The sequence below is a fragment of the Meriones unguiculatus genome, chromosome 12 (assembly GCF_030254825.1).
Source record: "Meriones unguiculatus strain TT.TT164.6M chromosome 12, Bangor_MerUng_6.1, whole genome shotgun sequence".
NCBI lineage: Eukaryota > Metazoa > Chordata > Mammalia > Rodentia > Muridae > Meriones > Meriones unguiculatus.
The window spans coordinates 21,475,233-21,619,411 of record NC_083360.1 but is presented as its reverse complement, the minus strand read 5'-3'; the positions used below and the strand labels follow the sequence as shown (position 1 = coordinate 21,619,411).

Sequence of the window (144,179 nt, the reverse complement as noted above, 5' to 3'; positions counted from 1 at the left end):
TATGAATGTATATATATGTATGTGTGTATGCATTGTAAATATATGGTTTTTTTACAAATATAGGTTTACTGAAATACCTAAATGGCTATTTGCCTAAATAATTGATCTCTACAGTCTCACCAAGGTTGTACATAAAATTAGCCAACATAGGTTCCCCTATACTATCTTGTAGAAAGTTCTTATAATAGACGGAGTACAAAAGAGGCTCAGCTTTAAAAAGCCAGTTTTCTCTGACCTCCTCTCTAGATTCTGGCAAAAGAACAAAGATCCTCTCTGGGTAAAATAATTGAGAGTGTGTAAAATGCTAATGGAGTTCAAGCAAGCCACGAATGGCCTCCTGCCTTATCCTTGCAGGTAGGAATAAGGTACCTGATTAATGCCGTCTTGCACCCAGTCAGGAGCTTGCAGCTCATGCACCCTGTACCTCCTTAAGGGCCCAAGAAAACTGGCTGTTTCATCCCTGGATGGGGCTCTTGTCTTAGCATGCCACTTCTGGCTGGACTGGGCCATTCCATTGCCAGGTTTCTATAAATCTCTTCCCAGCCCCAAGCCACATGCTTAGCTGTACTTGCCTGTCATGGGAAAGTATTTACACACCCCTTCCCTGTGTGGGCCAAGGGGAAGCTCCCAGCATAGGCTGTGGGAAAGCCCATATGAGATGGGCCCACCTTATAGCTTAGTACTGATGGATACTGTGGAGACATTGCCCTTTGACTCACCAACTCACTAGACCTAAAAACAACTATTTCTTTTTAATGGTTTATTATTATTATTATTATTATTATTATTATTATTTTAAATGGGGAATCTATTGTCTTCTCCAGATGTCAAGCATTCTTCATCTTTGGGGCTTAGCTAGGAGACGGACAGAGCAGGCTGCTATATTCTTTGTTCCTTAATCTGTAAAACAGAAATGCTAGTATCTGTAGAAGGATTCCACAATATACAGGGCGCTACGAGAGAGCTGGGCATGAAAGTGTGCACTGAGCATACTTCCTTACCAACCCTGCTCTAGCACCTTCTCTGGCTCTAACACAAATTCTTGCATCTGGTTTTGCTGAACTATATGACAATCCCTTAACACAATCATTAGTTCAGACCAGTTAGCAGACAAGGACACCGGGAGTCATTTTTATCACCCTCTTGACTTTGGAGTGGTTATGAGGGAGACTTATTTTATTCCAAAATTCATACATTTGCTAGTACACCCAGACCGTTGGTCTCATGCCCTATAACGTATTAGGAAAAAGAGGTGTCTAGGAATATAACAACACTAGGCTGGACAGGCAGGCACAAGAGAACTGTAAGATTTCTAAGGGCCCAATTTGAATACAACAGAGGCCATAGAAGGGGCAGGAGGTAGGAAATTCTTAGAGAAGTGTGGGGTGGATATGTAAAGTATCTGGAGAGAGAAATATGTTATGAGCCAGCCTGGGAGAGGTTGAAAGCAAAGGTCATTGCAAATGAGGAACCACGTATCAGAGGTTCTATAGCACTCAAAGTAGGGGTCAGAGACAGATAGATCTAGATGAGATGTCATGAAACAGGTAGTTCCCCTGATACCATTCCAAAGTCTAGGTAGCCAGCCTCTCTCTCCTTCCTGCAGTGCTGCTGCTGATTTTCAACTGCTTTTGACCTTTACCCTGCTTTCAGCCTACTCTCCTCTAAGCAGAACCATTTACAGCATGAGTCAGCACATACCATCCCTCTGCTCAAAATCCTGCCACCTTTCTGGCAGTACTCAAGAGAAAGCCAAAGTCCTCACAAGGTTCTCCCAGTGTCCTCTCTGGGCCTCCTGCTAAATGTGTTGACCATTGCAGTCATACCAATGGCTTGGGCAGTCCACTTATATTCATCACGTGCTTGATATAGGACCCTTTCCCTGGATGCCCCTGTTCCTGGAATATTCTTTTTTTAAAGAATACTTCTTCTTTGAACCCTGCAAAGGTATTATTTTCCACGAATTCTGCCTCACACATTCCATTTACTACTTTATTATTTATTATTGTTGTTGGTGGTGTTAGGCCTTTTTTTTTTTTAAAAAAAATCACCTATATTTATTTCATTACTGGCAAGAACATCTCTGTCCCAAGCTCTAAGAACAGGCCCTGACAAATAGTACTTGATAAATGAAAATTTAATAAATTTAAATTGTCTAAGTCCTAGCTTAAATTCCAGCTATCCATGGCCTTCATGTCTTGAGTATACAGATCAAGGCTTCTATCACTCATGTTTCTCATACCAAAAGTGGGAAATTTTGGTTTGTCCCTCATAAAATTTCTATGAGGCTTAACTAAGAGAATTGTATATGAAAATGTAGGGCATAAAATAGAATTTTAAGAATGTGAATTTTGTTGTAAGATATTCACAGATGGTCCTAGAAAATCTGAGAAAAGAAATCTGCCTGTTTTGATATTTTCAGCAGAAAGAATCAACAAACATTTGTAAACACCAGCAAAGCACTGGGCCCAAGAAGCAAGCAAGGACAAAGGGTAACTGCCCTCAACAAGCGCCAGATCCTTAAGAGAAACAGATCCAATGGTTATGGGTTACACTTCCCAGGGACATATGTAGAAGGTACTATAGGAGGAACAAACAAGCCTATATACTTGTCTAATGTGTATTTTGAACTAACTTCAGAAAGAGGAGATACTGCCAACAAGGCAGAGTACCTAGGCAGTCTTCATCCAGCTTCCCCTGGTGATAACATCCTATACACCCACAGCACATCACTAGAACCAGGGCCATGGTTTGTATGGTAGTGAGTGTGGCTGCCAACTTACCTGGATTACACAGAGAAGACAGGAACCCCACAAGGAGACCAACAAAGCTAAAAAATCCGAGCCAAGGAGGTCCTTCAGAAACCAAAGACCATGTACGGACCAACCAGAGACCATGCATGGAGAGGACCTAAACCTCCTGCTCACGTGTAGCCTCTCCATGTAAGGGGAACAGAGGCTGCCTCTATCATGAACTCAGTTGCCTGATCTTTGATCACTTGCCCCCGGCATTGCGGCCTTACCAGGCCACAGAGGAAAGGATCCAGGCAGTCCTGATGAGACTTGATAAGCTATGGGCAGATAGCAATGGTGGAGAACTCCCCCTTTCAGTCGACTAAGAGAAGAGGATAGGGGGAAGAGGGAGGGTGGGAATGGGAGGAATTGAGGAAGGGGCTTCAATTGGGATATATAATGAATAAATTATAAAATAAATAAATAAATATAAAAAAGAGCTAGCTAGAATGCTAGTGAAGTGTATTTGTGGGAGTGTTTGTAGACATGATTGGCACTGAGAGTCAGTAGAAATAGGAGGGCAGGAATCCTCCTTTGGTGTCAGTGAGTGGGTACCTGGGCACTATCCAGGTGGCTGGAACATAAGATTCTCCCCTCTGTATTATATGGTTAATATCTGATTACCATATAATACAGGAAAACCATACCACAATCCACAGACCTAAGGAAGCTAAATAACAAGGAAGACCCTAGGGAGGATGCTTAATTCTCATTCAGAAGGGCAAATACAATAGACATCTGAAGCTGTTGAAGAGAGGGAACAGAGTAGGAGCCTAGCATAGATGTCCTCTGAAAGACTCCACCAAGCAGGGGATTAAAGTAGATGCTAACACTCATAGCCAAACTCTGGGCAGTACACAGGGGTTCTTATGGAAGAGTGGGGGAATAGAAGGACCTGAAGGGGACACAAATCTGGGCCCAAGGGGTTCCTGCAGAGATTGATACACCAACCAAGAACCATGCATGGAGAGGACCTAGACTCCCTGCTTAGATGTAGCCCTTAGGCAGCTCAGTCTCAATTTGGTTTCCCTAAGGGAGTAAGGGGAGCAGTGGCTGTCTCTGACATGGACTCTGTTGCCCACTCTTTGATCACTTCCCACTGGCAGGATGGTCTAGCCAGGCCAAAGAGGAAGAAGATGAAGGCAGTCCTAATGAGACTTGATAGGCTGGGGTCAGATGGTGGGAAGGAGGGTTCCCACTCCCTGAGGACTAAGGGAGAGGGATAGGGGGACGAGAGGGAGAGGGTGGGACCAGGAGGAGATGAGGGAAGGGGTTACAATTTACATGTAAAGTGAATAAATTATAAAAACTAAATAAATAAAATAAGATGCTCCCCTCTTCTTCTCACAGTCTCTCTGTCTCTATCTCTCTCTATGCCTCTCTGCCTGCCTTTCTCTGTCTCCCCTGCCTTCTAGAGCTAGACGCTCTTCTCATCTTTGGACATCAGCTCTCCAGGATCTCTGGCCTCTGGACTCTAGAGCTTGAGGTCTCTGGATTATAAGGCCTTTGTCCACTGACAGAACTGCATCACCAGCTTTCCCGGTTCAGAGGTATTTGGACTGGTCTGAAGCCAAGCTAGCAGCACTAGCTGGTCTCTAGCTTTCAAATAGATTATTATGGTACTTCTCTGCATAATCATGTGAGACTATTTCCTCATAGATTTATGTTTTATTTCTGTGTCTATCTTTTTGCTGCTTTTTCCAATACAGTCAGTTTTTACTACAGCCTTTACTCAGATCTTACCTGTTTCTGCATGCATTGTGCATGTGTGTGTGTGTGTGTGTGTGTGTGTGTGTGTGTGCACGCGCATGCATGGGTGAGTGCCCCAGCACCCCCATACCCATGCACATGCATACACAAGCACTTACATAGTACTGAGATTTTTTTAACATAAAATTTTATGTGATTTTTTAACATAAAATTTAACAATCAAAAAAGACTTCACAAAGCTGACAAAGTATGTTTTTTATTTCTCATACCAGTATGAAGGAAAGGATTTAATGTAATGTTACAGATAATATCAAGAAATCCAAACAAAAAGCCAGGAGACTTGCTTAAGGGGACACAGCTCTTCTGGGTCAAGATCGAACTGCAGGTCTCTGATGCAGAGCTTGTTATTTCTGAAGGGTCCCAGCATAGGGATGGATGGAGGCCAGGTGGGGTGCAGTGGGGGAGGCAGCAGGCTTTGTACTCACACATAATTTACCGCAGACAGGTTTGCTGTTATTTTCCACGCAACAGAAAGCTGCTCTCCTCAACTTTGCCCTAACATCTGAGCTCTGGCATATCTTTTTTTTTTTTTTTTTTTTTTTTTTTAAGGCAGGAAAAAGAGGACTGTTTCCCCCAGGAAGCGCTGCTGTTCTCAGACTGTCAGGCCACAGTGACCTCTTTGGGCTGCCAGCTAGACTCCTGCAAAGCAAATAAAGTAAAAAGGTTTTAAAAATGGGAGCATGGAGAAGGCTAAGTAGCCTGGGAAGACTCGTGAGGAAGAAAGTGACTGTTGTCCTGCTCACTGAAGCTCCTTTTTGTTGCCTGGTCTCGCTGAAAGCAGTGGGATTTGAACCTCAGCCAAGAGACAAAGGGCTTTTTTGGCTAAGAGAAGCAATTGTGGTCACTATGGGCCAAAAATCAGAGGGAAGTGTTTTATGTGGTAGCAGGGGCCTAGCGTTGGTGACTGAAGGATGTAATTTAATTCTAGGATGCACCTGTTCTATTTTAGGCAGACCCACGTGATACAGAGACAACCCAGCCCCCCTCGAACTTCAAAACTATTAGAAGCATCATTCATTCCACTCACCCATTTACCTAATCTCTCACTTCTTTGGCTGCGTAATTTAGTAATTAAGAATATAGCCTTGAGCTAGATTTGGTGTGTGCACACCTGCAATCCTACCCAGCAGGAGGTCAGAAGAGGACCCTGAACTGGAGGCACCTGGGTACTATAGCAAGGCCCTGTCTGAAAACAAAACCCAAACAAAGATAGCCTTGAAATAGGAGACCGTTTTGTTAATGTATTAACTATCCGGCACTTCTCAAAGATTTAAGGCAATAGGGAGTCAAAGCCCTCTCCTCAGGGTCACCAGTGGATTGAGAGTCGAGTTTTTGATGGGGATTGGACAAAAATCATGACAAGCAAATTACATGTTGTGCTAGTGTGTTGAGTGCTAAGGGGAGAAAGAAGGTATGTAGCAGAGAAATGGGTCTGGAGGATCCTGGACAGTAGAATTTTGGATACAGAATAGCATTAATGCACAGTTATCAGGCACAGAACTCACTGAGGAAGCTGCCTATAAGCGGCTAAGATACTAAGGCAGATGTGAGGGTGGTTGGCCATGCAGATGTGGAGACAGAGGAGAAGTCGCACAGTGGGTGAATAGCTATAGACAAGATTACAGGAAGGAGCCATGCCTGCTTCATCCACGATCAGTAGTGAAGCCCAGGAGCTAGGCACAGAAAAGGAGAAGAGTGATAGGGAAGGGGGTAAGCCTAAAGGCAGAACCTTCAGAAGGACTGTGCAGCCACGGATGGTTACTGCCCTTACCAAACTATATGAGTAGCTATAGCAGGGCTTAGCAGAAGAGTGTCATGATATCTCTCATGTGTGGACAGTCACTCAAGCTACAATGCAACCATAAGTGAACATCAAGCCAGGGAAGACAGAAAGATGACCATCACAGCTATCCTGAGGAGACCTGACCTAAGCGAGCAGTTCCTCAAGCCAAGGCAGTATTAGTGGACAATGATGAGTAGCTGAACTCAGGACATATTTTAAAGGCAGAAGCAAATTTCCAGTGGACTGACTGGAGCATCTAGGAAAAAGGGGGAAGTCCATAGTGGTGATTCTTAATAGTATGGACCAATAGGGACTATGATGGAGCTTATTAAAATACGATAATGAGATTGAAGTGTTAGCTTAGTCTTTGCAAGCATGCAAAGCTGAGTTAGATCTTCCAGGACATACATAAGAAAAATCTGGTTGTAGAAAATATGTGCCTATAAACTCAGTGCTCGGGAATGGTCAAGCAGATCCCTAGGACTCACTAGCCAAAAAAGAACTATATTCCCAATCTCCTCCATTCTCACGCTGCCTCTATCAGTTCTATTAACCTCCTCCTCCTGCTCCTCTTCCTCTTCCCCCCCAGGAACCTGCTAACAAACCAAAGATATTTTGTATTCAGGTCTCTATATCTTTAAATTTTATCAATCAACATAATAGAATCCATATTTGGTACCAGCTATTTTCAATTTCTAGCTAAAGATGCTATTTTCTGGCTCTAATTCTAACAACATCACATCTAAATGCTTGCATCAGTCAACTTCCCACCCCAGCCTCCAGTTACTCCGCGCCTGAGTCCATCTTTCATAACAGTTACCGACACATCTTAGGCAGGTGCAAATTTATCTCCCTCACTGTTTCGCAAAGGACATCAGTTCCCCATTGTTGGTGGGATGCAGTCAGACAGTTGTTTCTCATTTCAGTTCCTCCACAAATTGGTTTCTATCTACCCTCTATCTCTGGCTTTCACTGTTCCCCTTTATAGATTCAACACATATGTTTAAGAAAATAAGTCACTTTCTATGGGACACTGTCTCCTTTGCCTCTGGCTTCTTCTACCTATGACATTACCTCTATGTCTTAACTTTTTTCAAGGCTTTTGTCAAACTCTTCTCTTATAGGCAACCCCATTTCTCTCTCCCCTTCAAATACACTCAGTGCTGGGAACTGGACTTTTATGATGGTTTGACTTTGACTTGTTCTAACTTTTCTCTGCCCATTATTCATCCCTGGTATTTATCCTGCTTGTTTGGATAATGCTAGTTTCTCTAATAAATTGTCCCCATATTTTGGTAGCTTAACACAATAAAAGTTTCTTTATCAGATGAGAATGTAGTATGGGTCTTCTCAATTAGTAGAAAATTTTCTCCATGAAGGGGCTCAGGGATTCCAATCTCTCCAACTTACAGCAGACTCTTCTGCTTCTAGCCATAGAAGGAAAAGCACGAAGTAATGACTGAAATATGTATATTTTATACTCACTTTTTATTATGAAAATCAATCAGTTGGTCTCTCTCTGTGTCCCAAAATAAGAAGGTGCAGTTCCCAGTTGGATAGTCCCTTCCTGGAGACAGCTCTATTATGCTACAGAAAGAAGAGCAGAATGGTACATGGATAGAGATAGTGATAATAATGTTTAAATTATTGACCATTCATTATCATAGACCTTCTGTGATAGGGGTTAGAAATAGATATAATGATATGAATATGGATATGACTTTCAACACAAAGTAAATCATTATACTTATACACATATGTAGTAAATGCAATACTGGTTTGTTTGTTTGTTTGTTTGTTTGTTTGGATAAGCTTTCTCTACTTACCTCTGGTTGGACACTGAGTAGACTAGTATAGCCTTGAGCTTGTGCTTCTTTTCCTTCTACCACCTGAATACTGATATTACCAGCACCTGCTATACCCAGCAATAATCCTTGTTATCTTTAAATTTTTATTACCTTTATTTTATGAGCCTATTTTGCCTATATATATGTCTGGGCGCCATAACTAGTGCCCATGAAAGTCAGAAGAGCGTACTGTATCACCTGGAATTCAAGTTATGATTTGAAGCCTCTGTATGGGTGCTAAGAGCTAACCCAGGACCTCTATAAGAGCAGTATATATTCTTAACCAGTAATCAATCTCTCTAAACTCTAATTCTTGTTTTTGAGAGGGTAAAACTTAATTTTATTGTATTTAATGAATATGATAACAAGCAAAACTTCATGGGCATTGATAAAAGGAACCAAAGACTTCACATAAAACGTTATGCAAGTTTAAAAAGGTATTGGTGAAGATTTGAATCTATGTAGGCCTTGTCTAACTCTAAAGCTCGCATTCCATCTGTTATTACTTTAATATTTCCATCATCTTACGTGGGTAATTTACAAGTTAATAGGGTTAATATTTAAGAAGTGCTTCTTCACAGTGAACCACTTGGAAGAGGAGGAGAAAGAATTATGGGAGTCAGAGGGCTCAAGAATAGCATAAGAACATGGCCCATCAAATCAACTAAGCAGGGCTCATATAGGCTCACAGAGACTGAAGCAGCAATCATGGAGCCTGCATAGGTCTATGCTAGGTCCTCTGCAAATATTCTATGGTTGTTATCTTGGTGTTTTGTGGGACTCCTAACAGTGGGAGTGGGGGTGTCTCTGACTCTTTTTCTTGCTCTTAGAATCCTTTTCATCCTACTGAGTTGCCTCTAGCAGCCCTGATAGGAGGACTTGTGTAACCTTGTTGCATCATGTTATGCCATGTTCGTTTGATATCCCTGGGACACCTGCTCTTTTCTGAAGGGAAATGGAAGAGAAATGGCTTCTGGGAAAGAGGGCAAGTAGGGGAGCAGCTGGGAGAAGTAGAGGAAGGGGAAACTACCATTAGGATGTACTGCATGAGAGAAGAATTTTTTTTAAATGCTTCTTATTTTTATTCTAATATAACTTATATGTAGTAAAATGTTTAACTCATACCGTGCAATGTGTATATGCATATACATGAATGTTATGTATTTATACATATATTATATATTATGTGTATTATGTGATTATACATTACATATACATAGACAGAGAGACACATTTTATACAACATATAAAATATACAGATAAATATACGTGTGTGTGTAAATTTTTATCCTTTTATTTGTATATGTGGCTTATATGTGTATTTAAAAATCCAGCGGTGTATGGTGGTGAACAGAGGTAATCCCAGCACTCAGCAACGCAGAGGAAGGTGCATCTCTGTGAGTTTGCGGTGACCTTGTTTACAAAGTGATAGCCAAGGCTACACAGAGAAACCCTATCTCAAAAAGCCAAAAGAAAATCTATACTCATATATATATAGATATATAAATACATAGATATATACACCTATCTACCTATCTCTATATATAGGATATATGTAAATATATTTAATATATTATATTTATTTAAATTATATATTAGTATATTTAAATTTTATTTAAACATAGTTTATAATTAAACACAGACACATTTATGCATATATATGCTATATAGTACCATTATTATGTTCATTTTATAGTTAAGTGAGTTGAGGGAGAAAGAGATGAAACAACTCATTTAAGGCCTTATAGGGAGTAATACCCTTCTCAGGTGAGCTAAGCAGCCAGAACTTGAAGCATGGCTTGGCACCTGTGTTAAATCTCCAGGTTGGTTGGACTATTTATCTCTGCGAGTATGAAATAAGAAGATCACTAAGGCCTGAACTCTGCTGTATTCACCACCGTGTTTCCTGTACCTTGCACTGCCTGATAAACTCTGATAAATATTTATCAAATTGAAGTGATGAGTTCAGAAAGAAAATCACCAGCAAGAAAAGGCATGCAATTTAGAGGCTGAGAGGTTAGAGAAAGAGTGACAATTTCTGGCAGGGAAAGACAGAATTTCAAGAAGCAAATTAAAGTCCAAGTGTTTGGTGAACTTTCGCTGTTTGTCTTTCTGGGAAAATTCTGTAGTTTTGGCTGTGCTCCAGTGCTGGAGAGCCACATGCAGCAAAGAGACCTTTCTACTTCACCTTGCCCATTGAGCATGACCTTTTTAACTCTCTTCTGGTGTGCCTCTCAGCCAAACATTGCTAAAAACCCCAGAGACAGGGAAATGTTTTCCTGTTTGCATTGGAAGCTTGGGGAAGACATCTGAGGCAGAAGAAAAAAAAAAAACCCAAGTCCATCCATTCAAGCTCATTTGTGATTAGGACATCACCAAAAATGGAGCCTGCTTAAGGAAAGTCTTAGGATTTCCTGATGAGGTGATACTGATTCAGGGTAAGTAATTAATATTTATGAGAGGTGGTAGATAACAAAAACACAAGCATGCTGGCTACACCGGTTAATCCATCCAATTGGAGGCAGTAAAATCTTGCTCATTTTCTTCCAGGTAAAGGGAAATGGGTTTCATGCAGTGTTGGCTTTTGTTTGTATTGCTATGTTGTCTTTTAATTTTTTTATTTTTATTAATTACACTTTATCCACCCTGCATGCCCCCATAAGCCCCTCTCTCCTCCCATCCCAGTTCCACCCTCCCTCCTTCCCCTCACGCATGCCCCCCCCCAAGTCCACCAATAGGAAAGGCCCTCCTCCCCTTCCCTCTGATCCCAGTCCACCAGATCACATCAGGAGGGGCTGCATTGTCATCCTCCATGGCCATAAGGCTGCCCTCCCCTCAGGGGGGGTTGATCAAAGAGCAGACCAACCAGACTATGCTAGAAGCAGTCCCTCCTCCCATCACCATGTAACCCACTTAGACACTAAACTGCCATGGACCACATCTGCACAGGGGCCCTAGGCCATCTCCATGCCTGGTACTTGGTTGGGGTATGAGTCTCTGGGAAGACCCCTGTGTTCAAATTTTCTGGTTCTGTTGCTCTCCTTGTGGCTATTTTGTCTTTTTAATGAACTGATATTTACATTTTCTGTAAAGATAGTGTATTGTATTTATGCTTTGTTCTTCTGTTACATAGATGTATGTTGTGTTTATGTACAGAACAGAAATAAAGAGAGGGAAATGACCTTTATTGGAGGAGGAATAAAACAGACAGGAATAAGTGAGGGGGCTGTGACAAGAGTCTTGGGCTCTAGGGCTGGATAAATTTGGCATTTTAGGCATCTCATAGTGTGACTATCATAAGGTTACATTTTTGATGACAGAGAGCCAGAACCAAACACTCCTTAGAGCCAATAGACAGCTCTAGTGCATTCTGTCAGTCGTCAAGAAGGGAAGCCCTGTTGCATACCTTATCTGCATCCATGTTCTTTACCAGCTTCAAACAAGAGAGGCCTTAGAAGGCATAGCTAGTGAGTTCACAAGCAGGAATGGAACCAAACAACAGTGAACTTGAGGACTGCATCTATAACATTATTGCTGTATGAGAAAATGGATTCCAGGATGCTGTGGAGAGAGTAGCAGTTCAATACTTAATCCTGAAGTAAGGGGATGGCAAGCATCAAATCATTAGTGATAACAAAATTAATATACATGAAGCCATTATTAACTCATTAACTCAAAGCCTAGTCCTATTTTCATTTCATAGCCTACCCATAATGAGATAAAAATTATGAACCAGACCTTCTAGATATGTCTGCATTGTAGGTATAGTGAAATAAATATAAAAGAAGAGGTTAACTTCAAATGAAGCAGTTGTACTCCAAGGCACCTTGTATTTCCCACAATGTAGAAGTGTTCTCTGGTTCCCATTCATGCCCATGACTCTTGGATCAGAAGACTCTGGGTTCAAAAAGACCCTGAAGATCTTAGAGGAAGATACAAAGTACAAATGCCCAAAAGGAGGGCCCAGATTCCTTTGTTCACTCAGCCCTTATGAGGCCATCAGGAAGCTTAGGAAGGAGACTAGAGGGTTTAGTAATTCCTTCAGAGAGTGACAAGCTTTAAGCAAGGACACACAGCTATTAAACAATTAGAGATTCAATTCTGTAAGGAAATAGTTACTTGTTGCCTAGAACTCATTGGCACAGGAGACAACTTTCTGAACAGAACACCAACAGCACAGGCCCTAAGAGCAACAATCAATAAATGGGACCTCATGAAACTGAAAAGCTTCTGTAAAGCAAAGGACACTGTCATCAAAACAAAACGAATGCCTACAGATTGGGAAAGAATCTTCACCAACCCTTTTTCTGACAGAGGGCTAATATCCAGTATATATAAAGAACTAAAGACATAGCATTCCGCAGCTCTCTACAGTTCCCCCTTTTTGTTTTAGACGCATCAGGCAAGAGTAGAGGTCTGATCTCTGATATTAGAAATAAATTGGGACTTTGTACAGATGTTCATTTAGGTGTCATCCACCCAAAGAGCATCAGACCGTCCAATACCTTTTTCTCAGAGGCGGGACCTGGGGCATCAACCCGCTGCGGAATGCTATGCCTTAAAGATGGAGCTGGTTTCTGCCTTCCACCTTCCCGATGGTGAGTGCTCTCTGTCACGAACAACTCCACATTTGGCTAAGGCCGAGGATCTGGCTTGCTTCCATGTATGTGGACCTATCTGCATTGCCCCCGTGGCACGCCTGGGTTGGCTACCCAGAGGCTATTTAAGCTGTGGGCTGGCTTTCCCCGGGGTCCGAGGATTGTTCAATGTTCCTGAATAAACTGCATTGAAAAAAAAAAACAACAACAACAAAAAAAAAAAAAAATAAAGAACTAAAGAAGCTGAAAAGCAGCAAACCAAGTAATCCAATTAAAAAATGGGGAACAGAGCTAAACAGAGAACTCTCTGTAGAGGAATATCGAATGGCAGAGAAACACTTAAAGAAATGCTCAACCTCATTAGCCATTAGGGAAATGCAAATCAAAACGACCCTGAGATTTCACCTTACACCCATCAGAATGGCCAAGATGAAAAACTCAAGTGACAACACATGCTGGAGAGGTTGTGGAGAAAGGGGAACCCTCCTCCATTGCTGGTGGGAATGCAAATTGGTACAACCACTTTGGAAGTCAATTTGGCGCGTACTCAGACAATTAGAAATAATGCTTCCTCAAGACCCAGCTATACCACTGCTAGGTATATACCCAAAATTTGCTCAAGTACACAACAAGGACATTTGCTCAACCATGTTTGTAGCAGCTTTATTTGTAATAGCTAGAACCTGGAAACAACCCAGATGTCCATCAACAGAGGAATGGATACAGAAAGTGTGGTATTTTTACACAATGGAATACTACTCAGCAATCAAAAATGAGGAAATCATGAAATTTGCAGGCAAATGGTGGGATCTAGAAAAGATCATTCTGAGTGAAGTATTCCAGAAGGAGAAAGACAAACATGGTATATACTGGCTTATATAAACGTACAAGATATGATAAACATAATGAAGTCTATACACCTAAAGAAGACAAACAAGAAAGCAGACACGGGGTAAGATGATCAATTCTCACTTAGAAAGACAAATGGGATATTCATTGGACATATGACAGGAGTCTACGGCAGAAGGCATCTGAAAGACTCTACCTAGCAGCATTTCAAAACAGATACTAAGACTCATAACCAAACCTTCAGCAGAAGGGGAGTTAGTATGACGTGGAAAGGATAGGAGCCCCACAAGGACCAAATAAATCTGGGCACAGGGGTTTTCTCTGAAACTGTTTCTCCCACCAAGGACCATGTATGGATATAATCTAGAACCTTTGCTTGGACAAAGCTCGTGGTAGCTCAATAACCAATTGGTTTCCCATAGTAAGGGGAACAGGGACTATCTCTGACAGGAACTCAATGGCAGGCTCTTTAACCTCCCCACCCCGCAAGGGAGAAGCAGTCCTGCTAGGCCACAGAGGAGGACTTTGCAGCCAGTTCTGAAGATACCTGATAAAACAGGGCCAGACGAAAGGGGAGGAGGTCCTCCCCAATCCGTGAACTTGGAAAGGGGCAGGGAGAAGCTGAGGGAGGGAGGGTGAGATTGGGAGGGAATAAGGGAGTGGGATACAGCTGGGATACAGAGTTAATAAAATGTAACTAATAATAATAAACAATAATAATAATAAAATAGTTACTTGTTTAATCAATTAAGTCTGATACTCACTCCTCAAAGAGTTCTGATTGAAGGTTGACATGACAGTAAGTTAACTGCCTTGTTTCTTCTCAGCATAAATATCTACAAAGAGTCAGCTGTTTTATAAAGAATATCTCTAATGCAATAAGCAAACCAACACAATTATCTTTAAAGGAACAAATTAATAGAGAACATACAGGGAGCAGAAAGAACTTAAAATATTCTCAGAGAGGGGCTGGCAAATGGCTTCTGGCTAGGTAGTTCAGCAGGTAATGGTGTTTCCTGAGTCATTAGGTCTGGCAACCTGAATTCCATCTCAAGATCCCACATAAAGGTGGATGGAGAGAAGTAACTCTTCAAAGTGGCTGTGACTTCCATATGCATGCTGTGAAATGTAAGCATCCCCACATGAACATCATGCACATACAAAATAACAAAAGCAATAATGATAAATTCTCAGTTATTGCATTCAGGAAGCAAAGACACATTCTATTTCAACTGAACATACAGAAAATAACAACCTAAAAATTTGCAAAATTAAAATGGCAAAAGCAGAAAAATGAAATTTTAAAATTCAGTATAATATTTGGCCAATAAGATTAAGGAAACCATTTAAAACCAAAGTTCAAAGAGCTAAAAGTAGGAATTTAAAAAAGAAAATAGAGGATTTATGCAGGAGAAGAGATAGCTAAATAGTAAGAATTCTATCCTTCCTGATCTTTAACTAGCATTCCAGCTTTCTGGCCCTGACAATGAAGCCCTAGTTTCAGCAGGAAGCAATTACAGAAAAGACTATATCACCCCTTGTCCCCAGCTGGTTGACATGTTAGATCAAAAGGAAATTCCCTGGCATAGGGGACAAAATGGCAACCTATAGTGCCATTGGCATATGAAGAAAGTAGGCCTGGATCTCTCAACAGGTAGATTAATTTACTAAAATAGTTCTACTCAACTTGCTTTATGTAGAACAAGGAGGTATTGTATGACTTTAAAAGAAAATTGTTGTTTCTATACAAACCACTCAGGAATCATTAGAGATAACCTAATGTACTAAAAAAAAAAAAAAAAAAAAAAAAAAAAAAGAATTGCAAAAGAAAGGGGGAGGGTGACCTGACATGAAATAAATTACTAGTTCCTATTATCACTTCCAAGTTCCTCCTAGACAGTAACTCTAATGTCAGTCATCACAGACCCTTTGGCTCTTCTGCTTTTGCTAATTACTGTTAAATCTTGCATCATTAATGCCTTAACTAACTAGTAATTCCTGCTTGGGAACTATTAAGCTGGGTACCATTAAGGGCTATTAGATCCCAATATAAACAGGTACCCATCACAGAGTCAATGCTTTGACTCAGAATACCACTCAAGGGTGGTCAGGGTTGTGAGACCAAAATGGGAACAAGAACAACACACCTTGAAAATTAATGGGAGACCAAAACAAGAAAAATACACCTTATAGGTTAAGAGCTCTGTTTGCAGTGAAGAATAAGTTCCTTTTTGTCCTATGTCTGTGTGACCCATTTGCACTAGATGTGCTTGATCACACGTAGGCAGGAGGTAAGTGGGCAGAAAATATGTCAGGATGTACACATTGTACACTTGTCCCTGATTGCATGTAGGTGGAAGGTAAGTAGGAAGAAAATACATCGGGATATATGCTTGTTCCTGATTGGACCTGATGGGAACTATAGTGGCCTTGTGGGGTTGATTGCCTTTCTAAGCCTCTGCAAGGTGTGACTTGTGGGAACCTGGTATGGACCTGGCGAGACTCCTTCCATCTGGCCAGTATTTAAGTAAAGCCTCCTTCAAATAAAAAATAATAATAATAATAATAATTCTAGGAAGAAAAGCTAGAGAAAACACAGCAAAAGAAAAATAAGTAAACTGTAAACTTTTTTTTTTAAGTACCCAGAATTTATAGAGTCTAGACTTTGAAAGGCCCTGTTGGGGATGAAGCACATTCAACTCTAAGAAATTAACACAGCCTCTCATCATAGCATATCAGCATAAAATTTTAGCACAGTCAAAGGGAAAGGGGGGGAAAGATAAGCACACATTCATCAGAGCTATATGAACTTCATGTGACACTTGATTCTAGGAAATCCTGCAGAGAACTGGTTAGAAGTCCATATTTAGGCAAATCAAATGAGAAAGAGGAACAAAGTGTTTCCAAACTGACACCTTTAAGAGTTACAGTCCAGTGAATTCTCATTCTGAGAGATGTATTGTATATTTTTCCTCAAGCAAGGCAATAAATCTCAAAGAGAAAACAGAAGAGCTTCCAAAGCTGTGATTCTTGGTAGACGCAAAGGTAGCTCGTGATGATGGTAAGTGTGCACACATTCAACAGCTGCTCTGCAAACATCCACAGAGAAAATGACCCAGAGACCTCCCATCATGCTTCACCTCATCAAATTTCATCATCTCCCAAAAGCACCAAGGCAGTACTAAATCTTAAGTCACTGGCCTTTGGCCTTTAGACAGATATTTCAGATTCAAACTACAACACACAAAATGTAATCCTTATTCAAACAAAAAGCCAGGTATAACTATTTTGGGAGTGTAAAAGAAAATTAGTCTTATCTCAAAGCAATAAGTGAAGAGATAATATGTTAAAATATTAAAAATTAAATAAAAAATATAGTAGCGTATTCATGTTGGCTGAAACTACAGAAGTACATAACAAAAATAAAACTGAGCTAAGGGTTATCAACTTTTTACTTTTTACTGTTGTAAAAAGGAAAATCAGTTTTCTCCAGGGATAAGAACCATTATAGGTTGTCTAATCCCAAATGGCCAAACCTAAACACATGTACATACGAGAACACTAAATGTCCTAAGAAAGAAATGACTTGTTTAAATTTTAATAACACTTTCTTTGTTGGAATTCTGTACATTAGGTTTAGGCTCAATTGATAAACAGTGAGGAAATAATAAAATGACACTATTTTTCCCTAACATAGAAGACTGCAGATAGATTGACCATCTAAGGTTGATCTATTGGATAGTCAACGTACTAGGATCCATGTAAACTTCTTTTTGTCCTTTGCAGAGAACATGGTGAACCCTAGATCCCAAGATGCCTTCTATGACACCAAACATCATATCCAAGATCTATTAGCAAACAGAAAAGGGGCAAAGATGATTTTTTCTTATTTTTTCTCTTTAAAACTATTTATTATTCATCGGTGTACATTTTTGTGCCTGCATTAGTTTCTGTGTACCACATGTGCACAGGTGCCTACTGAGTCAAGAGTGCACAGATCCTCTGAAACTGAAATTACAGGTGGCTGACATACACCTGATACAGTCATCTCTTCTCCAAGAGCAGTATGCAGTCTGAACACTGAGCTGTCTCTCTAGTCTTTTGTCCTTTGTTTTAGAATTATTTTTCTTAGTAATTAGACATAGTACTTCTCTTACTCATTCTTAATGGCCAAATCTTCATGCCGAGAGTACACTTGTTACCTAGACAAGATATTCTTGCCCATAAAATCAAACTCCAAATCTTCAGATATAAATGTAGTTCTCTTCCCTCATCAAAGAAGCTTCACTTTGCAGTAGAGACCAATTATAGAAAACCACAACTGGTCATAACGCAGAGACAACTGGTCATGGACACCTAACCCCAGCTGATACATGTGCAACACAATTCATGAACCTAAGGCGCAGGGCACATTTTAGAAGAGTAGGAAAACAGATTGTAAGAGCCAGAATATCAGACAGCCACTCTGCTGTGAAACTATAACTCCTGAAAATTATAGGGGACAACAACACCAAGAGACACGCTAATGTGGAAAGGGAAAATCTTGAAAGGCCCCACACCAAGACAAAGAATGACACTGACTGCTAAGAGAGGCAGATTTAGTCTTCTCCAGGGAGAAGCCCCCTAACTGGTTATCCAAAATCTCCATGCTCAGCCCACAAATTATATACATACAAGCAACATTATATTTTAACTAAAATTAAAAACATCACATTTATCAGCTCCAAGGGAGACCTAGATTACAGAAAGCAGTTGTGTGATATGGACACCCAGTTTACAATGACATCCTGATGATACTCAGCACTTATCACTGAGGACTGGGGAAAGGAAACAAGATAACTAAAAAGCATAGAAAAAAGGGTTCAAGGGTAATGGCTTATCTGTTCTTTAAGAAACATGATTTAAAATAAAGAACCACACATCTGTTTAAATTTATTTTATCTGATGAATATGAAGATAATTATGTAAATGTATGTAATTCATTATTTCCTTTGTAAAAGAAAGAATCTTGAACTTTTAGCAGTATGATTCTGAGGAGTACAGTCCAAAAAAGGGCTAACAAACCGTGTGTCCTAAGATCCTTCAGATTCTGTCTTTGTAAACAATGATAGTCATATGTTACTTAAGAACAGGGATACAGTCTGAAAAGGAGTTATGAGGCCATTTCATAATTTCACAGACATCACAGAATGTATGTAAACAGATCTAAATGCTGTGGTCAAGACTATATTGTCATTATATATGGTCCATTATTGACTGAAATGTTGCAGAACTTGTGTTGTATGTTAAAAATAAGATTTGTCAATGCCAGATGGGCCATCTACACATATTTATTGTAGCATTCATTTTTATTTTCTCTACATTTAAAATACTTCACATAATTAACAGCTGGTTTAGTTTCCTTTTTCTTTTCTTCTCTTTTCTTTTTTCTTTGATATTATCATTCTAAGTAGCCAAGGGTGACTTAGCCATATCATATGGACCAAACTGGCCTTGAGTGCACAGCAATCCTCTTGCTTCAGCTTCCTGAGTTTGGAATAGCAAGCACATGCTACTCAGTACCAGCATGTTTTCAAAGTGTCAGTTCTTACACAATTTTCCTTTCATTAATACAGAGGTATAATCTAAATCCATATATTTACACGCGGCTTAAAAGAAATAGCTTCATCCCCATTATCTTCTATCCAAAAATGCAGTTTTGAATCTTTAGAATAAACTCAGAGTCATCAAATCTAAGCTTTTTTAAAAATTTGAAGTGAAAATGTCAATTGCAGAAAAATCAATAATATAAATATTACCTCAAAAGGACCGCTTTTTTAAACCCTTCAAAACATTTTCTTACCTAGTAATACTTCTTGAAATAATAGGTTTGTTTTTGTTTTGTCCTCCAAGAGGTTTATGTGCAAGATAGAGGCAAGTTCACGTTATTTAGTGACTTCTTCTATTTCCCATATCGTTTTCTTAGAACACATCTCCTGATACCAAAGGGGCTGAAAGGCATGCTCAAGTTCAGACACTCTTCCAAATGAATGCAATGATTGTGCATTGCAGTCTTCTCTTCAGCATGCATCTATCCCTTTCTATGTCTTCACAGTTTTAGGGAGCCTGAGAGTATGTGGGATTTATCATGAGTAGCCCTCAGTTCAATTAACTCTCTTCATGGCATCTTGCTCTCTACAAATAAGGTTGACTGGTAGTTTTTTTGTTTTGTTTTGTTTTGTTTTGTTTTGTTTTGTTTTGTTTTTTCTGCAAGTCTGTTAGCAAGAAATAAGCAGTAGACAGTATGCTAAGTAAGGAGTAGTCAGAATGCTATCTGTGGAATTCAAATATGCCCTTGTAGTTTGAAGTTTTCTTTTTAATGATAAAGTTAGCTCCCTGCTTCCCTGGCTGGAGTGGCCTGTGGTCTCCCGGGGACTGTCTGCTGGAGCTGGGATCCCCAGGGATGAAACAAGGAGTTGAGGGAGTGAAGTTGGGAGGGAAAGATCGGTGTGATCCTCTGGATGGAGTGCGGGCTGGAGGTGGGGGGTTGCGGCAGGTGGTGGGCAACAGAACTGGGGATACAACTGAAAGAGGTGGATTTTGAGCAGCTGAGGGAGAGTTGGACATCTGCAGTTAGCCTGCTTCTCTGGCCAGTTTGTCAAAAGCTAAACTTTTTATTCTTAAAAAAGTATGTTGGTAGTAACTAACATTAGGTGAATCCCTACTGTGTGAAGATGACTGACCACAAAGCTTTATTCTAAACAATTCACTATGGAATAAGTTTTGCATGTCAATTTACTGATCATTGTTTGAGACTGTGCATCCTGGAAGATTTCATAAGTTTCTAATTACCTGCACAAAGGCTAATGTGTTCTCCTATTGAGTCACACTGCATTGAAGAAAACTCAAAATGTTCTTCTCTTATGCACTGGAGGTGGTAGGAACGTTCATTGACTTCCTGTTGGCAAGGATCTGGTTATTGAGTAACTGTCATTGAATCCACAGTTCTCTACTATGTCCGTATTTCTATCACCACCACAATATTTATTGTTATTAACTGTGTATGTGTGTTGTGGAGGTATGGAAATTTGAGTATAGGTGCCTATGGAGGCCAAAGGTATTTTATTTCCCTTGAATTCAAGTCATAGGAGATTGTGAACCAGCTGGTGTGGATGCTGGGAACTGAACTCTGGTCTTCTGCAGGAGCATTATTCACTCTTAACAGCTGAGTCATGTCTCAGGCTCCCACTTGATTGTATTTTTAAAATACCTCCCCAACCCCTGTACACCCCAACTCCATTCTCACCCTCTAAGGTTGTTTACTTGTTCTTGTTTTTCTTCCTCAAAAGCATGATTTCTCAGAGGGAGGGTGCATGGTTTTGATTGTGTAGTTTTACAAATAACATAGCTCAGTAAATGATATGCAATAAGAGCTTAAAACTGTTTATTAAGATAAATGATAAATGAAAGTTAGGATTTGTCCCATGGCATTGTGCTAAACACTGACATTGCTACCTGGACAGGGTAGAGTAGGATCATTTTGGTCCAAAGTCTTCCCTTGCTACATCTGGTCTAGTTAGCTTCTCTGTTGTGGTAATGAACACTAATCAAAACCAACTTTGGAGAGAAAAGAGTTTATTTGCTTACAGGTTACAGTCCGTCATCTCTAGAATGTAGAGCAGGAACCTGGAGGCAGCAACTGCAGCCTTCTGTCATTTTCCTAGGTTCATGTTCAGCCACCTTTGCCATATAGCTCAGGCCAACCTGCCCAGGGACAACACCACCCTCAATGTTCCTGAGCTCCTAGATTCTTCTCTCATACAATCAATCCCAGCCATAGTTTCCTCTCCCTCTACCTCTCCCAGAATCCTCCCAACTCCCTTCTCTCTCAGATCCACACCCGCTCCATCTCCTTTCAGAAAAGAGCAGGCCTCCAAGAGACAACAACAAAATATGACAAAACAACATACAATAAGACAAGGAAAAATCCCTTACATCAAAGCTAGGCAAGGCAATCCTATAGAAGGAAAAGAGTCCCAAGAGCAGGCAGACAAGTCAAGCTCCCACAATTCGGAGTCCCACAAAAACACCAAACTAAAAGCCATGACATATATACAAAGGGCCTGGTGAAGACCCCTCCATGGCCTTTGCTTGTCGATTCAGTCTCTGTGAGCGTATATACACCCTGATTGATTTAATGGGCCATGTTCTACATTACCTCTGACTCCTACACTCTTTCCACCTCTCTTCCATGGAGCTCCCTGAGCTCCAAGAGGAGGGGCTTAATAGAGTCCTCTAATTTAGACTCTCCCTCCACATAATGTATTGCTGTGGGTGTCTGCATGAGCTAGACCCACTTGCATCAATAAAAACCAAGAAAAGGTCTCCACAGATATGCCCACAGGCAAGACTGATGAAGTGAATTCTTCTATTCAATTTCCCTCTTCCCATGTGTGTTAATTTGACAACAAAACTAACCAGACCAACACCTAATTTACAAAATTATAAAGCTGCCAAAAAGGCCATCAGACAGAATGAAACCCCAATGTGTTTATTTGACAGTAAGTATATTTGGAATTCCCCTCCTTAGAATTCAGAGGTTTCAATTCCGGTGGGGGAAAAAAAGTTATTCCTACAAACAACAGAAAATGCAGGACATCACAGTCAACATTGGATGAAAGAAGAGCATGTATAATTAATGTATTGCCAGAAATCTTACATAACCAAGAGAAATGACATCTAGAAAAAATTTCTTTCCGGTGTTTAGACACTTCTTCCATCTCTTGCTTTTCCCATAAATTCACATTGGACATGACCTTTAGCCTTTAAATATCTCAGTTCTTGAAAAGATAAGAGTTTTCCTAAAGGTTACAGATCAGAGCCTGAAGCAGTTTAGGATGCATGACTCTATAACCTTTTCCAAACCATGCTTCTCAGAATGAAACTATTAATAACTGTGGCTCTGCCTACATTTTATACAGAACCTGATGTAATATACACATATTCAAAACTATGTAGTTAGTTATCAGTCACTTTGAGTACTTAAAAAGTCATAAGACAAGTGTTGTTGATAACAGTATCATTACTAGTGGATTGAATGATTACCCCCCCCCAATTTCTTGACAATTCAAGACATCAGAAAGAGATCTTATTTGTAAATAGGTTCTTTGGCATCCTTGAAAGACAGAGGCAAGGTCATGTAGAAACATGGATCAGGAACAGAATCAGAATGGTACAAGCTCAAATCCTTGCAAACCACCAAGAACTAGGAAAAAGAAGGAGGTGTGCTCACCTGTACCCTGTTACAGAAAATATGCTCCAGATGATACCTTGAATTCAGGCTTCTAGCCTCCACCACTGTGAAATGCTGAACTTCTGTCTTCTGTTTTAAAACACTCATCTGTTGTATTTTGTCATGAGAGTCCCAAAGGACTTACATACCATTGACCTTTAAAACACCCAAGATGATCATTGTATCATTTGTTGAAAATGTTAAAATGTTCATTGAAAACCATAATGATAAATAACTTTAACACTAGCAAGTATGTAGGAAAAAGGGAATTAAAAAATACTATTAGTGAGGAGAGATATCTCAGTGAGTACAGTGTTTGCCTTAAAAGCACAAGAACCAAGTTTGCTTTCTAGAAACCATGGGGTTTTTGTTTGTTTGTTTGTTTGTTTGTTTGGGGTGCTTGTTTGTTTGTTTATATAAATAAAGATGACTGCCGGTTGTAATATCTCTTTGGGCCCACCATGCTCTGTTGCCTGTCCCAGGACCTCACCAAGTAGGCACATACATAGCCATCTGTGTACTAAACGCCCTAAGCCTTGCCCTACAAAACGGCCCTGGAGGCCTTCCTCAAACAGCTACATATGAGGCCACTCATGATAAGACATCTTACCCTACGTTACTGATGCTATAATCTAGCAATTCCACTCCCAAATTTGAGTATACTACCACCAACTCATACCTAGATATGTAACCAAGAGAAATAAATCAAGCCCATAATAGTTGTTCTATTTGTAATATTCAGACCATGATTAGCCCCAGAAATCTCTCCTCAGTAGAATGGATACATAATTTGCAGTGTATATAAAATGAATACTGCAATAAAAAGAATGATCAATTATTACATGCTATGACATGCATGTCTCTCCCAGACATTTCAGTACTTGAAAAACAGTAAAACATACCATTTAATTCCATTGTTCTTGAACACTGAATTCCAGGATAGGTAATTAAATTCAATGAAAATTTGGAGACAACTACAGAAAACTACAACTTGGCAAAATGGAGAGAAAAGGTGTTTATGGGTTGCCCAACCTCAACTGATACATTTTAACACAATTCTGGTACCTAAGGATTAGGAAATATCAAAAGAGAGAGCATAAAGATTGTAAGAGCCAAACCTTCGGTATAGTGCAGGGAATCATATGAAAAACGGGGAGTTAATACGACATGGAGAGGATAGGAGCTCCACAAGGACCAAATATATCTGGGCACAGGGGTCTTTTCTGAGACTGATACTCCACCAAGGACCATGTATAGATATAACCTAGAATCTCTGCTCAGATGTAGCCCGTGGTAGCTCAGTAACCATGGGCTTCCCATAATAAGGGAAACAGGAACTATTTCTGAGAGGAACTCAATGGCAGGCTCTTTGACCTCCCCACCCTCCAAGGGAGGAGCAGTCCTGCTAGGTCACAGAGGAAGACTTTGCAGCCAGTCCTGAATATACCTGATAAAACAGGATCAGATGAAAGGGGAGGAGGTCCTCCCCAATCAGTGGATATGGAAAGGGGCAGGGAAGAGATGAGAGAGGGAGGGTGGGATTGGGAGGGAATGAGGGAGCAGGATACAGCTGGGATACAGAGTTAATAAAGTGTGACTAATAATAAAAATTAAAAAAAGAAGTTTAAAATAAAAAAAAAAAGATTGTAAGAGCCAGAGGACAGGATGCCTGATGTGAGATTGTGTATCCTAGAAATGACAAAACAAAACAAAAAAGAAAAACAAACAAACAAAACACGGGTTCCTTAACACCATGGCTTCCTAAATAACACCTGGAGAAGTACATCAATAGACATGCTAACATGAAGGATGGAAACCATACCTAGACAAACAACCATAGCAACTAAAGAATGCTGCAAGGGGAGAAACAGTCTTCCTCAGGAAAGAGCCTGCAGTTTTTACCCAATTCCAAGTGCTCAGCCCTAAAGTTGTATACACACAAGTTACACTAAACAGACTGAGCAGGTTGCATTCATATATTTAGGTGTCTACACTCCTGTGTGTGTGTGTGTGTGTAACAATAACAAACAAGAGGCTATGGTTTTGAACAGGAACAAGGGAAGTTATGTGGAAAGGATTTTAAAAAAGAAATGGAAGGGTAAATTGACATAATTCAATTTTAATTAAAAAAAAATCTATGGACCATGAGGTAACACTATGATAACGTTGAGCTGATTCACATTACTAGTATTATTTTTGTCAGTGAGATATTAAATTCATTAAGTTAGGAAATCAATGAAGATATGATGAGGATAATGATAGACAAAAGAGAAGACTTTTAGTATAGATAGGTATGGAAGCAGCATCTGGTATTGGAAAATTTTTCTGTTTTGATCTGGCAAAATGGGCATATTAAAGGAGTAAAAATTTTATTGAGTTAAAAATCCATCCAGTTTTTCATGTTAACGTTATGCCTCTAAGGAAATGTAACAATTATTAAAAACAAAAACAAAAAACAAAAAACAAAACAAAAAAAAAAACAAAAAACAAAACAAAAAACGGAAAGCACACAATTTGAAGGACTCTGGAAGTAACTGGTCCTTTTGTAAAGGTCCTTTAGGGTAAATGGTTCATTGCTTCATTTTATGAGAAGAAGAGATAGATTCTGGGTGATTTCAGGCTTTGCTGTTCAGGGAGTTAGATAATGAATTCACTGAACTATTTACACATATGCTTGAAGGTTATAGAAGACTGGAATGATGCCCTGAAGACTTAAAGAGTAAAGAAAGTCATCTTAGCAATTACCATCTGGCAAATCCAAGACTTCCATTTTATTTAAACAACACTGTGGGAAACAAAAAGAGTTATAAGCTTGAAAAGAAAGACGCAGCAGTCAAAATCTTGAGTAGCGGCAATGGAAGCCACACTAGGAGTCAACCATGAATTTGTTTGTGGTTCTGCAGTAGGTGCTTTCCTCACCATCCTTCCTGGTGACCTTTACATACTTTCCTTGTCCTTCAGTCTCTTTCGGTGCTACCACATCTCCCACTTTCCCTCTCAACACTGACATGCAACAGAGCATGGCTCCTCTAGACAGCTGCATATAATCTTGTGACTCTAAGTACGATCCTTAAGCTATTCTCTCCCAAATCAGCTTCAGACCTGACTTCTCACCTCATCTTCAGACTCATGATGTATCTGTTTGATGTCTCTACTCAGCACTTAAAAAGCATCTTCAATTTAAGCGTTTTAATTTTCCATTCACACTCTACTCTTCTGGCTTTATTTTAGGACAATTTAATCACATTGCTTGAAGCTCAAATCCCCAAGACAGAGAATGATCACAAATTAGAAATCTATGTTTCACTTTTGAGTTCATTCAAGACATTTATCATCATGATCTGTGTTATATACTCTACACCTACTGTCTGTGTCTCCAAATAACAAAGTAAGATTCATGAACACAGTTGATTTGTTCTGTTATGGATACACCATCATTGTCTAGGGAAATGCCTGGAATGTTTTAGATCAGGACCATTGGATTAATAAATGATATACAGAGCCATATATGCGTGTATACATAATATGTATATTTATATATACATGTTTGACATGATTGAAATGATAATATAAAAGGCCATTATCTATAGTGCCAGCATATGCTCATTAAGTTGCTGCCAAATTTCTACAGATAAGATGTAAGAAATTTGAGTAGTTAAAAAGGAGAGAAGAGAAGTCCAGGGCAGTCAATATTAGAGGCTATACAGCATACAATGCAACCTCATTGTTTGCATATTCTGTATTTTTGAATCTGCCTCATGATAAACTTAGTTTTTGTCTCAAAACTAGTATTTGTAAAGGCCATCACACCAGCATTTGAATCACCAACCTACATATTACCAGCCAATATATAACACAGCAGTATTCTGACCTCCTGTTTCACTGCTTATAGTGTTAGTGTCCGCCTTTTCTGCAGCGTATTTAGTGCCATGTGATGTGCACTTTGGTGCTTCTGGTTGGAAATTTTGCAGTGTGGAATGACCCGCAGGAGCAGTCCTCAAGTTCCATCTAGCTTTTGCAAGTGCAAGAAATTACCATGACAAAACGTATGTGTCAGAGAAGCTTCATTCAGATCTGAGTTGCAGTGCTCAATGAGTTACCGGGCTCAGAGTCAGGGAGTCAGCAACATTTATTAAATAAGGTATCTTTAAACAAATACACCCTTACTTAATATTATATATTGATGCGGGTGCTAATGTTGCCCCCAAAGTTGCAGGAATCTATCCTTACAAATAGTTTTTCATGAGCACAAAGGTTTAGTATCTGTTAAGTTAATTTTGTTTGGCATAATTAACATAACTTTGTATAACATAATTATTAGGAATTCCCAAACTTATTATTCTTTCTAAAACTTAGAAAGAAGACTTTGAATGGATCATAGTATGAATTCGGCAATTAAAGGTTCTACATTTATTTTCACTTGAATAAACTGTAAAAGTAAAAGTATAAATTAATGCATAATTAAAGAAATTACCAAAATGTACTCTTCCCAATAAGATATAGCAATTAGACACTTTCCAGTAAGATACACCGACTAGACAACCTGCCTGAATGACTGAATCTGAATTGATGAAGATGATTGTGTGCTTACTAAGAAGCTAGGGTTATTGTGTCTTTAAGCTATGCTTCAAATTTATACACTCTTCACTTGCGTTCTAATGTAAGAATGTTAGAACATTTAAACCTCTGCATATGTACATCTGCATGGGTAACTCCCACACTGAACTTGTTAAATGACTCTTGACAATGTTGATCTATGTCATTCACATTTGGGGCTGTGATCATAGTTAACAGTTCTTCAGACTTGCTCTATTTTTAAGCTGATTGCACATAAAACCCATCACCAGCACTTTGTCTGCAATTTCTTTCTTCCCTTTGTAATGAAGTGGCTAGGCATTATTGCCCTCTTATCCCTCTCATCAGTGATTATTAGACCAGAACTGCACTGCTATCTTTAGGATGGATGGATAAACCTTTGTAATGGACCACACACACACAAAACCGAACATGCATGCACACTGGTATGAAAGCACACACACAGAGGAACTTCTAGAAAGTTCTCATTTACTCACTCATAAGATCATAAAGTATGAGAGTCCTAGACAGCAACAGCTACTATCAGAAAAAGGAAAAATCCATGAAAATAATCTACCCAGGTCCAGGGGTCCCACTGCAAGACATGTCTTGACATGCTGAAGTTTACTTAGAAAAAAAAAAAAAAAAACAAGTGTCTTCTTGTTCTTCATTGATCCTACTACACACTCCCTTTTTTTCAGTTTAATGTCCCTGTAAACAAAGTGGGCAGACCTGAACTGTCAGTGGTGCTCAGATTTTTAAGTGAGACATGGAAAAAAATGATCCTTCTTATAATTGATGGAATCTTTAATTTAACAGAATTCAGGGGCATCGATCAAGTACCAGGGGGCTAGAGACCTGTGGATGCAGTGCAGGGGCAGAAGAAAGCCCCGTAGCTGGGGCAGAAAAAACAAAGGTGAATGAGCAGGATGACTCACAATTGGAAATGGGGAATATTTCAGTTCAAAGATTGTTCAAAGGTCAGCTTGTCTGTGGTTATCATCCTCAAATATTTAAAAGGCTGTCATTCTGTCAAAGCAAACGAACACATTTGTTTTGCACAGTACCTCAAGGCAGAGGGCCAATAGAGTGAAGTAAATAATGCATTTGAGGCTCAAAGCACAGGTGTTATGATTAAAATGTGAAATGTCACCTGTGAGCATGTGTTTGAACATGTGGTCCCCAGTTTGTGGTGCTGCTTTAGAAGGTTGTGGAACCTCTAAGAGGAGAGCCTCGGTGGAGTAAGGGGGTCCCCAGTAGTAGGCCTCGAGGTTTATAAATAGCTCATACCTGCTTCCTGTCCTGTCTTTGCTTCCTAGTTCAAGATAAGAGCAAGCAGCTTCAAATCTTCCTACTGCAGATGCGCTAGGCCTAACGCCAAGCCATTCCTAACCTGATGGACTTACATCCTCTCAGACTGTGAGCCTTGCCAGTATTTGGACACAGTGAAGAGAAAAGGAAACATGTAACCAGTTCAAGGGGATTTTAGAAATTTTGATTAGTAAACAAACAGGTGGAGTTCCATGTGAAAAAGCCAGAATATGAAAAAGAGACAAGAACACACACACACACACACACACACACACACACGCATGTATATCTGTGTGTGTGTATATATATATATATATGCATTTATGTATATGTATGTATATATATATATATACGTACACTCAAATACTCATATACTCTTATACTCTTTAAAGTTATTTTAGTCTTAAATTTGAGATTTGATTTTTTAATTTAAAATCAACCTGTTGCTCTGAATAAAATATCATGACCAAAGTTAACTTACGGAAGGGAAGTTCACTTGTGCTTATGGTTCTAGAGAGGGAACCTACAGTGGTTAAAAGAGGCATGGCGCAACAGGCAGCTGGAGCAGGGAGGTGGCTGGTCCCATTCCACCACATGGGAGGCACCGAGGAAGCCGGAAGTGGAGCAGGTATAAACTTTCCAAATGTGCCCCACTGACACACTTCCTCCAGCAAGCCTCCATGTACTAAAAGTTCCATGACCTTCCCCAAAAGAACCACCAACTGAGGACCAAGTGTTCAGATATGTGAGTCTATGGGGGTCAGTTTTTGTTCAACCCACTACAATGACCAATTTAGCATCTACTAGGAAATGAATTTAGATAAATGATCAAAAAGAATAACGAAGAGATAAATGTGATGATGCCAAATTTTCAGCAAGGCAGATTTGATCACTACGGCCACTTAGAGGACCGAGGAAAATACAGTGTGTGAAATACTTCACGGCTATTTAGAATAACCACCATTATTAACACCACGTGTCTTCAAAGGAAAGTTGTCAGTGTTGAATGAATCAATACAAAAAAAAAAAAAAACCACCTCTTCACCAGTGTTAAAGAAAATATCATGTCTGCACATAGGCAAAGGCCAAATAAGAACAAGAAAATGAAAAGAGGTGATTTGTTGAGTAGCAGAATTATTGATTGATATATTTTCCTTGTAAAATTTCAGTCCCATTATTATTGTGGTTAGCTGCTTAAGTGATCTCTTTTTGGGGTGAAGAGAGCTGTTATTTCTCCTTAATGGACACAAACTAGGGTCTCTCCTGTGTGAATTCTGTGTATGATAAGCCCCTAGTGTTTCTTCATAGAACACTAACCTCTATGACAACTTAAAATACTTTATCAAATATTAAACCCTCTCTTCTCCCACATTTCTGTCCCGTTTTATGTCTTCTACCTTGTCACCACCACCCTGCTCCACTTTAAATAATGATGTCCAAGCCTGCCACACACAGTTCACTTTATTGTTAGTTAGTTAGTTAGTTAGTTAGTTAGTTAGTTCGTTTGTTGTTTTTTGAAACAGGGTCTCACTATGCTTTTGCTGTCCAGGAACTCACTATGTAGATAAGGCTGGCTCCCAACTCATTGAGATCTGCCCACTTCTGCCTCCTGACTGCTGGATTTAAACGTGTGAGCCACCACGTCCAGCCAAACTTCACTTCATAAAGCTTGTTTTACAGAAGTTTCCTAAGAATTCCTAGTGGGCAAGATTCTTGACTATCTTTACTAAAATGCCTACATACTACTTTATATATTCACAGGTTGATTACCTGAGTAGAGAACATGAGATTAAGCCTCCAAATTTGAATATATTGCTGGTTTACCATCCAGTGTTGCTGTGTTGGCTAAAGCCATTTGAAATCCTCTCTCCCTTTACCTTTATTCTAGATAGTCTAAAGTTGACAACTTACATGTTTTGATATAAAATCCTATATATAGTGTGAAAAAAACCCACAAAACCTGTCAGTGTATAATCTTACATACATGAGAAACATTCCTGCATTATTTTTGACATTTAATCCTTTGTGTTACCAATTATGTAATGTTTTTGCATATCACTGTGTGTGTGTGTGTGTGTGTGTGTGTGTGTGTGTGTGTGTGATGCACTTTTGTGGGGGGCATGTGAATACTCATGTGCATGATAAGGCTAGAGGAGGATGTCTGATGCCTGCTCTATCGCTGTGTGCTTTGCTCCTTTGAAACAGGGCCTCTAACTGAGCTGGGGTGGTGGCCATCATGCATCATAGATCCATCTGTTGCCCCAAAGTCTCACAATGTGAGGGTTATATGTTCAAATGAAACCTCATATTTGAACTCAGGTTCTCCTCCTTGTGCATCCAGTGCTCATCCACGGATGTCACTGTCAGCCCACTTTGTACTTTTCTATCTTCTCTTTCAGAATCTCATAAAGTTTAGCAGAAGAAGTGCCCTGGTTGAGCTTCCAATCTTCTTTACTTCTTTCTTTGTCCATTATCTTTACTTTTGTTGTTCGACAGTTCCTAAATTTTATATAAGATTTTAATTTTTTTTGAGGGATAAAGTAAAATAAAAACACATTTCTCCTAAGGGTTTTTAATTGCTTTTATGTTACCTTTATGGAACATCTTATTATTACATCAAGGAAATAAATTTCTTTGTGTTTGTGACGCTATTTGTAATGCATTTTTCAAATCTTTCCCTATTTTTCCCAGCTACCCATTTCACTATAGTCCTCTTCGTAATTGTTTTTGTTTATTTCATTGGTTGGCTAAACTTTTGTGTGTTCCACTCTTTTGGGGAGGGTTGTTTGTTTGGTTTGGTTTTTGGAGAGAGGGTTTCTCTGTAAAACCTTATCTGTCCTGGACTAACTTTGTAGACCAGGCTGGCCTGGAACTCAGAGATCTAACTGTCTCTGCCTCCCTGAGTGCTGAGATTACAGGCATGTGCCACCACTCCCAGCTGTGTGTTCCACTCGTTTATGTGAATGGCTTCATGTACTAAGTAGCTGTACAGGTTAGTTGATACAACTTTTTTTTTAAGCAGCAAAGCATCAGATGTTTTACTAGAAGGAATATGAGTCTGGACTTGGATTTAAGTGCTGGGTTTTGCTTGAGGTAGCTAGAGAGCATGTTATTCTGGTTGATGGTGATATCTAGAGATGCATTATTTCTTCAAAAGATGGCCTTCCAATCTACTGCTACAAATAGAAATGGGTGTGTTGGGAAGATAGCTCAATCTGTAAAGAGTTTGCCTTGTAGGAATGAGGACATGAGTCCAGTTTCTAGAATCCAGGTTAAGAAATATGGCTGTTGTGATCACACCTATAATTTCAGTGCTGGAGCAATGGAAACAGGCAGATCTCTGGGAAATCATTGCTCAGTCGATACATCTTACTTGATAAGTTATAGGTCAGTAGAAAATCTAGCCTCAAACAAAAAAGGCTAGTAACTGAAAAACAGTAAACTGAGATTGACCCCTGGCTTGCACACAGATGAGTACACATACCCATACACAGCTGTCCATACACACATGCTCCTGTATACAGTTATACACATATATAGGAATATTGTAGATGCCTAGCTGCTGGCCATCTTCAGCACTAGAAGGGTACCAATGTGTTAGAGCATTTTACATAGACTTTACCTGATCCCCAGTTTTGACCTCATGTCATACAACTTGGCTTTCCCCAGATGTTGGTGTCTTAAGACCAAAATGTCATGAATTTACTTCTCAGAAACTGATTTTTATCCTATTCTGCAAGAATAAGAGATGATAAGAGACTTCTAACTATGGTAGATTGGGGAGAGGGCTGAGCCGGAAGTCTGCTAATCACCGTGTGCAAGCTGGTGCCTCTGACTGTCCACTGTTCCTAGTATTTTCCTGCAGAGCCTTTCAAGGGTGCTATGGGCACATAATTTGCAGGCATCTATGTGAGCACCTTCTTGTCTCTGCTAAGTTGTCACTTAAGCCTGCATCAGTTTCTTCTTGTCAGAAAAGTGCTAGAGCCATTCTCCTTACTTGTTGCTCTCCTATTATTAGTTTCATCCCTGGAGAATGCAATCATGTTTAAAGGGGTAGGGAGGGAGAAGAGAGTATTCTAAGAGGACAACACACTGTGGTAAACTGGAAGTCGAGGAACAATTTTAAAGGGCCAAATGACTATTTCTGACATGAACTCAATGGCTGGCTCTTCGACCCCACCCCCACCCCGAGGGAGGAGCAGCCTTGCTAGACCACAGAAGAGGACATTGCAGCCAGTCCTGAAGAGACCTGATAAGCTAGGGTCAGATGGAAGGGGAGGAGGTCCTCCCCTATCAGTGGACTTGGAAAGAGGCAGGGAGGAGATAAAGGAGGGAGGTGGGATTGGGAGGGAGTGAGGGAGGGGGCCATGGTTGGGATACAAAGTAAATAACCTATGATTAATATAAAAAATAAAAATTATTATAAAAAATAATAAATAAAAGGACCAAAATGAAGTTAAATACATGGGGGAAAAAGAGAATGGGGATTCCAGGCAGATTTCCCTGGTGTCATAAACATGGAGAAATCCCCAGGTATAGGGTCTTTAGGTCCTGGAAGCCAATGCTACTCAGCAATGAAAAACAAGGAAATCATGAAATTTGCAGGCAAATGGTGGGAACTACAAAAGATCATCCTGAGTGAGGTACCCCAGAAGCAGAAAGATTTACATGGTTTACACTCACTTATAAGTGGATATTAGATATATAATATAGGATAAACATACTAAAATCTGTACACGTAAAGAAGCTAAGCAAGAAGGAGGACTCTGGGTAAGATGCTCAATCTTCATTCAGAAAGGCAAATGGGATAGACATTGGAAGAAGGAGAAAATAAGGAACAAGACAGGTGCCTACCACAGAGGGCCTCTGAAAGACTCTACACAGCAGGGTATCAAAGCAGATGCTGAGACTAAATTGCTGCCAAACTTTGGGCAGAGTGCAGGGAATCTTATAAAAGAAGGGGGAGATAGAAAGACCTGGAGGGGACAAGGCGCTCCACAAGGAGAACAACAGAACCAAAAAAATGTGGACCTAGGGGTCTTTTGTGAGACTGATACTCCAACCAAGGACCATTCTTGGAGATAACCTAGAATCCCTGACCAGAGGTAGCCCTTGGGAGCTCAGTCTCTAAGTGATTCCCTAGTAATAGGAACAGGGACTGTCTCTGACATGAACTGATTGGCCTGCTCTTTGATCACCTCCCCCTGAGGGGGGAGCAGCCTTACCAGGCCACAGAGGAAGACAATGCAGCCAGTCATGATGAGACCTGACAGGCTAGGGTCAGATGGAAGGGGAGGTCCACCACTATCAATGGACTGGGGGAGGGGCATGGGAGGAGATAAAGGAGGGAGGGAGGAAGGGACGTATTGGGGAGGGACAAGGGAAGAGCTACAGCTGGGATAAAAAGTGAATAAACTGTAATAAGTAAGAAATTATATTTAAAAAAAGGAAGTAACGCAACACTCATCTTACAAGCACAAGACTGAGAACACAGGGCTCATTCCTCAGAATGTGCACTCTGAGCTCTGCTTCCTCGTCTGTAAAGTACAAAGAGTAACTGATGATTTTTTAAGCACTAGTTCCATGTCTAGCAAAACAGTAGCCAAAACCAAACATTGGCACTGCTTAAGCACAAAATATGCGTTAATAGGGAAATTTCAACTTATGAAACCACTAAAGTAAACAAAAGGAGCAAAAATAAACAGCAAGTGAAGAAGCAGCTTTAAAACAGAGTCTGGCCAGAACTGATGGAACATGTCTTTAGTCCCAGCCCTGGGGAGACAGAGACAAGTGGATCTCTATGAGTCTGAGGCCAGCCTGGTCTACATAATGAGTTCCAGACCAACCAAAACTGTACAGTGCGACCCTATCTTGAAATAAGAAAGAAACTAAAATAGAGTCTGTTTCCCAACAGACCCTAGCATTGTCTAAAGGACTAAGAATTATCATTTGTATAAGGTACTGCCTAGAAACTGACACTTGGTACCTAGTCCATAGCAACAGTTTTTATTGCTGTGAAGCATGATGAGGTAGGATAATGAGCGGCCTTGAGAGTTTGAAGTCGGGAGTTGGAGACTAGCTGTTGGGTTCTAAAACTAGCTTAGAGGTGCATTCTGGTATTTCAGCCAAGCCCTGATGGTAGTGAGACTTACCTTCATCTATCCTGTTACTCTCACATGTCCTTTCCCCAAAAGACCACAGTGTGGGAGTTCTCCCGTGTCCCTAGTGCCAAGCACTATACTGAATACACAGTAGTTTGATAATGAATCAGACTTGTTTAAATTCCTTAAATAATAATTTTTCAGCACTAGCTCAATAGGAAAGAGAAAATAGTTAGTTTTCTGTTTTTCATTTAATTCAAGTGTCTGACAAAGTCCAAATTAATCTGCTTTATAGCCTATTTTCCTTAGTTATTTATTTATTTAATCTTTTCAGAGACAGATGATCTCTGTTAGCTCAGGCAGGGCACCAGTTCATGTTGCTTTTACCTTAGCTTACCAAGTACTGGGATTATAAAACAGATTATCTCTGTTAGCTCAGGCAGGGCACCAGTTCATGTTGCTCTTACCTTAGCCTACCAAGTACTGGGATTATAAGACTACTCCTGGATTCCAGTCTGTTTGTCTGTCTTTTTATAAGTTTTGTGCATAAATTAAGCACACTGAAGCATTCAACCATCTCTTTCTGCAGATTTCTAAGGCTAGAAAAGCCTCCATGTGCCACCTAGCAATATCAACTGAGACCATGGTGGCTGGCTTCTGCCTTATCATAAAAGTGTTTTACCAACCTGTTCCCTCTAACAGTCTCCGGTTTTACATTAGATAATCATACAAAGTGAATTAAATCATCCTCATAAAGACAATATATGTTTTCTCTCATTTGTGGTTCCTACATTTTATATAGATACGTTCACTCAAGTATGTATACATGGCACAAAACAAGAAGTAAAACAGTGTAGAAGGACAAAAGTTACTAACATGAAAGGTAGAAGGGGAAATGTGTTCAAAATGCAATGTATGCATGTACAAAATTTAAAAGTAAACTGTTGGTATAATGTTCTTTTGGAATGTACACAGTTTATCCTTGTTCATTCAAATGGTAATTTCTCTACTCCACTATCTGGTTTCAATCCAGACATTGCATTGTAATTCTTATTCTCTAAACATCACCTGTCTAAAGTTTGTGTTAACATGCTACCATTTGTTTTCTGTATTGTCAGTAAGACAACCAGTCACACTGCTGAGCAATGGAGAGAATAGGGTGGGACATTCTGGTCCAGAGGGGAAGAGAAGAAAGTGAGTGGAAGGAGTAGGAGAGCAGAGATTGGCAGGAGAGGAGCTAAGGAGAGGAGAGATGAACCAGACCTAAGATAAGAGTAAAAGCAAGTATAATGGGTAAAATCTGAATGGTAGGAAACTATGCAGGCTTAGAGGTTTAGGATGGGATAACTATTGCCCAGCTATGTGCTCTAGGTTAATTAAATAAATCTTAGTCTCTGTGTGGTGATTTGGGTATACAGCTGGTTTAGGAATAACTGCTGCTTAACTAAAAGATAAATCAATAGTAAATATTAATATTCAACAACAGTAAACAAATAAATTGAAGGGGTAGATAGCTGAGTGTTTCAGGAGAGCCTTCTAGTGCTGACTGCATTTCTGTATGTCTGATGTACTTACCAGGTGTTTCTTGTTAGCTAGACATCTTGTCACAGATTATTAAAACGAAACAGTGCTTGTTAAAACAAATGGGAAAAAGATGCTCTCTATAATACCCAGAATGTTACTCTTTGTAGACTCGCCAGACTGCAGTGTTCTACAGCATTTTCCTGTCACTAAAGGAAGTGAGTGAGTGACTCTTCCCGGATAGTACCCAGGCTTGGAATGAAGTGTCCTATTTTAATAGGACTCAGAGTCTGTCAAGTGTTTATACAATGTACTTCCAGCTAAAAATCCCGCGAGAATCATTTCATTCACGCAACAGAGAAGCAAGAATTCAGCAAAATACTCTAACTGGGGTCATTCCAAGAGTCAGGGCCACACAAATCTAAACAGCAAAATCTAAACAGCAGAAGGTGAGTGGGACAGTGGCGGGTTGAGAGAATGTGTTCCCTTCCTGATTTCCCCCTTCTGATTTCAAGTTCAATATATGTAGTTTGGGGCAAGTCGACAATCTCTCTGGGTCTCTGTTTCTTTACTTAGGAAATGAGAAGGTCAAGCCATGGATCGTTCTACTTTGAGTATTCAAGCTATAGAAACCCCCAGATTTTCTGAATTTTCCACAAAGAAATATAAAAATAAACTGCACTCTGGGATTAAACTTTGTCACCAAAGAGCCCAGTGCATCCTTGCTTTTCAATTTCAGTTTCTCCCTTCGAATAACAATGAGCTATATGGTTGGAATGATAGCTGCTACACGGCAGAAACTATAGTAGGAAGTAAGGATGACTAGACCGCCCAGTACCTCCCCTCAAGGAATATACTCCCAAAAAAGACTACAGTGACTTAATCAGCAACCAAGCTGTAGTGACAAAGGCCATACTGTTGGAGGTTGCTCTAATGGTAATTACTGACCCTGAAAATCTGGTTACTGCCCACTGGATACACCCATCCTTGTTTGTATAAACCTGCCCAAGACATACCTGATTGATTGATTGGTTGATTAAACAGCCTATACCTGGGCAGGGCAGAATGGGGTAAGCATGGCTAGGGTTCCAGGCCTTTGAGGAGAATCACAGGAAACAGGAGGCAAGGAGGAAGGAGGACACCACAATGGGTTAGCCTGGAGAAGAAATCGCGTGGACCTGAAGGAAGGTCCAACAATGGCATAAAAAGGCCCAGATGAAGAATACAAGCATTTACCATGGAATTATGTATGGAAGGTAGACCAGATGAGGAGGATTAAGGTGGATGGCATTGGGTGGGGGCTGGGAGATGGATGGTGAGGATAGTGAGACAGTATAAGGAAAACATCTGCTGGGCCCATGGTAAATAAAGCAATTATAAATCCATCAGGTCTTTTTATTTGTGATAGAGGTTAAATAATAATACCCTAATAATCTTAGGGCTAATAATAAATATTAGATAGCCTAATGCCAATTCTTAATTTCATACAACACCATACCTATGTGGGGACTGACATGTTCCAGTAAAGATGGCTCCTGTCTATATCCCAGCCTTGTGTGTAACAGACTCACACGTGCATCCATAGTAATGTGCAACCCCCAGTGCTAGCTCACTGTGTGATTTGGACCAGTTGACTAGGCTCCCTGGGTTTCCTCATCCTAAGACAGAAATGGAAGAATCTATTAAAATCTGAATTAAGGTATTAGACATGAAAACTCCTTCTCTGGCACCCAGTGCATATTAAAGAGTCCAAAAACTGTTGGTGCACTCCCTTGATTTCTTGTTCTATTTGTAATGAAATATGGATTTCCTCTCCAAAAGAGTGAATAGATTATTAAATCCTATACAACTTTAAGGCATTTTCCTTTAATATTATAATCTAATAACCTTCTACATTATGCAGAAGGTCAAGGAGATAGTTGAACTAAAAAAAAAAAAAGAGAGAATGAAAGATGATAAATAGATGCCATTTCAGTTTAGGAGGAGAAATACATTTTGTGTGTGTGTGTGTGTGTGTGTGTGTGTGTGAGCCACACATCCAAACCGGCATTTTAAATTTCTCATTAAAAAACAATTCTGGTTCATTGAATTTACTTATAAACTCTGGCCAAGGTTTACACTTAAAAATGTGTTTAATTCTATTGCACAGCACTGAATTATTCTAAGTGTAAACTCAAAATCCATATCTTACAAATGTGTTTTTCCATGTTCCTTTGTTCTAATTTTCATTGTCTAATTTTTTTCTGCATTTCTTTTCAGTATGTGTTCTTTACCAAGCCAAGGTGGAGGGCACAAAGAAAGAGAAAGACAGACAGAGAGACAGACAAAGACAGAGAGAGAGGGAAGTCTCTATGATAAATGTGAGGCTGTTAGATTCCAGAGATTGCTTTCCAAAGAGCAAAACTACCATTTGAGCCAGGACTAACTGGGGAGAGATTGTGCTGGCACAAATCCCATTCTGATAACTGGATTGGGGAAATCAGCACTTTTGTTTCTTCCAAGCCCTCACTACTTTTGCATGGAAATCCAGACCTAGGTCAGTATTGCATTAGATAGAATAACTGCATTTCAGCTATTGAACAGGGTTGAACATATTATACAAGTTAAAAGTTCTAATAGGCACTAATCATCATCTATTAGGAATTCAGGTCTGAATTCTAAAACACTCAACAAATTTAAGATAAATAGCTGACTAGTTGAGGACAACCTCTGCTTCTGTCTGACCTTAGCCTATCAGGTCTCATCAAGGCTGGCTACACCATCTTTGTCTGTGTCCTGGTAAGGCTGTACCCACCAGGGGGAGGAGATCAAAGAGTTGGCCACTGAGTTCATGTCAGAGACAGCCCCTTCTCTAACAGGGGCTCTTTACGAGGGAACCTACTTGGAAACTGAGCAGCCTATGGGCTTCCTCTGAGCAGGGGGTCTAGGTCCTCTCCATGCATGGTTCTTGATTGATGTTTCAGTCTCTGGAGGGCCCTCTGGGCCTGGGGATTTTGGGCTCTGTTGGTCTCCTTGTGAGATTCCTGTCCCCTCCAGGTCTTTCTATCTCCCTCTTCTTCCATAAAGTTTTTTGCATTCTGCCCAAAGTTTGTCTATGAGTCTCAGTATCTCCTTCAGTACTCTGATGGGTAGTCTTTCAGAGCCCCCCCCCCCATCAGTGAGTAAGGGAAAGGGCATAGAGAGAGAAGAAGGAGAGTGGGTGGAACTGGGAGGAGACAGGGAGGGGGCTACATCCAGGATACAAGGTGAATAAATATAATAAACAAACAAATAAATAAATGAATAAATAAAAGAGCTGCCTAGTTCTTTCCAAGCAGGGGCCCTAAGGCTCAGGAGAATTGCTATGCACCATTCTAATATCAAACAAAAATGCAGGAAAACCATAAATAATAATCATAAACATATGTAACCCAGTAAAGCTCTCTTGGACAAGCACACGGTGTTAAGTTCAACCTAGTATCAGGCCATTCTATAACACAACCCAACAGAAGATAGAGTCCTGTACTCATGTTGCACAAGGCTGAGAAACCAGAGCATTTGTTTATCTCCCATAGCCATTGTTCCTCTCTAGAAGAGAATAATGATTCTGCCACTGATTACCCACAATACTTTGGGACTGGAGTGTCCCCCAAATGGCCATATGTTAAAAGTTTGGTCACCAGCCTGTAACACTACTGGGAGGTGATTAAAGTATTGGGAGGTGGAGTCTTCGGAAAGGAACTTAGGTCATTGGGGTTTATTTGAGTTTCCGGTTACAGTCTATCACTGAAGGAAGTCTTGGCAGAAACACAACACAGGAAGTTAGAGGCAGGAACTGAAAGGGAAACCACAGAGGGACAATGCTTACTAGTTCACTCTCTGGCCTGCTTGGCTACCTTTTGCATACAGCTCAGGCCCACCTGCTCATGGATGATACTGCTCACAGTGGGTTGGGTCTTCCCATATCTACCAAAAAAAAATGCCCCCACAGACATGCCTCCAGGCCAGTCTTATAGAGGCAATTCCACAAATGAGATTCCCTTTTCCCTGGTATGTCTAGGTTTGTGTCAAGTTGAAAAAAAAGACTATGATACCTAGTATCTGCATTAGAGACTAATCTTCATCCAAATTCACTTTTATAATAAATATACTCCCACGTAACTAATCTGCTTCTAAGATAGTGACTAATATATTAATTTACCAATCTATTCATTAATTTATTTTACCCAAATGACCTAGCCAAATTTGGAGTGCTCCACACTCCATACTGTTGCATTGGTAGTTAGCAATTCATGCACACTGAACTAGGTATATGGCAGGCATTACTACATATCTTTGTGTGCTTGGAGACTCTTCAGGAGTAAATCTCTGAGGTCAGTGGCCATACTGTGATAGAAAAACTCACTGGGGAAGTAGACACATTGCCGGTTGAATGCATCAGAGACTGATGCATGGATTTCAGTGTTGAGAAAACTGCTTTCACAAATCAGCTTAGGAATATTGTGTGTGTGTATGCGAGCACATGTGTGTTTGTGTATATGTTTATACACACTACAGTTTGGGTGTATTTTGTCCAACCGAAAATTCAGGCCAAAATATGATTACCAAAATAGCAATGAGATGAGCCTTTAAGAGGTATTAGTTTTTTATACTTCTTGTATCAACCAATTAGGTCTCAATAAAGCAAATTGTCCATGGCCTCACCTGCAGACATCATGGCTCTCAGACAAACTCCATTATGCCATCTGCCATATTTTGATGTAGCAGTGGCCAGACATAGTTCTTAAAATTTCCTGCTTCTGGACCTGTGCTCAAGAAGCCTGTGCCTTTTCTATCACTCATCTGCAGTCATTCTTCTACAACATGAAAGGGACTAAGACCATGTATACATATGGCGTGTGTGTAGTATTTGTCAGTGGTCATATTTCCACATTCAAAAAGATCTTTACTGAGTTCTGGAGAAAAATAGTACACTCTTGAAACTTGAATCACATAATTATCACTTTCAAGAATGTTAAGAAGAAGGTTGCTATTGGCTTCCAACCACCAAAACAATTATGAAGACTTCTCTGCAACGCATCCAGAATGAAGCAACTTCATAAAATTACATCTGGAAGTGAGATCACAGGCCACATCCTAAAGGTTAACAGCTCCAGCCAGCCTCTGGCCTGTCTATTGACAGCATGTCTGTCACTCAGCACTGTGAGGACACAAAGGGCATAAAACAGAAAGATTCAGCACCAAGGCTTGAGAAGATACACTTTATTATGCAAAAATAATATAAAGATGTATGATGGTGATTTGAGGACTAAGGGGAATGAGCCACAAATACTGGTTTTAGAAGGAGCCGTGATTAGCCCAACCTCAGGAACAGTCAGCTCTGCCTTCATAGGTCTTCCCCATATGCCAGGCAGCCAGAATGCCTATCTTACTGCAAAACTTGTCCCCAAATGTAACCTTGGCTCTTGGTAAAGATAAACTGATTGTGATTCTTGCTTCTCCTCATTCCTGTCCTCCACTCACTTGTCCATTCCTTAGTCAAGGACATCTTGAGTATAAAGTGTTTTTTTTACTAGTTTATACTAGACAGAGTCTCCTATAAGAAAATGTCTATTTTATTGTACTAATTTTCAATGTGAAGTGATGTAAAATATTTCAGAAATGAGTGAAATGATAAAAGAAGGTAAACATCTAATAATTGCAGCCTACCCTGTTTCTCATAAACATTTTGCAGTAATGGCACTGAAAGGTTGAGATTGTGTGCTGTGCAATCAGGATGTGAACACTCAGCATGGGTATGATTTGGAAATTATAGGCTTCATTTTCCTCATCATAATCTGAAAAACTGTGATACTAATACTTATCTTGAAAAATATGTATTGGTTTGCATATGCAAAGGGCAAAGTACACTGACTGGAGCAGCATAAGATGGAATGTAGGAAATATATATCATGTTGAAAAGAAATTTAGATTTTAAAGGAATTCAAGAGCAAAACAACTCCCTCTAAAGAAGTAAAAATTAAGCCAACACAGTGGTGCACGCCTGTATCCCAGCACTCAGAGAGGCAGAGGCAGGCAGATCTTTGTGTGTTCAAGGTCAGCCTGATCTTCAAAGCAAGTCCAGGACAACCAAGGCTAAAAGAGAAACCCCGTCTCAAAAATATAAATAAATAAAATAAAAGCATACAATTATAAAGGAATGGGTCGATAGATTTCAAGACATAAGAAATTTTAACTATTTTACTGTACAAAAATTCTTACCATGTATATCAACTGAATTGAGGTAAAATTCATATGATTTTTTTTAACTTCTGACAATGACCATTCTGTTTTCTATCAATACAGGTTCTTAGTCTGTTCTAGAATTTTACATAAATGAAACGATGAAGTTCTTCTTTATTACTGGCTAATGTTGATGAACAAAAAATGGGCATAAACAACATACTGAAGATGCAACTATTATACCCTAAAAATACTTATAAGGACCATAACAGAGATTAATTATCACATATTAATAAGAAAACTACAATCCACAGGAAAAAATATCCAAATGTTATAAAGCAGAAATTCACTAAGGAATTTTAAGCAGCTAATAAAAATATATTGTTTTCCATTTAGCTGGTTCTCTTTTAAAACTTATTTATTATGTTTGTTATACAAAGCAGTAGGTTTCACGTCTTTGCTCAAGTATGTTGTGTACTTGGGCTATATTTACGAATCTCTCCTAGCCCCACTTCTTATCCTTTATTCTCCCAAAAATAATTCCTTTTATTTTAGTGGTGAGTGTGTGTGCATGTGAGTGTGTGTGTGTGAGAGAGAGAGAGATACAGAGAGAGGAACAAAGAGAGAGAGAGAGAGAGAGAGAGAGAGAGAGAGAGAGAGAGTATGTAGCTAACTTGCTTATTAAGGAACATAGCTATAACTAGTAAGGTAATACCAATGTTTTCAACTACCACATAGACAGAATACTTTAAACATTAATAAAATGTTTTCTAGGCAAATCTAGTTATGTGCATCACAACATGCTTTCAGTCAGAGATGGACTACATAAAGGAGAGTGGACCCATGAGTTCATAATATAGCTTAGTTGTATAGCAGTGTGCACCCTTTTAAGGGCATTGGTACATCTCCCAAATCTTTGTAGGAACATAGGAAAGCACATACTCAAAGTGCATTTGGACACCTTCTGGGGACTCTCTTCTGTATACTGGCTTCACACTTTTTAATCTGAACAGCTTTCTCCATTTGTTGGAAAACACTGAAGTCAAACACTTATGTCAAGAGGCTTCTACCAACAAAAAGGTACTAATGCAATTCTCAGGATATAAGGAACGCTAAGGTTCCAAAATCCCAAGGAAGGCTGTTTTGGGCTATGATTATATCCAATGAACATCTCTGAACCAATCACTGATAACTAAAGAGTGAAGTTTCTCAGCTGGAGCCAAACTTAACCCAAGCTGCTACACCACAAGATGAGTTCCCATCACTTGGCACCTTCCAGATGAAGAATGTGAGAGCAGAATGTTTAGAATTAAGAAATGCTATTCACACAAGAAAATCTGCTAGTCAGCTACAAAGAAGGTTAATATATAAGCAAATGGATGAGGTAAGTTTGAATCCACTCTCCTTAGAGAAGGAAGACTCACTAATTACCATGGTATGATTTTACAGATGTGTAGGTGACAGCAATTGATGTGCACTGTAGACTAGAAAAGCTGACCCTTGGGGAATCAACTGTATGAAGGTATGCTGAGAAGAAGCAATCTTTAACTAAGACAAGATGCTTTACTTGTATCATTCTAGATTACAAAGCATCACATCTAGTGTTCAGGGTCATTTCCTACATATTGCAAACTGGTTAAAGTAAATGGGGGAAAGAAACCCTGGTAAGGTAGGTACCATAGGTGCTGTTTCTCATCGCCTTTGTCCTGAATGACCGTAAGTAAGCCACTTAAATGATCTGAGCTTAAGCTTCTACCTTAAAAAAGTAAAAATAATAATGTTTACATGATTTAAGTAAGAAATATATTTAAGCAGCTGGTGGCGTTTCAACATCAAATAAATGTGAATGAAAACATGGACATATGAAAATTTGTTGAATCAATCACACATCAAAACACCTGTGGGTGGTTTATAATTTCACCTATTAAAAACAAACACCTTTTGACTATTTTGTACTGGTTTCTGAGCAAAATTTGTTTTTTTATTTCCTTGAGATAGATGCTCCAGACTGAAACTGGTGGATGTATGCTAGTTTCATGCTTTAGTTTATAAAAGAATCCTCAGAATTCTTTGTACCATGTTTTCATAGAATCCTAACAACACATAGATAATTTCTCTACATTCTCCACAGCGTTGGACATCACATTCTGTTTTGCTTGCGCTATTCTGATGTGTGCGCTAACAGTTCATTGCAGTTTTAATCTGCATTTCTCTAATGACTTGTGATATTGAACATATTTTATGTTTATCTTCTATACTTTCATCCTATTAGGGGAAATGTCTGTTCAAGCATATTGCTCATTTTTTGATTGTGTTGATTATTTGTATTTTAAAAAGATTTCTTTATAAGCTTTGATAGTTCTTTGTGCATTCTGGGATATTAGTTTGTTCTTTTTCAGATAAATGCTTCAAAAATTTTTGTTATATTTGACACAGGCTTGCTGTGGATGGCCTGTAGTTGAATCCTGTTTCTTTAAAGCCCTCTTCAGATTTGTTTTTTTAATTTAATTTAATTTAATTTGTTATTTATTACAATTTATGCACTTTGTATCCCAGCTATAGCCCTTGCTCATTCACTCCCAATCCCACCCTCCCTCTTCTCCTCCCACCCCCCTCCCCATCCATTGATAGGGGAGGTCCTCCTCCCCTTCCATCCTCTTCAGATTTCTTTTACTTGCTACCTATGGGCCATTTATATATAAGATATTAAAAACACTTATTTTGCAATTAATTTCTATCTTCTGTCTGCCCTAAATTTTGTCTTTTCTTGCTGTTATGTGCTACTGTGGCATGTTTTAAATTCCTTGATTCATCTATGAAAACTTCCCATGTGTTTTTGTACATATAGTTGTGCATGTGTGTACCTGCAGAAATTTACCACAAATTTACTTATCTTGACATTTTATCAGTTCAGCTGAAGTTCAGAGACTTTACTCAATTTTTGTCTTTTTAATAAACTTCCTACATGTACACTGAAATGGTCTAAATATTTCATCTACATACTTTCCCCACCACATCAGATAGTACTAAAATTTCCCCTTGAACCATCAGTCACAACTTAGAAATGCCAAAGGCAACTGAAGATGTACCTACTTACCATAGTTTTGCTTTCCATGATTCATCTTCCTCTCTAATGTTTCAATACTTTCTTATCATTTTGTTTAGATAACTTCCTGCAATCATTATGTGAGGATTTTTTTTTTTAATCTGAGAACACGTTTTCTTTCCACTATCTTGGAATGTTTGGGTTTCCCCTTTCATTTCTATGGGCTGCTTGGAGTGGACAGAGGATCTCAAGCTCTCTTCTTCAGGACCTGCGGTTTGAATAGGTATTGCTCCCATAGACTCCTGTATTTGAATGCTCAGTCCATAGGAAGTGGCACTGTTAGGAGGTGTGGCCTTGTTAGTGTAGGTGTGGCCTTGTAGTATATCACTGTGGGGTTGGGCTTTGAGATTGACTATGCTCAAGCTACACTCAGTGTGGCACAGTCTCCTTCTGCTGCCTGTAAATCCAGATGTAGGGCTCGCAGCTTCGCCTCTGGCATCTTGTCTGCCTGTACACTGCCATGCTTCCCATCATGACAATAAAGAACTAAACCTCTGAAACTGTAAGCCAACCCCTATTCAATGTTTTTCTTTATAAGAGTTGTCATGGTCTTTGTGTCTCTTCACAGCAATAAAACCCTAAATAAGACAGGACTTATACTATACTTTCTTTGGCCTCCATGATTTCGGACAAAAAGTTTCTATTGCTTTTCTTTTATAGGTAATGTAGGTGCTGTTTTTCATTGCCTTTGGGACTTTTCTGTGCCTTTAATATTTAGAAATATGACTATGTGTACTAAATCTATTTCTTTGAGGCATCCTATTTGAAATCCATTCAACTTCTTGAACCTGTAGGTTTAGGTCTTTTACCAAGTCTGGCATATTTGCAGTTTCTATTTTTGTAAATACCTTCCCAGCTCAATCTCTTTCTTTGTCCTCAGCACTATAGAGCATAAATATTGGCCTTTAGTTGTAGCCAGACACATCCCTGGTCTTTTTATCTTTCGGACTCTTTTCTATTGTTAAGATTAGATATTTTCTAATCTTAAGATATTTTAATCTTAAGATATTTTCTAAAATAGATATTTTCTCTATTTTCAGTTTACTGATTCTTTCCTCTTTTCCTTCAGCTATTGAATCCTTCTATTGAGAATTTTTGTTGCTGTTGGTGTTATTTTGTTTGTGTTTGAAGTTACTGTATTTTTCAGTTCTGAAGTTTGTTTTTTATAGCTTCTGCTCCTTTCTGGGAAATATTATTTCTATTTATTTAAAGCATGTTACAATCACTCAGTGAAACAGTTTTTTACAATAGCTGTTTTAAGTTTCTCTTTATTTTAGTGGAGCAGATAGAAAAATATTGTCAGTACACTGAAAGAAAGAACAATAAAAATTACTGAGGATAACAGGCAGAAAATGGGATGATACAAAGAAACTTGGGGACAGGGGACTTCATGACTAAAATAAAAGCTCTAACATTTATGTGGACAGAATACACAAAGAATGCCAAAACTAAAAATTTAATGGCTGAAAGCTTTCTAAGTCCTGACATAACCATCATCTCATTGTCTATATTCATTGTCTTTATCTATTTATATGAGGTTTTCCTAGGTCCTAGTATCATGTATTAGATCTAATTGGAACTGAACATTTTAGGTGTTTTGTTTTGTTTTGTTTTGTTTTTAAGACAGTACAGCCACTCCTGATGAAACCAGATAGACTAGGATCAGAGGGAAGGGGAGAACAACCTCCTTTATCAGTGGACTGGGGGTGGGGCACAACAGGAAGGGAGAGGGAGGGTGGGATTGGGAGGAGGGAGGGAGCTACAGGGGTATACAAAGTGAATAAACAGTAATCAATAAAAATAAATTAAAAAAAGAAATTGGTGAGTTTATTTTGATTTTCCATGTTTCCTGGCTTTCTGTAATATTTTGTCACAGAAAAAATAATGTCTCCTACTTTCTAGTATGCTGGTGCTACCTGAGGCTGACCAGGCCGCTTAGCTGAAAGTGAGACTTCCAACTCTTCAATAGACCTCTCTCCTCCTAAAACCCCAATGAGATTTGCAAGACTGACATACGACTTCTCATTACAGCAGTTATCCAGCAACATCATTACTGGACATAAGAAAAGTCTGGAAGCTCCACTAGATAGCCTCCAATGTGAGCTGGGGAGAGGCTAGACCCTGTTCAGGTCTTGGTGGAAATCTAAGATGTAGATACTGCACTGACAGTGTGGATGGAGTGGGTATGTTATACTTTGAGTGTAAAATATTCTGTCCTGATGAGCTCCTGTGTTTAAACCTTTGGTGCTACTGATGCTGTTTCAGAGGGTTGTGGAACCCTTAAGAGGAGAAGGCAAGGCAGGAATGGCAAGTCTTGAGTCCTGCCTAACTTCCAGCACTCCCTTTCCCCTACCTCTCTGACTCTGATGCCTCCCTTTGGATCCTGTTGTCCTAACTGGGCTGCTGTGTCTGGCCTCAGTAAGAGAGATTATCCCGAGTTCTACAGGGCAACCAGGGCAGGTTGGTGTCCCTGGGAACCTCCCCCTTCTCTAAAGAGAAGGAGAGGGGTGAATGAGAGAAGGGGCACGGGGGAGGCACTGGGAGGAGAGTGGGGGCTGCAATCATCAGGATATAAAATGGATAAATAAATAATTTTTTTAAATTCTGAAAAAAGTATGCTTAGTTGTCATGAAATAAAATGCTAGAGTTATTATATCCTTGTGATATTTATTAATATCATCATTGTATTTACATGCAAGATTAAGATTTACAGTGGTCCTGGTGACATCCCTGGCAATACTATGTAGGATATATAACAATTATTTTAGTCACTATTCTACTGCTATGAAGAGACACCAAGACCAAGGTAGGTAACTCTTATAATAAAGCATTTAATTAGGAGCTTGCTTAGAGTTTCAGAGATTCAATCTATTTCATCATGGTGCAGATCACAGTGGCATGTATGGTGCTGGAGCAGTAGCTGACAGCTACATCCTAATTCACAGACCAAGAAAGAGAGAGATAGAGACAGTGGTGTGGTATGCAGGGGGTGGCCTGGAATGGGGTTTTGAAACCTCAAAACCCACTCACAGTGACACATGTCCTCCAGCAAAGCCATACCTATTCCAACAAGGGTATTCTTCCTACTCCTAGTAATGCTTTCAAACAGTTCCACTCCCAGGTGACTAAGTACTCAAATCTATAAGCCTGTGGGGTACCATTCTCATTCAAACAATCACACCAGTTAAGAAAGTTGAAGAGTGTTGGTGAGAAAATAAATAGCTGCCTATGGGCATGTGGTTTTACACTATTAGACAGTACAGCCTTCCTCAAACAAATCCTCTCTGCCTCATGTTTAACATGCCTGACATTTTTAAGCTTTAGCACTTTAGCATATGTCATGGTATCTGTTGAGTTCATTGGGAATGTATGACACTACTCTAGACAACAGTTGTGCTCCACACTGTAAATTCTCAGCAATGAGGAACAAGCAAATAATAAAGAGACAAACAGATACAAAGTATTTTATACCAACTTTTAAAAAAGTTTATTAAACTTAGTTGTTTGGAGGATGCACGTACATAGTAGGGGATATGTGTGGAGGTCAGAGGACCACCTTACAGGAGTCAGTTCTTTCCTTGTGGGTCCCAGGAATTGAAATCAAGTCATCAATCTCAGCAAAAAGCACCTTTATCTACAGGGCCATCTCACCAGTTCCAAAATCATATTCTTGCCCCATAAGAATTAAATACATATGTACCTTAAAAATCCAATTTTGTAACACTGAGCTATAACTATTATTTACTGGCAAGTGCTTGATGCATTGAAAAGGTCACAGGAATTTGGCTATAGTATGCTCTCTACTCTGTTGATTTTTTATCTGGTCTTCTTCAGCCACTCGGGAGCTCAGCTTCATAAGTATAAATTAGCCTAATATGTATCAAGGCCCAAATATGTTCAAAGGTTGAATTATAAATAATTTTTATACTGTTATGATTTGAGACTGGAAGTTTTCCCAAAGTCTTAAGTATTTGAATGCTTTGTCCCCAGATGATATCTTGGGATAAGGTTGAACTGTGGGGCTTTGGCTTTCTTCTGCATCCACAACTATCTGCTTCCTAGTCCACCAAGATATGAATTAGCCACTAGCCACACTTTAAGCTTCTGCAGCCATGATACAAGTAGCTCCATCAGCCATGCCTTCCCTGCAATGATGGTTGCCTTTAGTTATCATTCTATGACCAAGCATCATCTAGAAAAAAAATATTTAATTGGGGGCTCGCTTACACTTCAGAGTGTTAGTTAGTCTACCAACATCATGGCAGAAAGCATGGCATCAGGCTGGCTGACATGGTGCTGGAGAAGTACCATGTCACAGGCAGAGAAAGAGACAGAGACAGACAGAGATATAAGGCCTAATATGCACTTTTCAAATCTCTAGGCCCACTCCCAGTGACATACCTTCATCAACAGGGTCAGGCATTCTACTTTCCAAATAATTCATCAAGGAGAAACCAAGCAACCAAATAGGATCCAAATAGCCAACTGGAGCCATTTTCATTTAAACCACCACATTCCACCCATAGATTAGAAAGCCACATCATAGTGTAAAATGCATTTAGACCAACTTCAAAAGTCCCCATAGTCTTTCACAGTCTCAACAATATTTTAAACTCCAAAGACTTAATCTAAGACTCAAGGCAATCTCTTAAATCTTCACTCCCTGTAAAATAGAAATGAAAAATCAGATCATATACTTCCAGCATACAGTGGAACAAAAAATACTTTAATATTCCACAAGGGAGAAAAGGGAGCAAAGTGAGGAAATATTGGACCAAAATAAAGACCAAAACCCAACATGGCAACCTTCAATTTCTCTCTATCTGTTATCAAAGCATTTTAGATTTTCAACTCCTTTCTGCTTTGTGGATAGTGACACACTTCTCTCTTGGGCTGGTTCTGCACCTGGTCTCTAGCTCTCCTTGGAGGTATCCCAAGACTGTCATCCTGGGCTCTACAACATGATCCAGGCTTCACCTTCTCAGCCTCACGCAGTAGCTTCAGGACTCCGTGCAGGGACTGCCCTGCCAAACTTGGCTTCAGCATTTTTCCTTAACTGCAGAAGATTTTATAACCCATTTCCTGTACCCTTGTCTCTAAAACTAGCTGGCAGAAGCAGCCAAGCTCTTCTGTTTGCTGAGGCTGGAACCTAAGTGCCTCCTTTACTTGCACTTGCATAAACTTTTCCTTGTTGATGGTTTTCTTTGAGTTGTCAGCTTTTGTTTATTTATTTAATAAACAAAAGCTGACAACTCAAAGATGCCCCTCCTTCAGTCCACTGATAGGGGAGGTCCTCCTCCCCTTCTATCTGATCCTAATCTATCAGGTCTTATCAGGAGTGGCTGCATTGTCTTCCTCTGTGGCCTGGTAAGTCTGATCTCCCCTGAGGGGGAGGTGATCAAAGAGCAGGCCAATCAGTTTATGTCAGAGACAGTCCAAGTTCCCATTTCTAGGGAACCCACTTGGACACTGAGCTGCCTTGCCCTACATTTTTACACTTTAGAAGCTTAGCTGGGTGGAGTCTTACCTTGAGGGTACCACTCCCTTTATTCCATTTGAATCAGTCCTTTCCCTAAACTTTTATCTCCACGCTAACTGGAGTTGGCTCCAATATTACATTTTCTGGCACTCATTTTCTTCTCAAATTTTGCATTTTGTATTTTTTTTTTGAGATGTTTGCTGTTTTTCACTGTAGATCTGCATAGGAGTGATCACTAATAACCACATACAAAGTCAGTATTAGGCTGTCTTGGAATCTCCTCTGCCAACAACATTAATCAAAAACTCTTTAATTTTGATTCAGGCAGATTATTAGTATAAGGGCAAAAAGCAGCCACATTATTTGCCTGAATATCATAAAAATGAACCTCTCTAAGTCCCTTACTAATGTTCTTCTCTGTAACCTCTTAAGTCAGGCCCACATAGTCTAAATCAACTCAAAGTCAGCTGTATTCATCCAAATAACAGTCTGTTTGTAATGCCTGTCAAAGAAATACCCTAGTCCTTGGCACCAACTTCTCTCTTAGTTACTGTTCTATTACTGTGAAGAGATACCATGACAAAGGCAACTTAGAGAAAAAGACATTTAATTGAAGGCTTGCTTACAGCTTCAGAAGTTTAGTCCATCATCATGGCAGGGAGCATGGCAACAGACAGGCAGTCATGGGTCTCATGGTGCTGGAGAAGTAGCTGAGAGCTACACCTTGATCCTCAGGCAGTGAGAAAGAGAGGGAGAGACTCTGCCTGGCATAGGTTTTTGAAAGCTTAAAGTTCATTTCCAGTAACACACCTACCCCTACATGGCCTCACCTTCTAATACTTTCCAAATAGGTCATCAACTAGGGAATCAAACATACACATATGCAAACCTATGAGAGTTATTTTCATTCAAATAACCACAGTGGACTTGCCTTCTGAGGCCAGGACCCCAAATAAACTTCCATACTAAGTTGCTCTGTCATACATTTTTATCCCAGTGACAGGAAAATATATAATTTTAAAATTGGTTTTCTTAGTCATAAGCCTATAAATTTTAGAAACTACTGTTCCATACTTCAGCCCATTTATTTAAAAATATTTTTATTTATAGTTTCATACTTTAAATAAGGAATTTGGTCATTTCATTCCCCATTTCCCACTTTTTTTGGGGGGGGGGATTCAAGGCAGGGTTTCTCTGTGTAACCCTGGCTGTCCTGGAATCTACTCTGTACACTAGGCCTTCCTGAAACTCAGAGATCCACCTGAGTACTAGGACTAGAGGGGTATGCCAGCATTCTGGGCTCCCATTCCCTACTCTTAGCTCCCTCCCATCCATTAAATCCCCTTCTCAATATGTCCTTCTACTTTCATGTCTTCTTTTAGTATGCTTCCACTCAAAATTTTTGTCCACGAGTGAGAGAAGGAATATTTACTGGAACAAGGGCTATGTAACAGTGACTATGCTACTAGAGAAAATGACACTCCTCCAACAACTGTCAACTGCCAGTGGTCCCCAGGGAGGGTGGGGGCCTCAAGGCCTTCTCCCTCATATAGGATGAAATATTAATTGGCCCAAACTTGGCAGACTTTGTCCAGATAAACACAACTATAGTAAATTCATTGGTACAATGGTTATATAGACATTTTGTACATTTTTCTGAATTCTCCAAAGCCAAAAAACAAACAAACAAACAAACAAACCTCTATGAGCACAAAAATCATATCGTTATAATTCTTCATCATTTCATGGATCTGTCGATGCTGTCTTTACCTTACTGTTTATAATTTGGAATGACTATTGCATGGATCAGACTCTAAAAGTAAAGAGTAACCACGATGCTCTTTTTGTCCACTGGCTTGACTCAATGCCTCCTAAGCTCAGTAATCTTAGCTGAATTAATAAATTTCCCTCTGCTTCACTATTTACTGATAAGTAGGTTAGAACCGTCTTTGGATAACCCAGAAATCTCTGCACATACCATCTGGGCTAAAATAAAATAAAATCACACTCGATCATTATTCTTTCATATGTTATCCTTATTATTATACTTTATCTTTGAAGTCCATACCAGCTCCCTACTGCCTGCCTTTTTCCTTTGCTGTTAACTAATCATTCATTCATGAATGCAATTAACATTTTCTGAGTACTTACTGTCTACTGAAAACCAAGTTGCAAAGATTCATACAACTTTGTCTTTGCTGCTAGAGGATTTATATGCCATGAAGAAAAGCTGATGCATAAACAATTCATAATTAATGGAAGTGTTGTGATAGAAGTACAGAAAGTGCTATGGTCCTAAGTGTGATTCATTTTTCCTGCGAAGTTTGCTTATGGGAGCTCATGTGCTAGAAAATGAATTTTCTCTTTGTAAACTAAATTGACTTACTTGAAATAAAAATAGTTTCCATTTGTAACACTTTGCAGAGTGTTTTTACATCCAATTCTTTTTAAGCCTCATAGTGAAGCATATAGGTAAGTGGGCTTCATTAAAAATATATTTCTTAGAAAGGTAGGTATGAGGCCCATGATAAACCATTTGGACAGTCATGCTAAAGCCCGTAAGTAGAAGATGCAAGCCCAAACTGAAACAGGAGTCAGTTATTGCCTCTCAGAGTCATGCCAGGAGGAGCTAACAGCAGAGACCTGCTTCATCCCCTTTACCTCAAGCCATCTCTTATCTGAAGTCTGACTACTATCTTGCATTTAGGTTATTCCCACAACCTTTTGATTGGGGTTTCTGATTTATATATACCCTCTCCAGGCTATCTGCCACACGAGTCATAAAATAATTTTAAATGAAAATTATACTCAATCATTCTCTTGCTAGAAGCCCATTCATACTAATGATCTTCCTATTCCCTGTGTGATTAAATCTCAGTGTTCTTTTGTAATACATAAAACTTTCAACTAAACCTGCCAAACTTCTTCCAACTATTTTTCAGTCATTCTTTTCCTGGTCACTGGCTTTGTTCAAATACATTATACTGTACCTCTTTAGTCTTTGGTTTTCTATTATTCTCTCTGGTAGAACAATGGTGAATGTAGAAAACTTGGCTTTTTCTTTTTTGCTGTTTATTTTTAAAGATTACTTAATAATAGCAGAATCTTGCAAACAGAATTTTGGCTCTTCACTTTTTATAAATTATTTTAATATTGCATTAACTTCATTTTAGGAATCATTAGTACAGCTTATTCTCTTAAAGTATCTGAAAGAGACCATTCTTTAATTATACATAAAATATTAATGATATTTGCATTTATTTAACATAGAACATAAATACATTATGAGCATCCCCAGTGTCATGATTCCCTACAGAAGCAGCTGAAGGTAAATCAAAACAGGACAGATATCAGTCTTCACAGTCTACACATGTTCAAATAAGTGGACAATAAAATAAATAAAATAAATCTTACATATTGGTGAAAAGAGCATTATTAAGTAAATAGAACATTTTCAGAGAAGAAGGTGTTTTGGAGTGGAGGGTTCATAAAGGTCTTCATGAGGAAGTCATATCCTACATAAGCCTTGATGAGGATCAAGTCCTGAAGTTGGGAGAAGAGCAGCAGAGGAAACCTCTGAATCATGGGAAAACACTAGTACTTATATAGAGGAATTTTAATTAAGAACACTGCTGCTCTGGCAAAGGACTTTCTAGGCCTGTGTGATCTTGCTGAAATACAAACATGCCTTTAATCCAGGAGACAGAGGCAAGCAGATCTGAGTTCAAGTCCAGCCTTGTAAAGAGCTAGAGCAAGTTGCAGGTAAAGAAAAACTTAGGTCCAGGCATGGTGGTACACGCCTTTAGTCCCAAAAAATGAAGGTGAAGTTAGTTTGTAAAAGAAAGCACCCATGTTTCAAAGTGATATCTAATTGAGTGGCAGAAAAAGTGACAAATCAGAGAGAGATTTGACAAAACAGGATATGCTCAGCTCTCATAAGAAGAGATAGGAAAGGGAAGCTACTTAACGGGTAATGAAGAAAGAAAGAGAGGAAGCAGTTTTATTGAGATAGTAATATAGAGACTGGTTGCAGAGAGAGAAGTCAGGTGAAGAACAAATGAGCCAGAGAATAAGGAAGAGGCAGGAGATTTAGAGAAGATTGTTGGAATTAGTTTGAAGCCAAGCAGGGCAATTCAGGTGCCAAGAGAGAAGCCAGATTGAGTAAGTCAGCTGGGAGAGGAATTTGATCCAGAACAGCTGAGTTGAACCAAACAGACCAGATCTCAGAAAGAACAAGAAAGGGTGAGCTTATTAAGCAGTAAGTCTCAGAGGCTGAAAACATTCTAGACCTAGGATAGACTGTATGGAGGCTAGAAGCTTCCAAGACGAGGCCTAGGCTAGCAGACAGAAGCAATAATCTTCTGACACAACAATTGAAGCAAGGGAATAAAAATCCTTGTACATACTCAGAAAAACCTAAAATCCAGTGTGGGTGAGCATAGGGATTAGGGGATTGAGTTACATGAGTGATGATAGAATGTACAGAGCCTTAAAGGCTACAGAAAGAAAGTTTTCAAAGGTAAGAGATGAACCTAAACACCGGCTCCTGGTTGGAGAAGGAGCTTTGGGAAAGCAAGAGTAGAAGTGAGGAAGCAATAAGGAAGATAACAGAAATGTCCTTTCAAGATAGCTTGGAGAATACCTACCTAGTGCTGGAAGAGGATGTGGAGATGTGAGAAGGGAATTAGAAACACATCTTGGAGATAAAAACCAACACGTTCATTTTGCAGGATAAAAAAAAAAAAAAACAAGGATAAGCATTTAGCATTCTAGTGTGAAACAAATGGACAAGGACAGAGTCATAAACTGAGATGGGAAAATGATATAGCAATGAAACACTAAGGTGAAAAATATCAGTTAAGCAGTGGAAAAAATATGAACCCCAGAAGGAAGTTGTGAGCTAAACATGCAGATGTAGGGGATTTGAAATGCAAGGATGTAATAATACAATAATACTATGAAATGACACAAAAAATATATAAATCTCTCAACACATAGTTCAATTTATTAAAAACTTATTAAGTAGGAGCTGGGGATATGGCTCGGTGGATAAAGAGATTGCCACAGAAGTAAAAGGACCTGAGTTTAATCTCCAGAACCCACATAAAAAGACTGGACAAGATTATATGCTTCTACACTCATATCACACAAACACCAAACACACATACACACACACACACAACATCAGAATCAAAAGTAGCCATGGTTAGGGTGTTCCTTACACAGTCTAAGCTTAACCTTTGGTGTGAAGATTCTTATGTGTTTAATTTATTTTTCAGTATTTTCTTCTCAAGCAAATGACATGAGTTACTTTTATGCTGTTGTGAGCAAGAGAATTATGGTTAAGAAAATAGATATGTTCTTTCCATATTCCCCAACATGTCCTCCTGTTTGCCCCTAGGTCCTGGAATACAGTCAGTCTTTTATATGGACCTTCCCCTGTCCTCTGCTCAGAGACCCCTGTTTTATTTACTTTTTTTTCATGGTGCTGGGGATCAAAGTCATAGTTTGCATGCACTAGGAAAGTACTCTATCACTAAACTACATTTCAGCTACTTATTTACAGTGAATATTTATTTAATCACCAGAGCCTTGTATGGAGTTGGCTGGTTTAAGTTTATTGACTTGGGGGACAAAGACCAGTGGTATGCATTTGCATGGCATGTGGTCCATATTGATGGCATTGTCAGAGGGAAGAAGGTATCAATAGGAGAATCCATGGAACTTGCAGCCAGCTCCTGCCAAACTGGCACGAGCTAGGTCAGTGAGAGACCCTGTTTCAAAAAGTAATGTCAAGAGTGACTAAGGATAATACTTGATACCAGGAAGAGTCCCACTGTCAACCTCTGGCACACACACACACACACACACCACTCGCATGCACATGCACTAAGACAGAAATGAAGAAATGTAATATAAATAAAAATAAAATATAGCCATTTTCAAATATTATAGGTTGCCTTCTGGTTCTGTTTATATATATACATATACACACAAATATACATATATTTGTTCAATATTTCAATATTGAAAACTTTGTTCAATATTTCAAAATTTGTTCAATATTTCAAAAAAAATTTCACAGCTACTTCTTAGAAGTCCCATCAGTTTGGGGTTCCAGCAGTAGAGAGTGAGGGCAGGAGCTCTTGTGGCCCTGGCAAACTGCCCCAGCAAAGTAATGACAGCCACAATATTAATCACAAAAATGCAAAGTGGGCTAAATGATTTGAAGACAGAAAAAACAAATGTCAACCTTTTATATTACAAATTGTTAACATAATGAATGTAAATGGTTAGCAGTACAGACAAACTTTGCCAAATTTCCTTTTCCTCCTTTATTCCTTCCTTTTCCCCTCCAGCACTAAGATGTAGACGTCTCGCCTTAGTTCCAACAACCCAACTTGATGATAGAAGTTAAAGGACATGGTATACCTGCCACATGGAATGTATAATTTCTCCTTCTATATAAACAAACAAATATAAACTTACAAAACAGGACCTAATTCTTACTTAAATCCTCAGTGGTATCAGCTGCTTCATGGTCTATATCAGCAATGGAGAACTTGGCAAAGGAGTTGATCTTGCCTAATTATCTGAGAAACTGGCAAAATAGACCTTCCTAGGATGCATAAATTTCAACCAACGCTACATATACTTACAAGATATTTATTTTTTTAAGCTACAATGAAGTGAACACAAGGGCAGGGCTTATTATCAATCTCATTTTGGGTTCCCTTCAAATCTTTTGTGAGGCTCTCCTAAAAAAAAAAAAAAAAGGCCTATGATGTGTGGTGTGGGTTAGATTAACTTCCAACAGGAGTTCAGAACTTGTCATTCTTGTTTCCATTTGCCTATTAAGATGGCACAACTTATCCACTCCAGTAAATGAACTACAAGGAGCTATAGGCTGAAGCCTGCAAACCACAGAGTGACCCCTGGTGTAGTGCCTAGAGAGGCATTCCAGGCTGTGACCCCAGCAAAGATGAATGACTAACCAGTTAATACACTATCTTCTGTTTACATAAATAATTAACAAACCAATCATTTATACATGGTGGCTAGTGCCTGAATTTCGAGTGCTCTTGATTATTAATAAAAGTGACCATGTTAGAACTCACAAGTAAGTTTGACAAGACACTTGGAGTCTTACCAGAATGAAGCTCCTAAGTCCTAAGGAAACATTGTCCTGCTAGGCAGAAGCTCTTCCTACCTTTTCCATTGCTCCTCTCAGGAGATTCTCCCCAAGACAGTAGCCCAAACAAAAATGAACAGAAGTGACAACGCTGAACAGTTTTAAGACCAGAATCATAGGGCTGTAACTTCAAAGATGGTGGATTGGCCAATTAAAGACCATGTGTCTTCATGAATTTACATAATTTCAGCTCTCACTAATCAAACACGAGCAGTAATACTGCCTCTTGTTCCATCTAACAGTCACTTTGAAGGCATCAGCATCTTTAAGATAGTAATTCAAAGCTGCAAAATTCCAAGTGGAAGTTACTCTGATTCATCCATTTCATTAAACTTACTGCATGGCTGCCTATTCCTACTAGTCCTTGGTACCCTATGGCCTGCATTGAGATTTAGGTCCGGTAAGGCTCAGTTATGATCTTGAACAAATTCAGGATCCAGGTCACAATACTATCCACACTTTGAGCCATTATGAATGACAAAGTAGGCCTGCACCTGTGTGGTATTCAAAATGAAGCTTAGAACCAGAGGAAACCTCCATGAGATCTGGGGTATATTTCAGCAAGGACCACTGAGGCTGCCAAAGAATATGTTCTAGTTCTGCCTTTGAAGCTCAACTGGGTCAATGGAAGGTAGACAGAGATAAGCAAATGCTATGTGATTACAATATTTGAAATAAGATAACATGCTTCATCCAACGCCTTGCTTTGTACTTTCTACCTTACCCTGTTGACCCTTCAGTGCTTGGTGACTTTCCTTAATAATCTCACTAACTGCCATGGCTTCAGTCATTAAGTGCATACAGATTCGAGCTATACCCCATAGACCAGAACTCTATTCTGGTTCTAGGATGCATGTACATAGCAAGCTCATTTTCTCTTCTTCTCCTGAACCTGTGTGTCTTTCAGCTAACCTCTCAAATGTAGTCCTTTGCCGGAATAGATTCATTCTGTGGAACACTCTGCTCCACTCCCGTCCTTGTGTGCATTCATCAACAGTGCCCCCATTCTAAGAACACCTCCCGCAGCCTACACTGCCTGCTCAATAGTGTCTTTTTTAACTTTTCACAGAGGCCTTAGGCTCCTTTCTACACTCATCAATGCTTTAGACATCCACACAAAGAAAGCTTAACATTTCTTTCCAGAATACACCTGTATCTTGCCTTCCTCACTATTTTCACTCTTGTTGATCCATCTACCTACACAGTTCTTATTTGTCACTGTCACCTTTCCTCCTTCTTACACACCAATGGCTGCTGGCTTTTTGACATTTTCAGTGGTTAATAAATCCCTCAGGGATTACAATTTCTCACCTGTATTAACATTTACTTTAAGGTTAAACCAAATGAACAAGTATTTTTGGTTAGTCAAAATGAACAAATAGCTGGCTGTGGTGGTACACACCTTTAATCCCAGCTCTGTGGAGGCAGAAGCCAGTGATGTGTGAATTTGAGGCCAGCCTGCTCTACATAGTGATTTCTAGGACAGCCAAGGCTATGCAGAGAAATGGAGTCACAAAAAAAAAAAAAGAAAGTAAAAACAAAAGAAATAGCAATTTCAAATATTTTAACCTCAATAAAATGTTCCTCCTACTTCATTAAAGATATTTCTTGAAGTATGTTTCATATATCCAGTGTGATTTAAAATGTCTATTGCTGGGATAAATACCATGATCAATGGAACTTAGGGAGGAAAGTATTTATTTCATCTTATACACACCCTCACTGAGAGAAGTCAGAGCAGGGAAAGCAGGAACCTGGAGGCAGGAACTGAAACAGAGCCCATGGACTGCTACAAGCTTGATCAGTTTTGTTTGCTTCTAGACCCCAGAGTTGACACCACCTGCAGTGGGCTAGGCTCTCCCTGCATCCATTATTAATCATGAAAACACATCACAGGCTTTCTTAAAGGCCAGTCTTACTGAGGCATTTTCTCAACTAAGATTCCCTCCTCTTAGGAGACTCTAGTTTGTTGACAAAAAACAACAGCAACTAACTAGGAAATACATCCTTTTTAAAATTTTTGAATCATCAGTGCCTAACAGAGTATCAGGCAAGAAGACAATGAAGAAATGTTTGTAGAATTTTAATTACTGCTATGTATAAAACTTAACACCATGTTGACCTCCCTTAAGGACTCTTGGTTTAGTCTTTTTTTTTTTTTTTCCTCTTCATTTTCTGAGGTCTTACAAAACTAAAGCTAGCTACCTCTGACTATCTTCTCCAGGAAGAATTATAGATATGGCATGTTCCTTTTCCCTTCCCTATGGTTAACAAGACCCAGTTCTTTCCATCTACCAACCAATAACGAGCTACCCTAGTCAGGGAAAAACCTGGCTGCAGTGTTCTTCCCTTGGATATCAAGCACATAATGTATCAACGCTATTCAGAGTATCTGAGTCATTCATTCTTTTATTCATTTATGGAGGAATAATTGGAATTAAAGAATAAAGCAAAGAATAAAGAAGACAACTAGATATTTGGACTGCCTTTATTCTCTATGACTTCTAATTATTTACCTTACAAATCACCTGAAGAAATTTTAGATATATTAAAAACATTTGTGGTTGGAAAGGCAGGTTATGGTTATAGTGCTTATTACATAAAACTCTTAGATTAATAACCCATATGCCCACCTAAACAAACTAGCAAAAGAGGAATAAACTACAAATAAGGTAAACAGAAGGAAAAACTAATAAGGACTAATACACAAAGAAATAAAACAAAAAGTAGAATGTTAACATCAAGGACTTATAAAATCAAAAGCTCTTCGGAAAAAAAAAAAAACAAAAAAAACAAAGCAAAGTAAAATTGATGAACATTTACCTGGGCTAAGAATGATGCACTGGCTAGTTTTTATGCCAACTTGACACAAGGTAGGGTCATCTGGGAAGAATTTTAATTACAAAATACATCTATAGGCTTGGCTTACAGTCAAGTTTGTGGGACATTTTATTAATTGATGATTGATGTAGGAGCATCCCACCCAATTGTAGGCAGCGCCACCCCTGGATAGGTACTACTGGGATATATAAGAAAACAGAGCAAGTTGGGAGGAGGAAGGCAGTAAGCAGTGTGCTTCTATGGCCTCTGCTTCAGTTCTTGCTCCCAGCTTCCTGCCCTGGATTCCTGCCCTGCTTTCCCTTAGTAATGGCATGTGACGTGGGCGTTGTAAGATGAAATAAATCCTTTCTTCCTTAAGTTGATTTTGGTTATGTGTTTTAGTTACAACAATAAAAATCCTAGGATAGCTAGAAGGAAGAAAGGAAGATGGGAAGGAACAGGAAGAAAGGAAGAAAAAGAAGGGAGGAAGGAGAGAGAAAAGAAAAGACAGAGTACTCAATTATAAAAGCGCAGCCAGTTAAAAATAAGCACCACAATACTAACCTCCAGAAAATTACACAAGTCATAAAAGAAGACTATGCATAATGTCAGGCAATAAATAACCCAGATGAAATGAGCTAATTTGCAGATAAACACAAACAACTACAGCTGAAAGGATGAATGTACAAATCATACACTAATAATAACGTAATTTAAAAGAGGTGAGAAGATCCCTGTCCTGTGTGGCCTGACTGTAGAATCATAGCCCAAACTTGAAAGATGGTTATCAATCTTTCATACATTCTTATAAATAAATAAATTACAAAAGAAAAGAATACATCTTAATCTTTGAGGCCAGTAGTATTTACTCTAATACTACAATTAGACAAAACATCACAGGAAAGAAGCACCTACAATACAGTGTCCCTAGGAGTGGTACACTCATGTGCTCTGTAATGATATCTCAGAGATCTGTGGGCCTATTTACAACAGTGATCCCATAAGGCTGCAGCACTGGAGATGTCTTCAATCTAAGTATACGATTTGGTGTTTATTCAACTAGAAGGTTGTCTAGTGACACAACCACCTAACAATGTCTTTATCAGAAAAACTCCTGTAATTAGGTACAATTATCTCCAACAAAATATTATCAGTGTAAATCTAATTGTGGAGAGCCGCTCCTTAAGTTGCATTGTTAAGTTTTCATCTTGGCCTTTACCTTGACAAAGAAAGGAGGAAGTTTAGCCAAATTCCTTAAAAGCGTGTTCCAAATTCCTTAAAAGCTTGTCTGTGTGACATTGGACTGTAACTGCTTTAGGGAATTAGTTTTAGAATAGGACTTTAGAATAGGGAGATAGTTTTTGAAATGGAAGTTGGGCATTTCCATGAAACTTTTCTTTTTGAATTGATGTGACTTCTTTGTTTTACCTATAAAAAATGAACCCTGGAATAAACTCATGCTGCTTCAGTCATACGGACAGCCCTCTCAAGCCGTCCCGAGTGTAGGGTGTTTTAATTATTTTAAATCCTCACTCTCCACTCAGGTACTTGTTCTACTCTGCCAGCAAGCTCTCGCAGTTTGGCGCCTGAACCAGGGACCTGGGGAAAGCAGTGAAGGACAACGCTGTGTGGAAGAGCTAGGATCATAAAGGGGCGCGGTGAGTAAAACTGAGAGTAAAAAATGGGACAAGGCAGTAGTACTGTTTTTTTGTATGGTTTTTAATTAGAGATGGTCTGTTTCTGTGGCATGAGACAAAGAAAGTGAAACTTTCAGGTTCAGAGAGAATGAGGAAAGCCAAACAGGAGGCTTCCAGACAAAGTAGGATTAAGCCATTGGCTCCTCCTGAAGAATTCTATGTCCCTTCTGATGACAATAATTATTTGTTAGGAGAAGACTCTGAGGATGGCTCAAATCCTGGTGAGGGTGCAGAGCTGGAGGATTCTGAGAGCTATCCTCCAAATTAGGCTCTGGCATCTAATGACATATTAAAAGTCATGCACTACGACCAAATGTAGAAAGGCAAGGATGGCTTCAAATCTAAAAAAAAAAAAAAAATCAATGTAATACATATTGTAGTATAAAGCACCACATGCTGATATAACAACCCACACTCATCTCGACAGAAGAAGCAGCAGCAATGAAGGAGTGATAACTTGTATAGCCATTTCATAACAATGTTTTATATATAAGGTTAACAAATCACGATATTTAAAACGCTGCTGCTAGAAAATTGCACTTTACATAAGTAGTTCACTTATGATTTGTATTATAGATCTATTGGTCTATAATAGTCTAGGCGTATCCTGATTTGAGGATCAATGTTCTACCTTGCATGAAGCATTCTTCACACTGTTTTCCCCTGTTATTTATGAAAGACTGATAATGGTTAACCTGCCCAGTGTCATCACCCTGTAGGTGACACTACTGTCACTGGAGTGCATCGGTCTTTATAGATTTTTCTCCTACTTACATCATGGATCTTCTTTATGTGGATTACACACTCACTGGATATATTTTTTTGTTTTCCTTCGTTTTTGACTGTCTGAGCAGCTTAGTGGCCTTTTGAATTCATTTGGATTTATCCTTCTACTATTTGCAGCACGCGCCCTACTACCAAGACTCTCACCCATCCATATATTGTTTCTTGACTGTTTTATTTTCATTTTTCAGTTCCCTACCACTGTGTTCAGCTGGCTTTTCTAGCCCATGATTTTCCATAAACTGCATAGCATGTTACCAACGTTGTTTTCATTGGTTTGCTTATGTGAATGTTTAGACTGTGGCAAACACTAGACCATTCTCTACTTAAATATATTCATAATCACCCTCATTACAAAGTTGAGACTGTCAATACTTCATCAATAACAAGCCTGAGGTCTGCAGTTTACTATCGCAGTTGCAAGTAACGCAGGGTGTTGTATTCTTCAAATTTAGAATGATTCATGCATATAAGTGAGCTTTAGATGTCACTCAGACACCTTCATAAATTCCTGAAGACCCCTTTAGAGTTCCACAGGAGAAGTGGACAGCAAAATGGAGTTGATAGTGGTGAGGATGTCCACTCACAAGGACAAGGTCCAACATCACTCTTTGCTCAGAATGTTTTCTCTCCACTGTGTGTAATCAATCTTTGTACAAATGCCAGGTAACAATGCCCTCTGCTAAACACATCTTATGGTTTTCTTTTTAATTGAATATTCATGGCTTCCAAAATAAACAGTTAAAAATCTCTATCTTCTGATTTCCTCCGATATAAGATCAAATCAGATAGATGCAATACTTTGCATAGTCTAAATATTGAGCATTTAGTAAAAATGAACCTTTATTTTTCTCTGCATAGAATAATTTTACAATTGAAGAAGGATGTTTTGCAGAATGTAGGGAGAAATGAGAAATAAATGAAATTTATCTAATATATACTGCCAGAGCTCATTCTTCTATTAAGACTAGAGAGAAAAAGAAAGATGAATGTCTCTGAGTTGTTGTGGGATACATATTTTGAAAATAAAATGTTTTCTCCCTAAAGTCACTATCTCCAACTGTTCTTAAGTCAGTTGTCAGTGTGAAAATTTGAAGTACTATTCTTTCTACCCTGATTTTATAGTAGAAATAACTGTTATTTTATTTTTTTTTCAAAATTTTAAAAGCATTTGCTATTTTACAATTATAATCACATAGTATTTATGGGCACACAGTGGTGTTATTGTGTTAGTTAATCATTGTCAAGTTGACTAGGTTTAGATTTATCTGGGAGAGAGGCCATACCTTTGGATATGTCTGTGAGGTCGTTTCCAGAAAAGATTAATCAAGGGGAAAAGACCTACTCTGAATATAGATGGTGCCCTTCCACAAGGTAGGAGCCCAGAATAAAAAAAAGACAGGTGAATGACAGCATCTCCTCCCTCCACTTCTTATCCACTGAGAACTGGAAAGGGGTTCCTCACTGCATATCATTCCATAATGATATTCTTTGCCAAGCACCTGGGGCCAAGTGACTAAGGGCTGAACTGGATGAAAACATGAGCCAAAACAAGGCCTTCCTCCTGCAAGTTGTTTATATAAGGTGTTTTCATCACACTAAGGAAACTAAAAAACACAGTAATACATACCCAGTAGAATGAGTCCGTCAGGATGAGTGACACTGCAGTCTCCTTAATTGCTTATCATTTCAAGATTAACTAAAACTTTTACCCTTTAACCATCAGCTTTTCATCTTCCTCTAACACCTAGCCTCTTGTAATTACATTCTGCCCTCTGCTTTTATGAGTTCAACTGACTTAGATTCCATGTACAATTGAGGGCATGTGGTGTTAATTTTTGTGTCTTGTCTCACCTACAATAATCTCTTAAGGCTGGAAAGCATTCCTCTGTGTATAACTACATTTCTCCCCTCTTCATCCATTTGTCCATTGATGGAGATGCTTCCCTGACTTAGCATTGTAAATAAAGCTCAATGAATGTTAAGCATGGGTATCTCAACATTCTGAGGTCCAGTCCTTAGGACAGTGGGGAATACATATCCATAGCTCAGTGTAGAATGCTTGCCTAGTATCAACAAGAGGCCCTGGGTTTGATCCCTAGCACCACAGAAAAACCTAACCATTGTTTCCAGGGACATGCTTGTCACTCACTGTGTCTCATTCTTCTTAAGCAATAGCCCTTTTCTTTGACTCTATCTTACTTCTAGCTGAAGGACCACTTAAGGGAGCAGGAGAAAGGAAGTGAGGGGCCATTAAGACCAGTCTATGAATACTTTTCAAAACAAATTTGTTCCTGAACTTCTGTTTTCATGCTGTGGAACAAAACTGTTATTTGCTCCATCTACTCAAAAGATGTTAGAAAAAGAAAAGGAAATAGAGATGGAAACCCTGTTTTATTTAGGTTGGGACTGTGGTATATCCGGGTGCATTCCGCCTTTCTGCAAACTCTGCTTTATTTAGCACTCTGTGTTCACCGCAGACCCCGCCCATGGCCAGCCAGCAGGGCTGTGCTGCACCAAGCATATTCCACTTTATTAGGCCGGTTTCAGTTTAGAATTGCAGCGTTTATGACTCTGTATACAATTAGGGATGGAAATTATCATAATTCTCTCAATGGCAGCATTTATGTACACCTTTGTAACTACAGGGTAATAAATGCATGTGTTTTCAGTTCTATTCCTAAGTACAACTTCTGGGCCTAGCATGTCTGCCACACATACTAATAGTTTCTGAATACATAAGTGAGTCACTAAGAGTATAAAAACAAAGGACTATGTGAAACATGGCCACTGCCTCAGCTATTTTCAGCCTAATCCAGCTGACCAGGCCTTACTTAAAGACAGATGAAAACAGCAGAGAGCTGCTAGTTATGGAGGAAGTTCCAGTCAGGACCTGGCAAGACTGCTACAGGATTTAAGGCCTGTTTCCTGGGTGTGAGCATCAGAGCTGACTGACAAATCTCCCTTCAAGGATATTGTATTGTGTTTGGGAGCTACACTTTCTCAACTGGGAAAGATTCTAGATGCTTTCTTCTGTCAGTGAGCTTAGATGTGGATGGTGCAATAATTAGAAGAAAACATTTCTTTGGGATCAGGAAGGAGACATGTTCTATTAATCTGATTGTTCTTCTTGCTTGAATAACGTGTTCAAGATTCTATTTTTGTTCTTCAGACACATGTTAGTAGTTCTCCCCTGAATGGAACATCATTCTGCAAGCACGCTTTGGGATTCTTTCCTTCCCGTCTGTCCTTCCCACCTTGTTCTTTCTTTCCTTGCTTTCATCCTTTCTTTGTTAGCATTCATTAAGCAATTACTAATCAGCAGTAGCTTATAAAGCACTTGTGATTCAGGTACTGTGACAAGTGAGAGAAATGCAGCTATCACTGTTGCATGTGACAGCTGTTAGTAAAAATAATTCTTGCACAATGTGAGAACATAAAAAAAAAAGGACTCAACCCTACCAAGAAGCACTAAGGCATCTGATCCAGTCCCAGAAGGCAAGACAAGTCTTATCTAGGCAAAAGAAGCAGGAGGTATTTCAGACAGTATGAACAAGTGCAGATGCAGAGCTGTGGAAAGACACCATCAGCTCAAAGTATGGACAAGACCAGGCCTAAGAATAAAGACACAAATTGAAAATAAGTTTTGAAGGCTCTATTCCACTTCACAAATCTGACCCTAATACTGGGGAGAATCACAAGGGCCTAAGAAGTGCATATTGTTTAGATTCCTAGATAGATGGCTACTGACAAGGACAATCTGGCAGGAACATAGCTATTTGTCTAGAGCACTAAAGTGAAATGATTGAGGGGAGGAAGTAAAAGGAAAGGCTAAGAGTGCAGGACAGAGGAAGAACGTGAAGGGAAAGAGTGGAAATGAAAATGAGAGAGCTTTTTTTTCAGAAACATGTCTGCAGCAGAACTGACCTTGAGGGCAAGGGAGAGGGGGAGGAAGAGAATGAGTCATGCTTCTACCTTGTGACACTGTGGGGTGATGATGACATAGTCCCAGACCAAGAGCAAAAGAGGAGAGGCAGGTTTGAGGGAAGATGTTAGTGTAGGCATGGACAAACATTGCAAGGCTATGTCTCAGAACATATGCATCACAGTAAACTACATAAGCTAAATTAAAATAGGAAGGTGAAAATATTACTTTAATCTCAAAGCTATACAGATTTAGAAAATATTACCTTGTGGATGCTATTTTAAAACATGAGTATTGGTGAGATCTCTTAAGAGTATGCAGAGATAAGAAAAGCGCCAAGGAATTCCTACCTGAACAGATAGAGAAAAAGGCAGACAGCAGAAATCAAAGGGTTAAAACATAAGAGATGGGAACTAATGTAAGAGAGAGAAACTCTGAAGACTGCGTTAGTAGAGCAGAAGCTGGCTGTGAGCATGTGAATCTTAATTTAACCTTTCTTCCTGCTTAACCTCAAAGCAGATATAGTCAGCCCCGTCTAAAGACTCAGTCTTGTCTCACTCCGGTGGACAGCCAGACACCTTTCTAATGAGAAACTAGCAGCTGGGAGGCAAGACACTGAGTAAACCTATGCTGTTCTTCCTGAACTGGCCCACCGTCATCTGGAGCTAGTTTCAACTCCTCTTTTTGCTCAAGCTTCTCAATATCCCTATGACTGGAAGCTGTTGTTCCAGCTCTAGGCTCCTAGGATTCAGGGCTATCGCTTCTCTGCTTAAAAATCCTGGGATTCCTTATCTATTTGTTCTTGAGCCTACCGATGCCTAGGATTATCTTGGCTTGCTTTTGGATCCTAAGGAGTATTAGTGCAGCATTTGAGAAACTCCAGCTAGCAGATGAATAATTGACAGCTATATATTTTCTGCCGCCTACTTACTGCTGCAATTTCCTACATGCGTCTTCATCAAAATGAGAGACCCTTCATTCAGTGCATGTGGGTGACAGCTTTTATGTGCATGTATTAGGCCCTGTTTTAGGGAATGAGAATGCTGCAGTGGAAACAACTAAGAAGGTATTTTCGCTATGGGCTTCAGGTCTAATTCAAAGGTCAGAAATGTATATTCCTAAGTAGTTTGTCAGGCAGAGAAAACAGCCTATGAGGAGCAGGGAACCTGAAGTAGGTAGGTATTTTACTGTGTGCTGGGGGAGGGGCAGGCGGACAGGACAGTACTGAATACATAACTTGAGCATCAGTCAGAATTCTCTAGAGGGATGGAAAGAATAGAAAAATACAGATTACAAAGGGAACGATTAGATTGCCTGCCTGATATGGGATGGGCAGTTCAATAATGGCTGTCTGCGGAAGATGCTGAGAACCTAGCAGTTAGCTGTTTGGTACACAAGGCCAGATGCCTCGGCAGGCCTAATCTGGCTGCTGGAAGCTTAGATTCCTGGAGAGTTGCTAGCTAGTCTTTGGTGCTTATGGGCTCCAGAGTCAGTGAGAGACAGAATAGTGGTGGCAGTAGCAGAGCAGAAACCTGTGCAAGTAAGGCAGGCAGGTGAAAACCATCTGCATTTCCTTCAGAACTTCTTATACCTGGGACGCTTCTAGAAGGTGCTGCCTTTCTGGGAAAGGGTCTTTTCCCTCAGTTAATTGTTCTAGCAAATTCTCATAGGCCTGCCCAGAAGTCTGTCTCTTAGTTGATTCTAGGTCCAATCAAGTCGACAAACAAGATTAATCATGGCAGAGACCTAAGATGAGTGAAAGAGAGGCTTAGAGCACTGTGATGGAGTGAGCCTGTTGTTGAGAGGGATGACACTGCAGATGGTGAAGACTGCAAGGGCAATGAGCTGAGCTGACTTGGCCTGGTGTGTTTAGAATAATCACCCCATTATGCGCAACAAGGAGGTAAGGGCAATCAGAGGGAACTTTGGTTACTGAAAACATTCCTTTATTCCGAGAAAGGACATTTAATAAGAATGATTGATAAGGTATCTTCCATTTTGTAGAGCGCATTGTGATTCCTATGTGTTTAGAATGGATTATAGCATTGGGAAGCACATCATGCTGGAGCTCCTTCCACCACATTCTTTCAACTGAAGACCTTGAAAATGAAAATAACAATCTAGGAAGCAAGAGTGGTAGCCTGGGCCAGATTGCTTGTGGTTGGAGTGTCGAGAGATGGCTGGAATCTGGCAATAGCTTACATCTCAGAGAAGCATTATGTTCTGATACAAGTATGGACATTACGGCTGGCTTCAAGGCTTTGAGCTGAGCAAATGGAACAATTTGAGGTGTCTTTGAGACATTCACTCGATATTCAAATAGGTACTTGTTATGGTCAGTAAAAGCAGAAAGGGAATAGTGGCTGTAGAGAAATAACCAAAAGTTATGGGGCTTTGGTTTTGTTTTTCAAAGATGGGAAGTAGTGATTGATTTATTTTTGTGCAACTGGGAGTGTTTTCAAGAGAAGAGAGAGATGATGATAAAAGTAAAGGGGAGAAGAACCATTGAACTAGGACCTGATTAGGTAGGGATAGAAATGCCAGTGGAAGTTCTGTCCTTAGGTAGGAAGACAGGCTATCCATAGCAAGAGGGAAAATCAGGTGCCCACGGACAGCAGCAGAATGATTAGACAACCTCAGGCGACTGCCTTTATTTCTCCATGATATGAGCAGTTAGGTTAGCAGCTGAAGCAGGAGAGAAGGTGTGATAAGAGATTTTAAGATAGAGCAGAAAGTATGATAAGGTCTTTTAGGGCTGTGGCTTTTAGATTTTGTCTCTGTATTTATGGATCTTCAGATTTATGATTTGAGATCATTCAGATAAAGTTAAGCTAAAAACTGAGGGTTTTTTTTTTTTTTTGCACCTACCAAGAATAAAAAATTGCTTAATAAAGTCTTCTAGTTGCATGAACGTATGGGGGTTTGAGTGCATATAAAGTGGAAGCAAAAATACACTTTTCCCCCCAGGGTGGTGGGAGTGAATGAATGAACTGCTTATTTTGATTTACATACATTTAAGATACCAAGAAGTGCAAATAATATTTAGCTAACAGAGAATGAGGAGTAATCTACAAGATGATGGTCCTTATAACGCCTAATCTTAGTTGAGTATGAATCAACACCCTTAATTAATGGTCATAGTATAAACATCTTCAGATGAAAACATTATAACATCGACTCATACCATCTGGGGTTGGAACCTGCCAGAAGACCACAGGCCCTCAAAAAGCACAACCCCAACCACCCCCAACACCTCCAAGAAACCTTTCTAGATCATGATATAGACTCCCACAGTCTGAGTTTGAACCTGCTGCAAGACCGCAAGCCCTTGTCACCCACCCACACACTACAGGAAACCTTTCTCTTGAACATTTTCATACATGAGAAGCTCAGCAGCTCCACAACTTTAGATGTCAGAAAATAACTTTCCCTCCTGTGAAACACACTCTCTGAGGCGTTAAACCTGTGAGTGGAGGACACAGCAGACAGGACTTCGAATTTGTTATCTGAAAATGAAGTTTGACCCCATGAATAATGACAAACGTTATGGCCCTTGCCCAATGCAGAGGTCTGTCAACCTTTTAAAACAAAATCCTGCACTTAGAGCACTAAGCAGTTTTGTGTTTAAACATGGGTGCAGAAGAGTGCCGAGCAGAATTTAAATATGTGTACCCTCTCTACTCTGTACTTAACATAGTTGATTGAGCTAAGGAATGCTTCGCTTTCATTGAAGACATTTTTTACGCAAGAAAAAAAAAAAAACCCACACCTGTTCTTAAGACTTGATTGGCCTTAGCTGCTTACTTTATACTTTATCCCTGTAAAATACTCTTTCAATAGGTAAGTTAGAAATAGAGTTCTGGGGAAAGAGATTGAGACAGATTCACCTGGAACCTACCTCAGCAATCCTCTTGCCCCATCCTCCAAATTGCTGGGATTACAGGCACAGGCCTCACTGACATTTATTGATATATCATTAATTTTAATGTATGCTGGGTTTTACAAATTGTAATTTAGATTAAAAGAAGCACTTCTCCAGATTCGTATTTACCTTGGTTGTTAAAAATGACCTTGAGATTAACTTCAAACACCTTTCTGTTTACCAGGCTAATTTCTAAAGCACTTATGAATTCTTTTTGGGGAAACTTAGCTTATTAGTATATCACACACAAACATAAACAATGTATTTTCTTTTTGCAATTGTTTCTTTTTATACTGCTTATTTGACTTACACACTTTTGAGCCAAGAGAAGGAATCAAATTCAATTGACACGGAATGAGGATTCAGAAAGACATACTGTTTACCCACATCCCTAAGAGAATAGTAAATTATAACATCATTAGTCCACACTGAATCAACCTTCTGTAAACTCGAGATTGGTTGGTATTTCTGGAATAAATTTACTGGTTTCACTTTTCTCAGCACCAAGACAACTTAAAATTGAAAAACTATTGTATCACATCATGTAGAGTAGTTAATTATTAAACTACGCAGTATGTTTTTCTCTACGAAAAATGTTCCTGTGGGAAGGCATTACACAGGATTAATTCCCTTTCCAGCGTTTCTCAGAGCTCTACATGGAAAGCTCTTCCCCTTCCATTTTGCAAGCCTCAACAAGTCCACGGCTGAGTCACAACCTCCTTTTCCCCCGATGTGAGAAAACTTTCTCCCCTGAAACTTAATAAAGCCTCGGAAATGTTCCGATTAGAGTCTCAGGGGTGGGGGGAGGAGGGAGGGACGCCGGAATGAACTTGTAAAGGAGTCCGGTTCAGCCAGGTCCCGGTGACAGCGCACTCAAGGCGTGCTGCAGCCGGGCCGGGAGCTGGCTACAAGATCTACACAGTGCGCGCCGCTCCGAACGCTGGCAGCTCGCACTTTGCTCCCCTTGCTGAAGTGGAAATGTTTGTTACGCAGGGCGCGGATGCTTCGCGTTTTACCCTGCGAACAAACAGACAGACAGACAAAACAACCAAACCGCCGTCCCGAGGCAGCAGGGCCCAGAGACAGCACGTGCGGCTCGCACGGGAGCGCAGGGAGCAGGACCTTCCCAGGTTCTCCAGCCTGGCACCCGGGTCCCGGGAGCAGGTCCCGGCGAGGGGCGCCTCACGTGGCCCCAGGGTCTGGGAAAGGGCGGGGCCAGAGGAGGGGGGCTCGTGCGACCCCGGCAGGAGGGGCGGTTGCCCAGGAACCGTCCGCAACGCCCGCGCGTGCCCGCCTCCGCGCGCACGCGCACGGGCGCTCGAGCCCGGGGTTATCCGCCTCTCCAACTTCCACCGGCTTTTTCCTCCGTTCTGCGGCCGAACGAGGTCCGGGTCGGGGCGGGGGGGACGCGCGGCGCGCGCGCCCGCCGCCTCGCCGCGTCCGGAGCGCGGGCCCTCCTGGGAGGGGCGGAGCGGGGCCGGCCGGCGGCGGCGGCGCGCTCGCGCGGGCCCGGGCGCGCGGCCGGGGGCGGGGCGATTGTGAGGTCGCCGCTGACGCACGTTCCGGGGTTCTTAAGCGGCGAGGGCGGCGGCGGCTGAGGCAGCGGCGGTGGTGCCGGAGCCGGTTCCGGGAGGCGGCGGTGGCCTCCGAGAGGGGCGGCGGGGCCGAAGTCGGCGCCCCGGCTCAGTCACAGTGTCCCTTCCCCACTGACCCCCTCCTTCCACCACGGCCGGGCCGCCACGGCTCCCGGGGCTTTCTAGGCGGGGCAGGGGACGGGGTGCGTCTCCCGCCGCGGCCGCCGGCCTGATAAATGCGGGACTTCGGGTTCGGGGTGCTGCACACTGCCCTGCTCCGCGGCGGCAGCCCCCGGTCCTCGCCCGGCGGCGGCGGCGGCGCCTACCGTCCCTTCGCCGCCGGGCCGCCCGCCACGCCCTTCGGGCCGCTGTCGCCGCCGCCGTTGCCTGTCACCGGCTTCGCGGAGGCCGCCTCCCCCTTCGCCATCCCCCCGGGCGGCGGCGCGGCCGGCTCGGCCGCAGCTTCCTCTTCCTCCCCGCTCGCGGCGCACCAGCAGGCCGTGCAGGATGAGCTGCTGCTCGGGCTGACCCAGCAGCCGGCGAGGCCGCTCTCGGGGGCGGCGGCCGCGGAGCAGCTCCCCAGCCACCACCCCGGCGGCGGCACGAACGCGGGTGTGACCCACCTCCTCCCCTCCCAGGACTTCAAACCGAGTCTGCACCACCCCTCCTCCTCCTCCGCCTCCTCCTGCTGCTGCTGCCGCACCTCCTCCCCGCAGGACTTCAGTAAGCGGCAGCAGCAGCAGCTGAGCAGCCAGAAGAGGAAAGAGTCGAGCCCGCCACACCGTCCCCACCCTCCGGACGCGAAGCCGCCGCCGCCGCCGCCGCTCCACTGCCCCGGCCGCTTCAGCCCGCCGCCGCCGCCGACGCCGCCGCCAACGCCCGGGCCGCTCCTGCAGCCGGCGCCGCTCGCCCAGCGCCCGCAGCCGTTCAGCCTCCCGCACACGCAGCACCTCCCGCCGCAGGACTTCGCCCCGCGGCAGCGCCCGGCCGACCTGCCCCCGCTCCCGCAGCTCCCGCCGTCGCCGCCCGCAGCCCCGCGGCGCCGCCACGGAGGCGCGGGAAGCCCTCGCCAGACCCCGGCCGCGGGCGAGGGCAGCGCCGCCGAGCCCCCCAATGCGGGCTTGCCCCCCTCGACGCCGCCGGTGAACCCCGCGCCGGGCTCCATGGAGTCGCCCAACCACCCTCTGCTCAACAGCCCCAGCACCCTCCTGCCCGGCGCGGCGCTCGGCACCGGCGCCTTCAGCAGCCTGCAGAGCCCGGACCTGCCGCACCCGGGCGGCGGCGGGGGCGGGGGACCCCCCGGCGGCGGAGGGGGAGGCGGCTCCGCGTCTCCGCCGCCGCCGCTGCCCGGCTTCGGCACCCCCTGGTCGGTGCAGACCGCGTCGCCGCCGCCGCCCCAGCCGCCGCCGGCGCCCCAGCAGCAGCCGCAGCCGCCCCAGCCGCCCCAGCCGTCGCCGCAGCCTCAGCCCCCGGGCTCCTCGGCCACCACCCCGGGCGGCGGCGGCGGCGGCGGCGCGGGCGGCTCTCTGAGCGCCATGCCGCCGCCCAGCCCGGACTCGGAGAACGGCTTCTACCCCGGGCTGCCGTCGTCCATGAACCCGGCCTTCTTCCCGAGCTTCTCGCCGGTGTCGCCGCATGGCTGCGCGGGGCTCAGCGTGCCGGCGGGCGGCGGTGGCGGCGGCGGCGGCGGCTTCGGCGGCCCGTTCTCCGCGCCCGCGCCGCCCGCCATGAATTTACCTCAGCAGCAGCCGCCGCCGGCGGCGCCGCAGCAGCCGCAGAGCCGGAGGTCGCCCGTCAGCCCGCAGCTGCAGCAGCAGCACCAGGCAGCCGCGGCCGCCTTCCTGCAGCAGAGGAACTCGTACAACCACCACCAGGTACGGCAGGCGGCCGTGGGGTCGGGCGCCGGCCGCCCCCTCGAGCGCTCTGCGCCGGGGTCGGGGCCGCGCGCTCCGGGCCGGCGGCCGGCGGGCGGGAGGGGGAGAGGCGGGCCGGGCCGGTCCTTCCCGGCTGTGCCCCGAGGGCACCGGAGCCCGGGCCGAGCCCCTCGGAGTTAGTTCCGGCCGGGCCGGGGAAGCCGAGGCGGCACCTGCAGCCGCCCCGGCGGGCTGTCACGGACCGGGAGGAACTGTCAGGTGGCGTGCGACTGGCGGCCGCGGGGCTCTGGGCATCTGCTCTGTTTAGTGTTCGCTCGCATCTTGTGGGTTTGAAGGCCGAGGTACCCTGGAATCTAGGATTAGCGTGTTTCCTCCGAGACTTCTCCACATGGGCGTGTACCGGGGTCGGGGATCTGTTGTATTATGAAGTGACCCCGAACTGGCTCTTGCCTAGTCCGTACCCCGACCCAGGACCCCCCACCTCCTCCCAGTAGAGGTTTTGGGTGGCCGCTGAGTTCATGGATGTTGAGAGTTTTGTTGTTGTTGTTTAATGAAGTTAGCATTTATTACCGTGATCATTCAAATCCAGCGTCAGGATTAGGTATGTCGTGGAACCACAATTTGATCTTAGCTGGTTCTTCTCACAACTTTTCTGCTGACCAAAGTTTTCAAGAATGAATGCTGTTTACATTAACCAAAATAACAGCTAACAGTCCATCAAAATTAACCCAAGGTAAAGTTAACAATTTTGTTGGATTGCTGTTTTCTCCCCAAGAATGGGGAATGTGAACCTCAAAGGAAGGAAAATAGCGACTTTGAGGCGATACACCATTTCCCGTGCTGTATATGATCTTGAGCAACTGAATTTTGTGTGTCTGGCTCTTCATCTTTTAACTGAAAGTTTGCCATGGAAATGTATGGATAATTTTGACTTCCCAAAGTCAAAATAGAACGTTAGCAGGGCATAATGCCGTGATTCATATTTAACTGCAACATGCTCCAATAAACAAAGAGAAGTAGGTCCTACCTCGGAGTGTAAGAGGTCACACGGCTTTCGTGTGGAATTTTAGGTCACTGGAAAAGAACTTTGAACTGTGAGTCATTTAGTAGGCAAAATAAGGCTCTAGTGCATGGGATAATTGTGCCCTGGCTCCTTGACTGTGCTTTTCAACTATGTAAAGGGAGGAGGGAGCCGTGTGTGTGCATGATAACATTAGCATTTAAAAGCCTCCAGTAGCATCCGTAGGTACTGGATGTCGAGTTATTAGTTGTTCTTAGAAGGAACATCTTGAGTTTTAGGATTGCCATATTTATTGAGATTTAGAAAAGACATGATCTATGTTTCCACTGCCTAAATCTTAGAAAAATTCGTCTTAGCTTATCAACAGTAGACATACTAGCAATTCACAGTTCCATTTTTTCCCCAAGTATTATATTGCGAATTTTCCACTTTTGATGACTTTTCTTGCCATTAGCTCTAGATTGAAATATAATTTGCTTTTGAATGTCAGTGAACTTAACAGACTTCCATTAAGATTACTAAAAATAAGCAAAGCCTGAGGTTGTTTATTATGTATCTCAGTGGATCCACCTATAGGCAGCATCAGATAATTACTTAACAGTTCAAAGATAGTTAAGCGAAAAAGAATATTGAAAGAAAATTGGAATAAAATACCTTAAAAGGTAAATTAAATATTTAGGAAAATTACTTTTTTTTTCCTCGTGCTGACCTATTCTTAAAGGTATCTTCAATTCACACTGAATGTTACCACTGTTTTTTCATAGTAGCCTGAGCTGTTTGGGAAGCCAAACATTTTGCTCTCATAACTGAGATCATTGAGACCATTTAACTAATACTAATTTAACTAGTAGAATAGAGGTTGTTTTAAGAATCTTCGAAGCTAACTTCAGCTTTTAAGTGGGTTTTAGTAACTGTCATGAGATATCACTGTTACATAGAGAGGAGGACGAAAACTTTCCCAACATTTAAGTAAATAAGATCTGAAATAGCAAGACCCCAAGACTTCCTTTTGTAAGCCGCTAAAGAAATATCATTATCTTGGTGAGTGTGTGTGTGTGTGTGTGTGTGTGTGGTCTCATTAAATTCTTAGTTCTAAAATTTGAATTATACACTCTCTAAGGCCCGTAATTTAAGTAGATGTGTTTTTCTCAGCCTCTACTGAAACAGTCTCCTTGGAGCAACCATCAGAGCAGTGGTTGGGGCACTGCAAGCATGTCCTGGGGAGCAATGCATGGCAGAGATCACCGTAGAAGTGGAAACATGGGAATTCCAGGGACTATGAATCAGATATCTCCACTGAAGAAACCATTTTCTGGTAATGTTATAGCACCACCGAAATTTACTCGCTCTACTCCATCACTGACTCCAAAATCTTGGATTGAAGATAATGTGTTCAGGACAGACAACAATAGTAACACACTCTTACCCTTACAGGTAAGAATGGTATGTAAATGTCCTTATTTCTAATGTTATCTTTCAAAATAGGAAGTGGGGTGGTGGAGGCATCAGCAGCAGTATAGGAAGATTAACAAAATTCAAATTCTGATTTTTAAACGTGTCACTTAATTATTAAAGGGCAAAACAGAGATGTAAGAATTCCTCTGTAAATACACAGTGCATGAAAATAAGCTTCTAAACATTTTAAAAACTGTTTATTTCATACAAATTAAAAGCCTTTAAGTGGCAGATCCTTAAAAATGCCTGAGTTAGTTACTTATTAATAGACAACCAAAATTTGTCTTTCTGATAATATATCTAAATAAAAATTATGTAACCGCAAGTATGCATCGGTTTTTCTGTGGTCAGCTGTTTATATATTAGACTGTTCTTAATACAGCTGTAATTGGGGGACAATAATATTAAGACTATGAATCTAATTCAAATTATCTCCACTGGTTCAGTGACTACAAATATATACAAATATACGTATGTATGTGATCTTCCCCACTAAAGATATATCCTAACATTAACAGAGATCATTTTTTTCGGGCCTGTTAATATTTTGTGACTGTCACAAATGAGAGTTTCAAGTTTCCTCAAAACCTTTAGAGAATGAAACAAAAATTTAAGATAGAAAGAACTTTGAATGTTTCTCGTTTCTTTTCTTCTTTCTTTTTTCTTTTCTTTTATTTTTTTCTTGGGTGGGATGGGAAAGCGAACTGCTTATTTCTGATGCAAACTTCTATGCTATTGAAGGTGAGATCTAGTTTGCAGTTGCCAGCTTGGGGCTCAGATTCACTCCAAGATAGTTGGTGCACTGCAGCCGGAACATCCAGAATAGACCAGGTAGGCTGCACAGTGTGTGTGTCTCAGGGTCGCGGTTAGGAGTTTAGTATGTACATGATGAATAGGAGTGATCATTTGCTTTTCAATTATGCCATTTAAGCATATGTCAGAAATTATTAAACCAATTTAGTTTTTAAACGTCACTTGATTTAAATTCTTTTAGTACATTTATGTTTAAATATAAAAGATTTGTAGTCATATTTTGAAATCATAACAAATTTGTTTTTATTACAATAAATTAATTATATATCCAAGAGCACCTGACTTTAAACATCAGTCAAACTAAACAGATGCTGTCTTTCTCTCAGATTTATCTGCAATTAAAATATAATATTGTGTATTTAACACTCAGCTTTACATTTCATGTTTCAAGAAATCTTCCAGTAAATGTTTGTCATGAAGTCTGATGCATTTGTTTTGAGATATACCTCTGAAAAGGACCTGTTTTAATTTAGGTGTTTTTTTTTTTTTTTAACCTTAATAAAAAAAGCTTTATGGTATAGTATTTTTTTATTCTACATTTATGATTGCTTATATCTTACAAATTATCTTCAATATGATTGATTTAAAAATCCTATCTATCTTTCTTGCAGACTGAATTTAAATATATACTGTACCAGGTGATGAGGATTATTATATGAGGACATAAAAACCTCAGTCCTTTATATTTGAGGAGCTTTTCTTACAGAGCCCAAGTTTAACCTTCATTTTAAAATTTTGTAAGTTAAGTGAGTGGAGCTATGAAATCCATAGCTAAGGCTCTTCCTCAAGTAATTTATTAATGTGAACTGAATTTTCAAAGATTGTATAGGCAGATTAATAACAAAACATTTTATAAATAGCCTTCTAATCTGGAGGACTGACACTGACTTGAGTCCGAGTAATCAGTCATTAGCTGTTGTTTTAGGCAGCCCGTCCTCTTTATCAAAGTTGTCCTGCCGGGGTCTCAGCGTAAAAATAGTAGTTGTCTTGTGTTTTTCAGCTCGTTATCTTGTTAGTGTAAACTTGCCACTCATCTGCTTCCATTCTCTCTTTCACTCAGTCCCAGTTCACTTGTATTATGGTAGCACTGTCATATTCTTCAGATTGAATCCATGATTGCTTTAAAGAAGTTAAGTTGGGAGAGAAAAGTGATTGCAATTATTTTGAAGGTGGAAAGGGAAATATTTTCAGAGAGGAAAGAACATAATTATTTCAAGTGTAAGTATAAAAGCAGTGGGCTCTGCTGTGACACAGCAGTCTTTATGAGTCAGGGTGGGTGGGGCTTGCAGTGTTTCGTTGAGCTCTTGCCACTAGAGTAGATGGAGGTGACTTGTGAAAGACGCATTTTCAGACTCAGTTCCTGGACTGACAGGAGTAAGATGTTCTAGCCTTCCTACTTAGACTTCAAAGCCACTGCACTTTTGCCTGTTTTATAATTTAGGATGTTAGGTAGACTTTTTTTTTTTTGTTACTTACAGATAATACTTTCTGGTAAACTGTTGAGCAGTTATAAACTGTTGAGCAATTAGTATTTGTACGGAAGTGTGATGTGAGGTGAATTCAGTGCTGGATCAAAAGAGGTGATGGAAATTGAACTGAATTGGAAGGAAAGACAGTCCAAAACCTGAATTGTCATCTTCCTTGCATACTTTACCACAGGTTATTGGCTTTGATCCATAGGTCATAGCCTCATCTATAAAGGAGGACCTTGAATTATGCCACGTAAAACCTTTGCAGGCCACCTTTTACGTGGTCTCTGATCTGTGTAGGCATTTCTTTTCCTTCCTGGTCTTCCAGTCCTTCTGACCCCCAGCGTGCATTTTTTTTTTTTTTTTAATAATATAATGGGCTTAGGATCTGTGGGGGAGGGGAGACTAAAGCCTTAAGACAATGCAAGTATATATATAGGGATAAAAGGCAATAATGAGGATATATTAAGTATTCTTAAGTATTCTTTAAGTATTCAGATGGTCGTTATTACACACTGTTCTGAGTCCATCTTTCCACAAAAGCTTGTGCTATTTGGAATTCTTAAAAACACAAAAGAGGATATGTAAACTGGCACCAGAAACAAAATGTGAAGTAATCTCAATATTCAGAAAAAATAAAATATTTATAATGCTTAATCACTTAAATATCTGAGAAGGGTTCTTTTTTTTAATTTTTTGATCCTATGGTTTTTAATATTAAGTACATTATTTTAAACCATTTAACTTATTTCCTTTAGTCTGAAATGAATCAAGTCTACAATATAATAAATTACAGACCTAACATCTTAATCCAGGGTACAATCAGCCGTGACCTATGACAAAATCTGAACACATAATTGGATGTAGTAAATGGAAAAATATTTTCATGTGAATTAATTTCATTTTTTTTTCAGTAAAATTTTATAGGTTGATATTTTTAATTTAAAAAATTGCATGAAAAAAACTTCAAAGTTAAGACCTTTTTAAAGCATATATAGTTTTTTTAAGTGCATGTGTGTATGCATGTGTTTACGTGTGTGTGCATATGAGGATGAGGATGATGAGGTGTCATCCTTCTGGATTGCCACCCATATCCTTTGAGACAGGGTCTTTTGCTGGCCTGGAACTCACTAATTAGGCAGGGCCTACTGGCCAGTGAGTCCCAGGAATCCTCCCATCTCCACCTTGCAGCCCTGGGATTACTAGAACTCTCCAGAATGCCGTATCCTGCATGTGTCTGAGGATCAGACCTCATGCTTGAGAGGCCAGCACCATACCAGCTGAGCTACCTGACCAGCCCCCTTCTTAGATATCTCTCCTAATTTCTCTTAAGCAAAATCTTCTCTTTTGTTTTTCTCTTTGCTGCTGAGAATAGTATCTTACTTTGTAGCTCAGGATGCTCTCAACTTTGGGATGTCCCTGTCATTATCACCTGTGAAATGGAAATACATTAGGTGTGACCAAAATTCGTTACTTTGAAAATGCTTTTAGCATTTCGTAAGAAACCATGCTCAGAACTGTTGTTTATTAGTTTTCTCAAAATAGAATTTTCAATGAGATTTTTTTTTTAAATCACAAGTGTTTATTTGTGAGCACTTAGATGTTTTAAATCAAAGTAAATTTCCTTTTTATCTAAGGCTGTTTATTGATTTTATATGTGGCACTTCCGCAGTACGCCCTGAGGAAACCTATCAGTATATGCTGGTCTGCTACCTGCTGGGCAGTTTTAAATGTTTTCAGTACTGGATATTTGCTGTGTATAGTGGAAATTACTTGGAATTAATTGGAGATATTTTCCAACAATCAAACATTCAAACTGATATGAAGTAATAACGACTCACACCTTGGAGATGTTGTTTTAAGAAAATATGTCACATGGCTCTTTGACGGGCTTCCCTACGGAGCAGTGTATGGTCGTAGAGCAAGACCAGCATGTGTTGACGCAGTGGCCCCTGCTTCAGGGAGCCTGGACTTCAGGAATGTAGGGAGCTTCAAACTCACATATGGCTAGCTCTGAAGAATGTTCTTTCGCAGCCGTGTTTGCTCAGTGGGCACTTGCACAGGGTATTTTCTGTTTTAGCCTTAGTCCTTTACCTGGAATATTTTTTGGAATATTACCTGCCTACCTTTTTATTCCCACATGGGCTTGTGCCTAATGTGTGGGTAAAGAAAAATGGTGACATAAACAGTAGACTTTAAACAGGGGACTATGCATTTTCAATTATTCTGTTTTTTTCTTGTTACTGTAGGACTGCTGTCTTATTTCTGTAAAAATCCACTTAATTTATTGCCATATCATTTTCATATTGTAAAATGGGTTGTAATTGAACTTTTCTTCAGAGTCTGATTTTTTTCTGAGGTGTTTATTGATTTTTAGATAGCCATATAATGATAAATATAAGATTCATTGCCATGAACTTCTGTATTTGTGAGTGTGTCCGGACTGTTGTACTTCTCTTTATTTCTGAATTGCCTCAAGTCTTCCTTATAGTATTAAAGTGATGACAATTTAGATGAATAAATCTGTATTTTTGAAGAACACATTTATTTTATAGCTAAATATGATTTGTTTTAAGCTGTTGTCTTGAAAAGATAGTTCTCAACTGTAGCATGTCTTTCATTTAGTAGCAAGAAATTTATTTGCTAGCAGAGCTATTTTGGTATCTGATTCTTGCCCCAGTTTAGTCAATTTGCAGATTCTATAGAAGATTTTGAGATTTAGTCTTTTATAATTAACATTTTAATAGTAGTCTTTACACTCAAGCAGTATAGTAGAGATAGAAAAGTATTCATTTTACAGTCATTTGAGAGCTAGATGTCTGTGATTAGAAGGACCCTAGCCTTAACTACTTTAGAAGTTTAGTGGTAGATTCCAGGAAGATAAATCCATTGGTTGTGCACACTGTAGAATAGAAACAGGTGTGAGAAAATGGAGACACGGATAACCGTATAGGTCTCGTTTACACAAAGGCCACCCTCTCTCCCATTTTATGTCATTTATTGTTGCAATACTTTTGATCTTTTTTTTTCCCTATGATTTTAAGTGGCCTATAGGCACCATTTTGTCTGATAAGGGTATTTTCTAGAAGATGGAGCCGCAGTATAAAGATATTCTGTGGCATAGAAAATCACAAAGCTTAATGCTGTTTATGATATGGTCTGGGCAGTAGCTTCACTGTCACCTAAGAACGACTGGGTCAGACTCAGGAGAAGCATGTTCAAGTTTGGAAAGCACCGCTACATTTCATTGATTCTTTTGGTCTCCCTTACCAAGTTTACTTGTTCTAGAGAAGAGCATGATAGATGTTATGTTGTGTGTTTAGGATCTTTCTTGTAGGTCGTTGGTGATAAAGGTAGAACGTAAACTTCTCTAGCATCTTTGCGTGGTTCACTGTTAGTGCTTACTCTTCCTAATTCCTTGATAGCACCTTGTTTAGTCTACAGTGCTGATTCTGGCTCCCCAGCTTTAAAAAGCATATACCCTAATTAAACATCAAAGGGGAATAAATAAACAAACCTTTTGTTTTTCTTTAGTTTTCTAAAGACCTAGTTCTGGCTATTTTTTGGATTTTTGCTCCCTTAGGAAAATTATGAATGCTATAAACTTTTTTTTTTTTTTTAAAGAAAACAATATATGTAAATCTATCTGTGGGTGCATAAAATCCTAGAAAACTTCTAGTATAACTTGAAACATGTTGGTCCAGGTTAACCCTTGCTTTACTTTGATTTCTGTGGAAACTATGGGCTTACTTTTCTGATTCTTTTCTTGTTTGCCGTGCTGGTCATTTTGAGAGTTTTGGCTTTTCCTGCTTCCTCCAAATGTACATGAATTTTTACATTCATGCATACAACAAAATTGGAGGGAATACCGTTGAAATATTTTGGAAAAAGACTTCCAGACTTTGGAGGGCATGAACCGAAGCTTGTTTGGCTAGTTACACACATACTTTATTGCATATTCGTTGAGTATGTGTTGAGCAAAATATAGTGTAAATTTATAGGCACCAAAGAACTGAGTGCCTCCTAATAAGCAAGCAAGCAAGCAAGGGGATTGTGCTTTCAGCAAACAAGACTGCTGATAACACAGAAGGCAGTTCTCAGAATTGGGGAAGTGGGAACCTGAGTTGAGAGTGCCTTCTCTCTCCTCCTCCCCTCTCCTGGTGCCTGCCTTTTTGCAGTAGAGTTAGGAAAGGGAGGATTAAAAAAAAAAAAAAGTGGAAGCACTATAGAGAGTGAGATTCGAATGTAAATACGCTAGGCATTCATCCTTTTGTGATACTAGTGTGCTCAATTTGATTTTCACTGTATAGGATGTTTATGCATTCGTTGTTTTGCAATTTGGATGACTTAAGTCAAGTGTCTGATAGATGTTTAAAGTGTGGTGCAATTGTTAAATTCTTCTCCAAGATACTTATTTTCCAAGTGCCAATATCTGTCTTCCTGGAAATATGATAAAAATAGAAGCAACTGAAAATTTTTCTGTGTGTAATATTTATAAGAAATTGACCAGAGAGATTATTTCACTGTGTTTAGTTAATACTGCCAATGAAATCACATTAATCTTTATATGTTTTAGCGATGAACGTGTTAAATATTCTCCATCAATCAGAGACATTGTCTTTGACAGATCCTTAAGTAGCAGTGTTTTCTTGGGATACAAGTGAAGTGCTAATGTATTAATCAAGTATCCTCTTTTATGTCAGAGATTAGTTCATATAATGTCTTTAACTTTTCCTTTAAAATTACATAGCTGTTACATCTTTTCTTTTTCTTTTCTAGGATCGAAGTAGAATGTATGATAGCTTGAATATGCACTCTCTGGAAAATTCTCTTATTGATATCATGAGAGCAGAGCACGATCCTCTTAAGGGTAGGTGGCATTTTATAGCATCGATTTCATATCATTTATTAGTTTGTCTGCTTATTGAAAATTAGCACTTATATATATATAAGCTAACTTGTATGTAAAGAAATTTCATTGACATTCTGATTTCATGTGTGCTATTTTCTGTCTCTTGTTGTCCTTTATATTAGTGGTAAAAATCTTGCAATTGTATCACTTTGAGGAAAGAGTGGTCTTAGTTGTCTAATTCATATCGCAAATCTTCCAAACTTTAGCCACTTAAAGCAGCAGCAAATAGTTACTGCCACAAACAGTGTTAATGCTTTAGCTACAGTTTTTATTGCTGTAATAAAATAGTATAACCAGGAGTAACTTGGGGTGGAAATGCTTTATTTCATCTTAGAATTTTTAGGCCATCACAAGGGAAGTCAGGACAGGAACTCAAGACAGAAATCTGGAGGCAGGAACAGAAACAGACATTGGAGTAACACTCCTAGTCTCTCTTGACAAGGCATCTGGAAGATGCTAAAGACAATGGTCATTGCCACACTACTCATTATCTGTTTTTCTAGCCTGTGCAATTTACAAAGTAGAAGGGCAGCTAGAGAGAGGACCAGAAAGGAAATGAAGCAACAGAATGTTGCTAAGAATAAAGATTTTAAAATTACGAGGAATTCATACTTTTTGTAAGAAAAAAAAATCTTTTTCAGCTCTGGAAAAGAAAGGAAAACATAATCATTCTACAACTTTTACCGATCACCATGTTGGCCAATTTCTGTATCTTAACTGGAGTATTTTATTTTTCACATGTAATACGCCAGAAAAGGGAAAAGAACTTTTGGGAGAACATCTCTGTGAAGGATAAAGAAATAAGGCTACCTCTATTGCCATTGTGTAATTATAAACACTCTTACCTGAGCACGCCTGCTTTTTAGATTTTCTTCTTTTATTTACTAGTTCATTCCACTGTTTCCTGCCTTATCATATGATATATTTTCTTTCTCCACACATTATGATCATTGCACTTTTATGGGAATGGGGATGCTGGACCTCTGTACAACTTGTCCAAGCAAGGTGATAGAAAGTAGAGTGAGCCAGCCAGGGTTAACCAGTGCTTTTGTTGTTTCCCCCTCTTTCCTTTCCTCATCTTCAGGGCAGAACTTTTTCTTCTCTTCTATTTTTATCTCAGAAAATCATTTCCCCTGCTTAATACACAAACAAACTGCAAGCGTGTTTCTTATAGAGGCAAGATGAAGCCTATTTTATTTGTCCGTGAAACCATTATTTGCTTTGTCTTCCTCACAAGATCTACCAATAGACTGGAGATGGAAAGTGCAAATTTTAAAATTAGCTTCTGGTTCTCTTTCTGTTGTAATAAGCCATTGTATTACTTGTCTATTGTTGAAAAATAACTCAGAATTTAGCTTAAAACTAAAAATAATCATTTATTTTTATGTAATTTCTAAAGGTTAGAATTGGGGAGCAACTTGATTATCATTTCTGGCTAAGGGTCTCATGAGATAGCAGTCAAGAAGTTGGTTGATCCTAAGTCCGAAGCTTCAGTTAGGCTGAAGGATTCTTTTCCATATAGTTGGAAAGTTACTGTAAAGCTATCGGAAAAACAAACAAACCTCAGTTCCTTGCCATCTGGACCTTCCACAGGCCTGCTTTAGCCTCTTCACAGCATGGCTGCTGGTGCTACCTTGGCTTACCCCTGCTGCCTAGAGTGAATGACATAGATCAGTGTAAATGTCAGTGTCCTAGAGCCTAGCCTGAGAAATCTCGCACCCTCATTTCCACAATATCCTAACAAAGGAGCAAATGTGGCTCAAGATATGTAAACATGAAGAAGCAAGGACTGGTGGGAACCATTACGGGAACTGAATTCTTGAGGGGTCAAAGGCAAATCTGTAAATTCTCATTTACTTCCACTCATTAGTTTAAAGGAAAAGATAAAGTACTCAAGAGTGTTTGTCAGCTGGGAGAAAGCAGTCACCTGGACGTATGGAATGTAGAAAGAGTAAAGGGTTACTAATCTGGCTGAGAACTAAGTGACTGTGCTCACTGAAGCGACCTCTCATCCCACTTTGCTCAGAATCCTTTGTTCTGGTTATTCACTTTTTCTAGCACCCACCTCCAATTTAAGATGGAGGTTTTTATGGTGTATTGTAGGACATGGAACACTCTCATCTTGTTCGAGATGTACAGATAGCAAATAGTGGCAGCCAAAGATGGAATGGAACTTCCTGTGCCAACTTTGCACTCTTTGCTTACTGTGCACTGTGAGGATATACACTGTGAGGAGAGCCAAATTCTCTATTCCTGTGGAAAGGACAGCCTGCTGGGAAAGAGACAGACCTTGTGCCAAAACTATACATATACCTATAGAAGCTGGAAATAGCGTGGAGGAGAAGTAAGATGTTTAGAGAGGGTGATAAAGGGAAAGTTATTCTTAATTTATATGTGGAGTAAAGGAAACTCTGATACAAAACTGGAGTAGAGCAATGATGAAGAGTAACTGAGAAGGAAGCGTCATTACGTGAAAAAGCATGCATGAGACTGTCACTTTTGAGTTGCTGAAAGACTGGTCTCAGCTTGTTGTTTAGGGCCACCTGACACTTCTGGTTATAACCCGGCTCATTCAGTGTAGTCAGGCATGTGCTGTCTTTTGCTGGGGAATCAGAAACACAAACACATTGTGAGTGCCTGTGACCCAACTGCTGTATTTATCTTCGGCGTGTTCTCTCTGCTGACACCCTATTTCAAATGACTGTCTTGAGTCTAGGCAAACTATTTTAAGTGCCTAAAGAAAATCATGCTTTGCCAAGTACAGTTTCATAGTTTTGAAATTTTATATTTGCATATCTGCTTAAAATAGCCTGTGATGATCTTATGTTTGTGTGAGTCGGTTCATTCCCCTTTGAACAAAGAACAAGACAGATCATTGTTAAACCCCCTCCTCCTCCTGCCCCCAACAATTTGAAAAAAAAAAATCTTACTGTGTAAGCATTTAAACACAGTGCTCTCCTTCAAACTGTAAGGATAAAAAGATTGAATTTTAGCTCATGAAAATTGGCTTAAAGACTATAGGGAGAAATACAGTTTGTGTAACAGTTCTTGAGATGATCAGTGTCAGCTGGTCATAATGACTTTTCCAGTGTTCTCTGAATAGTTTAAGAGAATTCAGAAACAAGGACTTAGAATGTGATTTTATGCCAACAAATATTTTGAAGTGCATGCTTTTCAAAGGAGTTAAAAACTTAGTCTTTATTACCCAGTATGAGCTTTATTACTCATTGATAAAACTACTGTGCTTATAACTCTGGAAGCAGGAAACCCTGCTGACTTTAGACGCCTACCCCTGAGAGATAAGAACCTCTGAACTGGTTGTGGAGTACCCGATTCTTTCCATCTTCCCATTTTGCCCTCTGTTTTCTCTCTCATTGACTTAATAAAAGAGAGTAAAGTCTAAAGCCCTCCCCCCAAACACACACAAAACAAACAAACAAACTTAGATAAATTTGAAGCCTCCTGTATGAGAAATTATATTCTAGAATTTAGGAACTTCTGAGTAGACAGAGGCCCTCCCCACAATTGTATATTTTATGAAGAACACATTTCTAGAAACTCAGGTATAAAGAACAAGGGCAAAAATAATTATGGAAAATGGGAATGCTTAGTTTAGTACATTTTTTATTAAAGCAAAATAAATTGCAATACATATGTACACACACACCAGTGATAAACATGTGAAATGGTTTTGTAACTACCCCACAAGGCTGTACTTACTCCACCTGTCAGGAATTCAATCTCAAAACTGACTGGTTTTCTTCAGTTATGTCTGATTCCTGGAGCGAAAATTTTTACAACTACCAAAAGGGTATATATGCCAAAATCAGATATATGTTAAAAATTCAGAATCCCAGATATTGCAAAATATAGAACTTGATGCCTTAAGTAGAAAATTTTATTTCCTTGTATGTCATAGTCAAAACAGTTGCAATAAAAATGTTGTACAGAATTATCTTCAGACCGTGTATGTAAAACATAATGAATTTAATATTTGGATTTATATCCCATATCAAATGAATGCGTTGTGTAACTATAAATATTACATATTTTAAAATTCAACAATAAACATAATGTCTAAAATACTTCTGGCCTCAAACATTTTAGATTCTATACTAGAATGCTGTTTTTAGTGGAGATGAGTAGCCTGTTCTATAAATCCCACCTCTTGGAAGGCTAGAGGCAGAAGAATCCCTGTGAGTTTGAGGTTACCTAAACCTCAAAACCAAACCCATAAAAAGAAAAAAGAAAGATGTGTTCTTAGATTCTGTGATTTTTTTTTAAAGTGCATTCATTCATTTTATGAAAGAATACATGATATTTTAATATGTTTTCTCTTATTCCCATTGTAATATAATATATATAATTCATGTTGGGCTATGTATTGTTTATTATTAGCCCTGTGATTATCACAGCGGTATTGTTTAACCCACTATCACAATTAATAAGATACAGACACCTGCTGAATTTTATATTTACCTTGGGCAGGTATTTTCACCTATGCTATTTTAGTAACCTCCTTATCCACCCCCAGCCCCAGTCCAATGCCATCCGCTTAACGCTTCCTACCTGGCCTACCATCCATCCATAATCTTAGAAATACTTGCTTATATTTTTCATCTGGGCCTCTCCACACCATTACTGAAGTCTTTCCTCCGGGCCCACGCGGTTCCTTCTCCACAGTAACATATCCTGCATGTCCTCCTTCCCCCTTTCTTACTGTCCTTCTGTCTGTTTCCACTGATTCTCCTGTTCCCAAAGCCCAGGAACCTTAGCCACGCCTACCTCATTCTTCCTTGTCCAGGTTTTAGGCCTTTTAATCAACCAATTAGGAATAATGTCTTAGGCAGCTTTATGCAACAAGGATAGGTGTATCCTGGCAGTGAGGAGATCTTGAGGGCTAGCAATTAGCATCAACCTACAAGCACCAGACTAACCCCCCAACATATTCCATTGGTTTTTCTTTTTCCTATGACCATTGTCTTTTGGTGGGAAAAAGTCATGACTCTAAAATAAAATACATAAACATTTTCTTAATTGTATCCTAACTTTTAAACAGTCATTCTCATAGGTGGAAACTTAATATTTTACCATGTAGCTACTCAGAATTGAGGAGTTTATATTATGAAAGTACAATTTATAAAAGTGCAATTTTAAACTTCTGTTGTTGTTTAAACTTCTGTATCTTTTACTTAATATTTTACCATGTAGCTACTCAGAATTGAGGAGTTTATATTATGAAAGTACAATTTATAAAAGTGCAATTTTAAACTTCTGTTGTTAGAGTATCTATGTAAAAGCTCTTGTCTGAGAAAATTTAATTGAAATATAACAGGAGTAGATATTTTTAAGTCTTATTTCTTTATAGGTAGCTGACTATGTCAAATAGCAATATTTGAGAGTATAGGTGCCCTTCTATCTTGAATACTTGAATTATAACACTAAAACTTCATTTTTAAAAACCAAAGCCTTACCATGCAGAAATTCCAGTGCATTTGTGCCAATTCAGGTAAATAATATTCTTTTGAAAGTGGCATCAACGTTAACACATTTTTCTTGTGATTTAAAATAGGAGTTTATATCTTTTAAATGGATAATAAAACAGTAAAATTCTTATTATATATAGCAAACATCTCATATATAGTGTACAATGCTAAAATGAAGTACTTGAATGATTGGGCATATCAATTTTGTATTCTTATGAAAACCAGGGTCTTAGAATTTTTTTTTCTTCAAAAGCATAACATTTAATCCTTTAAAATATTTCCTATTTTGAATAAAGTGTAATTAATAAAAAAATATTTCCTATTTCAAAAAGGATTTACTCATTAATGGAGAACTAGAAACTAACAAATTTTAATATCACTAATAGGCCTGCAAACTAAATAAAATTGGCATCTTACTGTACAATTTTCCAGGCTTTTCTTTTTCTGTGTGTAACTTAAAATATTTGCAATCTTCATCATCTTCTCTCCCAAGCTTCTAAATGTTTTTATAATTAGGATGTGTATGGACAAAGGCTAAGTCAGATATGGCCAGAGACTTATACTCCCTCACCCTTCATCCGCTTGGAGACTTCTCCATTTTTTTTTAGCTGATTCCTTATTCGGTTGTTTTTATGTATTTTTTTAAACTTTCAATATTATCTTTGGATGCGCTGTAGCTCAGCTGTTCTTAGCATTACTTCTGCTCTGTATTCACAGTTACTATAAAATTAGTTTTCCAAATACTTATCACTAATTTACCCCAAATGCATTTGTACAGCTTCTTTTAAAGCATGCAGATACATCAAGTAGCCATTCAGGTAATTGTGTTTCATATGTCTGGCGGTATCCCCGTAGCCCTGTGTAGCTGTCACTTGGGACTTAGTAACTGAGAAATGCTTCACCCAGTGGAGGCCATGTCTTGTGATCTCCATGTCCTTGTCTTTTTTTTAATCTCGACTTTATTTTTCCCTCTTATTTAAAATAGGTTATTTTCTCACATAAAATATGCCCCTGATTATGCTTTTTCCTCCCTGTACACCTCCCAGTTTCTTCCTACATTAACACTGTTCAAAATTGCCATACAGTATACGAACACCAGCATCTTTTTCCCCCTCTCTTAGTATATACTAATTATGGTTTTCCCCTCCCTCTATCCTTCCCAGTTTCTCCCCACCCCTCCTCCCTCTAGCTCCACCCCCTTTCTGTCTCTCATTAGAAAATAAGCAGGCTTCTAAGGGAATATAATGTAATACATGTAATGTAATATAACATTATATAATATAGTATGATAAAAACAAAAACTAATACATTGGAATTAGACAAGGCAAACAGAAGAAAAAGAGCCCAGGAGAAGGCGCAAGAACCAGAGACCCGCTCAGGAATCCCATAAAAACACTAATCTGGAGTGGGCATGGTGACACACCTTGAATCCCAGCACTCAGGGAGCCAGAGGCAGGTGGATCACTGAGTTTGAGATCAGCCTGGTCTACAGAGTGAGTTCCAGGACAGCCAGGACTACACAGTGAAACGCTGTCTCAAAAAACCAAAGCAACAGCAAGAAGAAGAACAAAAACCACTAAGCTGGAAGCCCTGTCCTTATCTTAATGGTACCTACACCTTGCTTTGCTGGATGTGCTTTACAGTATCTGTCCCACTGATAGGACATAAATTTTGAATCTTTGTATGTACAAAAACACTGATTTTTCTTTTAAGAGGATGGTAGAACAATATAGAGTTACAATTTCTCAGTTTGGTATGTCAAAGCGTTACTGTACATCCAGTTAACTGTAACTAGTAGTGAGTGCAGTAAGCATAGGATACCAATAATGTCTGATCTAGACCTTTCACTGTGGTCTGGGAGCAGAGCTGCGTGTCTCCCAGTGATTTCTTGTGGGATTTATGAGTCTAGCTTTGTAGTGCTCTGTGAAGAACCAAGAAGTTGGCTGTGTATCTTGTCTGGTGCTTTTGAAAATGAATAGGCCTTCATCGGCATTCCTGCCTTCAGTTCTCCTCTGCCGTCAGGGTTAGCCAGAGTTCTTGGTGATGATCCTTGCTAGGTCTGCTTATTTCCAGATGACATTCCCCATGCACAAATGGCTTGGGGCTGTGTTTTCAGTGATTTACGATTCATAGTTTTACTTCTAAAATTTACAGCTTCCAAAAATTTGTTAATGTGGTTCTCCTGTGATCTTTTCCATTCATTTTCCATTCAATTTCCCTGTCAACAGGGGTCATTTTAGGAGATACACAAAGATAAAGAGGGAAATAAAAGTATTTCTTCCTCCATGTTTAACTGGAAGACTGTAGTCCCTAGTCAGCTTTGTATTTCCTTAGTGAGGAAGCTTCTGTGTCCCTACCCAGGGTAGATTATATTGTGTGAAAGAATTAGAATCAGATTCCTTTCAGAGTATCTCATTTATTTCAACTGTAGCAGCTTCCTAGTTGTTTTTTTTTTTTAAGTATCTTTCAAATGAGACTGTGTCATGGGAACGGTGGCCAGGCATCCGTCTTTACTTTGCCCTTCATGTCTGTGAAAATGCAATACTCATAAGTGAGTTTTTATATGCATTTATTTCCACAGAATATGCTAAATATGTTTGGTTTTGTGACTGTAGACACACACACATATATATGCACCTTGATTTATAAGCTGAAAATACTGTCAGTCGAAAATGTATTTACCACACCTAATCTACCAAATGTCAACCAAGAGTACTTTACATGTGCACAGAGCACTTACCACAGTGTTTTATAAAGGTTTAGGGATGTGGCTCAAGAGTCCCCTATTGCCTAGCATTCCCAAGCCATGAGTTCATTCCTGCATGGCAGAAAAATGATCTTTTGAACATCTCATATTGAATACTACACTGAGATGGTGCTATGGTATGTTTCTCTACCATTGTAAATCATGAATGGTCCTTATTGCCAACCATAACAGTTTATAATTGCCCCTAGAAATACTTGGTCTCCCATTTGCTTTTTTTGTTTGTTTTGTTTTGTTTTTGGTAGTTGTCAGCATTATTTTTATTTTCACAATTTCTTTCATAGTGGAAGGTTTACAGCCAATAGCTCAAGTTGATTTTAATATTGTTTTCATATTAGTTTTAATGTGATAACTAGAATTCATTATCATAGATAAATTTAATGACTTAAATTTAGTGTTTTCTTTTTTTCTCTGTTATACTTTGGTTGATACAGTTATATCCTTGGTGTTTGTTTGTATAGGGTGATAATAAGACAAAGATGAACAGCATATTATGGTTAGATGAAAATGTTATGCTAGGATCTTGACCCAACAGTGAGAAGTTGAATCTAGAGGCCTTGCCCAACCAAAGACCCACCTATCAGAGAGTGCCAACCCCTGACACTATGAAGATACTCTGCTAAGTTTGCAGACAGGAGCCTGACAGAGTTGTCCTCTGAGAGGCTCTATAGCATTGCCTCAAAGCAGAGACTCAGAGCCAAATATTGGGCAATGCGTAGGGAGTCTTGTGGCAAAGTGGAAGGAAAGAGGAAGAGGGCTGGAGGTGACAGGAGCTCTGTAAGAAGACCAACAGAGCCAACCAACCAGGGCCCAGAGGGGCTGGCTGAGACTGACGTACCAACTAGGGACTGTGCATGAACTATGCCTAGGCCCCCTTCAAAATGCGGCAGATGGGCAGCTTAGGCTTTATGTGGGATCTTTAATAAGGGAAGTTGAGACTGCATCACACAGGGACTCAAGTTGCCAGCTTTTTGATCACTTCGCCCTGGTGGGATGGCCTTGCCGAAACTACAGAGGAAGAGGACACACATGAGTCCTGATATGACTTGAAGAGCTAGGGTGGATGGGAAAAGAGAGGGAAGGGGGAGGGGAGTGGAGGAGGGACAGAGCTACAAGGATGTAAAGAATTCTTTTAATTATAAAAAGAAAAAAAAAGATTTGAGAAGTGGGGTTAGAAATGACTGTCCTACACACTGGAACTGATTAGAAACTGGAATTATTCAAGGTAGGTAATGACTATGTTAATTCCAAGTGTATTTTTGGAACTTCATATAAGGTATTGAGACATACAAGTAAAGGTGAGGTGTAGATTGTGAAAAAATACTGTATTAATAAACCAAACAGTGAGAGCAGTGCTTTATTGAAAGCACATAAGAAAGAATGCTAGTTGTCTTCAGGTATGAATTCATAAGTGTGTGTGTTAATACACCTCTACATTGACCACATATCAAACACATTTTTTTTTTTTTTACAACCAGAACGTAACTATTCATCCATACTTTTTGTTTGGATACCAGTAGCTTATTATTAATGATTACTGCCAAGTGTCAACTCTTAAGTAGTAGACATTGGTAGTCTTGGTTGGTGCTTTTAACCACCTGTGCCTTTGCGCCTTTCTTCTTTTATTGGTCTAATATTAACGCTAACCTAGGTTCTTTATGACTATAATATGTGATGCCACTTAGTTTTCTCTTAATGTTGACAAAATGGGTAACAGTGAATTTTAGTAATTTTCTCGTCACTGATGAGGAACAAATTAGAGTCATTGATGTTATAAAGAGCAGCGATAGCTGAAACTACTAAAAATAGCATCAAATAGCTCAACACTGTGGCTCCAGGGTAGCCTGATTTGCTAGATGTCGCCAAAGTGACCAGTAGTGAATACGGCATGAATGCAGTAGATAGAGGGTGATGCACACCCTGGGCAGGTTGGGGTCATGGTGCTACTGAGAAGAGAACACAGCATGAATGCAGTAGATAGAGGGTGATGCACACCCTGGGCAGGTTGGGTCATGGTGCCACTGAGAAGAGAACACAGCTTAGAATTTACCAATGGTTTATTTCTGGAATTTCCTCTTTAATATTTTCACATCGGGATTAATTAGAACTGAAAATGCAGACAGACAACCAATTATAAGAGAATATATCTGCTTTCAATAAAGAAAATTGGCTTAGATATGGGGAGAAATTATCTTGGCAAAGATTAAAACACAAAACTTTTAGACCCTAATATTTTGTTATTCCTGGTAACTTTGTTGCTGGTATCAACGTACAATACATCGTTAGATAACCGCTTTTAGTTAAATTTGTATTTAATGTCAGAGAATAAAATGATGTATTCAGCTTTCGAAAGGTGGCTTTCGCGTCTGTGCATGACGGCCCCGAATAGTAGTTACGTTGCCTTTGCTATTTCTGGTTGAACCAATAAAGTCTGAACACTAAAAAAAAAAAAAAAAAAAAAAAATGATGTATTCATTTAACAAATATTTGAGAATGTATTATATGTCATTCTGTTGTAGATTCTAGAACCAGGAAAAGAAATGAAAGCCCTACTCTTTGAAGATATTTTGTTTTTAAACAGAGCAATGATGATAAGAAAACTAGATAATTTTTTAAAATGTGATGCCATTTGTGCTAGAGGAAGAAAGAAGCTGCCGTTGGGGACAGGATGATGTGTGTTGCCACCTAGCACCTACAGATATGACTATGCTGAGGGGTGCCACTCTTGACAGAAATATCCTGCAATGGCAGGGTGCCTGACACATAAGAGAAGCAGCAAAAAGGCCAGCATAGTCACTGTAAAGAATAAGGTGCCAACTGCTTTATTGTAATGGATTCTGATACTTTGTCTAAGAAAGAAAAAGTATCCTAAAAAAGTTGTCGTATTTTTTTTTTATGTAACCAATTGCTCAGTATACATTTTTGAGGTGTTTAATTTTTTATTTATTACAATTTATTCACTCTGTATCCCCACTATAGCCCCCTCCCTTGTCACCTCTCAGTCCCTTTCTCCTATCCTCTTTTTCCCTTATCTCCCTCCCCTAGTCCACTGATAGGGGAGGTCCTTCTCCCCTTCTATCTGACCCTAGCCTATCAGGTCTCATAAGGACTGGCTGCATCTTCTTCCTCCATGGCCTGGTAAGGCTGCACCCCACAGGGGAAGGTGATCAGAGAGCCAGCCACTGAGTTCATTTCAGAGACAGTGCCTGCTGCTCTTACTAGGGAACTCACTTGGACATTGAGCAGCCCATGGGCTACATCTGAGCAGTGGGTCTCAGTTCTCTCCATGCATGGTCCTTGGTTGGAGTATCAGTCTCTGCAGCCCCATTCCGGGCCCAGGGTTTTTGGCTCTGTTGGTCTCCTTCTGGAGCTCCTGTCCCTTCCAGATCTTTCTATTTCCCCCTTCTTCCATAAGACTCCCTGCACTCTGCCCAAAGTTTGGTTATGGGACTCCGCATCTGCTTCGATAACTTGCTGGGTAGAGTCTTTCAGAGGCCCTCTGTGGTAGGCTCCTGTCCTGTTCCCCGTCTTCTCCTGCTTCCAGTGTCTATCCTGTTTGCAGTTCTGAATGAGGACTGAGCATCTTCCTTAGGAGTATATCTAATATCCACATATGAGTGAATATATACCTGGGGTGTCTTTCTGCTTTGGGATATCTCACTCTGGATGATCTAGTTCCCACCATTTGCCTGCATAGTTCATGATTTCCTTGTTTTTAATTGCTGAGTAGTATTCCATTGTGTAAATGTACCACAATTTCTATATCCATTCCTCGGTTGAGGGACATCTAGATTATTTCCAGATTCTGGCTATTACAAATAAGGGTACTATGAACGTGGTTGAGCAAATGGCCTTGTGGTATAGTTGAACATATTCCAGATATATGCCCATGAGTGGTATAGCTGGATTCTGAGGTAGTACCAGTCCTAATTTTCTGAGAAAGGTCCAGATTGATTTCTAAAATGGTTGTACAAGGTTACATTTCCAACAGCAATGGAGGAAGGAGGGTTCCCCTTTCTCCACATCCTCTCCAGCATGTGTTTTCCCTTGAGTTTTTGATCTTAGCCATTCTGATGGGTGTAAGATGGAATCTCAGGGTTGTCTTGATTTGCATTTCCCTGATGAATAAGGATGCTGAGCATTTCTTTAAGTGTTTCTCTACCATTCAGTATTCCTTTGTTGAGAATTCTCTGTTTAGCTCTGTACCCCATTTTTTAATTGGATTATTTGGTTTGTTGATGTTTAACTTCTTGGGTTTTTTATATATTGTGGATATTAGCTATCTGTCAGATAGAGGGTTGGTGAAGATCCTTTCCTAGTCTGTAGGTTGTCGTTTTGGTCTGGTGACAGTGTCCTTTGCTTTACTGTTTCATGAAGTCCCAATTATTGATTGATGATCTTAGAGCCTGTGCTATTGGTGTTCTGTTCAGGTAGTTGTCTCCTGTGCCAATGAGCTCAAGGCTCTTCCTTACTTTTTCTTCTAACAGGTTTAGTGTGTCTGGTTTTATGTTGAGGTCTTTGATCGACTTGGACTTAAGTTTTGTGCAGGGTGATAAACAGGGGTCTACTTGCATTTTTCTACATGTAGGCATCCAGTTAGACCAGCACCATTTGTTAAAGATGCTATCTTTTTTCCATTATATCTCTTTGGCTACTTTTAAAAAAAATCAAGTATCTGTAGACGTGGGTTGAGCAATATACATTTAAATAGCCAACAGGAGCTTAGGAATGCATGCATGCACGCATGTGCACATGCCTGTGTGCATATATATGTGTGTGTGCATGCATCATTATTTAAAGTGGTGATAGACTAATAAAATTATTTTAAAATACTCTAAGTCCTCCAGTTTTTCATAGACATGTAAAAACTTAAAGTGTATGCTTTAAAATGTTTTAAATTACTTACTATTATAATTTTTTACAGTTATTTGTTTCCTTGTGTGGGTTGCCTGTGCCTGTATATATGTGCCTGTGTGTGTACACACACCCATAGCTAGAAAACATTTGGAAGTCAGAGAACAACTGTGGGAGTTGATCCCTCCTTCCATCATGATGGTCACAGAGCTCAACTAAGGTCTTCAGGCTTGGCAGCAAGTACCTTTACCCAGTAAGCCATCCCACCAGCCCCATGTTAATGCTAATATAGAAATGCCTAGAAGTAGCACCTATTCATTATTTGTGGCTGTATGTGAAATGATCATTCCACAAGCTTGCTTAAAATTATAAGGGATGACTTGCCTCAAGACTTTGTAAGTTTAGATCCTGTGGGTTATCAGGAAAAAATGGTGGCTTGTCTTGTAGAGTGGAGAATGCAGAATGTGGTGGATGAATGAATATGATCTCCATAGGCTCGTCTACTTGATGGGGAAATATGAAATGTTGCCTTGTTGGAGTGGTGTGGCCTTGGAGGAGATGTGTCATTAGGAGTGGGCTTTGAGATGTCACATCTACACCCCGCCTAGTGCCTGCTTCTCTCTTTTCATCACGGTGTAGCTCTTTGCTATTTCTTCAGCACCATGAATGCCTGCGTTTCCCCTTGTTCCCCATCATGATGATAATGAATTGACCCCCCTGAACATGTAAGCAAGTCCCCAATTAAATGCTTTCTTTTTAAAGAAATGTGTTGGTTATGGTATCTCTTCACACCAATAGAATAGTGACTAACACGTCTAAAGTTCCTTTGCACTTTTTCTGTTATATGGAACTTCCTGTTTCTGCCTCCTGGCCTAGGGCACCCTTAGTGTAGCCATCTGCCTGTTCCTCAGCAAGCAGAACAAAAGAAATTCCCTTTTAAAGGATATTTTCAAAAAATTGTACATCCCACTTTTATCTTTTATCCTTTGACCAGACTTCACACAGTGTGGCAAAAAACTGAGAAGTATAATTTTTTTACTCTGGGCCTTTCTTTTCATAAGGGAAATTGGTGTCCTGTTGTTATGGGTAAGCAGTAGTGTCAAGTTTGTGGGCCACCAGCCTTTTAGACTACTATCGAGGAATTAGTTTAAAGCAGTATGTTCTCTCATGTATTCTTTTGCATTGAAGTTTAAGTGTTCTAGAACCCTCTATGCATGACTTCCTATATCCTGTTATCAATAGGAACTCGGGGTCAAGGCAGTCAGAAGAGAATCAGGACAGATAGGTTCCTATTCTGTCAGTCATTCCTATCAATGATGAAACCTCAGGCAAGTGACTTAATCATTCTTGTGATAAAGTATCTTCCCATTAAAATGGCAAGAAAATAGTATCAAATTCAAGGGATTGTTAGCAGGATTAAATAATTGGCAGTTCAGTACCCATAAAAGCCCCTTGTGTATAATAAACCCACAGATGTGGTCATTATTACTTTCAATTGGCAGGTTCCTTGTAAAAGTGGTTTTGATATCATAAATAAAACATAGCTATGAAAGTTAACTTAAAATTTTATATTATTTCCCACTTCTTTCCTAAGATTGGAGAGGACAGGAACTCCATAAGGAGAGCAACAGAACCAAAATAATCTGAGCATAGGGGTCTTTCCTGATACTGCTATTCCAACCAAGGACTATGCATGGAGATAACCTAAGACCCCTACACAGATGTAGCCCATGGCAGTTCAGTATCCAAGTGGGTTCCATTGTGATAGGAACAGGAACTGTCTCTGACATGAACTGATTGGCCTGCTCTTTAATTACCTCCCCCTGAGGGGGAAGCAGCATTACCAGGCCACAGAAGAAGACAAGGTAGCCATTCCTGATGAGACCTAATTGACTAGGATCAGAAGGAAGGAAAAGAAGTCCTCCCCTATCAGTGGACTTGGGGAGGGGCATGCATGCAGAGGGTGGAGGAAGGGAGGGATTGGGACGGGAGGAGGGAGGGAACCACGGAGGGGATACAAAGTGAGTAAAGTGTAATTAATAAAAAAAAGAAAAAACAGACTTGAAAAAAAATGTTATATTAACATTTTCACTGTAGTGGGAGATAATTAGATAATTTGAGTCTAAATTTGCTCATTTCGTTGTGAACTATTTTTATTACGTTGTGATGAGCTATAATTATTTTAAAACAAACATACAAATAAATATTCATTCACAAATAGGGCTCTTTCTTTTGAACTTATTTTCCGTGCCCTTTAAAGTCCATTCAAATGGCGAAATGTAAAAAAGATTGTTTTATAGTCAAAGGGAATAGTGAACCTATTTGTGTCTACATAAAGTCTTTACGGTGGAACAAAGCTTCAGGGAAAGAGGCTGTACTTACTTAATATAACATACTAGCATGTAGGCCTGCATTCCCGGATTCAGCTAAGTACTCCTTTGTGTTTTGTTTTGTGATGTACTGTACATACATAGTTCTTACAGCAGTGAGTGAATGTTATTCAAGTTTTGTGTTTCTGTCTCTTTGACTGCATTGTAGGTAAGATGTATCTTAGGTTTCTACTACCTTCCAGTACTGCATTCTATCAGGACAGAATTGTAGTGATATAGGTTGCCACTTTTGAAGAAATTTTACTGTTTTAAGTCTCATGTCAGAAAAATGGCAATTTTTGTGGCTGTAAATAATTCTCTAAATTTAATTAGATGCAACAAAATGTTAAGAAAATCCTTATTTTTGAAATAAACTGTGACTCCTTTAAAGTTTTGTGATACTTTTGTTACTAAAATGCAGTTCAAAGAATTGTAATTTCTAGATCATTCTACCTTGTGCCTCGTTTGTGTATTTTTCTGATTCTTACTCCATACCACGGTTTCAGAACAGTAGACATAACTGTATGTTTCTAGAGTATAGAAGCTTGATTTAACAGTTCATGTAGTTACCTAATGACTTCTTTCATGAAACTTGGAAGTAACTAAGACGTAATAGATTGTCCTTTTAAGGGACAATTGTTTAGTTCTCGTAACTATATTGAATCCAAAATCAAAATGTGCCAGAGATCATATTGTGCAAGCTTATATGGGAATCTCAATACCATGTGTATATATACATTTATGCATGTGTATATATACATTTATGGTCAAAACTGCATTATCTGCCAATTATCCTTACATTAGTAGATAATCAGTTTGCTTCATAAATACAACAAAAGCCAACAATCTCTGGCTTGTAGAGGATATTGGCTATATTAATCTGTGTCAGAGTATTTAGGATAGTAAGGGTGGATACAGTACTCTGAATAATGTCAAAATCAAAAGCTTTTGCTCACTCTTCTGATGGCAGTGAATTTCATGTAGGATTACTGCCCTTTTAAAGGGGAGCTATGCTGAGGTGATTTTTAATGCAGTTCTACTACTTACTTTTAATGTGGCCTAAAAATAAAGTATCAGAGTCAGATATCAGAAAAACATCCTCTATTTTAATGAGCTGTAGCAATGATCATCCTTGATGTTACCATTAGCCAAACAAATATTATGTTGTGCAAATGCTAGCTGAGCTATAGCATGTCTTCACTATACCATCTTTGTAGCACGCATAATACTGTTCTCAAATTTCATAAAAACAGTCTCCATGAAGAGTGACTTAGAGCAGACATTTTGTTACTCTTCTTAGTATTTTCATTTTTTCTTCATAAATATTTTTTAAGCTCTAAATGATATACACTTATAATAATTGTGGTAATAGCCTATAATGTCTTCTTTGAAATTCTTCATTTAAATATGCAGTATAAGACCACATTGAGTTGAAAAGAATAAAAGGTTTGGTCTCATTTTTCTTTTTAAATTTTTAGTTATTCTTGATTTCAAAATATAAATCCACTTCATTGAAGTTTTATTTTTTTGGAAAAAAAAAAAAACTCTAGAGAAAAATTCAGATTGGGTTTATTTAAAAAAAAAAAGCAGTTTGTTTTCAGACTAGGGCACCTGTGCTGCCTTTAAAATTCAGGTAGACACCAACACTTGTATTTTCATTTGCTCTCAGATCACTTCGCGATCTTATGTTTTGGGAAGTAAGATGAGCTTTATAATTTTGTTTTAAGGTTTTAAAGTTAATATGCTTTGAGTTAAAGATTAACTTTCTGGTTTTAAAAAATATACAGTGCTTAATAATTTTCTTCTTCACTGTACCTACCTCCATCCTTTTTTTTTTCCAGATAGCTTCATAATCTTCACATTCTTCTTTTCTTGTCTTTTTCAAGGTCGTTTGAGCTATCCGCATCCAGGAACTGACAATCTGTTGATGTTAAATGGTAAGTTTTTACCAAACATTCCATGTTTCCATTTGGTTCATACAAATGAAGATGTTTAAATATGTATTACCGTATAGACAGTTCAGCCATCTTATAAAAATAAACCCATGTTCAGCCATGACAGTACTCACTTATAGTCCCTGCTCTTCAGGATTCTGAAATGAGCGTCATGTCACCGCTTAGATAAGGAGCATTCAGGGCAGCATAATGAAGTAAAGCTGTGGGAATTAGGAATTCCTGTGTTTTGTCCCTGAAAATGTAGTCACTGAGAAGTATATTTGTGACAGTATAATTCGGCCATCCCAACCTCAGGAGCAAGCCTTGTTTGAATGTTGGGGTTCTGTTTCAAGCTTTGACGGAGGAGAAGTAGCTTTCTTCTTAGTTTCCTATTTCATAGTCTGTAAACTGAGGAAGTCTCCCAGCTTATAAGAATTAGAGATAATGTTCACAAAGTGCATAGATTCTGATAAGCCCTTGTGTTTGTTTTAAGTAATATACTGGTGAATTTATACGTGTACTAATCACACTGACTTTTTACTTACTAAAAAGTTAGAAGTTCACCAGTCGGAAAAAAAAAAAATCTTAGCTTAAAGTTTTCTTCTCTTTACATTGGACAAATTAATATATTTATAGTCACAGGATGTAGCATAAACATAATCATGGGAGTTGGGAATGAGGGGGGAAGTGCCTTTCAGGAGTAATTTTGAATTAGAGGCAGGCAAAGAAAGAAGATGGAGAAATATAAATAATATATACTTAAAATCACATTATTATGTTGGATTGGCTCTTTTTCATTTAAAGCTTTGTTGAAATAAGATGTAATGAAGTTGTGGAAGCCCATCTGAAAGTGAGGTCACTGTGAAATTAAGCCATGTGGATGATGACGATGATAGCAACAGAAGGGTAGAAAGGAACACCTGTCGGCCTACCGGGGGTGTGCAGTGATGGGGGAGATGATGGGTGGTGCTTCGTGGTCTGGCTATAATGCACTCAGTTGCCAAACATGTAGCAGCCCAGTCTAACCTAGACTAGTCTACGCCCTGGGATTTCCAGTAGAGAGATGATGACTGGAATCATTATTCAAGGACCTCTTTGTAGCCCTTTTTCCTCTGTATCCATCTAGTCTTTTTTTTCCTCAGTTAATAACATGGTGCTATTGCAACTGAATTTAAGATAACAAAAAAGCTTATTGTTAATGTTCTGTCCATTTGATTTGTGAAATATGATAGGCTTTGGTAACATTAAACTATATATAGATTTCACTTCCCTTAAATATTCTATGTGGAAAATAAAGATTATTCACTTATTTTAACTTCTGAAATAGTCACAGAAATTTTCCATTTTCATGTGTCAGAATATATTTGAAAAGTTACATTATTCACAGCTGAACGTATGTTGTTGGTTAGATAGTGACCCAGATGGTTACAGCAGAATGCCAGTCATGTAAGCAAGGAGGTTGGAAAGGCCCAGTGGTTTTTCAGCTGATGTTTTGTTTTTGCATTTTGTTGTTGTTGTTGTTACACTAAACTGTTAGTCAGTTGCTTTTGTAAATTACTTAAAGACCTATAAATTTTATCAGAATTACGCTTCTTCGTAAAGAAGACATGAGAATGTTTTATTTCAGGCAAGTTACATCTAGTAGATAATGTGCTTGTTTTATTTTATTATTTTCTAAATGTGAGCACTCTTAATAGTCTGCCATTTGGGGCCATAATGCTTACTAAGTGAAGAAAGACAGCCTGGAAATTTGAGTTTATTTAGCAAGGGACTAGGGAAGGAAAAGAAGGTATTCACTGAAGGACATCAAAATGTATTCAGGTCAGGAAAAGAGACAGTTTGCTCCCTGCAGATGAACAGTTAAGAGGTGAAACAAGAGTCACCTAACTGGGTTCACCCATGGGGTGAGGAAGTCTTAAAGAGTAAGACAGGAAGGTCACTGATTAAAGGCAAATAACAGCACTCGGAGGTAAGGGGAAATTTTTCTTTAACAAATGTAGTTTAGCCATATTCTTAGCATGTTATGTTCCCAGGAAATCAGGGGATTAAGTGATGTTAGTACAAGGCTTTTCCTACATTAGATAGTTATTAAAAATTTCTGACATGAAGAAAGTGTATCGTCTTATTCACAGATTTAATTTACTGTAGAGAAGTTGGTTAAGTTGCTTAACCATTACGTATTATTATTGTAAGCATAGCTAATGCCGTTCACTTTTAAGATAAGTGTTTAGTAATGCATTTGGCATCACCATGTTTTGTGGAGATGTGTGGGTGGCATCACAGACTCTAAAGCCCGCTTGCCTTTCTGTACAACCTGAAATAGCATACCTAACTTGACCTTGACTGCATTTTTTAATATCTAAGCCAGGGCACACTGCTTGCCTCAGGGCACTGCTGGGAGGACTGAGTGAATTCATGTACATATTTAGGACAGCTCCTATGAATAAGTATTAGCTGAGGAGAGTTAGTGGTGGAAATCAGTGCAAAAGATCATACAGAAGTATAGGGCAGGTCCTGTGAACAGACAGGAAGTAGGAGATTACTTTAGATGGTATATAATGAAGAGACAACATAACTGGTTTTCAGCTATTGAAAGGATGTTTAGTGTGATAAGCAGAAAACTTGTTTTTGTTATTACAGGAAAACCAATAGGAAGAAGCTACATTAGAAATTGTATGTAAGGAAAAAGATTAGGTTTCTTTAGTTTCCTGTAGTGTGGGAGCCTTTTTATATGGAATAAATTTTAGTGATACATTATTAAACAAATGCATGATTATTGCAATTAAGTAGCATTCTTGATAAAGTGTACATATAGCTGATAGAAATCAGTGATTACTGTGTATCAGACCTGAATGATTGTAATTAAACATAATATAATATAAATAAGAGTAATACAATGCAAATCAGATATACTAATATTAGAAAGGCCTTATAACTCTTGAGTTAGTTGTGAGTTGTAGTTAAACCTTTAGATAAATCTGGGGGAATAAGAAGTCAGTCATAACAGTGATGGCATGGTGTAGAACTAGGAAGAGCCTCTGCCAAACGCACACTGAGAGCAACTCAGATGTTCATCAGCATGCAATGAAGCGTCAGCCACAGAACTCACGCTGCTGTGTGGATTAAAACTGTAGACCTAAGATGCCACATAAGGTGGAGCCTGGAGCCATTAATTGTGGCACTCAGGAGACAGAGGCTAGTGGAGCTGTCAGTTGGAGACTAGCCTGGTCTACATAGCATCTATCATCTAATCTAGCCAGGGCTACATTGGGAGACCTTGCCTCAAAACAACAACAACAACAGCAAAAATCCATATAAATGTAATTACAGAGAGGCTCCTGTTTCTGAATAGACCCTGTTTCTCAGATAAGTTTGAAATCAAGTTGATTTGATGGCTAGACTGCTATTACTGTAAGTCACTGTAGTGTTCATTGTCTTTTTAAGAAAGTCACATTACATATATATACAGACTGTTTAAAAACCCAGTTTTAAATATTTAGAATGACAGTTTGAATTTATATTTTTGAGGGTATAAACCTAGCAAATACAATATCTGGAAAAAATAGAGCCAGTGCTAAAAATCTGTATGTTTTCTGCAGTAGTAAGGAAAAATATTAAGTTATATATGTCTAATATTTGTCTCTACTTGGATTAAAGTGCATTTTTCCCAATTTTCCCCAAACCCAAAAATTATGTATTTTTATTAGGACCTTTACACAAAAGGGAACAAGACATAGCAAAGAATGAGATGAAGGAAGTGGTATTAGCAAGCCGGTTTGAAGTTTAAATTTGCATTTATAATCCATATATGCAGCCACTTATGTGATGAAGAGCATGCTTTATTTTTGAAGTGAAGTGAGTTCTAGGTGTCTTTTTTAAGGAAGTTTACCCAAGGCTAGCATGGTGGTGCATTCCTTTCATCCTACCACACTTGGGCGGTAGAAGCAGGAAGATCAGGAATATATGATAGTCCTCAACAGCAGAGTGAGTTTGAGGCCAGCTTGGGCTAGATGGACCCTATCTCAAGAAAGAAAGACTGTGATCATACTATCCTTCTAAAGCCAGATGCTCTACATGGACTGTAAAGTTAGAAGACCTGGGTAGCCTTTACATGGAGGCTGCTCACATCACGGAGCGTGAATGCAGTACGTGACCAAGTGGGATCTGAAAAGGCCTGTCATTTGGAACATGGGAATTTTCTTTTTAGTTTTGCCTTGTTTACTCTAGAGAAGTATTTGTTTTAGCTTCCCACGAAGAGAATTTTAACCTCAATTTCTAGATGAATTTGTATTTTTCTTCCTATGTTATCTTTCAACTGAAGTAATTTGGCTATACTGAACTGAAAACCTGTAGTTTAGAACACAGAGTCCCTAAACAGTAATAAGAATTGTTGTGTTTCCTGATTGTCACTGTGGTCAGAACCTGAATAAAATCATTGGTAACCTACCTCAGATGTAGTCATTTGTATGAAAGTCTTTAAACTACCCCAAGAGCCTCCTTTATAAACAAAAAGCATCAGCGATCTATGTATAGTTGTATATGTGGATATTAAATGCCCCTATATATCAAAATGGGCAGTTCTTCACTTTTTAATCTAAGTTACTTTCTTATAAATGCATCATAAAGCATATTTTTAAAAATAAATCATTACCTTTTCCCACTTTAAGTCATGTTTTTATCTGGAGGTTCAGAATGTTTAAAGAAGACATTTTTGTTAAGCCAATGTCAAACATTAGTGAATACCCTTAGAATTAATTTTTCTTTCTCCTCTCCACCCTGCCTCGGGCTGTTTCTTGTTTTGAATTATGATTAATTTATAAATTTTACATCCTGATCATACCCTCCCTCGTCTCTTCCTAGCCCCACCCTCCCTTCCTCTTCTCCCATCCCAGGCAGCCTTCCTCCCAGACCAACTGCCCGCAGACTATTAAGTCTCTTCAAGAACTGCCTGTATCTTCTTCCTCTGTGGCACATAATATTCATGTAATGACTGCTTTTTTTTTTTTTTTTTTTGTAGAGGTTCTTGACTATTCTGCTGCAGAGTTACACTGAAACAAACTCCAGAGAAACATAGAAACCATAGTAGCATAGTAGACACGTGTTAGACACACCGTTTTCAGTACAATGGGAGCAAGATGGTGATTTCCATGATAGGAAATGTTTTACATGGGATAGCTTCATTTGTAGACAATTGTATTTCCTGTGTATGCACGTGTCCAGGGCTGGGACTGTGTGTGTGCCATGTGGCCCCTGTAGAAGTCAGGGGGCAGCTGTTAGGAGAATGTCTTCCAGGTTGGGATCCTGGGCTTGGGCCAGGTCTTCTGGCTTGCAAGGCAAGTAATTTTAACCACTTAATATCATACTGGCCACATGTCTGGTTTTGGTAACTTAGAGACTTCAAATCTGAGAGTTGTCCGAAAAATAGTGTGTCTCTTTAGAGGCTTCTGAAATTCCCCTGCTATGAGATAATAGATAAAAATTTATAAATAAGTGTATTTAAGCCTAGGAATGACATGAAACTTATGATACTGTAAGTATTTATATGTGTTTTCACTATTTTAGTATTGACTAGTCCCACTAAAAGTATAACAGGTAACAATATCAGCAGTACTGGTGCTTGCCTTACTAGGTCAGGAAATATCGGCCACTTTCTAACTTCACTACAATTTATGGTTTGATTTCATATTTGTTGAAAATAATTTCATTTGTTTATGAATCTTTGATCTTTTTAACCATGGTTGAAGTTATCCTAAGTAACTTAACTTGATTAATATTATTGGGTCACCCCTCGAAAAAGCAAGAGACCTAACTCCTGTGACTTTGCTGTACAATGTTTTGGGGCCTGTTGACCACTTGAAGATTTAGTATAACTGTTAAGACTCAAGGGAGTTTCATTCTTTTTCATATACTAGCTTTGTTAAAATTACTTTTATCAATCTGATTTTCTACAAGTAGTTTTCCCTAGTGGGTGCAGCTATTTTAAAAGCCCTGCTCCCCCGTCCCCTTTTTGTTTTCATTTTTTGCTTTTACAAGACAGGGTCTCTCTGTGTAGCCTTTGCTGTCCTGGACTTGCTTTGTATACCAGGCTGGCCTTGAGCTCCCAGAGATCTGTCTGCCTCTGTCTCCCCAAGTGTGTGTGCTACCATGCCTGGCTTTTAAAAGCCTTTTTAAGTCTTAGAAGAATTAAAAAGTAAAATTCTAAAAATGTTGTCTTCTTCTACCTTCACCCTAAACTAACACATATGTATGCTGGTAAGGTGTAAAGCAAATCTGTAGACTTTGAGTCTGTTGGTGCTCAGAAAACAGATTGACTGTCACCGTAATGACAGCTAACTCTGGTAGCCAGCTTAGAAGATGGATAGAAGCCTTATGCTTACTGACTTACTGCTTGGAAGTAGAAATGACTAAGAGTTGACATGTTTGCCTTCCCTGCTCGTTATTATAGGAGAATCAATGCCAAATTGGCATACAGTAGCATTTCTGTATGGCAAAGCCTTACTATAAAGTTTAAGGTATATTTTTTTAAACCTTACATAACATAGACTATACTTAGCATGTGAAATACATCTTTTGACTTTTAAGTTTTATACTTTAGAAAGGGACATTTCTGGCAATTTCTAATACAATTTTCGAATTGATTTTTATTCAGCATTGGATTTTTCTTGCTTCTTCAATTTGTAAACATGAATTAAGACCTTAGTCTTATAGCATTCATTTTGTTTGGTTTATTGCGTGTTTCATATAAATATTCAGACTAAAGCACTCCTTGTATGCACTGATTCAGGAGAAAGATTTTCTCAATACTGGTAACTTTCTGTCAAGAAATCACATTCATACATTATCCGTGGGAATAGTGTAAGCTACCAGTTCCTTTCTACTTTACATTGCCAGCATTTCTCATTCTGTGAGGGGAGTCATTTTAATTTGTACTACTGTTCCTTTTACCTAGAGGCAGACATATAACCGGTAGCTCTTACAAAATATGTCAAAAGACTAGAAGGCATCATTTCTGTCATTTTTGCTGCATGTAGTCTCTTACTGTTTCCCTAGGCAGCTTTGAACTCAGCTGTGATTACAGGATTTAGTTCCACAGCTCAGTAACCATCTACATCTTCCGGTACCACCTTGTCAGGATTTGGTACAATGTAGGTTGATCTGCATAGCTGGTGAATAATATATACCATAGTACTTTTTAAATTTTTTTATTTTTATTATTATTGTTATTATTATTCATTACAATTATTCACTTTTTATCCCAGTTGTAGCCCCCTCCCTCATCTCTTCCTGGTCCTACCCTCTGTCCTCCATACCCCTATGTCCCTACACCCCGAAGTCTGTGTTTCTCCATACTACTTTTTTTTTTCTTTTTTTAATCAAAAGATGAACAATGGAAATTTAATTCAAGTTAGTTTCATTCATTGAGAAAACTATTTGGGGAACTGCTTAACTGTAAATTGCTACATATTTCTGTCATGATAATAGGTGAAACAAGTACTTGAGTTTTAAAATAAATTGGTGTTTCCTCCTAATTTTACAGCTTTAGATGTCTCAGATGCCATATGTATGAAATACTTATAAAATAATATACTTGACACATTCCACATGTAAATCTCTATATATGTGTATGTATAAGTGCTATAAATGGTAAAATATGCAAATTTTAAGTGCTGACATTATCATAGGTCTTAAAGTAACTGTTTCTAAATACCGCATAGCTTTTCATATCACGGATATTTGTATGTGTGGGCTCATTTTTAGTTCTAACGTTTTACAATTTGTCCTTTGTTTACATGCAGCAAGGAGTTATGGGCGAAGACGAGGTAATTCATTTCTGTTTGCTGTAGTTCATCTGTTTCTAATTGGGCTGTATTGATGAATGTTATAATTCCTGATTTCAGAATTTTTTATGCAATGTCTGAAAGCTCATAGAAGAATCACACATTGATATGAGCACTTACCAACTTTCTAACTCTTAACCTACAAGGTGTATTTTCATACTAATGTCTATTAAATAAAATCTGTCCTCCTTAAACTGTCCAAAATTTTAACTCTTATTAAAAATTATACCTGTATCTTCTAAAATGAGGCTGTTTTATTATCTCCTTAAGAAATAAGTTTTTAGTATTAACCAGAGTGACATGTGATGTGATTTTCTACTCTATAACCAATTGTCTTATCAGTGACTCTGTGGTTTTTGTTTGGCTCAGTTGGGAATGATACCTGTGTAAGTAGATTACTGTCATTGTTGACAGAAACCATGTAGTTAATGTCTCTGTGAGGCCAAGATCCTGTCAGCCCCTTTCTGTAGCCCTGTATACTCCAGTCCCTTCCCACCTCCGCCCTGATAACAGGATTTCCTTGAGCATTCTTAATGGGACCAAGGGACAAGGCTTTGTGATATGAAGCCACTAGTGAACTCCCTGGAAAAGCAGAAACACCTTCCATGGCCAAAACCTCAACTCATCCTTTTTCATGTGCAGAAGTTGAAAGGAAGAGAAGGCAACATGAAAAGAAGAAAAATTACATGAGTAGAGCAGTGAGCTATACCTGATATTTATACAGATTTTGTACACTGAATAAAAAGTGTTTGCTCTCACATCTAGAATTTTCCCTGAAGCCAAGGAAAATAGATAGTAATAACCATGCCCTTGATTATATTTTACATGTATGTAATAGTGTCCTCATCTGTTGATGAATGCATTCTCCAAAAAACACAAGAAAAACCAGTTACCGCCACTGATAACTAATGCTAGTATTTCATGTTCTTAGCGGTAGTTCCAATTGGATATTTCAGTTTAACTTCAATGCTGGAGGTTTGACTCTCTAAATACTTGACTGAATCTTTGGGTTCTTCAGGTTTCTAAAAAACTAGAGGAGTGAGGCCAAGTACCTTTCCATTTCTTTCTTTCTGTCTGTTTGTCTTTTTTCATTTTTCATTCTTCTTTCTTTTGTTTCTTTTCTTTCTCTTCTTCCTTTCTTTCCTTCTGTCTGTCTGTTTTTCTAGACAGGGTTTCTCTGTGTAGCCTTGGCTGTCCTGGATTCTCTTTGTAGACCAGGCTGGCCTCAGACTCACATAGTGATCTTCCTACGTATGCCTCCCTCCATGCTGGAATTGAAGATGTGTGCCACCACACCCAGCTCCAAGTAACTTTCTAAAGGCTGCTATTGGTGAGCTCTGAAGAGAGTGGGAAGGTTACATGTTCATACCCACTTTCAGATCTGTGCTCTAGTTCACTTCACAGTGAAGTGTGTACGTTTGATCCTCTTGAAAAATTATTATTTACCAATCTGTGATTGTTTGTTTGATTGGTTGGTTTGGTTTGGTACTTTTAAATAGTTCAGAATTCTTTTCATGTCAAACCTTTTTATCTTTTCTGTCTAGTAACTTGTGTTAAGTCAGTGGGCATAATCTTATATAAATAAAATGTGCTTAATTTTTAAGAGCAAGGTAACAGAATCAGTGGTTTTCTTATTATAGCTCAGCTCAGTAGCTGCAGATAATTATACAAAAAAAGGAAAACATTTAATTCCTTACTGCTCACATAGGGACTTGTTTCCTTCCTAGCTGCGTCTCCTCTTGGGAGCTGTAAAGAGAGGAGCTTGGCTTCAGAGCCACCTAAGCAGCCAAATCTCCACACAGCTGGTGTAGTAGAAGAGGAAGCTCCAGTCTTTTTTCTCAGGTTGTACACTGCGGCTGTAATGGAGCTGTAGCTATCCTATAGTGCTTTAGAGCTTCCTTAAATCTGCTGCTGCACTTCCAGTTTCGATGGTCAGACGAAAGTTTTACTTATTGAAACTAGCTGCTGAGAGATTTATTTGAATTTGGAAATACGTTGGCTTAGTAAGTAGTAGACATATTTTATAATAAAAACCTGCATGCCAGAAGAGCAGTTCAGAAAGGAGTAGTGGTGTTAGCCTGGCTGTCTTTCTATTTTCCCTTTATTTTCCCCTCATGCTGCTATATTAGCAAACCCTCTAGCCACCAGAAATCCTTTATTATGAACTTGTGGTGCAGATTTTATAGGCTAGTGAAATGGTATGTGTCCATTTTGGTGGTTCTTTTTCTTAGGATAAAGTTCTGTTCATTAAGGATGTGCCAAAATGAGTTAGTACAAGTAGCCAAAAACCAAGTCCTAGTTGGCACCAATGCCTTCGGGGTGGGACAGCATCGAATGTCACAAGGCCGTCTGACTTTCCGTTGGCTAGCTGGTTTTATAAAGAACTGTTTTCTTCCTTCCCACCTTTAACTGACCTTTCAGTGCAGCAAAGAGCAGCACTTTTTGTTTTAAAGACTTCCTACTTGGCTTTAGTTAAATCAAGTTACTAGCAGAATGCCTTTGACATATTTCCAGTTTCTTAATAATATAAATAAGAACTTTAACTCAAGCTGGCTCTACATATTGATTTATGAACTATACTCTAGGGATGATCAAAATATAATCATACCAGAAGTAATTGTGCAAAACCAAGATTCCTTTCTCTGAATGTCAGGGGCCTGGGGCCATGAGAATTTCTTCAGTATTAGGAAAGAGGAGGTTACGCGGAGGCTCCTTAACATCAGGAAAACTGTCTTTCTTTTGTAGTTTCTGTTTGGTTCAGTGTTTCTTCCATCTTGTTCTGAGAGTGAACATACTTCTCTGGGTAAGAATAGTGTCAAGATTGTGCTAAGAACTGTGTAGGACTATTAAAGCTCTGTCACTCAGAATTTTCTATTCCTAAATCACAATCTATTCTTCGAATAGAGGAATAAGCAGTCATTTTCAAAGAATATATATAGGATAATTTGAATAGTATAAGTAAAGGAATTATTTTAATTTATGTACTAAGAAAACAATTTTTTAGCAATTAACCCAAAAGTTGGTATATTGCATATGGATGAAAAGATAAGAAAAATAATTTTAGAGGGATCCAGTTTTGAAAGCTCAGTTGCTGAGGTTTGGTATGTTCACAGTGTGTAGCCATGTAGATTTATATGCCACTATATATAATCAGTTACAAATGGTTTAATATAGAATATATTATTTCCAGAATTTTCTCTCCAGTAATCTTTTGAAATGTAAGTGTTCAGGCCCTATCTTCCAAGTCACTGATAAAAAATTATAAGCCATCAAAGAAAGTGAGAAATATCTCTGAAGCATGAGAAAGAAAAAAAAGGAACACTACAGTGCCTGCATATAGGGATAGCCAACCAGGGCCTCTGGATGCAGCCTCCTGTGTCTTAGCAGGGCTTAGGCTTGGTAGCAGCACTGGCATTATCTACTGTTTTCGTTTGTTTGTTTCCTACTTTGGTTACCTTGGTGCTACATGATAACAGAGGTGAGTAGTTACTACAGAATATACTGCTTGTAAAACTTAATTTACTGCCCCAAAGAGACTGCTCTACAAGCTATACCCTGCCATACCAATTTTTAAAGAAAACAAAATCTCAGTAAACTTAATTTTAAGGCAAATATACCTTGTAATTAAATTTTCAAAGATGTAACCTGCTAGTTTAGAATTGACTTTCTTGGCTCTTTACCGTCTATAAGGAAAGGGGCAAACTATTATTGGGGCAAAATATTTTCAAATAATTACAAATAATTTTTGTACATTAAGTAGTAGTTCTTTCCTTTCTAGAGAAACATACCAGATAAGTGACTGCTTGTTCAAACTGGTTCAAACTCAAAGGAAGTCAATCCTGAACCTACCTCTACTGTGTTGATAAATTACAAAAAAAAAAAATCCTTATATTATACTGGAGTCTATTTACTACTTCTGTCCTAGAAAATAGGAAGAGTATTAAGATTCACAGTAACTTTAGATACATATGATTTCATATTTTAAAAAAAATTTATAACAATATTCTATAAATAAAATTATAGAAAAGCCTGTAAAAGTCAAAGAATCTTGCTTAGGATTAATCTATAAATTAAATGGTTGATTTGTACAAGATTTTTTTCCCCTCCCATAACCCCTTCATTGATATGTTGAGAAATGTTTGTCCTGAAGTTCCAGAGTAAGTTCAGAATCTGTGAAATCAAGTGCAACAGTGTCTGGGTATGTGAGCAAAGCATCAGCTTCAGCTTCTCTGCCATGCTTTCATTGCGCTGCATACACATTGTCCACACTGGTACATGAGATGGGGTCGGCCAGACAGCCAAGCCCAGAATGCAGTGCTATCATTGCTTTGTATAGTACAGAGTTATAGGAACGACAACCAAAAAACAACAACAACAAAACCCATGTAATTTCTAATCCCCTTTTTAAAAGCAGTTTGAAATGAGTAAGCTGAATTATAGTTGTTGCAAGGAGGCTTGAATTTCTTATTAAAAGTATCCAAATTACTGATGGTAGATTCAATGAATTATCTATTTTTCTTCATGATTGCCAGAAGGAACCATTGTATGTCTAGCTTGATTTTCCTAATGACTAAGAACAATGAACATGGAGAATCCTTTCATATAGTTATTTTTTAATTCAAGGATCTATATGTTTTGTTACTCCTTTCAAATGAGTATTGAAATTCATTGTTTTTAAGACTTTGAAAGAAAGGAATCACTGTTTTCTACAGATGAAGATTCAGATGATTGTGACTAGTATATGAAATGTTTTTAGCCATTGTGTTGCATCCTTTGTTCAGCTGAACTTTGGTTAATGGATCATATGGTCTCTGAATGCTTACAGTAAGCACAGTACTCAGTTACCGATTGACTTAGTATTTTTGCAGTGAATTTGTCATGTAAGTATAAATACCATGTTATAGTTCATAAAAAAATCTTAAGTCATATTGGCTCACCTCTTATTTCTGTTTAGACTCTAAATATTTGCAATCTGTTTTTATTTTTTATCAAGATAAAAGTCTTTTAGATTTTTGTTTATTGTTTTTATGGTCCGCAAAGTTTGCATAAAAATACTTCAAAATGAAATTGTGCACAAAATATGAGCATGTTTAAATCCAGTCCAACATTTGGATTAGTCATTTTAATTTCCCTAAATCTAGGCAGTTGTTACCCTACTCGTTTTACTTTTTTTTTAAATGAAGAATTATTCAATTAAGATATGTTGAGAAATTAATTCACAATTAATATTAATTTTAATGGATATTGATAGTGTTCCTTTTATCAAGGGATAAAAGGAAGGAAGAGAATAAAAGATGAAGAGAGGGAGGGAGGAATGAAGCAGGTTAATCTCCCTAATCTGAAAATCCAGATTCTAAGAAATAGCAAAACAAGAACCATTTCTCGTCTGAAACACAAGATATTTGACCTATAACTTTATATTTAAGATTTTTTTATTAATCACAAAATTAGACTTCATTTCTCATTGGCCCCTACTTCTGACAACAAGGGAAATTTAGAAAATTAAATTTATAGTTACTTAGCATGAGTCTCTTTCAGAACAATTAAAATTCAATTTCAGTTGAAATTGTCCATTGATTATTGCCTGTTGCTTTTCAGATATTTCTTCCTGTTTTTATAGCCTATAAATTTTACAGTTATATCCAATGTATATTATCTATCAGCAACTAACACAGTTCTCACCTCAAGAGAAAGATGACAGTTTATTTGGGAACCAAATATGAATGGCCACAGCCCAGGAACCCTCGTTCACATTGCCTCTACTGATGTGTTGCAGTGTGGAAGACTTTAAATGACTTTTATAGTCATAGAACTAAAGAAAGTCAAGTAAACTTGTGGTGATAATAAGTCCAATGGTACCTTGTAGGAATGCAGGAATAAGTTTTCTCTGCAGATTAAAGATTTTAAAGGCAAGAAAAATTTGAAAGTCAAGAAAAAACATTTTATTCAAAGAGGACAATTTCATTTAGTTTAAAAGAGAACCCTCGGGATAGCCAAGCTATAATCTTAGCAGCTGCCCAGAGAAACAGAAGTAGAAGAGAGAAGAACAATAACCAGAACCTTTAGTTAAGGAAGCACAAGGTCAGATACACAGTGGATAATCACTTAATGGAAGCAGAAGATTTATAGAAAGAGGAAGGAAGCCTAAAGTACCAAAAAAGATATTCATAGGGTCCAGAGAGCATTGGCGAAGGAAGGAAAATGAAATAGTTAAACCTTTCTGAGTCTGGTACAAAGACATAGCCAAACTTGATGACATCCCACAAGGACTGTGCTACAGGGGAGGGGTTCTGGGAAACAAAAGGATATTATTTCATTAAAGGGGTGGTTATTCCACCAATCTCTTTAGCACGGTTAAAATAAACCCACCTGCTGAGGAGTGAACTTTGGCCAGGTGATAGGCTGGCACAACTAGATTAACTCATTTATGTTTTGGGTAGGTTGGAGAGTTAGGTCTCCACCCAGGCTACAGATTCCATCTTCTTAACCAGAAGAAACTAGTTTTTCTTAATGGACTAGTACTATTGCTGTGTCAGTAGGCATGTTACAACAAAGTGAGAGATGTCTGCTACATGTCTCAGATGCCGTCTGATGGATAGTGTTGGCTTAGGGATTCATGGAAGCTATTCCAACTAACTCTCCATATTCATTCAGTTAGCTTTGTAGACTCTTTAACATGGTGTAGTTTTTTTTGGCAGGGGACTCCATTTTACACTGGCTTGCTCCTTGTCACAGGTATATAGTTCGCCTCTTTTTCGCCAACCAGTTTTCCACAGTATGCCATGTTCCTGCTTTTCTTTATATCGCATAATCATAGGTTACATATTTTAAGATGGTAGCATGTTAATGCTATTTTATCTAAGTACTTCTAGATTACAATACATGTTCTATAAAGTATATGCTTGTCTCTTTGTCCTAAAACTGCATTAAACATTAAACATATCACTGCATGTGACACCCACCCAGCTTCTTGAAAACTGCTCGCATGAAATATCCAGACACCCTCAAACACAATTTTCATTGTTTGAAATTGTCATCTCACTTTGCTTAATTGTTCTTTTTTCCTTTTTCCCTCCTGATATTTCTTTGATGCTTCCGCCATGGTGCTGTTTTGGCTTCTTTCTTTTTTAAATCCACCTTTTTATGATGGAAGTGCCATGCCATCCATTGCTCTCTGGAATTTCTATTACTGATACTGCAAATCATTTTCTTGGAAATTTGTTTTCTTGAAAAGATCACTTTTTTTTTCTCCACTTATTTGCACCTTCACCCATGCATTTGTTTGTGAGTACCCAATCAGTGATTGAAGCCTATGTGTGGTTTAACACATGCTGTTTCCTTGTGCCTGTCTCTGACATTTACTTCTTTTATTCAGTAAATTTGTGACTTTCTTTGGTCCCTTCCTTTCCATTGTTCTTTCTCTTTAATTTCTTATCCGCATTTTCCAGTCTTCCTTATAGTTTTGGGATTCCCCTAATCTCAGCTGCTCATTTGTCTTTCTCAGTCATAGAAAGTTAGACTTTCTGAGCCTGCTGCACCCAGAGAGTTGGGTTGTTGTTTGTTTTGTTTTGTTTCATTTTGTTATTGTTTCCCACATTTTAAATAAAATTTCTTCTTTCAAGGATAAATTCTGCTAGCTTCAAAGGGCTTTTCTTTTATTCTGTCACTGTATGCTTCAGCCGTGAGTCACCTAGTACCTTTGGAGACTGAAGAATTGAGCATGGTATTCTCTACACTACTGCTTTCCTCTAGTCTGCTTTGTTGAAGCATTTGAGTCTTTTCAAATATAGATGTCACCCTTTCATACAGAGATCTTAACCTTGTGTACATTTCTTGAAGATAAGGATACTAGATTTTGTTGGGTCATTTTATTTTGTGTGATCATATGGAACATCTAATAGCATTACTTTATAATATTGAACAACACATACCCTGTGAAGTGGGCTCAAATAGAAACTAGAATCCTAAGACATTGTTCTGTACCATCCACATGTACATAAGTCGCATTTACACAGTCATCTGATTGTCACATATGATAAATTATTTCAAGACCTCAGACGAGTACAGCTTGCTGCTTTGGTAGCACTTTATGTGTTTTCTTGGACGTTTTCTGTTTTGTTTCTTTCATAATGTCCTCTTACCTATTGGACTTAGGCTGTTTCCTTTCTACCACCAGTTTCTAAGATCTCCATGCTCTAGTTCATATCGTAATATTTAATTTTGTTGCATGTTCAGACCTAAGTGTTTCTTATACATTAGGTTCTTACTTCTATGCATAAAGATTTTAATTGATCTAGTAGATGTATTGTTTCCTTTGTGTTGTAGTTATTGTCACATGACAATAACTTCATTTCTTTTCCTCTTCTTGGTGGGAATTGGACTTGGAGTCTCATCTATACTAGGCATCTGTTCCTGAAACACTTCCTCAGCTCAGTGACTGTTTCTGAGTCATACTTGAAATCACTTGTCTCTAGAACCTTGGCATGATATTGTGTGCATTTCCATTCACTTTTTTTATTCCACTGTCAGCTTAGTGTCTAATCATTTAAATTCAACATCTATATGTTTGATTTCATTATCATTTTTAATATATGAGATTCAGTTTATATTTGTCCTTGTATTTTAGGTCGATCTTCCCTATTTCCAATAGATGATAGCTTGTTGGACGATGGTCACAGTGATCAAGTTGGTGTTTTAAATTCACCAACATGTTATTCAGCTCATCAAAACGGAGAACGAATAGAACGTTTCTCTCGAAAAGTTTTTGTTGGTGGGCTTCCTCCAGATATCGATGAAGGTAAGTTTGTCCTGCCTTTAAAACAAACAAAAAAATAAACAAACAAAAAAAATACCATAGTAAAAAGTAGTTTTGAGCCGTTGAAATATGAAGGTAATTGAATAAGTACTTTTAAGGTCTAGTGGTTTTTTTTTTATCATATGCACATTTTCACTGTAATCATTTTTATTAAGATCTCCATGCTCTAGTTCATATCGTAATATTTAATGCAGAACACATTTGAAGACAATATTTGTGTGACTATAACACACACATGTCCATGTGTACATGGACATGCCTGTGTATACATACATGGTGCAATAAATGGAACCAGCCATGAATCTCTGTCTGCAGTGTGTAAAATCAAAACTTAACTTTTTTACTTAAAAATACAGGAATAGTACAAAATTCAATAAGGAAGTAGAAATGGAACATAAAATAGGAAATTGGTATTATGCAAATGATAGTAAATGTGTAAAAACTGCAACGATAAAGAAAAGTAACTTAAGGTAAAGGTTAAAAACTTAAACTATCTTTGTAATATTATGGGAAATCTACCCATTCATTAATAGCCTGCAGAGAAGATATTGTTATATTAGAGAAAATTTTCAGCCATGTTTACACATCTGCAAGTGTATTCTGCATATTTATATAATGCATATCCACTAGTTTAACATATATTAGAGTATATCATTGAAATTGAGTATATAATACTTGAACCTGTCTAATGTCAGCCTTGGTATGTTATAACAACATTATAGCTTGTCCTATTTTAGTACACCTTATCCCAACAAAAACACGGTTTTACCTGTAGACACCAATAGCTGTTTTAGTTAACTTGATAAAACTGAGATGCTTAAGCCAGTGGTGCTTATAATAGGGTATACTGTAAAGCTGTTAATATTCATGTGACATGTGAAATATTAGGACTCACACTGAATACATTAGCTAGTTTGCTGCTTAAAAATGAATTTATTTTGAATAAATAAGTTAAAATTTTAGTGTTTTAATAAGAGTATTAGATATGTTGCCTGTTGACATCATAGTTATTCCTAAGCTATTTGACACTTTAGACATTAAATCTTCCAAGTTCTTAGAAATATGGTGTTTCTTGAGATGAATCATTGGAACTAATTTGTGATGCACAATCTGTACTCTCCTAAGATGAGATCACTGCCAGCTTCCGAAGATTTGGACCTTTGGTAGTAGATTGGCCCCATAAAGCAGAAAGCAAATCTTATTTTCCACCGAAAGGTAAGAGGTTCTTTATTAATATTTTCTGGGCTGAATGAAAGAAAATGAAATGATAACAATTATTTATTTGTAGCTTTCTTTTGAGTTGAACATAACCACCTTTATATAAATACTAGTGATTTTTGGACTGTGGAGATGGCTTTTTCAGTAAAGGCTCTGGTCACAAAAGCCTGCGTTCTAACCTAGATCCCACATAAAGATAGGAAGATAGGACTGGTCAGGTTGTTCTCTAATGCCCACATATGCAAATAATAAATAAATAATAATAAATAAAATATTGTTTAAAAGTTAATATTTTGTAAAAACTGTTAGCTTGAATTGAGTGGGGCAGAGGGATTTTAAGAACTACTCCAGTTTTACTTGGAGCCATTTAGGAGTCATAATATTTGACATACTTTCCTCAAAATTTTCTAATGACTTAATAAAGTTAAATCAATATGTGTTTGAATATTTCCTAAATAATGTTAAAGCATTATTCTATAAGTAGTGGTGACTCAAACTTAGGAAAGGTTTATTTCCATGCTATGAGATAAGAGGCAATGAAATGATTCATTTATATTTTAGAAAAATAAAACCACGTAAGTAATTTCAATATTATAAGATATACATTAGGATTCAGGTGATAGTATGACACAGCATTGGGGAAGTAACTGGTTTGTATTTTTTACTCACTGTCAAGTACTATTTTTAAATGTCCCTCTGTATAAAAAAGTAAACTGCCAGAGGAGGAGGAAGCAAAATACCTCAAGCTAGGATCATGGGTAAAGACTTTCTCAATGGGACTCCAGTTGCCCACAAAATAGGGCCTCATCCTAATGAAATTTAAAAGCTGTGCATTGAAGGAAACAAGTAAAGAGACAACCTACAAAATGGGAGAAAAATCTTCACGACTATACATGTGACATGGATTAATATCTAGAATACATAATGAACTCAAAATAACAACCAACAAGAAAATACATGACACAACCAAAAATGGACCTAGGAACTGAGTAGATTTCTTCAAATAAAACTTTAAGTTGCCAATAAGTCATTTATAAAGCGTGCAGTAGTTTAGTCATCAGAGAAGTGCAAAGTAAAATTACTTTGAGGTTCTGTCTCACCCTATCACCATGAAAACAAAAGACAGCAAATGCTTGTAGGGATGTGGGAAAGAGACCCTCTTTACTTTGTTCACTTGCCATTGATGACAGAGCAAAACTGGTACAGCCACCAAAAAATGAGTGCAGAGATCAAAATATAAAAAGCAGAGTTATCATCCGATCTGGTTGTACCACGCCCCAGTGTGTACCCAGGGGCCTTTCTATACACCACAGAGACCCTATTTATAGGAGGACGTGGGAAATGGAATCAGCCTGGCTCTCCATCAACTGATAAATAGGGAGTGAAAATGTCATTCAAGTGCACAGAGACTTTTATGCAACTGTAAAGAAAAATGAAGTTATGAAAATTTCAGGAAATTAAGTGAGGTCACTCAGAAGAAAGAGAAATGTCACATGTCTCATTTGTAGATCCTAGTTTCTAAGTTTTGATGTCTGTATATTTATGTAGAAATGTGTATAACAGTCAGAAAACTAGAAAGGGACCCATAAGACAAAAGAGCTGTTCCTGGGGAAAGGTTACGCTGCCAACTAGGAGAGGAGAGGGCAAAGAAGAGCTGGTTTGATTCCTCATTCAGAATTACAAATGTCGAACTATCTAAAGCAAATAAAGAAAGGCTAAGCACTGCACTCAGGGTCAGCCGCTTTGGACCCAGAGAAGAGCATGTCTGATTGCATGCGGGTTGATGCCCCAGGTCCCGCCTCTGAGAAAAAGGTATCGGACGGGTCTGATGCTCTTTGGGTGGATGACACCTAAATGAACATCGGTACAAAGTCCCAATTTATTTCTAATATCAGAGATCAGACCTCTACTCTTGCCTGATGCGTCTAAAACAAAAAGGGGGAACTGTAGAGAGCTGCGGAATGCCGCGCCTTAAAGATGGAGCTGGTTTCCGCCTTCCACCTTCCCGATGGTGAGTGCTCTCTGTCACGAACAATTCCACATTTGGCTAAGGCTGAGGATCTGGCTTGCTTCCATGTATGTGGACCTATCTGCATTGCCCACGTGGCATGCCTGGGTTGGCTACCCAGAGGCTATTTAAGCTGTGGGCTGGCTTTCCCCAGGGTCAGATGATTGTTCAAGGTTCCTGAATAAACTGCATTGAAAAAAAAAAAAAAGAAAGGATACATTGCAAACCTTTAGTTCACTATCATTAAAGCAGTTCTAGAAAGGGGGTAATTATAATTGCTGAGAAGATTAATAAGTCTGGATTAACACCTGTTCATCCATGATATTCTACTTAAACTTTCAACCATCCCCAAACTTGATTGCTCCAGCCACTCTTCTGTAGCTGTGTGCTATCAATTGTTCCCTGTGGTCCGGCCACAGCAGCCGCGGAGAGGACAACCAGTGCTATGCCTAAATCTTTGACTGCTGGGGTAAAGGCAAACCTGCATCTGTCTACGTGGTCTCACATCTTTCTAGGTGCTTTTTGTTAGTTCTCGTCCTCTTCTAAGCTCCATGGTCTGCTCTAGTACTCCTCTGTGAAGTGTTCTCTTGTCATGAGCTTCTTGTGCCTCTGCCCTGGAACATTGCCTAATGTGTTTTGTTTTGTTTTGTTTTTGTCAATGGAGGTGGGGGCTGAAGGGATGGGATTCAAGGCAGGTTTTCTTTGTGAGGCCCTGGCCCTGGCTGTTCTGGAACTTTCTTTGTAGACCTGGCTGGCCTTGAACTCTCAGAAATCTTTCTCTCAAGTGCTAGGATTAAAGGCATGCACCACCACAACCTACTGCTGTGTGCCACCAAAACCTATTGTTTTATTTTTATCTTAAATCTCAGATTAAAAGTTAATTTTTCACAGAAAACGTTGGGAACCCACATAATAAAGTCAACTTCTCTTCCTCATAGGCCATCCTAGCTTCCCGCACTGTGTTTTTCTTTTTCACAGCACTCATAGTTACAGCAGGATGTTGAAGAAATTATCTCTATTAACCAGTTTATGTCTATAGTTTCTAAGACTATTCAAATATGTGAATATATCTATTTTATAAATCATATATGTGATATATATTATATGTATATAAAACATAGATTAGCAATTACTCAAAGGATAAAAATCTCAAAAGGATAAAAAGTTAATCCTACAAGATAGAGAAATTACTTTTACTTCTAATTAGGTGAGAAAAGCTTCATTGAGTTTGGGATCAAAAATAAGAGCTACTGTGTACTTTAAGTAGATAAGGAGGTTTTGAACAAACTTCTAGGCAGAAATTGAAATATGTCTTCAGGTTCCTTTCATAGACAGATATGTAAACAAGACCCAGCAATCTGTTGCATACAAGAAATACACCTAAGTCACAAATAAAGACATTACCTGAGAGTAAAGGGCTGGAAGACGGCTTTCCACGCAAATGGACCCAAGAAGCAAGCATGAGTAGCCATTCTAATAGCTAATAAAATAGACTTTCAACCAAAATTAATCAAAAGATATGGGGAAGGTCGTTTCATACTCATCAAAGGAAAACTCCACCAAGAAGACACTACAGTTCTGAACATCTGTGCCCCCAATACAAGAGCACCCACATATGTAAAAGAAACATTAATAAAACTTAAACCACACATAGATCCCCACACATTAATAGTGGGAGACTTCAACACCCCACTGCCAACAAAGACAGGTCAACAATCCAGAAATTAAACAAAGAAACAATGACTCTAACAGAGGTCATGAATCAAATGGACCTAACAGGCCTCTACAGAACCTTTCACCCAAACACAAAAGAATTTACCTACTTATCAACACCTCACGGAACCGTCTCCAAAATAGACCATATAATTGGTCGCAAAACAAATCTCAACAGATACAAAAAATTTGAAATAATCCCATGTATCCTATCTGACCACCATGGACCAAAGCTGGATCTCTACCCATTCTTAAAGAAGAACAGGTTCTTTTCTAGCTTCCATAAGGCTACTTGCCTAGTGTTGTTTGAAAGTTTCTAGGAATCCAGATTTTCCCCTCTAGGATGGTTTCCTGGGCCTTTCCAGATATGCTCTAGTCCATAAATATGCTCTAGAATTTGAGCTAAAGGAGCGCTAAAGGAGACTGGCTGAAGAGAACACAGTGTCACGGGTAGATAGTATTACAACACCTTGAAGCTGACCTGGGCTGTGAAATTAATTTTGAACAAATAACTTAACGTCTGGCACCTCAGTTTTTCCTTCTGTAAAATGGGAATGTTTCATAGACTTGTATGAGTCAGCCTGGAAGTACTGCATTCCTGAGACTTACTGGATCATATTTCTCTCTCTCTCTCTCTCTCTCTCTCTCTCTCTCTCTCTCTCTCTCTCTCTCCTCCTTTCCCCTCCCTCCCTCCCTCTCTCTTGCCCACGTTGCGCATGTGCTCTCTGGCGCACGCGTGTGTTCCATGGAATATTGTGTTCTCCTTTGGAAGGCAGAATGAGCTAAACCTATTTGATGGGCTTTATGTGTCTTTTAGCAGCACTTAATTGACATGCAGCATCGTTTTTCATGGTTGTTGTAGGCTATGCATTCCTCCTCTTTCAAGAAGAGAGCTCAGTTCAGGCACTCATTGATGCTTGTGTTGAAGAAGATGGAAAGCTCTACTTGTGTGTTTCCAGCCCTACTATCAAGGACAAACCTGTAAGTGAACACCACATGAACCATGGCCTATAAAAGCAGGTTTTGAAAACAGTATTTTTAAGTTACTGTTTAAAAATCAAGACTGCATTAAAAAAAAAAAAAAAAAACTAGACAGTAAGAGGAGTAAGACCATATGTCATTTTCTCCATAGGTTCAAATCCGTCCTTGGAATTTAAGTGATAGTGATTTTGTCATGGATGGTTCTCAGCCTTTGGATCCTCGAAAAACAATTTTTGTTGGAGGAGTTCCTAGGCCATTAAGGGCCGGTAAGTAGAATCTCTAAGTCAGAAATACTTGGATTTTCTTTTTCCTGATTTTGGTGTCTAAGGAAGTATGAATTTTTCTGCATTTAAGTTACTAAATGTTAGTATTTTAAAATACTAAAGTTAGTATTTTAGATGAGTGAGTTATACTGTTCTGTTTCTCAGTGACTAGGAACCAAAAATCTGAAGGATGCCTAATAGGATATAATTATAGATGTAAAAATTTACTATATATGCATGCTATATATTATCACACCGTCTGAAAGAACTAGTGATTTTTGTCTCTGTAATTAGACTCTTCAAGTCAGGGAGATATGAATTAACTATTCACACGTGTAAATGCTTAAATAATGTAATGGCTGCTGCAAAGAATAAAGATTAGAAATAAAAATACATATGTGCATGTTTACATATGTTTATATATATGTTCATGTTTAGAATATGCTATGAGGTGACATCTTAAAGATATTTGAACTGGTGAAAAGATGGACGAGAGTTTGGACCATTGTGAAAAGTGTGTTTCAGACAAAGCGAACAGCTTATTCCAGAAGTCTTGTGTGAAAAGCAGAGGATATTCATGGAGGGACTGTATAAAACAGAATGACCTAGAGATACACAGAGTTATAGGGGAGATACAAGTCTAATGGAATAATTGGTATTTATCTGCAGAACAAGAGAAGTTTTTAAGCAAGAGATATAATTAGATAGATTTCTGGAAGACCAGATAAGCTGATGACACAGAAGAGAAAACAGGCTGTGACTATGTATGAGTAGGCCAGGTAGGGCTCTTTTGCGGGGTTGGTAAGTGTCAGTGAAGAACCAGGTGTACAGATACCCGAATACTTAGATAAAAAATAGAAGGTTGCTCCTCTACCAGTGGACATGGGGAGGAGCATGCGTGGGAAGGAGGAGGAAGGAAGGGATTGGGAGGGGAGAAGGGAGGGAACTAGAGGGGGGATACAAAGTAAATAAAGTGTAATTTTAAAATAAAATAAAATTAAAATTAAAAAAAAGAAAATAGAAGGCTGAATCTCATCTTTAGTCGTAAGCTGCTAGGTGGTTGCTGATGCCTTGTACATAGCTGTGGAAATAGCACAGGAGGGGTAGGTTAAAAAGACTGTGGTCTTGGGTCTGAATATAAGTTCATGGCCCCATTCAGAAGTCTGAAGTAGAAATTTCAATTAAACCATGTGGTAGCTAGAATGGTGTTTTTAAAAATAATTATTTCTAGTGTTTTGAAAACAAATGGGAGAGGAGGAATTGAAGACAAGCAGATAAACCTGTTTCCATAAACCTAATTAAAAAAAATGATACTAGCTCTAAAACAGGATCACTGATGGAAGTAAGCAGATTGGATTCTCATTATGTTCTGAAAAGCAAGTTCATGGGATTATCTGTATAGTGGAGATGAAAGTGAAGGATGAAGGCAGAAATCTTGGCTTGGTAACTTGATCCTCTCTGTTGCCTACACAATTGAATCAACAAAAATTCATTGGATCATATTTCATGAAATAGAGGAAAGTCATGTTTATGTGATCTTTTTTAGCATGTTGTGTGTTGCAGTATTACAAGAAGTTGCCAGGTAGATGGCTGCTTTGTTGAGTATGGAATTCAGATGCAAATTCAGGAGTTTAAGGCACATAGGTAGTGTGTACCTTAAATACATGACAGAGTGTAGACAAAGTACAAAGACATTGAAACGTGAGACTCAGACGTCATCAGTGAAGTGAATTATCAGCAAAATGGTAAAATATTTCCAGACAAGTAGATTAGCTGTGATCAGTGCTTCTAGCAAGAAGCTTGAGCACCAGAGTTATAAAGGAGGAGGAAGTAAATCTCAACAAGAACAATTAAAGTGGAGTCATAGTACGATAATCTGACCAGTTAGGTTGTACAGACAGATAGGAGGCCAATCTGACTACAAATCTGCCACCCCTTGGTCACCAGGGTGATTGAGCTAATCCTACCCTCCTTTGCCATGTTGTCTGTCCCTTCCAACCTTCATGCTCTGTCAGAGAAGATAAGATTTCTTGTAGAGAGAAAGAGGACCCAGGGTACGATGATCAATCCTCACTTAGAAAGACAAATGGGATGGACATTGGATGTAGGAGCAAACAAGTAACAGGACAGGAGCCTACCACAGAGGGCCTCTGAAAGACTACCTAGCAGTGTATCAAAGCAGATATTAAGACTCATAACCAAACCTCTGGCAGAATGCAGGAAATAAAAAAAGGGGGGGGGGAGTTAATACAACTTGGAGAGGACAGGAGTTCCACAAGGACCAAATATATCTGGGCACAGGGGTCTTTTATGAGACTGTTTCTCCAAACAAGGACCATGTATGGATGCAACCTAGAACCCCTGCTCAGACGTAGCCCTTGGTAACTCAGTATCCAAGTGGGTACCCTAATAAGGGGAATAGGGACTGTTTCTGACATGAACTCAATGGCGGACTCTTTGGCCTTTCCTCCCACCCCCACCCCGGGAGGAGCAGCCTTGGTAGGCCACAGAGGAGGACTTTGCAGCCAATCCTGGAGACACCTGATAAACCAGTATCAGATGGAAGGAAAGGAGGTTCTCCCTTATCAGTGGATTTGGAAAGAGGCAGGGAGGAGATGAGGGTGGGAGGGTGGGATTGGGAGGGAAAGGGAGTGGGATACAGCAGGGATACAAAGTTAACAAACTGTAACTAATATTAACAAAATGAAAATTAAAAAAAAAAAAGATTTCTTGTAGAGGAGGACGGTCCTTAAAGGAAGAAAGATCCATGCATGTAGAAAGAAGTATGAGCTACAGGGGGCGGGGTTTGACAAAGCAGTTTCCTTCCATAAAGTAAGTGAATGAGACAGATATGCAGGTGAAAGAAGTAAGCAGATTGGTGAAAGAGTTGGAATTAAAAATATGTGTGTGTATATATATGAAATATCTACATCAGATGATAAGAATGCATATGGTGGTGATGAGGATAACTTTACTGTAAGCAAGTGGTTTGGGGTTGCTTTGTTTTGACTTGTTTTTTAAGGTTCAGAATGTAACTATGGTAGACTGCCTGCCAGCACGTGCAAAGCTCTGGCTCCCACAGAGCTTTTCTTAACAGCTGCTTTGTGTTAGTGTTCTCTTGATTTGCAGTTGTTGATTTACTGTCTTCTCACCTTCAATGTGCACGTCTTTCCTTTTGAAGTGGAACTTGCTATGATCATGGACCGGCTGTATGGTGGCGTGTGTTACGCGGGAATTGATACAGATCCAGAGCTAAAATACCCAAAAGGTGCTGGGCGAGTTGCTTTCTCCAATCAGCAGAGCTACATTGCTGCCATCAGTGCTCGCTTTGTTCAGCTTCAGCACGGCGATATTGATAAACGCGTAAGTTACATATTATTAACGCCACAAGGAGTTAAAAATATGGCTCAGACTTTCCTCCCCTGTCTCCTAGCATTATATCCTTGAAATACAAGTTTTTCGATAATACTGTAAGCTTGAGTCATTACACAAATTTAAAGCTATTTAAAGTGATTTAAAGCGATTTCAAAAATTTTTATCAACCAGTAAGTTCCAACTACTTGCCCAACTGTGGAGGCAGCTTATACAAGCTTCTACTCAAGAAAGAGCTTAGGACAGAGCCAACTCTCTGCCGTTGGCGCCACAATCTCAGGTGAACAGCCCCCTCTGTGCCACTTTTCCTGACTTGTAACATGGAAGGAGTACTAGTTTGTCTGTTATTTTGAGGACTGAGTGAACTTTACATGTCCACAGGAGCTTTGAAAAGTTGGTCCACAGGAAGTGATAATTAAGAGTTAGTTTTCATTTATGAAAACCGAAATTCAAAAACCGAAAATTGAAAACATTAGTTCATTCTTGGCATAGATTGGTCGTCACTGTAGCAGCTTTAAGAAGCCTTCTAAATGACGGCTGCAGGCTGTCCTGTTGGATAACTTTGAGCGCTGATTGCCATCTAAAATAGGAGAACAAGCTATTAATTTGCATACCTGCTTCACACTAAAGTCTGTGAATTGTTCACAACTATTCTAAAATAATGACACCATCCAGCCAGCCAGAGACAACAGCCTAGATTCATTCAGGAAGTTCAAGAAAGCTGGGCTGCTGCAGCTTGAAAGCACTGGACATTGCTTTACAGCAAGATTCTCAGGTATTATATCTTCCATGAGTAATTTTAACCCTCCCAGCTCCAACAGAGTCTGCCAGAATCACTCTGCAGATGTGGAAAACAGGTCAAGAGAGCCTGTTTAGAGCCACATCAAATCTGACATCACTTGCTGAATCAATCCTTCACGGTGGGACTTAAGTTCATAAGAGTTTATAAAGAAGTCTGGACATGCCCTGAATCATATTAGCCACAGTTCTGGCCTGTTTGCGGCAGTTAATGACAAGCAAGGTGCAGCTCTGACCTGTTGCAGAAAGGCTGCTGTAGTCCTAGGCTGTTGGGTTTCATCAGCTTACAGATGATACTAGAAAGAAGAAAAATTTCAGAAGAAATTTGTCTTTCATAAAGGGCTGACAGTCAATCCCTTGAGTTTTTCTCACAATTTGAAAATAGTAGTGCTAGCATATAGGCTTTCAAAGATGTTACAAAAGTGAAAGTCGAATGTCTTAAATCTTGAAAGTGGGTTTTGTTTTGTTTTGTTTTCTCTTTCTCTCTTTGGAAAATAGAGTAAAATAGCACTAGTGACTCCTGACGGAAACATGTTGAAATAAGTGAATTAGTGTTTCCACTTAAGCTTCACAGCCAGTTATAAACATGAAACATGATACACAATGTATTTATTTAGCACAGCAGCAAACCGGTTTTCATTTACCCTTTTTTTTTGGGGGGGGGGGAGGAAGCTGTTTCTTTAAGACACTGCCTACTTTCTCTTCCTTTTCTCTTAGAACATTATACACACTTAAAACCATTCCAAATTTTTATTCCTGAAGCTGACTCCAATGAAGTTTTTCCTTCTCTGTTTCTAGGTGGAGGTGAAGCCATATGTGCTAGATGACCAGATGTGTGATGAATGCCAGGGCGCACGCTGTGGTGGAAAATTTGCCCCCTTTTTTTGTGCCAATGTCACTTGCCTGCAGTATTACTGTGAGTTTTGTTGGGCAAATATCCACTCTCGTGCAGGACGCGAGTTCCATAAGCCATTGGTGAAGGAAGGTGCTGATCGTCCACGTCAGATCCACTTCCGCTGGAACTAAGTGTAGCAACTGGCCTCGTCTAACAAGGAAAGAAAGGGTGCATGTGGCTTACTGTGCTGAAGATACTGACATGCAGAAGAAATAAGTGCATTCTTCTGCTTTTCACCCAGCTCTCGATACATGCATCGTTATCAGCAGCCAAAACACTACAAGCCTCTTGTTTTTCACCAAAACCCTACATCTCAGGCTTACTAATTTTTGTGATATTTTCATGTTAAAATAAAATGTTTTTTTGTATTTTCTCCAAGTTATTTTTATATGTAAAGTTAAAATTAGATATGAGAATGTTTTGCGTAGGGGCAACACAGTCTGCTGCTATATAGTGGGTGAAGCGTGCACTTATTTCTTAACATGGGTTTTTAACTTCAAGATCTGCCCCAGTACTTTACCAAAGGTAGCAAATAATAGTGAAGATGGAATATGTCTGCTACAAATGCTTATTTTTATTGTTGCTGTTTCAGTGTGTACATAAACTAAAAATTAGGGTTGATTTTGTTGCTCTCCATTTTGACTTGCAAGAAATAATACCTCAAGATAATCTGATTTATTAGCTATTTTTAAACATTTTTAATCACAAGCTGTATTAGCTTTGCTGCTATATAGGTGTTATGTGTAAATGTCACCTATTAATACGGGATTGAAAACGTTAGAGACAAACTGCATTGCGGATGAAATGCAGGCAGCACAATATGGCCAAAACTGCCATAGTTTAGAATGTGAAACAATGCATGTTTACTTACCTGTGTCCACCATATGCATGCACTAGGACATTAACTAACGAGGTGAGGTATTGCAAATGTTCAAAAAGCTCTCTTGAATCTAGGTAGCATGAACAAATTATAAAATTTGTTTCTTTACAAAAAAGCAAACTTGCATGCATTATTGTGACTTCAAGTTAAAAATGTTGTCCTACATGTGTACTATATGCAAATTAGTTTTAGATTAGAGAGTGCAGCCATTTTGTGATCTGGTCAGTAGTGGAATTCGATTTTATGCAGACTGGATGTAATATTTGTAATCCCTGTGCAATTTTGTGACGTGCGGTTCTAATTCATGTGCAGTGATATAGTATAGATAAAAGATTGAATAAATGAAAAACACATGAATTTTAAAGAAAGTTGATTTTAGCCCCTTTGATAGTTCATGGTTAAGACATCCTTTAAAAACCAAAGATGGCCAGCACACTGCTAACCAGTCACCGAATGTGAGACCCATGAAAAGCCCATTCTTTAAAAGAGGGTTTTATAGAAGAACACAGAACTTTAGTGAAGTCAAAATGGAGATGGGAAAATAAAACAGATGGCTAGTTGCGTAAAATTTACCTTTCAGACAATGGTGAAATCTGGCTTAAATCTGCTTACGTGTTTGACCTATGTATATGGGGTCTTCTGTCTAAACTGGGGTCACTGTTGCATGGAGCATTGTTATTCTTAATGGTTAAGAATTGCTTTTTTAAAACTTTGATGAAGGAATTTCAGTAATGACTTTGCTTGCAGTTTTTTTTTCTTTTTTCTTTATTGAGGGAGTTGCGTGGAAACATGCACAGTTCTGACCTAGAACATAGTTCATGGTGGTTTTCCTCTTTAGAGCATCCTAACCGCAGCTAGCCCCTGTGTTAATGATGTAGGAGTTACTCTGCAGTCTAAGCAAAGCACCCCACAATGGTATTTTTTTTTTTTTTTTTAATGCAGAACTAAGATTTTTGACTCTGAAGAGAGAAAATTGCAAGGGTATGGCCTGTGCAGCAAACCCTTGGGACAATCCTTCACATGAGCAAAGTGCTGATCTCAACATTGGTTGTCGATGGTGTGCTTTTTTGTACTGTAAAAATATGTGGTTCATGTCTAACTCTGCTGTTTTATTGTGGTTGTGGCTCAAGTTTTTAATGTTTGAAGTTGATGCTGTTTTCAGAGGAGCTCTTTACTAATTTATTTGTCAGTGTCCCTACTTGTTACTCCCCATGACCCTCCAGAGTTTCTGGAGCATTCTTTTCTACCCTTACCCTGCCAGACCTTGATCCATTTTGACATTTGTTATGCACTATTTTTATATCTCTGTGAGAGATTTTTCCAACAGTCAGCTATTTTATGGCACACTTTTTTTGACTGATGACATCTCCTTTGCTATACCTCAATTTTTGGAATTTAGGAAAGAAATCAGTAGTTTTGCAATGTTAATTATTTAGATATTTAATTTCGCAGATTTTTAAACTTTATTTTCATAATTTCTGCTTAATGTTTAAAATTGAAGAGCCTTTTCGTGTATTAAATAATGAACTCTAAAATAAATTATATGATAAAATAATTGGAGATGCCGAAAATCATTTTCCCTTCTTAAATGGAAATAAATATTTGAAACGAAGGGAAATGCAACAGAGCACCCATTCCCACCAGGGTGAATGTGACAGAAATGCTGGTTTGTGTCACCTTCGTTTGTTAGGACAAAGCTTATTGGTCTAATATTTTGTTCCTCCCTGCCTCACCCCTACCTCTGATTTGTTTCTTTTTCTGTTTGTTTGGGGATTATTTTTTTCTTTTATGTACTACATTCTTATTTTCTAACTGTTAAAACACTGTATTAGAGTTTTTTTAATTTACAGATCATATTTATTTTACTATTTTTGTAGAAAATTATTAATTTTGATTGTATTTTTGTATTTTCAAAGCTTCTTCATTTGTGTTCCCTAAATATTCATATTGCTGCCCAAAAGTATGAATGACTGTGGAGGAAAAAGTACTTTAAAAATCCACACTTTTTGTTAAGAAGGAAACATTTAGCATTTATATATTTGTGTATGGAAAACACTTGATATTTTATCCCTGTTGCATCTGGCTGCACGAGCCTCTCCTCAAAGATGCCACAAAACTTGAATATAACACATTTTGGAAGGCTGACTAACCTCGATTCTGTGTTGTGATGTGCAATACTGTTTCTAATGTTTGTATAAAGATACAGTGTAAACCTTTTTAATGCAAATTTATTTTTTTCATTGCATATTTTGCAGACTTTATCCACAGTGTCATTTTTTACTGTCAGAAAAGATGCCCCTTTTGTCATTGCAACTATTTTTTAAACCCAGAAATCTTTGTACTGATGTAAATGATTGTAGTTATTTTGGATAGTGTTTTGCTAACAAAAGGAGAGACTTTTTTCATGCATATTTCTATTTTGTTTTTTTGGGTTTTATTTTATTTTAATAGTAGTAAAATACTTGGAATAATTTTTCATATTCTTGTCATTAATATTATTTTGTATTTTTATGTGAAAATATATAATTTTATGACACTAATTGCTAAAGTTTATTTTATGTTGAATTATTTTTGGAGCTGAAATCTTTGTAATATTAAAGCAACTAGTTTCTAATTCCCAGTTTCTGTATAGAATCGCACAAGTGGTTTATGGAGTGTTTGGATTGTAACTATAAATGGTTCTTTGATATGCAAATTAATATTTTCAGTTGATTTTATTTTATATTATTCCTAATGGGGTGTTAAAGCCGTTTTTTATTTTTTTCTAAATAAAAAGAGAACCCATGCTTTTATGGACACTAGGTAAAACGCCTTCAGCTTAAAATTTTTGTTAAATAATTTAGTTTATTTTATTGTTATCTTCCAGGTGTCTAAATCTCCAGTCTGTCTGTTGTACTGGTAATTTAACTCTGTAATGGAATAGTTTGCTGCCAACTATTTATATTAAGTAATTTTTAAATATTTGTAATATTGTTGACTGACTAATAAACTATTAAGTTATTGGCATAGCTGTGGAATCTTTTCCTATAGTTCACATCTTTTCACACCAGCTGTCAGGAGCAATGACAATTTGCTCAGTGGCAACAATATCTTAAGAAGCTTGGGCCACTCCACAGTGTAGTAGAAGGTTGAGAGAGGCTCCAGAAACTAGCCGTGCAGAATTCCTCAGTATTTCAGCCTGGAAGCCCCTTTGTGTTCATGCCCCTTCCTGCACCTAGCCCTCACACACCTTAGAAATCCCCCACACTCCCCTCTGAAGTGCTACCTTATCCAACTTGATGCTGTACTCCAAAAATGAGTAAGTCAAGACTCGCTAGATAGTACAGAGGTTAAGAGTACTGATGCTCTTCCTGGGGACTCCAGTTTGCTTCCCAACACCATCCTGGGCAGCTAACAACTGCCTGTAGCTCTGGGCCCCTGGAACTAGAGCACCAGCATACATGTGCACATATGAACAGACATATGATTAAACCTTTAAAAATAAAGTTAATCACTATTAAACAGATCTAATGATCTTGCTTTAGATTCATGCTACTAGCACCCACTTGTCATTTTCTCCTTGTTCTTTGCACATCCTGTGGCTTCTCCAGTGCATTGTGTAGAGGAGGAACAAGGAAGAGGAGACATATAGACTATGCAGCCTGAGGCCTAGTTCCCTTATCCTAAACTTGAAAGTCTATCATAAAGCCAACATATGATTCTGGGACTTGCTGTTTTTGTTAGAAAGTGTGATCACAGTGAAGACTTATGTTTTGCCTATGAGCATACAGGCTCCCAGAGATAACAATAGGTATTTCAAAATTAAAATGTTGTATTTTCAAGGCATCTGTACGGTGCCTCCCACCAAGGCTCAGGGGCTGTCATGGAAGAGGGAGCAGGGAGACTGTACAAGGGGCTGTAGAGGTGGCTCCGTGGGTTAGAGTGCTTGTTCTTTCAGAGAACGCAAGCTTGATTTCCAGTACTTATGGGGGCCAGGTCACAGCTCCTTGACTGTAACTACTGTTCAAGGGGATCCTATGTTCACTTGCCCCTGAAGGCATCTAAACACATGTGGAATACATGTGTGTGCACACACATACACACACACAGGAGAGAGATGGTGGGGGAGAAGAAAATGAAGATACATTTTAAAAACAGCTCTAAGAGCAGCAAGTTTGAGAGGACTGAGGTGAAACATTGTCTTTTGGACACAGTAGGACCATTGTGCTCATGAACTCATAGAAGTTGTTGTAGGCATAAGACCTACACAAGTCAAGCCAGTCAGAGGTCCAGTATGGATGGAAGATGGTCATGCACACAATTTCCCTTCCAACGGGAGGAGCTGTTGAAGATTGGTGGCTACTAGGGGAAGGAAAGTCAGTTTAAGATTGTGGTCCCTGCTAGGCCATTCTCAAATGGATGGCTACATCATATACGTATAGGCAGAACTAACTGGACTCAGTGGATTACAAAAAATAAAAGGATATGAAGTTGAACTTGGGAAGGTAATGCCAGGAGATCCAGGTTGAGTTGAAGGGGACAGTAAGGGGTAAATATGACCCCAAATTCGTTGCATGTATGTATAAACAAAAAATTAATGCCATATTTAAAAAACAAAATTTGGGCTGGAGAAATGACTCAGTAATTAAGAGCACTGGCTGCCTTTCCAGAAGACCCATGTTCATTCCTACCATGGTAACTCACAAACATTTGTAACTCTGGTCTCAAGAGGGTCCCTCCTCTGGCTTCCAAGGGCAGTAGGCATGTAGTAGATACACAGATGGACATGCAGACAAAACACCCATACATATACATTTTCTTTCAAAATGTTTTTAAGAAGTAAGAGTTAACATTTTCCATTTTTTACAATATCAAAACCCCTTAAATGGTCAACACTATTGACCCCTACATGACAACCACTATCACCAGTAGCCTCCCAAATAAATCCTGGATTAGCAATCAGCTCCATCTCAGCACAAGCTGCTAATTTTTCTATTTGAAATGTTATAAAATCCAAAGATTCTCACCTGAACCCTGAACAATTTCAGATTATAGCAAAAACTTCACATTGTCTTGGCTTCTCTGGTGCTAACACACCATTTAATTTTCTAGGCACCTCTTTCACTTAACAGAAGAATAAATGGGTTTCTTTGTTTGTTTTTTTTTTTGTTTTTTTTTTTGTTTTGGTTTGGTTTGGTTTTGGTTTATACAGTTCCCCAAGCCAGGCTGGCCTAGAAATCAGCCTTCAAAGACCTTCAATTACAGGCATGGGCCACCACACTAAGCTCCAAAAATATAAATTTTGGATACAACCTAAGCACTGGACAGTGACTAAGCAGGACCCTTTAGAGCCCTCTGTACAGGTGAAAAGTCAATTCGGTTCAAACACAGAGTAATATACTACAAAATAGGGTTGTTGAGGGAAAACTTCTGCAATAATATGTTTTTCTTGAAACAATTTTAACTTCATTAAGAATTTCATATGGAGGATTGGGGACAGGCAAGATGGTTCAGTGGGTAAAGGGCATGCTGCAGAAGCATAGAGACATAAGCTTGGATCCAGCACTCACATAAGAAGGCAGCCCTTATGGCAGGCATCTGTAACTGTAGTACTGTGCAGAGTTGAATGGAAATAAAGAGGATCCCTAGAGCTTATTTATTGGCCAGCCAGTCTAGTCAATCAGTGAACACCTGTTTCAAAAAAAAAAAAAAAAAAAAAAATAGCTGGAGACCTGTTAAAGGAGACACTTGAGATTGTCCCCTGGCCTACACACATACATGAACATGCCTACATGAACACATATAACACAGAGAATGAGAGTTGGAGAGAGAAGTTTAATAGAAAACAAACAAACAAACAAAAAACTTTCTAAAAGAATTATATGAGACTAAAAAGATGATTTAGCAGTTAAAAACACTTCCTGAGACAATGCAGCCAGTCCTGATGAGACCTGATAGGCTAGTGTCGGAAGGGTAGGAGAACCTCCCCTATCAGTGGACTTGGAGAGGTACATGGGAGGAGATGAGACAGGGAGGGTGGGGTTGGGAGGGAATGAGGGAGGGGGCTATAGCTGTGATACAAAGTGAATAAACTAATTAATATAAAAAAGTTTAAAAAAAAAATGCTTCCTGATCTTCCAGGGGATCAGAGTTCAGTTCTCAGAACCCAAGTCAGGTGGATCACTACTGCCTGTAACTCCAGGGGACAATGTAACACCCTCTTCCTGCTCTTCCTAAATATTCTCTCTCATTCTCTCTCTCTCTCTCCTCTCTCTCCTCTTTCTCCATACAATAAAAATGTTTTTAAGAGAACATTTTTAAAAAATATATGAAGACCAATTCCATCAAGAAGGAGGATTTCCTGTATGGGTTGGAGAGGGACAGATATACAGGAAATAGAAGATGGTGGGAGGTGACAGTCATGGGTAAAGATGGCAGGCTAATGTCATTAGGGAACAAAATTTCTATTCTGGTTAAGTGACCACTTTAAGGTTCTACTTTTACATTGTTACTCTTAGATTGTTACTTAATTTACTTCTTCATAACTAAAGAGCAAACTTATGTTCCTTAGCTTAAGATACTATTTTATTTGTGTGTGTGTGTGTGTGTGTGTGTGTGTGTGTGTGTGATGTATGAGGTAAAGAATACATGTGTCACAGTGAACTTGTGTTTATGTGGGTTCCTGAGGTCAAACAGAGGTCAGCAGGATTCTGTGGTCACCTGCGCTCTCTCACCTATTACTGACTTCCTAAAATAAGCATGTTTTCTTTTCTGATGTGCCAGGCATGAACACACTCAAACCACCACTCACTTCCCCACTTGTTTTATATATCGCTAATGAAGTATATTTTAAGAAAAGTGGAAAAGCAAATGTTTGCTCCAATAATAAGAGAAAAGGGCACTATCAGAAGAATTGCAAAACCAGTCTCAGATTACCCATGGCAGCTGAATTTCAGATCTTCAAGACTTCTTCTTTATAATTGTGTGACATCACTCAACATCAGTTCACACTGTATTTTAACACTCTTGTCAGGAAATGTAAGATGGTTAAAAGTGAGTATCTAGCCACCTTTCTCTGTTCGTGTTTATAATGATAGCAGGCAGCCTAGTCACAGTAGACAAAAGGAAGCTACTCATACCTGACAATGGATAATCAGAAAACCACTTGGGATATAAATGTGCAAGGAATATTACTCCTCTCTAAAGGAGATTCTGAAACTTTCTACAACATGGATGAATAAATTACCCTTAAAAAAAAATCCAGTTTCTCAAGAACAAGAAATATTCCATAGCACAAGGTACCAAGAGTAGTAAACTTTACAGAGACAGGACAGAGTATTTTCCAGAGTCTGGGGGAGTAATTGTCTAATTCAGACTTTGGCATGGATGAAAACTAGTGATGGATAGGGTTGGGAGTCATACAAAACTGTGGATGTCTGTAATGTATGTAGCATTCGCAGAACCATAGAACTTAAAGATAGATAGGATGGAAGGCCTGAGAGATGGCTCAGCAGTTCAAAGCTCTTGCTGCTGTTCCAGGGGACTGGAGCTGGGTTCCCATTACCCACATCCAGGTACCTCACAGCTGCCTGTAACTGCAGCTCCAGGAGATCCACACTTACTTCTGGCCTTCAGCCCTCCCTCTACTCCACGCATGTGCGTGTACATAAAGACACAGGTACATAAGATAAACCTTAAAATAAGATAGTGAATTTCATACACAGTTTAACACAAGCTAAAAAGAATAGCATCTGGAAACCCTTTAGGGTTTTCCTGTGTCCACAAACATCCTTGCCCTCTTCTGAAGCAAACTCACACTTCTCCACCTAACTATAATCTTATCATAGACATATAAATTCCAATATAGTAAGGGTTTTTAAATTTTTAATTAAAAATGCAAGACTATTTATGATTTTGCACAACATTTTTGTATAAGACACACACTCAGGATCCCCATACCCAAAATAGGCTAGAACCCAGAAGGACAAATGTTAGTTAAATCCTAAAGCTTCATGTCTATCCATGTGAGCATCTTGGGCAGAGTGTGTCGGGAAATGTGTGCACAAGGTTTGGGGCGGTACTTCTCCCGGTTACTCTGCTGGCCACACCACACTCTTCCAGGCTGACTTCTGTGCTGTTTTATCCTGGTGCCATTTCATGTTGCTGGTACCTGTACCACCCTACAATTGTCACTGTACTTTTTCTGCAAGGGCTTCTCTACAGAACAGTGCACCAGAAACTCCCTGGAGGGGTCCTGACCCTGAAGCACACTGTTTTCCCCAGCTTTCCCCTGAAATCTTGGTGTAAGCTGCCATGACCTAGCAGCTCTTATGTTCTGCATACCTGTTAAACTAGCATCATCTGGATGACCTTAGTCTGCCCCTGGGCCTGCTTACCCCCACAGGTATGGAGGGCCATTGAGGGCTTTGCTAATAAGTCATGGGGGAATGAATCCTAAGATAATTCTGAGCATATTAGACACTGAAGAGACAGTTTTTCCCGAGCAGGTTTCAGACCCAAATAATTCCTTGTATGTGTCTATAATAAAATGGGAAGCAGAAAAGACTTCTGAGATATCCTGCTGGCTCCTTCCCTTTGTCCTCTTGCTAAGCATTTGGCTTTTGATCCACACTGGTATTTGCTATTAGGCCCTCGCATTCTGATTCAGTCCTGCGGTGGCAGGGGTAAAAGCTTTCAAGCCATTCCACTATATTCCTTCCTGTTTCTCACAATGATTACAAAGGTGAGTAAAAAGCATCTGGTAAAACCCATGCCATAGCCTGGATGATCTGTGGTTCTGAAATGGCTTCTCCAAAATAAGTTAATCCTAACTTAAATAAAATAAAATAATTGAATATATTTATTATTAAGTTATTTATTAACTTAATTTAAAGAAAATAAATAAATCTTAGTTTCAGCTGTCCACAGGGCATGGAAACAAGGTGCACAGGTTTCTTGCTATGGTGCAACTAGAGTGAGCCCTCAATTGACTCCCAATAAAATCTTCATTTCTATCTAAAACTTCAACATGCTATTTATTGTCCATTTTGCTAGCATCTGAGCTTTGCTCCCAACCAGAATAACCCGTAACACGCTACTTATCATATTCTGTTTCTACTAACATGCGCTTCAAAACTACTCCACATTTCCTTCCATCAACCCATTCCAAAGCCCCTCTGCATCCTCAGAAACAATCTCATCCCTCGATGCTAACTTCTTCCCCTCGTCGCCTTCGCACTACAACAACAACAACAAAAAAAAATACTTTTAAGAGAGCTAACTTTATAAAGAGAATGCCTCTATTTAGCTTGTGGCTTTGAAGCTTAAAAGACAAAAATCAGATGACCACACTAGCTTGCAGGAGCTTATGTGGAAATAAACAGTTATGTCTCAAACCGGAGCAGAGAGACAGCGAGAGACTGGGGACCCAAAGTCTCCTCAAGTAACACAAACCATCCGTGACCTAATGACCTCCAAAAGCAGTGATTCTCAGCCTTCCTAATGCTGTGACAGTTTAATACAGCTCCTTATGTTGTGGTGACTCCCAGCTCTCAAATTATTTTGTTGCTACTTCATAAAAAATTTTGCTACTGTTATGAACTGTAATGTAAATATCTGATAGGCAGATTATCTGATATGTGACCCCCAGAGGGCTCATGACCTACAGGTTGAGAACGACTCTCCTAAAGCTTCTATCCTCTCCCAGAATGGCACCCTTTAGTCCAAGGCCTTCGGTCACAATGGGGTAGTGATGAACAACCACACCCACACCATAGCAAGGCATGTAGGGTCTCTACGCTTTCTTCCCAATGATTTCTTAAATCTCTTTTAAAATAAATACTCGACTTAAAGAAAAGTTGATCACTCTTAATGCTTCTGTTCTTAGCTTGCATTTTGTTCTTTGCTTGTTTCAGTTTATAGTTTCTTTTTCCTTATTCTCTCCTTTTGGATATTGCATCTCCCTTGTTTGTAAATTCTAATACATGACAATTAAAATTCTCTTCAGAATACATGTGATGTGCACACCCATGTATTTATAGTAACTGCTTATGTCATTGTTTGTAGACAGTCTTTTCTGATGATTGTTTTGCTTGCGTTGCTTGCAGTTTTTGCTTTCACATTCATCTAAGTGGAAATTTCCCAGGATTACTCAGTCTTAGGATGCTTAATCTTCTGAGGCTCGTGCCTATCCAATTGCTGATCACTGGGGTATTTAATTTGCCAGCTCAGGCCAGGTTTTATTTGGGTACCTGAGTCTCTTATTGGAGCCAGAAGTTCGTTGGCTCCAGTCCCAGTTTTAGAAGCTGCTTGGTAGAAGCTGTAGCCTCAGGCAGAATGATATAAATAAACTTCAGTGACCTTGCAAGGAGGAACACAAGGGAACCAACACATAGCACAAGCATCTTCCATCATGTCATTCACCCTCAATCCTATGCAGGTCTTGTTTCATTTTGTGAGTATTGTTACTCTCCTGGATCTCCCCTCTTTGTTCCCATACCCTACAGACCTTCTCTAATGCCTATGGCAGCCCCCTCAACCTCCATCTAAGAGGAATACAGGATATGGGGGCCCTTAAAGCAACCTTCAGACAATGAGGATGGGAGGCAATGGTTACTTTCTGGTGGAAAGTACTCAGATTCCACTTTCTTCTCTATATTCCTGCTTCCTAGTCTCACTTCCAGATAATAGATAATGGCTCACGATAATGGCACCAGGGTGCTCTTGGTGGACTCTGTTTTGGGATACTTTTGTTTAAAACATAATCTGGCATCAGTGGAAGCAAGCAGAAGGCAGCAAGGAGTAGTGCTAATGTAATCCATAGCCATCTCTTTGGTCAGAGAGCTGCAGTGAGAAGGGTTGAGATAAGGTCTAGAGATAAGTACCTAGATCATCTCCGCAAAGTCTCTGGCCTCCTTTCTGAGGACTAGTTTTACGACATACTTTTCTGAAAAAAAAGAAGAAAAAGAAAAGGTCCAACTCTTATTCTTCAGTTACCTATTGCATCTGTAGATAAAAGTGATGTGTCAGCTCAAGGTTCACGTTTCAAGCAATAGCAACGTGAAGTTGTTTGACTTCAGCATGGGAAGTTTGCCTAGACACAATCAAGGCTACACAAGGCCACAGCTTTGGTGGTGGTACTGCTGAGTGCTTTGAAGCATTGTGGAGATTTGCATGCTAGTCTTTAACGAACCTTCTGATTCTAAGTCAGAAAGTCCATTTCCACTAGTAAAGTCACAACACTTGCCTTTGTGGGGTCGCGTGAAGGTCAACACTGGCTGTGCAAGAAATGTGTCGGCTAACCGGGATGATTTCGCAACCAAACTGGAATCTCCACTACTCACTGACAGAGAGACAGAAGCTTCCAAATGGCTGTGTTGTGCTGCATGCTCCCAAAATACAAGCTAATGAGAAAAGTGATGCAGAAACCCGTTAACCTTTGGTTTGGCTTTTTTGTAGTAAACCTGTAACAGAGCCTATACTTGGGATTTGGCGTATGGTTTTCGAAGCACCAGTGGGTAGCTCTGGAATCACAAGACTCGTAGAGAAACCAGTCTTGGAAGAAGAACAAGGAACAGCTAGGGAGGAGAAATAGAGCCAGGGTGTGCTCCCCCCTTTCTTGGGGCTACTCAGTGTACATCAGAATGTTATCTGTGAAACAAAAGTACACTGGAAAGAAAAAGGATCCCTTCCTGGCAGTATATGGTGATTGACAGTCAGACTCCTGAGTATGTAAGGTAGTTGTAAGAAAACTATCAAATGCCAAGTAACTGAACAACTCCACAAAGCAGCTCCTGTTGGTACCCTGTCCCACAGATTGTATGGAGAAGCTTAAAAGAGAGGGAAACATCCCCAAGGTTGCAATTCAGATTCTTTTTTTGTGAATTTCCCAAAGTTGTGAAAGTGTTAAATGTCAAATTTGGACTGAAGAAATTTGCCTGCCAGACTTTAGTCATTATGTTTTCTTTGCTGAAAGACCTCTGTGGATTCACCTATCCCTCAGAGAACACAGGTCTTGTTTCTATAGTTCACTACAGAAATTCCCAGCCGATTCTCCATCTCTGCCTTTCATCTTTCTGCATGAGTCCTGGGATTACAGGTGAGTTCTAGAAACTACCAATTTGTATGTGGATTTAAGAGATCAAACTTCAGTTTTCAGGCTATGTAACAAAAGCTTTTACCTACTGAACAACCTTTCTCCAGAAAATGAGTATTAACAATATTTGCTTGTTTTTTTTATTAATTTATCCATTTTACATCCAGATCATAGCTCCCTCCCTCATTTACTCCCAGTCCCACCCTTCTTCCCTCTTCCCCATTACCCCTATTCCTTAGTCCTCAGAAAGGGAGAGCCCTACTCTCTTACTCACTGACCCCAGACTATTAAGTCTCTTCAGAAATATTTGCTTGTTATCAATCTTGTTTGATTCTGTTACCTTAGAGAAAACTGAGTAATATGACATGAAGCTTTTCCATTTTTAAGCCAAAATTTAGCATTTTAAAAATTATTCATTATACTATAGCTGAATTTGGAAAGTTTTAGAATAGAAAATAGACCATTATTCAGTTCCAACATCATTGATAATCCACTGAAAAAGAATTCAAGCATTTCCTTAAGGTCACTATTTGCTATTTTTCCAGTATAGATAGAATTACACTGTATCTGATTCCATAGCATCGTTTCATACTAAATTATAGATATTTCTTGAGACTAATGTATTCTTCACAACCATCCTTTTTAATACTTACATCGGAAAAGAGCAAAGTTTCCATAACTGACTTAACTTCCCCTTTACAGGTGACAAACTTAATTTGTTTCTATTTTTTCACTATTTATCTACCTAAATAAAGGATTTTACATATTTGGAATTATTTCCGTAAGGAATTTTGTCAAAATCGGAACAATAATATCAAAAAGTATGTTTTTTTTTTCTAAAGTCACAGAAGTCCACTGTCTGTCAAAGTCCACCTAAGCTATATCCCACTCACAAAATATGAGAATCCATTGTACATATGCTGACCAGCATTATGGATCTGATTATTTTTAATTTCATGATTAAAATTCAACTGCATATTTTATTTTAATTTGCATTCCTTCATTTGGTAGTAGGCAATGGAATTTATCGATTCTTCTCTCTTGTTGCTCATCCGTCCTTGCACATTATGAAATTCTTCTAGTAACATTATGTAACTTAATATTTTACAATGCTCCTAGGAGACATACAATTTTTCTTCACAATATTTCAGAAAATACTATTGTTTGTGCTAGGTGAATTTTACAATCATCTAACTAATTTTGTTGGTTTTACTTTTCAAGGTCTCCTTAGGATTATGATGGGTTTGTAGGAAATAA

The 144,179-nt window shown here is 39.1% G+C and overlaps 1 protein-coding gene across 8 annotated transcripts; it reads left to right on the top strand.

Annotated features, from left to right (window-relative positions):
- Nucleotides 1-73,071: 73,071 nt before the first annotated feature.
- On the top strand, nt 73,072-133,857 carry Cpeb2 (cytoplasmic polyadenylation element binding protein 2). 8 transcript variants are annotated; one of them, XM_021638721.2, is made up of 12 exons: nt 73,074-74,991; nt 77,165-77,455; nt 78,209-78,298; nt 84,529-84,619; nt 102,021-102,071; nt 109,865-109,888; nt 118,533-118,703; nt 119,847-119,936; nt 124,523-124,641; nt 124,793-124,907; nt 128,086-128,267; nt 129,873-133,857. In XM_021638721.2, exons 1-12 carry the CDS (start codon nt 73,354-73,356, stop codon nt 130,098-130,100), a joined length of 3,090 nt encoding a protein of 1,029 aa, XP_021494396.2. In that variant the 5' UTR covers nt 73,074-73,353; the 3' UTR covers nt 130,101-133,857. The 8 variants fall into 8 exon arrangements, with proteins under 8 accessions (XP_060221361.1, XP_021494394.1, XP_021494396.2 ...); XM_021638715.2 differs by having other exon boundaries at nt 73,076-74,991; nt 77,165-77,446; XM_060365378.1 differs by lacking the exon at nt 109,865-109,888 and having other exon boundaries at nt 73,072-74,991.
- Nucleotides 133,858-144,179: the final 10,322 nt, after the last annotated feature.

Excerpts from the sequence above, each read along its gene's own strand:
- Cpeb2 (XM_021638721.2), top strand. The coding sequence starts at position 73,354 with ATGCGGGACTTCGGGTTCGGGGTGCTGCACACTGCCCTGCTCCGCGGC. Across the intron at positions 124,642-124,792 it reads CTACTATCAAGGACAAACCT|GTTCAAATCCGTCCTTGGAA; the intron begins GTAAGTGAACAC and ends TTTTCTCCATAG. Across the intron at positions 128,268-129,872 it reads ACGGCGATATTGATAAACGC|GTGGAGGTGAAGCCATATGT; the intron begins GTAAGTTACATA and ends CTCTGTTTCTAG.